General features: G+C 46.3%; 4 protein-coding genes across 7 annotated transcripts in view; 2 read left to right on the top strand and 2 right to left on the bottom strand.

The window, feature by feature from the left end:
* RANGAP1 (Ran GTPase activating protein 1) overlaps window positions 1-3,879 on the top strand; it is a 21,994-nt gene extending 18,115 nt beyond the window's left edge. The window contains exon 16 of the mRNA XM_064155167.1: window positions 3,041-3,879. Coding sequence (XP_064011237.1) covers window positions 3,041-3,110 — 70 coding nt within the window. The 3' untranslated portion in view covers window positions 3,111-3,879. The remainder of the gene's footprint in view (window positions 1-3,040) is intronic.
* Window positions 3,880-8,966: 5,087 nt separating this feature from the next.
* CHADL (chondroadherin like) lies at window positions 8,967-12,958 on the top strand. The gene is made up of 5 exons (XM_064155170.1): window positions 8,967-9,043; window positions 9,116-9,292; window positions 9,377-11,038; window positions 11,760-11,926; window positions 12,251-12,958. The coding sequence occupies exons 2-5, from the start codon at window positions 9,134-9,136 to the stop codon at window positions 12,474-12,476; spliced, it is 2,214 nt and encodes a 737-aa protein (XP_064011240.1). The 5' UTR covers window positions 8,967-9,043; window positions 9,116-9,133; the 3' UTR covers window positions 12,477-12,958.
* A 743-nt stretch (window positions 12,959-13,701) lies between these two features.
* On the bottom strand, window positions 13,702-33,969 carry L3MBTL2 (L3MBTL histone methyl-lysine binding protein 2). 3 transcript variants are annotated; one of them, XM_064155171.1, is made up of 17 exons: window positions 33,785-33,892; window positions 32,110-32,377; window positions 31,796-31,929; window positions 31,326-31,449; window positions 30,343-30,422; window positions 29,331-29,448; window positions 28,852-28,986; window positions 28,080-28,168; window positions 26,268-26,499; window positions 25,011-25,090; window positions 24,128-24,232; window positions 23,058-23,205; window positions 21,716-21,798; window positions 17,194-17,428; window positions 16,372-16,440; window positions 15,316-15,438; window positions 13,702-14,466 (listed from the first exon to the last, which is right to left on the bottom strand). In XM_064155171.1, exons 1-17 carry the CDS (start codon window positions 33,803-33,805, stop codon window positions 14,357-14,359), a joined length of 2,154 nt encoding a protein of 717 aa, XP_064011241.1. In that variant the 5' UTR covers window positions 33,806-33,892; the 3' UTR covers window positions 13,702-14,356. The 3 variants fall into 3 exon arrangements, with proteins under 3 accessions (XP_064011241.1, XP_064011242.1, XP_064011243.1); XM_064155172.1 differs by lacking the exon at window positions 33,785-33,892 and adding an exon at window positions 33,154-33,336; XM_064155173.1 differs by lacking the exon at window positions 16,372-16,440 and having other exon boundaries at window positions 33,785-33,969.
* A 5,376-nt stretch (window positions 33,970-39,345) lies between these two features.
* EP300 (E1A binding protein p300) lies at window positions 39,346-101,148 on the bottom strand. 2 transcript variants are annotated; one of them, XM_064155169.1, is made up of 31 exons: window positions 101,032-101,148; window positions 85,105-85,763; window positions 76,344-76,520; window positions 74,003-74,264; window positions 73,146-73,259; window positions 72,023-72,259; window positions 69,540-69,633; window positions 69,078-69,212; window positions 68,613-68,730; window positions 67,964-68,138; window positions 67,005-67,082; window positions 65,805-65,914; window positions 65,177-65,332; window positions 63,700-64,134; window positions 63,022-63,210; window positions 61,965-62,121; window positions 61,276-61,394; window positions 59,840-60,079; window positions 59,177-59,265; window positions 56,797-56,877; window positions 54,662-54,718; window positions 53,153-53,230; window positions 52,044-52,111; window positions 50,536-50,686; window positions 50,066-50,212; window positions 49,068-49,181; window positions 47,154-47,319; window positions 46,335-46,499; window positions 44,381-44,542; window positions 43,637-43,918; window positions 39,346-42,341 (listed from the first exon to the last, which is right to left on the bottom strand). In XM_064155169.1, exons 1-31 carry the CDS (start codon window positions 101,123-101,125, stop codon window positions 40,095-40,097), a joined length of 7,356 nt encoding a protein of 2,451 aa, XP_064011239.1. In that variant the 5' UTR covers window positions 101,126-101,148; the 3' UTR covers window positions 39,346-40,094. The 2 variants fall into 2 exon arrangements, with proteins under 2 accessions (XP_064011239.1, XP_064011238.1); XM_064155168.1 differs by having other exon boundaries at window positions 65,177-65,335.
* Window positions 101,149-126,228: the final 25,080 nt, after the last annotated feature.

Below are 126,228 nucleotides of genomic sequence, written 5' to 3' on the forward strand. Positions count from 1 at the left end.
TTCAAGAACTGCAGCTTAACCTGCTTGATTTCCAGCTACTGCTTGAGTGAACTGGATCTGACTGTGCCTGAGTACGAGGGTCATCAGAGCCCTGCCTGAATTGTCATGCTGTGTAGCACTGAACACTTGCAGATCAAAACAGTGAAAAACAAAGACTGAGTTTGTTCCTAGAGGAAACTCTTCCTACTGTGACAGCAAGAAGGGCAGTAACTGTTTTGAGCACTGAATTGGGAGCATAGGTGAAGAATCTGCTTCTACTGCCTGCCTCCTAGTGTTGTTACTTCATGTGGTGCTGAAGGATATGGTGTAGTAGTGGCTCTGGCAGTTAGATGATGGTTGGACTTGATGGTCTTGGAGATCTTTTCTAACCATGGTGATTCTGTGATGTGTGTAGAATCAACTCATGCTCCCACCAGCTTTACTTTCTTAATGTTGTAAGGCACAGCTAATGCAATAGCAGTGGAAGCTCTATCTCTTCTAGATGAACTTCTTCCCTGAACGTTATCAAATGCTGGCATAGGCTTCCCAGGGAGGTGGTTGAATTGCCATCCCTGGAGGTGTTTAAAAGATGCATAGAAGTGGATAATGGTCAGGCCTGATGGTCTTAAGTCTTTTCCAACTGCAAGATTCTGATTTAAGCAAGAAGTGTCAGGACTTTACCAGGGAGGAAGTGTGAGATTGTTCAAAGATTCTGTAAGAGTTGTCTGAGAGCCTCTCACAGTAGAAGGCAGGTCTGTCTGCCTTGGGTATGTGGAGCTGATCATGCCAAGCCTACAGTGTCCCTAGTGCTGGGAAATTCTTGGAGTCCAAGTGCTCTATTTGCAGCCCCCTCTGTTGCAAGCTCTGGTATCACAGGGAAAGTGGAGTCCTCTGCAGCATAATGAAGTCAGCAATAAATCCAAGCAATATACCTTGGTTTTATGAATATATGCACTTCTTAATAGCTGTTCTCCTTGTTCCCTTAAAACATTTTAAATCCTCAGGAGTTTGGAGAGAACAATAACAGTCCAAGAACCACAACAGCTTCTAGATTAACCTCTATCCTCTGTCTTTCCTTGGAATTCAGTCAGAACAAAGTCACTTGCTAACCTTAAATCTCTTAGCAGTTAGCCTGCTCATTTGGGCTCTTTCTGCAACAAATCCACCTCCACTGTCAAACTCCTGAGTCCTTCCTTTGCAGATAACTGGAATGTGGTGGTTTCTAGGTTTTTCCTTTTAAGAATTACAGTTATCTCCTGGGCTGCTTAAGCTGTTCAGTTCTTACAGCTGCCCGGGCTAGAGCTTTGCTGCCTCTTGCTGCAAGGGAGTCGCTTCTGGAGCGGTCGCCCTCCTTTCTTTAGTGACAGCTTCTGATGTCGCTGTTGGTATTGTTCTCCACTCAAAAATGATGAAGGGATGGCTACAGACTAAGCACATCCATCCTACCCTGCTGCTGTCAGTCCCTGGTTTCTTCTTCTCTCTCGGACACAAGAGGGTGCTGTGAGTCTTTCCCAATGCTTTTTAGATGGAAGCCCTGAAAGGAGGTGGTTGTCTGCTTGCCTGCTTGTGACTTGCCAGAGGTGGTGGTGGGTTTGTTTTTGTAGGGGTTAGGGGTGTCTCGGTGGTGTTTCTGTTCTTTGTTGGATTGGATGGCATTACTGTCTTTGAACAGTTTGTAGCACAGAATGGCAGGCAGTTTTACCCCACAGCAAGGAGGGAAGCTCTTGGCTTCTGCTCCTAACACCAAGCCTTCTCCACCACTGAGGGAGCTTGGCTGTGATTGACATCAGTAGTTGAGGTTCTCTTTCCAAAAACGAGGAGCTACCTATACAGAATCAGCCTCCTCATTGCACACAGGGCTGAGTCTTCCAAAGATGATGATTGAAATGCTCCATCCAGCTACTTCCCAGGTAAACTTCAACTTGGAATCATCCTCTCTGTTCAGTGTGGGACACTGAATGGCTCTTGAGTTAACACTTTTATTCCCCTTCTCTAGGATGTGCTTCTGTTACACCACAGCAGACATGGAGGCCTATACCACAACCTCTGCAGCTATTGACCATGTGCATTAATCCAGAGATGAATTTCCTGCTCCTGCCTAGACATTCTAGTCTCTATTTCAGCCCACTCCTCTTTCCCAAATTGAGTGCACCTCTCTGCAGTTAATTAGAAGTTTTTTTGCTGTGGTGGCCTGGGAGAAAGATATAAAAATCAATTATTCTCAAAGGGTTAAAATGAATTTGAAGTTCCCTAATGAATGGCTGCAGAGTGTTTAGTTTCAGAGGTGCTTAGAGAACAGTTAGCCTGCAGAAACAGAACTATGTTTCTGGGAGGTGATAGGGGTGTTTGGGACATTTAGCCCTGAGCTAACCCTGCTGAAACTTTTACTGTTGTCTAGTTTCAAGGAGTAGGTTATTCTGTGAGACACTCTGCTGCTGTAGCCTCTCTGCCAGGCCCTTCAGAAGATGCCCTGCACTGGTGGCCCAGCAAAGCCAGTCAGGTGTTACTTGATCTCAGGATGAGGAGGGCAGGAGGTTACATTATCTCTTTTAAAGACTTAAAGTCCTGAAATGAAAGCCACTGGTGGGTAATAGACAGCAAAACAGCCTGGTAAGAGAAGACTTGAGTATGAGCAGGCTTGTGTTCTGTGGTCTGGGGCCCAGAACAGTGGATCTGTGTGGAAAATCCCATTGCCAGAAAGAAGGGAAGGGCTTTCCACCTCTGCTTACTTTGTTCTAGCCAAAATGAGGCAATGGCCTGCAGAGATCAAGAGTCTGCTGCTGCCTTTTGTACCCGTGGAAATAGATGCTCTGTTTGTTGTCGTCCTGACTTGAAAGCTCTCTCCTGTGGCTGAGTGCTGCAGCAAGCTCTGAGTGGGAAGCAGCAATGAGGGCCTAGCTTCAGAAGGGAAGAGGGGAAGGGATGGAGACTTTTGGGTATGCAAGCTCTGTGCATTTGAAACTGTTAATTTGCTCCTTCAAAGTCAGGTAGCCTTCAAAGTCAGGTAGAAAGCAGTTCTTAGAAGCAGTATTTGAAGCCTGTCTCTCTCCTCTTTCCACAGACCAAACCGTGCATTTGAGTCCTGTTCCTTCGCTCGCCACATGCTCTTACAAACCCTCCACCAGCTGTAGGAGATGAGATGTCCTCCTGTGCCCTTTCCTCCTCACGGGATTATTGTCAGCAGAGAACTGGGAGCTGTGTGATGGGAGGGGCTCCCAGAGCCCATGAAGACATGCTGTCCTGTCCTTTCTTTCTGTTTGTCTGTCTGTTTTCTCCCTTCTGCCTGTAGAAGGTCTGTCCTCCTGCTTTTTATAAAGCTGAACAATTCCTGCTGAATTATTGTTATTTTTTTACTCAAAGTGACTCCCTGGTCTGCAGGGTAGGTTTCTTTATGCTAGAAAGCCATTGCTGCAGAGCTCTGCATGAGTTGAAGAGTTCTCCACTTTGCTTGCATTGGTAAGGGTGTGCCAAGAGAAACATGGGGCCCAGAGGTGCTCCCCTCAAGATCAGCCTAGTTGTCCGTTTTAGTCTGTTAGACTGTGACTCCTGACTGATAGCTCTCAGTGCTGTGCAGGAGGGAGGCTCTGCTGCTGCCTCTGCTTCTCCAGGCCAGGGTAGTACTTGGCCCCTTTTTACTCCTGCTGGGTCAGAGGGGCAAGATGTGCTCTCCTTCTTTCTTTCAAGTCTATTTCATGGAGGCAGTGTTGGGTTTGTGTTTTATACTACTCTGCTGCCGTGGCTGGGAATATTCATGTGTGGCTGACCCTGGTGGCCACTGCTTAAGGGAGCAAGCATTTTTATTGTAAATTTGGGTTGCCACTGCTTGTGCTGTTCCCTCTTCCTTATCCTTCTCTTACTAATAAAATAGACTTGATTTGGATGTGAATACAACATCTGAAACCCCTGTGGAATGTGTTCTGTTTTCCCTCCTTTTGACAAAGCAGTGGGACTTGGGGCACTGCTCATGTTTGGAAGCTGAGCCATGTGTAAGGGTACAAAGAATCGAGGCTGTGGTGATCACTTTTTGGGTTACCTTTTGTCTTGTCCTGAAGTAGTGGCAGCAGCTGCCCTTAACTCTCTGGGTGCACTCCTGTGCACACAAGCTCAGAGCCTGATCCTGGTGCTGCCTCTGAGGCTCATAGAATGGCTCAGGTTGGAAGGGACCTTAGATCATCTACTCTAACCTCCCTGCCTTGGGCCAGGACACCTCTCAACTAGACTTCCAGAGAAGGGCGACAAGGCTGGTGAGAGGCCTTGAGCACAGCCCTACGAGGAGAGGCTGAGGGAGCTGGGATTGGTTAGCCTGGAGAAGAGGAGGCTCAGGGGTGACCTTATTGCTGTCTACAGCTACCTGAAGGGTGGTTGTGGCCAGGAGGAGGTTGCTCTCTTCTCTCAGGTGGCCAGCCCCAGAACGAGAGGACACAGCCTCAGGCTGCACCAGGGGAAATTTAGGCTTGAGGTGAGGAGAAAGTTCTTCCCTGAGAGAGTCATTGGACACTGGAATGGGCTGCCTGGGGAGGTGGTGGAGTTGCCGTCCCTGGGGCTGTTCAAGGCAGGATTGGACGTGGCACTTGGTGCCATGGTCTGGCCTTGAGCTCTGTGGTAAAGGGTTGGACTTGATGATCTGTGAGGTCTCTTCCAACCCTGATGATACTATGATATGACTTGGCTGCTTAAGGCCTCATCCAGCTTGGCCTTGAACACCCCCAGGGAAAAAGCATCTACAACCTCCCTGGGCAACATTCTAGAGTCTCAACACCCTCCTATTGAAGAACTTCTTCCTAAGATCCAGTCTAAACTTACTCCTCCTCGGCTTAAAACTGATCCCCCTTGTCCTATTGCTAGACACCCTGATGAAAAGTCCCACTGCAGCCTTCCTGTAGGATCCCTTCAGGTTTTGGAAGGCTCCCTTAGTCTTCTCAACTGAGCTGCACAACCCCAGCTCGCTCAGCCTCTCCTCATAGCAGGGAATCAACATCCTTCTCTCTGTTTTCAGCTGGAGGAGACTTCATCCTTCCTCACCTGGCCTTAGAGTTGGCATGCACTATGAACAGGGCTGTTGCCAGAAAGAGCAAAGAAAAGGGAGGTAGCTGTGCCTCTGTGAGAGGCCACATATGCTGCAGGGGGCCTGTGCAGGAGGAGCTGGTCTTGGCTTGCAGGGTGTGTAGGCAGCATGCATGGGAAAAGGGCTTTGGGGCATGTGCAAGATGGGCATACACGCACTGCTTCAGTTCCTCCCAGGCTGTGGGCCTGTTGAAGGCAAGCACTGGTGGAACTGGGGTGGCTGGGGGAAGCTTTGTGTGGCTGTGATCCTGCAGGCCCAAGAGAGCAGTGTGCGTCCTTGCTGGCAGAGGCCATGCTGGCTGTCATACAAGAGCAGTGTTCCCTTCATTTTCTTCCACTTTTGGAACTGAAGTTAACTTCTGTGTCCAACTGAAGTGAGGATGCCTGCACCTACAGAAGAAGCTTCAGCCTGCAAGCTGAGCTCTGCCTCCACTTTATTCCATCCTGTTCCTTCAGTTGTCTGCTGCAAAAGCAAATCAACTGCTAAGCTTTGCCATGAACTTGAGGACAAAAGCAAGACATGGAAGAATCTCTCTTCAGTAACTCTTGAACCTAGTGTGGATTTCCCTGAAGGTCTTTCTGCCCATCAAGTCCCTCTGCTCTGGAGGAGGGTCTCAGATAAATGAAATGTGATGCAGAGACCAAGCCAAGGGGGTTGACCTTTACAGTTGACCACTTTCAATGGGTCTCTTGGAGCACGTAGTGTGTACAGATTGCAAAGGTCAGGGGAAGGTACTGCTGGTGCAAAAGCCTGTGCATGGGTGTGTGAAGCTTTGGGTAGCCCAGCCACAGTGGCAGAACAAGTGCGAGATGTGGATCCTGAAGGTTCTTTCCAAAGTGAACAATATTTAGAAAGGATTTTCTTGGGCCTGAGATTGCATCAAGATCAGATGTGTGTAGGAAAAAGAGATGTGTGAGGGTAGAGGTGACAGTGCCTGCAGAAGAGAGATTTGCTTCTGGGTAGGACATGGATTCAGCAGTCCTTTAACACTGGTTCCTGCCTCAGGACTAGAAAAAAGAAAAAGAGAATGGGAAATGCTACTCTGGTTTCCAGTGGAAGTTGCTCTCAAAGGATGCCTTTGCTAGTGGTGCCCCAGAGGAACATGGCAGCATTTCAGTGCTGCTTCATCCTGCCTTCTGCAACCATCTCACCCTAAAAGCACTGTTGTGAGCAGTGTTTCCGATTTGATCTTCATTAGGATGGTAAGGCAGTGGTGGCACAGCTCTGGTTTTGGGGTGCATCTGTGAGCAGTGAAAGCCTGTACTGGTCTCCTTGCAAAGGTGAAGCATTCTCTCTGATGGAAAGCTAAAGTAGCCAGTCTGACAGAGGTGGGTAAAACCCCACCAAGTGGAGGCTCTAAGTGTGCTGCCTTGGAGTTCTGTGGTCCAGTTGAGTGAGCACAGACTGGCAGCCTCTGCAGCCTCGGCAGAAGCTAGAGCTGACAAAAGCCCAGGGGAAGGCTGGGGAAAGGGCAGGTGTGGCACTCTGGGTGGCTGGTATAGTCCTCCAGCAGAGCCCAGGCCACTGCTGGGGAGGTGTTTCTGCCCACATGCTTGACCAGTGTGGGTAGTGAAGCAGACAGGTAGGGGGGAGCAGGCTCAGTTAGGAAGTGGTCAGAACTGAGGCAGGGGTGATGGCAGTGGGTGAGGTTGCAACTGAAGTTGGCCAGCGGCCAGGCAGAGGAGGTTCTGCTGCCCCTCCAGCAGGGAGCAATGGTGTCCAACTGCTCCAGGAAGAATGCAGCCTTCAGCTTCTTGCAGCAGAGGTGGTGCTGCAAGACCATCTTGGTAGTGACATAGGGGATGGAAACAGTGAAGATGTGCTGGAGTAGGGGCACTGTATGCAGCACTGCTGGACACAGCAGAAGCAGCTTGGGAAAAGCAGAAGGGCTCAGCAGAGGCAGGGTGAAGACAACCAGGCAGAGCACCAGAGTGTGGCTCTACTATGAAATGGACACTGCTCCTCTCACCTCATCTTTCCTGAGGCCAGCCAAGACCCTGAAACAGGTCTTGGTGGTTTGTTGCAGGCATCATGCTGCTCAGCTTAACTTCTACCAACCCAGGGCAGGTTCTTTCCCTCTAGATCTACACCCCCAATGGTTCACCCTGCACAGCAGAGCAGTCTTGGTACCTCCCAGCTGCGTGTTGCACCTGTGCAGCTGGATGGACACTGTGTCCTAGGAACAATGAGCACCCCTGGGAGCCTGCAGGACCAGAGGGGATGCCAGCCCAAGGCAGAGGCCAGGGAGGTTTTCTCCATCTGGCAGTGGGGAGACTTGCAGCCTCCAGGTGCCACTGGGGTGGGATGTTCTGGTTCCATCAGCTGGGATTGCCGACCAGGGGAAGGGGAGAGAGACAATTATCTCCAGTCTTCCAGACTGTCAGGCTGCAGAGTTGCTTGGGAAAATGAAACGCAGAGACAAAGAAAGGGAAATGACAATCAGGGAGGAACCTGAAGACTTCCCTGCCCTTCCGTGCACAGATCGTATTTAAGTGCCGTTTTGCTTAGGCACTCACTGCCCCCCCCCCCCCCGGCCTCTCCCAGCCAAGCAGAGGAGCAAATTTAGAACTGAGGGCTGGGCATGTGGCATGGCCCCGCAGCCTGCCTTGCTAGCTGCCTCTCTCCTCCTGCTCAGGCTTCCCACCGCCACTGCAGCTCGGGCTGGCTGGTACCTTTCTGCCCTGCACCTCAGCGCCTGCGACTTGCGCAGCCAGGCAGAGAAAGGCAGAGCCCAGGCCCCGGTGCCAACCCCACATGGGCTCTGGCCGGGCTGATGTTGTGCCATGCCAGCCTTTGGCTCCCCAGAGCCGCCTGCGAGGTGAGGGGGAGGCAATGTCTGGGTAGCTGCCCTCTCTCCAGGGGTGCTCTACCCTTCCTCCTCCGCCTCCTCCTTCTCCCGCGTTTCTGGCTCCGTCCGGTGAGCGCTGCTGGGAAAGCAACACAACGGAGCCCATTCAGCTCCAGCCTCGGCAAGGGGAGCAGGCACTGGCACGGAGCTCCTCAGCTGCTGCAGGCTCCTTCTTTCCTAGCTGCTGCTTGAAGCCCAGGTAGCCCCCAGCCCCTCGGTGAGTGACTCTCCCCTCCGTGCGTGGGTGGAGGTGGCAGGTTGGTATGTGGCATGCAGCGGTGCCCGTGCATGAGCTGGGGGCTGTGCTGGGGTTGTTGTGTGGGTGGCTGCAAAGGAGGGCTGGCTGTGGTGGAGGCAGGAGGGTAGAGTGCGAGCATGGGACTGTGGTGGTTCAAAAAGCAGGCACCGTGGTGGCTCCATGGGTTTAAGCCTTGCAAACCCCATTGCTGTTCCTCCCCAGGGCTTAAGGGGGTATATTGACCATGTTTGCATCCTCACTGATCCTCCCCCCCCAGAGTCCCCCACCTCTGCCACGGCTGTGCCAGCCTTGGCCCCTCTCTGGCATCTCTACCCCAGGAGCTCACTCCTGCCCGGCCAAAACCAACTCTTCCCTTCCTGCAGCTAAACAGTGGAGATCTATTCCAAAACCTGCTATGAATAGCTTTGGGAGGGGGCAGCAGGGAGCGTGCAGGGTGGGAGGTGCAGAGCCAGGAGGCAAGATGGGACATCTGCAGCTGAAAGGAAGGTGGCAGCTTAGAAAGCCAGCATGGTCCTGGCACCTGGGTGGCTATGCCTGCCTGGATCGCAGGAGGAATGTCGATAGCTTGTACAGAGCAAGCCAATTCCATGATAATGATACGGGAAGAGAAGGTGGGGGAGGTGCAAAAGTGTAGGCTCCAAGCCAGTCCCCAACCTGTGCCTCGATGCTCCAACCGAGTCCCTCGCAGGTGCTCCCCAGTATTCCCAGGGTGTTTAGATAGCACAGGTCAAAGCTGCTCCCGAGCAGAGCTTTGCTATCTGTGACCTGCACTTTTCATTCTATTTCTTTTCTCCTTCTCTTTTATAACCTGTAAAACCATGGTGTGAGAGCAGGAGACAGTGAGACCTGCCCCACTAGGGCCCTGCACTGGCCCCCATGGCATCTGGTGCTGGTAGGAAATGCAGTCCTGGGGTACATGGGACCCTGAGCCCCTCATCCTGGCCTCACTGCCATCTCTTCTTAGCCACAGGTGCCTTGCACCATGAGGCTGTTCTGGGGCCTCCTCCTGCTCACAGTGGCCCTGGTGCTGGGAGGGACAACTGCCACCCGCTGCCCTGCGCCCTGCATCTGCGACAACCTCCGTGCCCATGTCCTCTGCCTCAACGGGAACCTGACAGCCCTCCCCAGCACCATCCAGGAGGTGGGCAAGGGGATGGGCAGGGGAAGAGGGGGTGGGGAACGGCAGCTCTGGGGTAACTTAGTCTTCCGTTTGTGTGACTGACAGCTCACCAAGAAACTGAACGTTCAGGGCAACAGCTTCACAGTCATCCCAGCGGGAGCCTTCCTTGCCACCCCCTACCTCACCCACCTGGACCTGCAGCGCTGCAAGGTGGAGAGGCTGGAGGAAGGAGCTTTCCGCGGGCTGGGGAGGCTGCTCTACCTCAACCTGGCCTCCAATGGCATAGCCCTCCTCTACCAGGAGTCCTTGGATGGGCTCTCCTCCCTCCGGCAGCTCAGCCTGGAGGGGAATCGCATTGAAGAGATCCAGCCGGGCGCGTTTGGCCGCCTGGGCTCGCTCACCGTGCTGGACCTGCGGGCAAACGCCTTGGTCTATCTCCCAGACATGGTCTTCCAGGGCCTGCAGGCCCTCAGGTGGCTGCGGCTGTCCCGCAACGCCCTCCACGTGCTGGGCAGCGAGGCCTTCGCCGCCCTGCCCGCCCTGCGCAGGCTGAGCCTGGACCACAACGAGCTGCAGGCGCTGCCTGCCCAGGCCCTGGCCAGGCTGGAGGGGGCCACCCGGCTGGACCTGGGCCACAACCCCATCACCTACATCGCCGAGGAGGCCCTGGCCATGGCCTCCCTGAAGCACCTCTCCTTGGACCACGCCGCCCTGCAGGACGTGGCGGCCGAGGCCTTTGCCGGCAGCCCCCAGCTGCGCACGCTGGACCTCCGCCAGAACCAGCTGCGAGGGCTGCCCCCGCTGGCTGGGGCCGGGGGGCTGGCGAGGGTCAGCCTGGCTGGGAACCCCCTGCTCTGCTCCTGCCTTCTGCGCCCCTTCCACAGCTGGCTGGCGAGGGCGCGGGTGCAGGCAGAGGGGTCGTGTGCTGCACCCCCTGCCCTTCGCGGGCGGCCCCTTGACTCCCTGAGCCCCCCCGAGATGCGATGCGGTCCCCCCCTGCCGCCCCTCAGCTCCCCAGCACCGTCGGAGCAGCCGAGCGCGGCCAGCTCTGGGCAGTGTCCCCGGGGCTGTACCTGCTCCTCCGAGTTCCATCACGGGTCCTGCGCGGGCGGGGGCCTGCGGGAGATCCCCCGGGGCTTCCCCGGCGACACTCGCCTCCTGGACCTGCGCCGCAACGCCTTCGGCACGGTGCCGCCGGGCGCCTTCCCCGGCCTGCGGGCGCTGGCGTCGCTGCACCTGCAGCGCTGCGGCATCCGAGCGCTGCGCCCCGGCGCCCTGCGCGGGCTGGGCAGCCTGCTCTACCTCTACCTCGCCCACAACCGCCTCTCCACCCTGCCAGCCGCCGCTTTCGAGGGGGCACCGCAGCTGGCCTACCTCGATCTGGACCACAACGCCTTCACCCACCTGCCCACAGGTGCCTTCCAGCTCCTGCCCAACCTCATCTCCCTCCACCTGCAGCACAACGCCCTTGGGCAGCTGGAGGGGGGGGCCCTGGCTGGGGCCAGGCAGCTGCGCTGGCTCTACCTTGCAGGGAATACCATCGGGCACATCGCCCCTGCTGCCCTGGCTCCTGCCAAGATGCTGGAGAAGCTGCACCTGGAGGACAACTGCCTGCCAGCGGTGCCCACGGCAGCCCTGTGGGGCCTGCCTGCCCTGAGCGAGCTGAAGCTGTCCCGAAACCCCATCAGGCGCCTGGGGTACGGAGCCTTCCAGCCAGTGGCCTCCAGCCTGCAGCACCTCTGCCTGGACAGCATGGGCCTGGAGTGGGTGCGTGCACCTGGGGCACCAGAGGGGCGAGGGGCACAGCTGTGGGTCCTATTCCCTTTCCACACCTAGGGCTGGTGGTCTATAGCAGCGTCCAAATGGATGTCCTGAACTCCCAAAGGCTTTCACGGGCTCATAGGATAGGAGGGAACCTCGTGGATTACATGGTCCAATCTTCCTTGGGAAAACTACAGTCTAGACAAGATGGCCTAGCACCAGCTCTGGGAGGTGCTCCACAGCCTGGTGCCTTGACCTCAGCTGGAATGTTGCTGCAACCTATCCTCCAGCTCCCCCACACAGCCTCACCTCCTCTAGGCCTTAGAGGCATCCAGCTTCAGTGGAGCCCAGACTCTTACCCAGGCCACCACCTTGCCCCAGCCCTGGCCTTGTCTCTCCTGCTCTTATTCCAAGCTGTCCTGCAGGACTCCTCACCACTACTACCTTGAATTTCTCCCTGCTCTAGAGGAAGCCAAGGTAGCTTGCTCCAATAAACCTCCTGCAGGCCACCATCTTTCCAGGAAGACTGAGCAGGGACTAACAAGTCCCAGACTATGGCCCAAACCAGCTAAGCTAATCAGTCCCCAGGCACATGTGTTGCATTAGAACAGCTCTTTCTTGTGGCTGCCAGGTTCAGGATAGGCTCTCTCGGCCCTCCAGGCTGATGAGCAGTGCAGTTCTTGACTCCCATCAGGACCCTCCGTGACCTCACCTTGCTTCACTGCAGATTTCCCCTGGTGCCTTCACTGGCCTTGGTCCTAAGATCCGAAGTCTCCACCTGGAGAGCAACAAAATGAGCAACCTCCCTGACATGAGGAACTTCACAGGGCTGGAGATTCTCAACCTGAGGGATGTGCCTTTCCACTGCGACTGCCAGCTCCTTCCCCTGCACAGGTGAGTGCTGAGGGGAGATCAGCCCCAGGGCATAACCCAAAGCACAGCCTGACCCTGCCCGAAGCACAGGCACACGGCACACTGCCAGCTCAGGCTTTCTCCCGTGGTGATGAGGAGCATGCAACTGCGGGCAAGGGTGGAGCCACCCTGGGTTTTCCTCCTGTAGGGAAAGAAGCCACTAGCCGGGGTGGGCAGTAAGGTCACCTGGGTCACATCCTGAGCAACCTGGCCTACCTTTAAAGGGACCTATGCCCACTCATGGGCAGTTTTGTCTCTCCTTTTGCTCCATCCTGGTTCTTTCCCTGATCTCTGCCCTGTTTCCAGGTGGATCAGCAAACTCAACCTCCACGTGGGGGCCACCTGTGAGTCGCCACCTGAAGCCCAGGGGCTGAAGGTGAAGCTTTCTACCACTTTCCAAAGCTGCCCTGGCTGGGGCAGAGGCAAGGATGTAGGAGGCAGTTCTGACAAGACCAAGGCTGCAAGCAAACCCAGCAAGAAAAAAAGATCAGGAAAATCAGCAGCCAGAGGCTTCAAGAAGAGCAGAGCTTAGGAATGTGTGCAGAACACAGCAGGGCCATTTGTACCCAGGGTCTGGTGAGAGCAGGTTTTTCCAGGCTTGTTGCCACCACAGCACCATGGATATTGCACGGAGTGCAAAAGAGAGAGCTTTGGTGTCACCAAAGGGATGCTGATATGCCAAAGATGTGGGGCTTGGTTTTCAGGATGCAGAATCATGTTACCCTGGAAAGAAACGGTGCCAAAAGCTTCCGTAGTGTTTGCAGCAGAAGCGCTGATGCTTCAAACAGCAAAGCCAACCATTTGCTTTTCCTCATGGATGGAGGGAGCCGTGGAAAGAAAAAGATGGAATCCATAAGTTTAAGAGTGCTGAGAAACAACTGAAGATCCCTGAGTGGGACTGCAACCAGCATCAATGCATGATCCTGCACTGGCTCCAAATCTTAGAACAGGAAGCTTTGAAATTGTCATGGGTGAAACACTGACTGAACTCCCAGCAGCTCCTCAGCATTAAAACATGAGCAGATCAAAACCTTCCCACTCTTTCCTGCAGAATGTGATTAGTGGTCCAACTGGTGGAATGGAATCACTGACCCTGTATGTGCAGCATAAGTGATGTGCTCAACCTGCTCCCCCATAGCAGCCCAGGTTGGGCCTCCCCCCCAGCCTCACTTGAAAGTCAGAGGTTTGTTCAGATTGAGAATGCTTTAAAGAGGAACAACTTTGGTCATTAAATGATGGTGTGGGGCATGGAACTGTTACAAAGAAAAACGAGATAAACTGTAACAGGAGGAAGAAAGCCAAAGGCTTTTGGAAATTATTATCCTATAAAGACAGGAAAATATTACCCTAGCTGTTTGACAAGGCTGGGGACATGTGGCAGCCCAAGAGGGAGGAGAAGACAAACAGACATGCCACTGAAATGAGCTCCTTCCACATTAAGACATCTTCTGCAAAGCAGTGCAGCCACAGGCAAGTGGGCAGGGAAGCCCCATCACACCTCTGCCACAACACTCCCCCTGTACTCCCCTAGCAGTCTCCCCAGGGGCCCAAGGCACCTCCAGGTCAGGTAGGGATGGCCTGAGATGACAAAGCTCTTGTGCCCAGTTTGACAGAGAGCCTTCACTCTTCTTTGCACTTGTGCTTCATTGCTCCCCCAAGGCCCCTTCTTGCCACTCCAACTAAAGGCTCCCTTGGCCTCTTCTCCCCCTCTTGGCTGCCCTTGGTATTCTGGTGCCTAGGAAAGCAATACTCAAGCCTTTGGCCTCTTCCTAGGTTTAATTCATAGGGGTTTAGGGGACTGGTTGGAGGTAAAATTTACAGCAGAACTGCTAAAAAACTGTGCACCATGTCCTCTGCAATTCTGGGTTCTAAAGCAAGAAATGCTGACACTCAGTAAGGTCTTTTGCTGCCTCAAGAGGCATCATCCTCTGTTCTTTTCTCACCTCTTTCTACTCTTCCATGTCCAAACTTTCTTGGGGGTTGCAGGGCCTGGACAGGGATCACACAGAGCATCTGTCCTATGAGAGCAGCTGATTTGTTGCCACATGTGACCTCCACACATCTCCTCCTTCTGCAGCTCACCACCTCCAGCCACAGCCACGAACCCAAACTGCCCCTTTGTGCCCTCACAGCCTCTTTTCCCGATGGGAGCTCCTGCTCAGAAAGTTGCCTCCAGAGCCAGGCACATACAACCCCAGCAGACACCCCGGTCGTGCTCCTCAGCATGCCTGATGCCTTTCTGGAGTCTGTTTCCCAGGGCTTAAAATGACAAGTCTGGGGAAAATTGCCCTGCACACTAGGAAATCAGAGGTGTGATTCTGCAGAGTGGTCTGCTCCCCTCCGCTGGATCTTCCCCAGAGAGCCACATGGTGAAGCGGAGGCTGCCGTGGGCAGATGGGGGATACTTCAGGATCACTCTGTGACCTCCTGCTTTATGCTGCTGACAGGAACAGGAAGCTCTGGGGCTCCAAACTCTGCATCCGAGGAGTCAATGGTTTCCTCTTTCACTTGCACAGCAATGACTGGCATGAGACAGAAAGGGGAGAAATAAGTCAACACATGCTGCCTCACCCTATGTGCAGCACCCCAGAAACAGCTCCGTTTATGCACTCAAAATACTCCAAAGTTTGCAGCTCACTTCTTGAGGGCTCCTTACCACATACAGCTCTGTCTTGCCAGTACAGTACATCCACAGTACAGTAGGTCTGTGCTCACAGCAGCGACTAGCACAGGACTAAACCCTGCCAGCATTCAGCTGTCTGCTCTCAAGGACAAGGACCAATGAAGGAAAAGACAGAGTGGTCCTTTCTCTACCTGTCTGGGTCCACAGAGGGGAAATGAAACCTCTGTGGGCAACAGGAACCTTCATGAGCCTTCACCTACACTGTTTGCCAACACCTACTAAGGTTGGCAGGTGACCCAGCTGGCAGATGCTCTTCTGGTCACCACGCCCCTTGATGCTCAGCATGACAAGCTGGGTTCACATGCTGCAACAGCCCTTATGGAGGAGTGGATGTGACAGCACACCTCTGACACATCCATTAGGCTCTCCTCCCAAACTGACCTCACACAACCAGACCGCACAGGAGGGCAGCCAGGCCCTCAGCAGGCGTCAGCAGTATCAAGTCATCTAGCTGCTGTATTCCTGCCACCAAACCTTCTCTGGGAAAGCAGGTAAAGGTTTCTTCCACTCTCCCTTGTCTCTGGAGGACTGGAGATGGGTTTTTGTCATGGTGCTGCCCTTCCCTGCCTGGGAGCACCCAAGACTTAGCAGCCAAGAGGCAGCAGAGGCCTTGGGAGGACAGGTGGCATGCATGGTGCTCAGGGGAGGCTTACATGTGGCTGCTAGGCAGAGTAACTCAGGCTCTTACTCTCATCAGGTGTGGGCTCTGGCAAAGGCCTGCTGGCAGCATTTGCTTCTTGAACTACCTTCGGAGCGGGAGGCTTCTTGGCCGTCTGCCTGATGGCACGAGTTCTGGCAGGCAACTTTTTTCCTAAAGAGAGATAAGAGAGCATGGGGGAAAAGTGTGCTGCTTCTCCCCTGCAACACCAGCAACCCTGCTCCACAGAGCAACCACAGGCCAGGGAGCAGCACAACCGAGCAGCAAGCTACATGGACATGAGTTGCCAACTGATTACTCGACAGAGATGGCCTACTGGAGAAAAGCTCCACAGTTATCATCTCAGAACATGCTCCTCCACGGTCTGTTCTGTGGCACGTCAGCATGTGCTTAGCTTCCAGGGAGCAGGTCCTGTTGGAATCACTCTGGCATCAGCTTTGCTTACCTGTCTGGGTCTAGCCCTAGGCAGTGGGCATGTTGGCTGCCAGGCACCGACACTGTGGCACTCATGGTTTGAGTTGACATTTTGATTTAGGTTGAACATCTTTAATGATCTTTAGCTGTCCCTTTCTCTCCACCCCCCCAGGAAGGAACTTCTTGCCCATCTGCACATGATTTGCCACAGTTACTGCAACAATGACGACGACAACGACAAGATGAAACAATAACATGGTCCAGCCCCACTACTGGCCTCTTCAGCCATCAAAAGGCCTTCCTTCCCTCAGCACAAAGCTAGCAGGGTTGCTCTCCAGCTGCCCTCCAGCTGCAGCAAACCATCTCCCTCCAACCATGGACACAGTAGGGACAGCAGCACAACCTCATGCCTGCAAGCAAGCGCCAGCTATACCTCAGCCAACAGAAAACAGAGCGCAGGACAGATCCTTCCCACACGCACAGCTCTCTGCTCTTTCAGGTGACAGGGCAGTTAGGAAGGATGAAGCTACGCTGTGAAGGCCACAGCTGCCTAGGGGCATTCACAGCAAGACAAGGCCTCTCTCTCCTGCTTGTGATGGGACATGGACAGGATTCCTCTAACTGGGCCCAGCCTGCGAGTGAGCGGGAGGGCACTAATCAAACATCACTCACTCTTCTTTCCAAAGGGTTTCTTCTTCTTCCTCTTGGGCACCTCCTTGGCCTTCACTGGAGTTGTGGGCTCTGTCATAGAGACGAGAGGGAAACGAAAGCCAAGTCCCATAACCAGTAGGTAACTGGGATGAAGTGACATAAGCGAGAAACAAGATATCCCCGTCCCCCCGAGCCAACGCCCTCTTCCCGAGACAACCAGCTGAGGGGAAAGCAAGGCTCCGAGGCGGCTGCTGTCTGTGCTTCCAGGCGAGGGCCTGAGCTGGCAGGCTGGGGCAGTACAGGGGAGAGAGGCCCAAATTTGGCAGGGGCAGTAAAGAACCAAGATTTGCTGCTTGGGACAAGAAAGAAAACATCTGCAAAGGTGAGGCCACGGCCTCCCTGAGACAAAGGGAAGAAATACCCAAGAGGGATGCTCTTACCTTTTACAGACAGTCAGAGAACCAATGAGAAAAGAGAGCAGGGGCCAAGCTCCCCCTGGGAACTGGCTGAGGCTGTAGGTACGCTTAGTAAAGGGGAGCTGTGCAGGGATAGGACCACCTGGAACTCTACTTGACTTCATAAGGAGCAATTCTCTGACATAGGGGAACAGAGGGAAAACAGTCAACCTCCAAACTCAGGCTGTTTTCTCCCCACCACAAACTCCTCCCTCTGCCAGCTGCTAGAATGTGTGGCAGCAGAGGAAGACTTATGGTAGCCAGCAGAAATGAAGAAGGCAATTTCCTCCTCCTTACAAGGCCTCAGAAAAGGAAGAGCTGCTCACAGAGCAGAAGGAAGGCAACCTTTGACTCTAGGGTTAGAAACCATAGTAAAATCGTCACCAACCTGGAGCAACAGGTGGCTGAAGCTGGTAGCCTGTCAGCTCACACCACCCCACAGGATAAATGTCTGGAGACTCGCAGTCCACCCACTGGTCATACTCATTGTCCCAGCCATCAAAGTGGATGCTAAGGAGGCGGTGGACTACACGCCTCACCGTGGCCACGCAGATGAGTCGGGGCTCCATCAGGTCCACTGCTTCCACCTTCATGCCTGGCTTGAAGCCATGGTTTGGGCAGTCCTGGGTGTAGGAAAAACACAAAAAAACCCCTAAGGCCATTGCACCCACATCTGGCCACCAGCACCCTAGCAGAGGCTTGACTCTACCTTAAAGCTTGCAGAGGGAGAAGGCCACAGTGGTGCAGTGGAACCAACCAGGCACATACCAGGAGGAGGCACACGTGAATTGACCCAAGGCCAGCTGTGTCCTTAGTGAGTCTCAGCCCAGACTCTGACCAGCAGGCAGCAGTTAAGAGACACCAGAGCAAACCCATTAATCTGAGAGAGCTCTAAGAAATCAGATGAGCAGAAGAGGCCCAGGTGCAAGGCAGACTCTCTCCACCCACATGACCAGTAAGTGGAGCAGACCCCACCAAGCTCCTGGAAACACTAGAGAACTGCAGGTCACACTTAGAGGGATACTGCTTGCCCCAACCAGACAAACAGGGCCTTTACGTGGAGGGTACATATTCAAGTGCCTTGGGTTCTCCTTAGAAGTGCTGGCTGGCTGCAAAGAGAAGCTCAGCAGAGATACTGGATATTGCCTATTCTATCTTCAGGAAAGTTTTTACACTGTTTCCCATAAGATCTTCAGATGGTGGAAGTACAAGTTGGATGAGGAAACAGTAAGGTGGACTGAAAACTGGCCAAGTAGCTGGGCCCAGAGAATGGTAGATAGTGGCACAAAGCCTAGTAGCAGGCCAGTAATTAGTTGTGCACTCCAGGGGTCAATACTGGATCCAATCCTATCCAACACCTTCATCAGTTATCTGGGTGACCTGATAGTGTCACACCAAACTGGGCAGGTTTGCTGGTGATCCACAACTGGGAAGAGAGACTGACACACTACAGGGGTTGTGCTGCCAACCAGAGACCTTGACAAGATGTGGAAATGGTCTGCTCAGAACCTCCTGCAGTTCAACAAAAGGTAAAGTCCTGCACCAGAGGAGGAACAACCCCAGGTACCTGCTTATTTCGGGGGTCAAGTGGCCAGAAAGCAGCTTGGCAGAAAGGAACCTAAGGTCCTGTTGAACACCAAGTGAACATAATCCAGCAGTGTGCCTTTGGGACAAAGAAGGCTAATGGTAACCTGGGCTACAGTATATGTTATGTTCCTAGCAGACTAAGTGAGGTGGATCCTTCCTCTCAGCACTAATAAGATCACATATGGAGGCTTGTGTCCATTTCTGAGCTCCTCAGTACAGGACAGACATAGACGTACTAGAGAGTCTAGCAAAAGGCCAGGAAGATGAGAGGACTGCTGCATCGTTTACATGAGAAAGAGCTAGGACTGTCCAGCCTGATGAGGACAAGGCTCAGGGAGATCTTATCAATGCCTATAAACGGCCAAAGGGAGGGTGCAAAGATAGAGCCAGTGGTGTCCAGGGGCACAACCAGAGGCACCAGGCATGAAATGGAACACAGGAGGTTTCCTTTAAATCTTGCAGAGATGGACCACGGGGATCAAGCAATGAGGAATCAGCACATGCAGAGCTTACTGCTGGGTTGGGGGCCATGGAAGGGGCTGGGAATGGTGAGATAGCAAGAGTGGAAGCTAATGGACTAACTCCCTCTTTGAAATGCTTATACACCAATGCACAGAGCATGGGGAATAAGCAGGAGGAGCTGGAGATCTGTGTTAGGCTGAATGATTATGATATAATTGCCATCACTGAAACATGGTGGGACAGCTCCCACGACTAGAATGTTGTCATGGATGGCTCTGTACTGTTCAGGAAGGATAGACCAGCAAGACGAGGTCGGGGAGCTGCCCTCTATGTGTGAGAGCAACTGAAATGTGCTGAGTTCTGTCCAAGGCAGGGGGTAGAACAGGTTGAAAGCTTCTGGGTAAGAATTAGGGGATGTGGAAAAGGAGATGAAATAGTTGTAGAGGTCTACTATAGACCACCAGACCAATAGGAAGGTGTTGATGAAGCCTTCTACAGACAGCTGGAGGGAGCCTCTAGAGCTAACTCCTTGGTACTCATGGGAGACTTCAATCACCCTGATATTTGCTGGGAAGATCACACAGCCAGGCACAGACAGTCCAAATGGCTCTTGCAGTGTATCAACAATAACTTCTTGATGTAGGTAGTGAAGGAACCAACAAGGAGAGATGCACTGCTGGACCCTGTATTTAATAAAGAGGGACTGGCTGAGGACATTAAAGTCGGGAACAGCCTTGGGGACAGTGATCATGACATGGTGGAGTTTAGTATTCTACAAGGCAGAATCAGAGCAACAAGTAGAATTGCAACCCTGGACTTTTGCAGAGCTAACTTTGTGCTCTTCAGAGCCATGCTTGCAGAAATCCCATGGGCTGAGGCTCTGGAGGGGAAAGGAGCCCAAGAAAGTTGGCTAGTTTTTAAAGACCACTTCCTCCAAGCCCAAGCCAGATGTGCTCCCCTGAGTAAAAAGTTAGGTAGATGTGCCAGGAGACATGCATGGCTGAATAAGGAGATCCTGAAGGAAATCTCAGGGCAGAAGGAATCTTACAATTCATGGAAGAAGGGATTGGCCACTTGGGAGAACTATAGAGAAGCAGTCAGGGCTTGTAGGAAAGCAACAAGGAAGGCCAAAGCCCTCTTGGAACTGAAGCTGACAAAGGAAGTAAAACAGAACAAGAAAGGCTTCTTCAAATCCATCAGCAGAAAAAGGTAGCAGAGGGAAGGTGTAGGGGCACTGCTGAATGAGGAGGCAGCCTTGATAACTGAGGGGGCAGAGAAGGCAGAGCTGCTGAATGCCTTCTTTGCTGCAGTCTTCACACCTAAGGCTGAACTCCCCTATGGGCTCCAGACCCTGGATGAAGGAGAGGAAGCCTGGAGGAGGGAATGCTCCCCACTGGTCAGTGCAGACTGGGTTAGGGATCAGTTACACAAGTTAAACATTCTCAAGTCCATGGGCCCTGATGAGATGCACCCAAGGGTGCTGAGAGAACTGCCTGAGATTATCGCTCTGCCACTCCCCATTATCTTTGCCAACTCGTGGCAGGCAGGAGAGGTGCCTGAGGACTGGAGGAGAGCCAATGGCACTGCAGTCTTCAAAAAGGGCAAGAAAGAGGTTCCAGGAAGCTATAGACCAGTCAGCCCCACCTCTGTCCCTGGAAAAATTATGGAGTGGCTCCTGCCGGAGGGCATCGCAAGGCATTTAGAACAGAAGAAGGTTATCAGGAGTAGTCAACATAGATCTACCAAGGGGAAGTCATGCTTAACTAACCTGATAGCATTTTATGATGCCATAACTGAATGGGTGAACCAGTGGATGTAGTCTACCTTGACCTTAGCAAGGCCTTTGACACTGTCTCCCATGACACTTTAGTGAGCAAGCTGAGGAAGAGTGGGGTGGAAGAGCAGGCAGCGAGGTGGGTTAGGAACTGGTTGCAAGACAGAGTTCAGAGGGTAGTGATCAATGGTGTCAGGTCCAGATGGAGAGCTGTGACTAGTGGTGTCCCACAGGGATCAGTGCTGGGGCCAGTCCTGTTCAACATCTTCATCAATGACACTGATGAGGGCAGAGAGTCTGCTCAGCAAGTGTGCTGATGACACCAAGCTGGGAGGCTTGGCTGATCCAGCTGAAGGCTGTGCAGCCATCCAGAGAGACCTGGGCAGACTGAGAGCTGGGCACAGAGGAACCAGATGAAGTTCAACAAGGACAAGTGCAGAGTTTTGCATCTGGGGAGGAATAATAAACTGCACCAGTACAGGCTGGGAGGTGATCTGCTGGAGAGCAGTCCTGTGGAGAGAGACCTGGAGGTCCTGGTGGCTAACAAGTTACCCATGGCACAGCAATGTGCCCTTGTGGCCAAGAAGGCCAATGGGATCCTGGGGTGTACTAGGAGGAGTGTGTCCAGCAGATCAAGGGAGGTTCTTCTCCCACTCTACTCTGTCCTGGTGAGACCTCATCTTGAGTACTGCATTCAGTTTTGGGCTCCCCAGTTTAAGAGGGACAGGGATCTGCTGGAGAGGGTCTAGCAGAGGGCTATGAGGATGATGAGGGGTGTGGAGGGCATGGCTAATATCCTGTGAGCCTGTGATTTTTTGAACATCAGAAAACACTCTTGCTGTGAGGGCAACTGAGCACTGACATAGGTTGCCCAGGGAGGTTGTAGAGTGCCCATCCATGAAGATACTCAAAAGCTGCCGGGACATGGTCCTGGGGAATCTGCTATGAGTGACTGCTTGAGCAGAGGCGTTGGAGAAGGTGACCTCCAGAGTCCCCTCCAACCTCAGCCATTCTGTGACTGCCAGAGCTCTTGTGCTCCTCTTTGCAGACTGCAAGCATCCCTATACATCTTCCTGGCAGCACTCACCGTGTTGAAGAGCCGTGCTGGAGCAGGTTTTGCTTTAGTCTTTTGCAGGTAGCTTTCCCAGCTGAAAGTATTTCTGTCTTGCCCTGCAGCAGGAAAACAATGGAAAGAGGGAAAAAGGCAGTGACTGGGTAGGCCAGCTGGAGAAAAAGGTACAAAAGGCAGGAAGGAGGCATAGCAACTGGTTGCAAAGCAGTATCACAGACCAGCACATACAGCCTGATCTTGGACACAAACCTCATGCACAGGTGTCGGCACAGTTCGGTACCCCCCTCCAGTGGGCAAACACAGGAGCGCAACGCCCGCGTCAGCCACATGTCCTATCTCAGAGAAAGGCCGGGGGAAGCAGCAGGCAGGATGTTATGTTGAAAACACTCCACCGAGATCAACCCTTCTCCCACCAGCAAGGACGTCAAAGCAATACAGAACCGCACTGCACAAGAGTGCTGCAACACAGAAATTCAGAGCAGGCCTTCTTGGGTACGGCCAGATGAGGCAGCAACAACACTCCTAAGGTGAGTGTCTCTCAGAACTGTGCAGATTGAGCCACACAAGAACAGAGGTGACTCCTGACACTTCTAAGTAGAGGCATGCAGCAATGGCTCCACTTATCCCTTCTGTTCTGGACTTGCTGGGACAGAATCATAGGCCAGCAACAGTCTGCAGCCCATCAGCAGTTTTGATTCAGCCAGGGCAGCTGAGCCAGGCTGGCTCACGGGTGTATCCCACACCATAAATGTCACATTTATCATACAGGGGCTCCTTCTCCCCTTCCTTTCAACAGCTGTCATCCCTGGAGAGGTTTGCTTATCATTCTCTTTCCAAGGACTGCTTTCCCACTTGCTGTGAGCTGTACATTTATGGGGCTGAGTATAACTTTGCATATTTTATATTAGCATCAATATTAGTTTGGCTGTTTCATTAAAGCTGTTTTCATTTCAACCCAGGTGTGTCCTTCCCTTTTCCTGATCCTCCTCTTTGGCTGACAAGAGGACACTGGTTCATACAGTAACTACTGTAGTTCAGTCCTGGATGCAGGCTACATTTTTCCACCTTTCTTTTTGTCCTTTAAACCTCTGATTCAGCTCAGCCTGGAGAGCATACAGCTCTTCCACTGATCCACCAGCAGCTGATCACCATGCCACTAACATCCTCTGGAGATGTTACTTCTATCCACAAAGTACCAGGATTTGGTTATATGGGCAGAGCTTAAATGGACTGTCTCTCTGAACCAGCCCTACCAAATCCTTGTGGATTTTCATCTGAATCTGACATCTCTCAGAAAAGCATGGCCCAACAGACTCTTCATGCAGGTTTGTACCACAGGGCAGAGTCCAAATCTCACCTTTTGGAGGGGTGAGACTGATGTTGTTCTTCTGACAGAAGTTGACAGGGAAGATAGCATGTGAGGAGGCATGATAGCAGAACCAGTCAGAGCTTTCATCAGATGTGGCTCCATCAATGTTGATCATGAGATACCCATCCAAGAGGACCTGAGACAGGAGTAAAGCCATAAATGGTCAGAAGCTCTGTTCTCCCTCAGGAACAAACTTTATTGGCAGTCCAGATGCGCCCTATACCACCCATGTCATGAATTTGTCACTGGGCAGAAGGGTAAAACCATCTTCAGACTTGACACTTCTACAGCAACAAGACTTGCCCCATCCTGTCACTCCCTGGCAATTGGTACCTATTAAATGTGGCAGGCACGTCTGCCCCATCCTCTTCACATGCCTGAGCGATGGCCAAAGGCATCACTTTAAAGACACAAAGAGCTTTCCTAGCATTCCTCTGCTTGGGCTCTGTGACAGCCTGGTTCTTGAAGGGGCAGGAAAAGCCCAGGCTGCTGCTGTGTTTAGGACATGCAACACACTTCACTGAGGAAACCTGGCACCAGTGCCAAAGTTGTCAGCTCACTACCACCTTGTTGAGAGACCGGCAGGAGACATGTCCACACAGCTTCCTGCACCACTGAGTGCTGGCCATACAGACACAGTCCACTCCAGAGGTCACCCCACAACTACTCTCTCTTCCTTTCTCTCCTCAAGGTAGCATTACAGATGCTTCTCTTTATGCACTCCAAGAGCTGGAGAATAATTCTTGCCTGCTGCATGCCCGAGGCTGATGGAAGGGTGGCTGGCAGTCAGCCATGCTGGGCAGTTAGCATGCAGGCCAAGCATGCTCATCTTCATGCTGCCCATTTAGGCACACATGGACAACTGCTGGTCTCATCAGATTCTCACACCTCTGAGGCAATGTCTCAGTTCCTTCCACATGCCAGCTCCCTACCTCTATCTGACAGCCCTCTCCTCTCTCTCACACAAAATCCTACCCAGTCTTACTTGCAGAGATGTGGGGAGAGACTGGGTTACCTAAGGTAAACACTGCAGACCCCCTTTTGCCCACTGAACTTACCTTGCAAACAGTGGCCACACAAATGTTGCCCAAATTCAAGGGGTCAATGGCTTCCAGTTTCATGCCTTCCTCAAACCATCCGCCCTCAGTATAGACAGCTCGTACCTAAGGGAGACTCTGGTATACCACAAGCTCTTGGGGCATGGGACAGCCCTAGCCCAAGACCAAGCACACCAAGACCAAATTTGGCTCAACCCAATTTGGGAGGAGAAAGAAGAAATACTACAAGAAATACAAAGAGACAGCCAAATCAGCAGTGTGCGTCAGCAACCTCCTGCCAAGGCTCTGGTCAGAGTGAGCCAGGCCCAGCACTCAGCACTGTTCCACAGCAAAGCACACCTCCTTCTCATCTCAGTCCTAACCAGTAGGATCCAGCTCCTTGCTGGAACTGGTCTCTCCCATGCAATCATCTTCCTTATCATAGAATCAACCAGGTTGGAAGAGACCTCCAAAACCATCCAGTCCAACCTAGCACCCAGCCCTAGCCAGTCAACCAGACCATAGCACCAAGTGCCTCATCCAGTCTTTTCTTGAACAGCTCCAGGGACGGTGCCTCCACCACCTCCCCAGGCAGCCCATTCCAATGCCAATCACTCTCTCTGTGAAGAACTTCCTCCTTCTCCAACTCAAAGCTCCAAACCACTGTTTGTCCTTCACTTGTGTCTCTCAACCTGTTGCTGCCATTTAGTTTTTCCATCTTTCTATTTTTACCTGCCCCTGCCCAACCAGAGCCTTGACACCCCACACAGCTCACTGCCCTACAGCTGTAAGAGGCAAATGAGCCATCCTCAAGGATCCACACAGCAGGATGAGTACACAGGGATGGAAGTGGTATCAGTGCTCCCTTTGCTGTGGCCAACACAGAAAGGCAGACTTGTCCTACCTTCTTAAACAGATAGGGGACAGCATCACAGTAGATCTTCCGGAAGGTGGGGTGATTTGCCATGTCACTTCGTCTTTCTTCTGTGAGGAATGGAAGAAAGAAGAAGGGGTAAGAAACCTGCAGCAACTGCAGAACAAAGACATCCTGGTTATTAATTTTCTGATGAGACCTTAGCTGCTGTAGAAGACCCAGATCAGAGACCATGAGAGTAATATAAAGAAGAGGTCGGTCCCTTGACATCTTCTCATAACATGGGCTGTGATGAAAAGCTTGCTCCAAAGCAGGTGGCTGAGCATCCTGAGCACTAGCAATCATAGAATCACTTAGATTAGAAAAGGCCTTCAAGATCACTGAGTTCAACCACTACCCTCAGTCTGAGAAGTCCACCACTAAGCCATATCCCCAAGCATCACATCTACATGGCTTTTCAACACACCCAGAGATGACTCAACCACTTCCCTGAGCAGCCTGTGCCAGTGCTTGGTTACCTTTTCTGTGAAAGTTTTTCTTAACCTCCAGCCTGAACCTCTCCTGGTGCAGCTTGAAGCTGCTCCCTCTTTTTCTATCATTAGTTACTTGGGAAAAGAGACCAACACCCACCTCCCAACAGCCTCCTTTCAGGTAGTTGTAGAGAGCATTGAAGTGAGTCCGAGTCTCCTTTTCTTCAGACTAAACACTCCCTGTTCCCTCAACAGGTCCTCATAAGACTTGTCCTCCACACCCTTCACCAGCTTAGTTGCTTCTCTCACCTTGATGTCCTTCTTCTACTGAGGTGCCCAAAACAACCCAATACTTGAGGTGCGCCCTCAGTTATGCAGCCTCTATATGCAGCAGTAATTACGAGAGAGAGGCAGCAAGGAAGGCACAGCCAAATGGATCAGAAAGGCTCGAGTCTTGTTTTTCACCTGCTAGTCCAGCTGATCAACAACCCCCCCTGTCAAGTCCAGAAAACACAACCTGATGGCATCCAGTCCTAAGAAGCCAGCAGGAATTTCCATGAGACTACAAACCCCTGTGATGCTGCAAACTCTGTAGTTTCACACTGAGGAGACAGACTACCTGTAACCCCTGGTCCTGACCTGTAAAACCAAATCACTGGGCTTTTATTTATCCAGGGGGAAAAGCAGCAGACACACAACTATGTAGAGCTTATTTGTCAGCTGGTGAGGACTCTTAACACATCAGGACTGGCACCAACCGCAGGATCCAGCCAGTTCACAGCTAACAAGAAGATGCCTGTGGTGGCCTGATCCTTACCTGACTTCTTTATGCTGTGGCCCACTCTTCGTGACCAGCCCACAGGATGGATAAGGGGACTCCACATGTGGCACCAGAAGTCATCATCGCTGTCGCCATCCTCGTAGAGGAGTCTCAGCCTGCCCCCAATCACCGTGTCCACCACTGCCATGCGTGTCCGGGACACGTGGTTCTTGTCCACCACCTCCACTCGCATGCCCTGCCGGAAGGGGTACTTCATGCTCTCCGCCATCTGACAACCAACAGAAGGGGTGAGATCAGCTGCACCTGGTGTTTCCCCAGACACTTCAGAGAACCTCCTGCGCTGCCCAAAGCTGACTGGGAGACTGCCTCTGGGAGGGGATGCGTGGGAGTGGATTCATCAGAGGGACAAGCAGCTGCCAACCCCAAATGACAGCACAGCTGGGCACAGGCGCACCAAGCATCCCCTGTCCTGTGGCCTCATAACAGACACCTCCAGCCTGGCCCAGTAGCCATGCTCAGCCAGCACCTTGTGTGAATGCTCTCAGCATGGGAAACAGATGTCACTTATGCCCAGCAGGAACTCTGTGAGGAATTGTGTGTCCTCTTCAGTCATGAGACCAGAAGGGTTTTGAGGCTAGAAGCAGTTAGAGTTGTAGCTTCTCAAAGAGCAATGTGATTTTTAGTTGATTGTAGAAGAGATTTCACTTTATTAATCTGATCAGAGATAGAGCAACATGATGCTCTGCCAACTCCAAATCCAACACCTGTTCCTCGGCAGAATGACTCAAAGGGACAGGCACAGAAGGGTCACTGGCTGCCTTCTAACTGGTTGCTGGTTTTGAGACCTTCAGCCTGTTGACACAGCCTAGCTCTATACATCCACAAATGCTGAAAAGTGTTTGAAGAACACTTGGCATTTGAGCACTGGGGGTCCTAGAACACTGTACTGCAACTAAGAGCAACAGCTCAGAACAGACTCAGACATCCAAACCAGTCTACACCTGATTCCAGAATAACTTTTAAGGGAATGTCTCTACCTCCTGTTTATTAAATGGAAGTAGAGATGCTAGGGGTAGAAAGGTGCTGACAAGATCTGTCACCCTCAACCTCTTTCCTTCCCTGGCATGAGCTCTCAGCTATGAGCTGTGGTCCAGGCCCAGCTGTGAACATCTTCTCAACTTTCTGAGAAGTGACACCACCAACTACATTAAGGTCTCCAGCTCAGCATCACCAATTACCTCACACAGAGTAAAACTCAACAGCTGCCTTTGTGCAGCTGTCTCTGGGACTATCTTCCTTACCTGCAGTTTATCAAATTGCCAGCAACAATTCAGTCTCTTCTCTCTGACAATCACCCAACCTCAGTGCAGGCCACACAACTCAACCATAAGAGCTATAAAGCTGGCAAGGCCACACCACAGATGCTTCCATGCACTTTAAAGAAGCCTGTGTCCCTCTCATTTCCCGCAGGATTCTGTGCTACCAACAGTAAAGGCAAAAGTTTTTGACTCCCAGAGCCATTCCTCATCACTGAAACAGGGCAGGAAAAGGCCAGATTGAAGCTGAGAAAAAGCAACCAAAACGCAAACTCATCCCAAATATTTTCCAGCAGAGGACGACTGAACAACAGTTTTTAAAGCCCATCTATGACCCAAAGGAGAAATGGTTTTGCTGACAGGGCTCAGAAGCTGTGTTGTTATCAACAGCCTCGTGACAGGTGTCTCACTGCCTCTTTCCTGCCCATGTTTCAAGGAGACAAAGGAGCCACACAAGTCAGAACCAAGAGAGATGTGCTGCACACATCTCTTGGCTTCGGCTTCACTTCTGCATGTAGCCTCCTACGTTTACCTTGATGTGGAAATCCACTGGGATGGTCCTGGCTCCCACCAGTTTCTTCATGAGGTAACTTCTCCAATCAGTGTACTTGGACTGGATAGCTACAGACACACAGGGCAAAAGCACATCTTTATCATCAAAGGAATTAGAGCATCACACTACACCTTTCTTCCTCTCTGAGAGTCTACACTAAAAAGTCTTCTTCACACTCAGGTTCTGTGACAGCTCTTCAGCAGACCCTGTTCTGCAGGCTCACCCACTCAGCTGGCTGCAAGGGATCACCATCACAGAACAGAGTGGGCCCAGAGGACCATCCAGCTCCACTGATCTAGATGTGGAAGTGGTATTAGAGCAAAAACATGTAGGTCATAGCAAGAAAACCTCAGTTTGCCAGAATTCTCTAAACTGGCATCCTCCAAAGAGCAGGGGCTGGATTCAGTGCACTCCTCAGAGACACTGCCCAGCATGTGGGAACAAAAGATTTCCCTGAAGGTTAAGCCTAGTCACTGTGTGGGTCAGAAGGAGAAACAGTCATCTGCATTAGCCTCTGTCCACAGGTCTGACAATGGCACTGCACAGAGCATCCCTGGATCGACCACAGGGAGATGCAGATGGAGCAGTCCAAGCAGTCTCCAGCTTCTCAAAGAACTGTTCCTTGTAACTCAAGAGCACAAACGGAGCTGTGGTCTCATGCACAGTGGGAGCACACGTCCCACTGTGTTAGGTATAAACCAAGGCTCTGCCATGCCCAAGCATGTGCTGATCCCTCTCCTCCCACACTTACTTTGTGGTGGTACCAGAATTTTGCTGTTGATGGCACACCAGCCAATGGGGTGAATATCCACTGTGCCCAAATTGCACCAGAAGTCATGGCCAGCATCATTCTCAAAGCCCTCATATCGCAGAAGGGCCCTGTATCCTGCCAGGACAGAGTAAGACAACCAGAGAATGGCATGAGAAACAAAGCAGTTCTCCTCTCCCTGTTGGCCATTTTGGGGACTAATCCTGTGGTGCCCTTCAAAGCTCTGCATAGATGATCAGAATTTCTCCAGCCATTCTGCAGGTAAAATCATCCTGGCAGAGAGCCCAGTAACCAGAAGAGGAACCAGACTCCGGTTTCCTCCCACTCTTACACCATGGTACTTCCTGTTCTAACGCCTCTCAGCAGCTTCAGAGCTCCAAAGAGCTAACATTTTGCTTGACCAGCTACACTCATCTCCTAAAGCTTCCCTGGGAGGTTAGCCACCTAGCTGTCAGACATACCTACAGTCTGGATGACAGAGGCGATCCAGTACACGCGGCTGGGGAGCACCGCGTCGCTGTTCAGCACTTCCACTTTCATACCTTTCACCACATCATCCCACTGGTCGAAGAGTGGCACCTGAAGGATTGAGGTAGCCGTGTTGGGAGAGGGACACTGACGGTTAAAGCAGGGCCGAGGCCCTTGTCCTAGCTCTCAGATGCGTGTTTTAGGCAGTTACACTTTCACCTCAGACCCAAGCTTACAGGCCTTACTCTTCTCCTAAGTACCAACAGCTTGAACTGCAGTCGAACTGTCCCCACATCTCACTGGGCTGCTCACAAAGCATCCCAAAAGGCAGAACACTGAACAGCAACACTTAACTATTTCACTGCCAGCTGTTCTATTATCCCAGAGTAGCTGCTGCCATTCCTCTATGGTATCAAAATCCCTAACCATCCAACTGCCATGTCTCCCTGACCTATCCTCAAGAAAATGTTTTGTAAGTATCCTCACAGATCACAACCCATAACAAGTGAGTCAATACACAGAGAAGCTGGGGCTGCTGTAAGACCTAAGAACTGCCATTCTTCCATGCATGTAGCCTCAGCTACTTGGCATACCTGGACTGCAAATCAGTACAGTGGGAACCAGACAAGCTGGAAGGGTCACTACTGCTATGCCAGCATAATCTGAGCTACTCCATGCATATCATCCTGGCCCATGCTCACCCAGAGCAACTGGGAGCTTTCTGCTATCCCACCCCAGTCAGAACTAATTCTGTCCCCAGACAGCACTAGGCCTTTGCCACAAACAGTGCTTCTATCAAGTTCCCCTCTGTCTTCTCCCCCAAAACTCCTGGCCCCTGTGAAGGATTCCCATCCTTAGCTGTGAGAGGCCCCAGTTTCTCTCCATTCATCATCTGGGACTTAATAATCCAGGCCTTTCCCCACCACTTGTCACAAGAGTACAGGACAGCCCCATGCATATGACAGGTCCCATTCACGCTACAAGGCACAGCAAAGAAGAACTCACGTGTTTGAAGCAGCTGACAGGAGCTGCCTTGAAGCCATGCTCCTGCAGGTACTTTCCCCAGTCAAAGCCCAAGACGAGTGCTGTAAGCAGACATGAGAGCAGAAAATCAGGTGAGACAGTTGGAGAGTGCTCAGTTATTCTGGACTACAGCTTGCAGCCACGGCCTGCTCTGAGACAGAGCTCTCCGCCCCAGCACACAGGGAGGAAACTATATCCTAAGAGTGCATGGGGAGCAGCCCAAGGTATTATTAATAAATCCTTTCTGCCACTTGCTTTTGGGCAAGATCGGGGGCAGGAGGAGCAAAGAAGAAAGCAAGTGAAATCCAGCCCAGGGCTAAAGCTCTCCAGGGAGAGTGGAGACCGCATCTTTTTAGCGCTAAACCACTTAGAAGCTTTGTCTCTCAGCAGCCACACTGCAGGGTCTTACCAGAAGCACTTGCTTCCCCAGAGGGTGCCAGGAAAATCAGAGTGAAGCATTGGGATACTAATCCCAGAGTCATTCCTAATCCAAGACTACAGCTCTGCTCCAGCAGCGGTCTCCTCAGGTATCAGTGCCTGCTGCCATCCCCTGGAGACCACTTTTGCCCTAACACAGCAGCCTGCTGCTCAAGTCGATCTGTGAGTGACTTGGCTTAAATATAACTCCACAGGCAACTGGGCAGCAAATGGCTTGGAGTAGCAGGACACTTTTAAGTCAGCTTTGCCAACTTTGCAGAACCTCATGGGAATGTAGACTGTAGAACTTACCACACTAGGAGTTAGGATGAGGCTGTGAATGGACAGGAACCCACTAGGGCTCTGCCTAGCACCAGTAGGGACATAGTCCTGCCAGGCTGTCTCAGAGCAATTCACACACGTTTTTTCAGCACGAGGCAGTGTACCAGAGGGGAGGAAAAGCAGATTGCAGAGCTTAAAGCCCTTCAGGTGTCCCCATTTCTGTGGCTTCAGCAGCAGCTGCACCTTTTTACACCTCCTACACTCACCATCCTGGCCTGTCAGTGTCCCATCTGCCAGATGCCCTGTGCCCTGTGCATGGAGGAAGGCCCCAATCTTGGCTGACCAGGCTGCTTTGTGCAGGACTTTTGCTTTCTTTGTTGGTGGCTTGCCCTATGAAAGAAGGAACATCAGGAACATTAGTGGTACAGGAGTGGAAGCCAGTCCCTGCAAATGGCCAGCAGCACATGAGCTTCTTCCCTGAGGTGATTTTCAGGTTGCTACAGTTTTCACTAAAGCTCACAGAAACAAGAAGAAACAGCAGGTAAGACACCAATGTATCCTCTTCAGCTTCTAGACAGCACCACCTTTCAGCTGGCATGCATTCTCTGGTGATTTCAGGCAGGAAGAAAAAGCCACCGCTAATGGCAGTCTGATGTTTAACTAGAGAGCAACCACACACCCGTGTACAGGCACATCCAGCTTCATCCTCAGGAAAGAAGGGAGGGTTTTGACTCACCTGCAGTCTAGCTAGGATGCTGGCCTTCTTGGAGTTTGAGGAATAGCTTCTGGAGCAGGAAACGCTGCAGAAACGCTTGGTCTTGGAGAAGAAAGCCTCCCTGGTGCCCACAATTCCACACATCTCACACACAGCTGAGAGAAGGAAGGCATAAAAACATAAGCAGTTGGCAGGGTGGACCAGAAAATGCAGTCTCAATCCTGTGCTGCTTCCAAAGCATACACAAGATGGAGCCATACACCCTTCAGCTCCCCCAGCCCTTGTTCTTTCCATCATGCAGGTGTGTTAGATTGAACAGGTAGGTAATGCAGTACCTGGCTCTGAGCCATTGTCATCTGTGACCCAGCCTGTGGATGTCTGGTGTACAGGAGAGGTTGGATGCTCTCCAGTTTCCCGGTTTGCCACTTCATCATCACTAGACTCATCCAGACAGGAGCTGCTGTCACTTCCCATGCTGCTGTTGAAGGCTTGCAAGTTCTCATATTCTGCAAAGATGTCCAACTCATCCTCCTCCTCATCGTTACCACCTCCCTCCTCCATCCGCTCCAAAGACGAAGTTTTGTGGCACAAAGTAGACACTAACTGAAAAAAAAAAAAGAGTCAGTTTGCTTTAAAATAGGCATTTTAAACCACACCCCATAATAAACCTGCCTTCATTACCAAGGAGGCCTCCTGGACCAAGAAGAGGCCTCAGGGTGAGCAGAGTCCACATAACAAGCCCAAAGGCAAGAGTCTGAATCCCCATCAGGGAAGCAATTATCCCTGCAAGAAATTCCTTCACAAATATTTCACAGGTTGTATCCTGCTTGCCAAGAGGAAACAGTCACAGAGCTGCAGCTGCACAGAAAAACGTTGGGGGAATATGGCAAGTATACAGGAACTACACTGCCCTGCTGACAAACACAGAGCAGACTGTGCCCTCCCAGGCGCTGCCTCATCCAACACAGTTGCACAGCAGTGCATCAACACTAAAGTAACTGTAAATTCCAGTGCTGCACACAGAGATGCACACTGCCCACCATCGCTCCTAAGACCAGTACAGCCTGTACGTCAGGAGAACAGACTTGACTCTAGAGGAAGTTCATAGCTGACCTCAGTTCAGAAGCTGCATCAGCAGAATGTCAGAACAATGTCAGTCAACTAAACATCTTCATTAGATGCTCACACTTGGGGTTACAGTAAAAGAGCACAGAGGCAGCAACGGAAGAAAGCACATCGACCTGATGACTGTTTCTCAGATTAGAATCATTTTCAACTGGGATCCCAGTAAGCACAAGAGAAGCTGGGAAAATGTGTTTGCAACTCATGAAAGAGCTGCAAGGAGTCAGTGATGACTTCTGCCGTCAGGCTTCACTCACCGCTGTCTCCTCACATCATCCCTGGCTTGCACAAACAACAGACCCAAGGTACCGAGCTTGCTCCCTGAAGACTGAGTTGCTCTCCTGAGATCTGCAGCCTCAAGACAGCACTCCTGATGTCTGAAAAGCCTGCGCTCCTCAAACCCAAGCACGTTCATCTCTTCCTCGCCCCCGTCTGGGGGATGCACCTTCCTTCAGCACACAGGAAGTGAAACGCGAACGTAACCTGCGGACACGTTACAAGCTCCCGGGACTGACGAGCAAGGACAGCACCAGCCGCAGCGGGCCCAGAGAGGCGACGAGGACGCAGAGGCCCACGCCGCCCGAGTCAGACCCACTGACCCCTCCTGCAGCCGCCGGGCCCCCACCATCGCGGAGGCGGGGATAAATGGCCACGACGGCAACACCACTACGACTAGAAAGCGGCCCGGAGCTCCTCGCCCCCTCCCGGCCGCGGACACCACAGGGTAGCCGTTGCCCAGCTCACACGCGAGCCCGGGCCTCGCGTCCGCCCTCCTTTAAGGCACCGCGGCCCGGTACCCCAAGGCTTTCCCCAGCACCCTGCGAGCAGCTCCGCGGCCGTCGGAGCAGCCGGCCTTGCTCTGGTGCGGTTCCGGCCGCTGCCGCTCACCTCCCCCCGGTCCTGCTCCATGGTCTCCCGGGACGCCGCCAGCCCGCCTCCCGCGCGGCGAACACGGCCCCCAGCGGCGCGGCTGATTGGCGGCAGCCGAGGAGGGAGAGCCAATCGGCGAAGAGCTTGTTCGCGGCGGTCTGCCCGCGGGGCGCCGGGAGCGGCGGTGCCCGTCCTGCCCCGCGGCCTCAGCGCCGGGTCCCCGCGGGGCGGCAGCTCGGCTGCGCTCCGCTGCTGGGGGGGCTGGCGGCCCCGCGCCGTCCCTTCCGGGCTACTTCTCGCACCACCAGGAGCTTGCGTAAAGTGCAAAGCACAACACGGGGAAAACCCTCACCGAGCCCCAGAACTTAGCCCCGCAGGCAGGTTTGTCTTCCAGTGAAGACACAGGTACAAAAGTAAAGGTTCATCAAATCTTTCCACTGCAATAGTCTTTTGTGCATCACATTATGAGCTGGTGTGCCTCCCCTGCTTCTCCCTCAGAGCTGAACAAGCAGCACTGCTCCCTTAGGTCATAGGCAGACTGGCTCAAGGCTTCTCCAGAGCTCAAGGGAAAAGTGAGTTCTGTCTTGACACCGAACGGGGTTAAAGCCAGTGACCATCCCATGGCTGTTCACCTGGCACTGCCCTTCTAAATCAGCCTTTTCACTGAAGCACAGGATGTAAATGATATCATTTGCATCACCTGCAAATTGATTAAGGAATACTTGCATGCTCTTTGGAAAGAAAGGCTTTGTTACATGACATGAATTGTAATCTCTTTGTAAATCTGGGTCCTTTCTTTAGGGGTCTAACACCACTGACAAGCTCAAGAAACCAAGCCCCAGAACTTAGACTTCCCTTTTCCTATCTTCTTCCCCACTGGGCCTTTGTCTCTGCTTTTATGCCAGCTGAAAGAAAAGCATTTTAGAAAGATCATGGTGAAAAGGCTGTTGTCAGGTGAAAGCACAGAAAGGATCATCCCTGCGGGACACAGGCCAGGTTGTTCTCCCAGAGCTGGACACAAGTGTTCAGCTCCAAGTTGCACTTCAGCACCAGTTCTGTCCCTCGTCTCCACAACTTCATTTAGGGCCATTGGCACATTGGCTTCTGGTGCTTGTCTCATGGCAGTGTCCCCTTAGCCGTGCTCAGGGATGAGGATTTCATGCTGCAGGTCTGTAGGCTTTATAAATTCATTTGCTGCTCCTCCAGATCTCCCCTGCCCTCCACCCCACAGAGTACACAGCTGTAGCTGCACTCCTCCATTTTACAAAGGCCACAGCAAGTGTGGGAAACAAAGACAACAAAAAGCCAAAGTGAAGAAAGAAACAAACCAGAATGAAGTTCTCCTTGTTTTTCTGGGCAGCAGAAGCTGTGCCCTTTCAGAAGAGCAGGATTGGCAAGGAGCTTCCTTATTACCAATGTCACTGCCTTCCAACTCTTGCCATTGCCCTGGGAACTGCAGGGGCACAGGAGAGACAAAACACTGACACTGCTCTCAGTTGAATCCCACAGAGCTCTGTGCTCCCAAAATACACCAGAGCCTTCCACCACCCAGCACACCTGAGGAAAACAACAAATTGAGCCCTGCCAGCTTCACCAGGAGCTACAAAGGGCTTCAAAGACAGCTGTAAGAGGTGGTGCCCATATTCATTCCTCCACCCTCCCTAAATCCAGCGTGCTCCCTATAAAAGGGAGTGTGGACTGGAGCCGTGGCTCATTGCCCATTGGTTACCCACAGCACTGGTTACAGAACTGGTTTCCCTTTCAGACATCAACTGTGTGCACGGAGTTACAACTGAGACCCTGCTCTAAAAGAGTGCAACTAAGGCAACTGAAGCAATCATCAAGCCCTCCTTTTCCCAAGTGAAGTGCCAGATCAAAATCAGGCTGACAAATGCTACTGCATGTGATGTCTCTACAGGGCTAACAGAGCAGCTCAGTGGCTTTCCAGGTGTGGTGCAGGCACAGATGCTGCTGAAATCTCTTCTGGAGCACTGCGTGTTGAGGTCTCATCTAGAGCACTATGTCCCGTTCTGGGCTCCCTTCTTCAAGGACAAAACCAAACATTCCCCAGCCAGGACAACCTATGGCTGTTCTTCAAAGAAATGCTTATTTTAAGGGTAGAAGGCCTCTTGACATGCTTGGGCAGAATCAGACATTAGGAGCAGATGCTTCTGACCACTGCTGTCGTTCAACACAGGACCCATTCCAGGCCCTCCAGAGAGGCTGGGCCAGAATCCTTCAGTTTGGTTGGAAATGGAAGGAGCATCATCAAGGATGCAGTCTGTGTAAAAAGACCATCCTGGAAACAGGAGGTGGAGTTCCTTGCAGGAGAGCAAAATGTCTATCAAACACCAAAGCACCACTAGAAAAGCAGGAGCTGAAGTGGCTGCCACTTGTCACATAGTGTACCTCAGCCTTGCCTCGGTGCTGCCACCACTTGTAAGAGGCCACAAGCTCTGCTTTATGTGAGTAATCTTGCCTGGACTTGTCTTGGCCTGCCAGGAGCTGCTGTAGCTTGTTTTGCTGTTACAACAATTGTCTATCGAGCAGGAGACTGCTACCAGCTTTGTCTTAGTTTGTGTCCTACTACCTCGTGTAGCACAGCCAATGTATTGCTGCAACCCAGAGGCTGCAGGTTCGAGGGGAGCAGCCTGGGTAACTGCTGGGCCTGGAGCACAGCTAACACATGCAGAACTGCAGGGTCCAGCACGGGTGGCGATGTGCCACATGGCATGGTCTGCCACAGACCCTGGAACAGTGCTCCCCAAGCCTCCACCCAGGCTGAGCTCTCCTGTTGGAGGGTACAGCTTTGCAGTCTTGTGCTCTTCCCACCTGCAACTTCGGCCACTGACACCAGGACTCAAAGCAGCAATTAGAAGAGGTAGACACAACAGAGTTTACATCACTGAGCTGCAGATTATTTAAGAATCAGCATCACTGTAGCTGCACAAACATCCTTTGAATGGAAGACTAAAATTTCCTCTGTGAGCTCTTTCGGCCTGCCTAAGAGTCAGGTGGAAAGTGAAACAACCTACCCTAACTTGGATGCAGCTGACTGGCAAAAGCACTCAGCAGCAATGCAGATGATGCCCTCATTTTGTGGCCATCCTGTGAAGTCCTACCACTTCCTCACTCAGCCACAGTATTTTGCCAGATGGTGGGTTTTGGTTCTCCAGTAGAATCAGGGAAAGCAGGGGAGGAACACAGGGGAAGGAAACCCCATCCAAAGTCAAACCCATCTCTCATCCACACCACCTCAGTACACTGCTTGTGCATGTTTCAGAGACAGTATTCATTAAGGCCAGGACAGCTGTGCTGTTACACACAATGCCATGTGGCATCGTTTGAGCAAGTCACTCTGTTGGCATTCAAAGTTGGAAGATCTATAGCTGTTTGAATCAAAACTGCTCTGGAGGGTCTTGAGGTTTCCCTGCTTCAGCATAGCTTAGATGCTCCCAGGCAGGCCAGGATAAATTGAACACATTTTGTGTGCTAAGAGAAAGGCATAAATGAAAGCTGCTGGCTAAGCTAGGATACAGGAAAACTCATACAAGTTGGAAACCTGGGCACACTTTGCACCTCACCAGCCAGTATGTGGCCAGAAGTAATTTTACTTTTCCTCCATGCTGAGAAGCCTCTTAAGGCTGGGTAAAAACTAGGCCTTGCTTGGGAAGGAGGGAAGAGAAAAGGAAAAGGAGGATTGGCATAGAAAATACTAATCTAATGCCAGGCTGCTGCCCTGGCATTCAGTATGGGAGCTTTGAATTTTTTTGTTGATGCTGTTTTGGTTTTGTTGTGCTCTCCTTTAAAGCAGGTGACCAGGAGCCCCTCACACAGCAAAGTAAATGTGGGCTTGGTGCAGAGCTGGTCTGTGCCACACAGGAGTAATTGGTCTGAGGATTAGCCAAAGGCAAATACCAAAGCACAGGACTGCACTTCCTTAAGCCTCTCAGAAACTTTCCACCATCAGTCTCAAGTTGTGCCAGGGGAAGTATAGGCTGGATGTTCGGAGGAAGTTCTTCACAGAGAGAGTTGGCATTGGAATGGGCTGCCCAGGGAGGTGGTGGAGGCACCATCCCTGGAGGTCTTCAAGAAAAGACTGGCTAAGGCACTTAGTGCCATGGTCTTGTTGATTGTTTAGGGATGTGGGATAGGTTGGACTGGATGATCTTGGAGGTCTCTTCCAGCCTGGTTGATTCTATGATTCTATGATCTTGATGGTTTGCTACCACATGTCCATGCTCTGCCCCTGGCAGCTCACCAGATTCACCAGGGGGTGATGGGGCACCCATGTGCCATCTCAAGGCAGCATATACAGGATGTCCATAGGAGCTTACCTCACGCTCACACTTTGGTGCCAAAAGGCAGTACAATATATTCCAAGTGAAACAGGAGCTTTTAATATCACATATCCAAACAATAATTCTCATTTCAAAATGCAAAATAGGTCCTTTGAAGATCAGCTGCTCCTAGGCCGTGTGAGAGCAGGGTGGGGGTGCAGCTGAGTGGCACAACTGTTGAGGTCAGACCTCGTTTCTTTGGTAAGATACATGCCAGGAACAGAATGCAGAGTTGTACCAAAAGTGTCCGTTTAAAAGACTAATTATGACTCCACGTCCCTTATTAAGAGGTTTGCATTTTAAAACAGTCATATACATTAAAGAGCTCTCCAACATCTAAATAGCAAACACTTGAAGGAGCATTCATCATCTCCTCTGCCACCCCCAGCCTTTTAAGAACAAGCAAGACGTGGGAGAGAAGGGAAACATTAAAAACAGGCTGTCTGTCTCACACAGTTTATTTAACAATAGGTAATAAGAAATCAATTTTTAACAGTCTATACAGTGATCGAAAGTTCATATTTATAAGTAATCAACTTTAATTGCATGATTTACAACATTTGAGGGTTTGTTTTTGTTGGTGGTTTTTTTTTTTTTTTTTTTTTGTTTCTTTTTGCTTTCTATTTTCAAGTTTTACAGAAAGTGGAAGAGGGATGGGAAGAAAGAGGGCACGGGAGAGAGAGAGAAAGCAAGCATAAAGAAGAAACCCCAGGGACTTTGTGTGGGGTTTTTTTTTCCCCTCAGGTTAAAATCATCCCATTGGAAATTGTTTCTTACCCTCTTATTTTTTTATGTTTTTTCCTTTGTTAGATGTAAAAATAAAACACCCCCCCCCCCAAAAAAAAAATCTTTCAAGAAAACAGAAACCACAATATATATACTACATCCATTTGGCAGCTGCCCCTGTGTATTTGCAAAAATGTTGTCTTCTCTCTACATGTACAAATTATTTTAATACTGGAAGTTGTTTTGTTTTGGTTTTTTTTTTGTGTGTTTTTTTGTTGGTTTTGTGGTTTTTTTTGTCGTTTTTTGTTGTTGTTGTTTTTTTTTTTAAGCTCAGACTCTCGTATAGAAAAATTCTTGGAGGATCAAAAGTAGACTTCAGGAGGGGACTGAGTTATTTAATATTTTTTACATTATTTTTTCTTTTTTTTTCCCCCCCCCCAAAAAAAAAAAAAAGAACTGACATATTTCCAACCCAAAAAATAAAACAACAAACCAAAAAGAGATCAGTATTTTTATATATATATATATTTATATATGTAATGTATTTTTAAAGCAACATTAACCCCTTTTGTCCTCCTGGTTTTAGGAAAAGCTTCTCCTGTGTTTTTTTTCTGTCTTTTTTGTTGTTCTGTGTGGTTTTTTTGTTGGTTTCCCCCCTTCCCGCCCCCCCCCCCCAGCAGTGACATGAAGAAAAACCAGAATAGGGAAAATGTTTACCATCTGCCTCAGTAAATAATAACTATCAATATTACATATTTTCATTAATTTAAAACAAAACCAAAATAAAATAAAACCTATTGGAGGCAGGAGCAGGGTGAACATCCTTTGGTGAACAACCAAAAAGACCACCCTCTTCCCCCTGACCTCCCCAACGCACGCAAGGAGAAACAAAAAATAAACCCAAATAAAATAAACAAGAAAAAAAAAAAAAAGGACTGGTTATGATTCCAGCCATAACAAAAATATATTCTTTGTACTCTACTGTCCCTCAGGTTCATCGTTGGGTTTGGTTTTTGTTTGTTTTGCTTTTGTTTTATTTTTTTTTTTTTTAATGTTTAAAACCACAAACTACTGCTGCAGAGTTCTCAGATGTGTTCCAGGGAAAAATGTTGGTTTTAGCTAAGAAAGATTCAAAAAAATTCGTCTTCAGTACAAAAAGTCTTGAGAAAATAAGTTGGTATTTTTCTTTTCTTAGTTTTTTTTTTTTCTTTATTATTATTTAATTGTTTTTAAATTTTTGCTCCCAAAATGCTACAATGTGTCTAGTGTATGTCTAGTGTACTCTGTGAAAGGTTTGAATTCAAGTCTGAGTTCTCGGAGCTGAGCCCCAGTTCCGTGGCGCTTGTACCATGGAGGCCTGCCATGCCGGGATTGCTAGCAAGCTGGGAAAGCATTGCACTCTGGTCCGGGCTGGCAAAGTGCCCTTGATCCATGGGGTTAGCCTGGGCAGCTACCAGTCCTGGATGAGGGGAGCTGGTCTGCGGGGAGACGTGGTGTGGAGAAGGCTGAGGTTGCATCCGAGGGGACGGGCTGGAATGGGGGGGCTGGGACTGGGGTCGCGGTGAGGGTACAGGCTGCGGAGAACGCACTTGATTGGTGAGCGATGAAGGGAGCTGCTGGCCCTGTAGGTGTGGGGACTGGGCCTGATTGGGGAGCATGTGTTGTTGGGGGCTCATAGGATTGGGCTGAGCTGGGGACCCCATCTGCTGCTGAAGTAGCCTCTGCTGGAAAGCCTGCTGCAAACTAGCTCCTGTCTCTGCACTCATTGCTTGTGGAAGCTGGCTTATTTGTCCCATGTTTCCTTGCTGCATCTGCTGCATGTGATGCTGCATCCGCTGCTGCTGTTGCTGCTGCTGTTGCTGCTGGGGGTACCCGACGCCCTGGGGCTGCTGAAACTGGTTGTGGTTGGCCATCCCTGGCCCCAGTGCTGGTCCTGCTCCCTGCTGCTGCTGCTGTTGCTGCTGGTGGCGCTGCTGCTCAATCATCTGGTGCCGCCTCATCAGGAGGTCTCGGAACTGGGGAGCCATGCCCGAGTGATTCATATTCATCTGCTGCGCCTGAGGATTCATTCCAGCCATGGCCTGCTGCGGCTGCTGCTGTGGCTGCTGCTGGGTCATGCTGGGTCTCTGCACGCCCGCTTGCATGGGACTCATGTTCTGCATGGCTGGGTTGGGGTGTACCCCTCCTTGCTGCCCTTGCATGGCCTGCTGCGGCTGGAGACCAGGCTGACCCTGAGGGATGCCAGGCTGACCTGCCATCCCCTGGGGGTTCTGGGAGCCCGCGTACTTGGCAGCCCTCTGCTTGATGAAAGCAGCCAGCAGCTGAGGATTGGAGTGAAGGATGTTAAGCACCTGCTGCTGCTGCATGGGTGAGCTGGGAGACCTGAGAGTCCGCAGTAGGTTTTGTAAGGCTGCCTGGGGCAGAGGTGGTTGTTTGGGTTGAGCAGCGCCAGGCACCTGACCCATCCCTGGCTGAGGTGCCATATTCATTGGCTGACCCTGCTGGGCTACTGACATCATGGATGGCCTCTGCATTCCTGGCTGCAGCTGAGCTTGGGGTAAGCCCCCTTGCACCCACGGCGGCTGCTGCTGGATTCCTGCTGGCCCCATTCCTTGGTCTATATGGCCACCAGGACCTCTGCCTATCTGTGGAGGGTTCATTCCCATAGGCGGCATCTGGGGCATCTGGTGCTGAATCGGCCTTTGGAAGATCTGAACCTGTGCCATCTGACGTTGGGTCTCTGCTGCCCGCTGGATCTGCATGGCCATTTCCACTGCTGCTGGAGGAGGACCCTGAACCGGCGGTTGAGGCGGCTGGGGCGGAGTTGGAGGAGTCACCTGGCCACCTGCCTTGCCCTGGGACACAGCACTGGGGGGCTGAGTTCTTGGCATGGTGTAGGGTGGCATGCTGTTGGGAGGTGCAGGTTGAGGCTGTGAGGCAGGCTGGGGAGGAGGCTGCGGCTGCGGGGTTTGCGGTGTCGGGGGCTGCTGGCCTGTTGGAGTTGTTGGAGTGGCAGGTGTGGGCGAGGGCAATCCTTGCTGCTGGCCTACCACACCGGTCCGCTGCATGCTTGCCATCCGCCTTCGGAGCATCTGCGCCTGTTGCAGGCGGTGCTGAAGTTGTTGTTGACGAAGCTTGTGTTTGATGTTGAGGCAGAAGGGCACTGGGCACTTGTTCTCTTGGCAGTGCTTAGCATGGTAGCAGCAGAGAGCAATGAGTTGCTTGCAGATGGGGCAGCCTCCGTTGGTTTTGCGTTTGCAGCCCTTGGTGTGCTGGACAACCCGTTTCATCTTCTGGCAGGACGGCAGCGAGCAGTTGGCATTCCGACACTGACAGGCGTGGACCAGCGACTGGATGCAGCGCTGGATGCTCAGGCGGCGGGAGTCACCAGGGCTCTGGGTGGTGGCAGTCTGCTGGTTGTTGCTCTCGTCATCCAGACCAAGGCCTAATTTTTCCATCTTGTGGTCGTGGTTTTTAGTGTTATAGCAGGTGATGCACAGGTCGTAATCCTGGAAAGGCAAGGGAGGGAGAAGTTAGCAGTGCTTCTGAAGCTCCTTGCAATAAGTATTGTCACAGTGCCTCAACAAATTACTCCCAGTCTGCTCCAGGGCAAGAGTTGCTCTAGGGAAAAATTGAATCTTTCACGCCACGCTCAGGTACTAGAGGAGGAATAAATCCAAATTATAGCCAGGGAAAGTGTGTGGGTGTGAGGATGTCTGAAATTTACACAAATATATATATAGGGCTTGAAAAACAAGTTTGCTCTGCACTACTAAGTCACACATTCACCTGGGCCACAAACATCCCCTTTTTTCCTGTTAGGGAAAGAGAAGAAAAAGGCAAAGAATAAACAGCTGTCCAGCTGCTGCTGCTTCCAAAGAGGGCACAAAGTGGCAAGAGAGGTGCCGACTTTCAAAGTAAAGAGAGAAGGAAAGCTGCATTTTCCTGTTTCCAGGCAAGTTAAACAGCAGAGCATGCTGGCAGAGGAATGGAACAGCATTTACATCCTGTGAAAGCGATGGCACACAACTTTGGGCTCAGTAATTGTCTTTAAAAAAATCCAAGTCCTCAGGTTTCAATAATCCACAGGAAATTTAGAATGTATTTTCTGGTATATGGAAGTTTACTTCTACTTGGGAGCATCAAATTTTAAACAGAGGTTTTCAGAACTGCTTCCAAGATGGTCGTTTACTTCCAGCAAGCTAAAAAATGAAGTTACAAGCCAGGTTCAAGGTTAGCCCAGTTTCTGGAGGACACAGTATTGACCACTGGGCTTGATCTTCAAACACACTAGTATTGCAGATGCTCCTGAAGATAAAAATGCTGTTTAGAGCTTCCTACAGCGACAAGAGAGTAGAAGAGGCACCCAAGAGTAGGAATCTGACTTCTAGCAAAACAAAACCTCTATGTCAGCAAACCAGTGGAGAGGCCTCATCACAGAAATACTTCACCAACCACGCTTCTGACTCTGGAAGAAAGGACATGCTGCCCTTCAGACATCAGCTGCTCCTACTGCTACAGCTCAAGCCATTGCTACAGCTCCCAACTGCTTAAGCAGCAGCACCTTAAAGGAACAGCAGGAACTATAATTCTGCTTTACTTCTCCACAGCTTAAAAGCAGAAAACAAAAATCACACACTGAGCAGTGGATTAGTAGAACTGTTCATTATAGAAAACATTTCCTTTCCTTTTTTTCTGAGCTGTAGAGGTATTTATCAGTTAACACTGAAAAATTAGTTGACGTAAAAAACACTCTGGGCACAAAGACACAGGGACATAAGCAGGAAAACTTTACCAAGCATACCTCACAAACAGTGCAGTGCCATCTGGTCTCTACGTGATGCTTGCACTCATTGCAGGTGTAAACAAAGCGGTCTTGACTCTGGGTATGCAATTCTACCAGCATGCACATGGTCGACCACTGAGCTCTTCGTAGTGAGGAGAACTCGAGGTGCTTGTCTCTAGCGAGGGTTAGGAAAGCATCTCGTCCATCCATCAGGTCGCACGGGATGAGCGGGTCAGGCTCAATGATGGGGGGCAGGGAGTTGGCTGTTGGGCCAGCAATGAGACGAATGACAAAGAAGACCTGAAAAGTAAAGAGACTTAATATTCTGCACTTAAAGCACTTATCGAGTGCTAGCACTTATCAACCAAACATTCTAACACAGAGCGTACAATTTCAGGATCAGCTAACACTTGAATGCTGTGCTGATGTGCTGCCAGGGTGATGTGCTTGTGAGGGCTGGGAAATTCCAAACATCTGAGTGCCCTGCAGGTTCACCTTCTTCAGAAGCACAAGGTAAAGAACAGTAGACTCAATAGTATCAGTAAAACCACTGTGGCCATCTACGCTGTTAGAGAGTTCTGTACAAGGACAGCTGTGTTTATTTCCACTGCACTCATAGCAGAGAGCACCCAGACTTACTGCTACTTGTCTGCTGTGCAATTCAGATTCTCCAGCCACACTTGTATAATGTACATGGCATGACTCTGAAGTATCAAAGCTGTTTACAGCTATCTACTTAAGTAGAGTTCTGCCAGCTCTTACCTCCTTGTGCTTCTCCATAGTGGCATACAGCTTTTGGGAGAGGTCATTGGACACATTGGGCATGCCAGGCTTTTTCTTATTGCCCCGACTCAAGCTGCTCTTGTTCTTACTTGTCTTCTTATTGTTCTTCTTTTTGGCATTTTTGCTGTCTCCTTTGCTCACCTATTGAATTTTAGAGGCATATTACATCAGGTATTTAAGTCTCACCACATCAGCATTCAATTACTTTCACAACTGTAACTGCAGAACACAAGGCACTTCACAATAATTTACTCTGAAGACACTTACCAGGGTGCCCTGAAACATTAAACAGAATCACTTCAGAGGATATCAAAATCAGCAATACAGAGTTCCAAAAAACATTAAAAGCACAAATGCTCAGGAGGTGCAAGGGAAATGTTATTTACTGGAACTCATTTGCCTGCTTCAGTTGCACACCAAAGAACCTCTTGGATAATCACAAAGGGGTTCAGCAGATGGCTCTGCAATGCAACTCAAAAGTAAAAATAACTGTAAAGTACAACTGATATTGCACTAACCAGGTTAGAAAGACCTAATCCACCTAGATTCAGCTGTTACACCTCTGACAGGTATTTAGCTTTTAACAGACTGCATTAAACTGATTTTGTTACAAAGGATGGAAATTTCCAGTGGATATGAGTGACTTATCTCTTTATTTGAAAGAACACTTCAGTATTGCCTCATTTCCAAGAGGTGAAACATGGGGTCAATAAAAAGTCAAACCAATTTTTAATAATAAAGGTCAAATAGTAACATGTTGCAAGCTTGATTCCCCTGCCACAGGATTCTGCTGTGAAGGATCCACTAAAAGTGTTAACCAACCTCACACACATAGCTAGGGCAATTCCTCAGGACTGGTTTGTGGTATATTAGAAAGATGGGGACTTGCAGCTATGCCAAGTGGAAAATAAACCTTTATATAATACCTTCCTTAGAAAGAAGTTAGTCAATGCAAATTTGATACCAAGTTGCCCAATTCCCAGGTTACTCTTGCACTTGGTTTCATCGAAGTCCTTGAAAGTGGTATTGCAAAGAGCGTCACAGCCACAAATTTAATGTTAAACCTAACTTCTTTGATCCAAAGGTCTTTAAGGAAGAAGGCTCATTTTAAATCTGAACAAGAATCTAATAAAGTGATGAAGCAGCAGTGTTTAAACAGAGTTAACTAACAACTGCTACTGTGTGAGCAAATCTACCATCCCTAGCCTAGAAATTCACTAGCTTTTCCATAAAAACCTCAGAAGAACCAAGGAGAGGCAGATGCATAAATTCTGCATCTGTTCATTTCCAAAATTATTGTTCATTTAAGAGGCATCTCTTTCTCTTCTCTGTGCAAAGTACAGTTCTTGCATGTTCTCCAAAAAAAATAACTGCACAAGACACAAGCAAGAAATTACTCTGGGTTAAGCAGCCCAATAACAATTCAGCAGTCATCTGTGCTTTGGATTCTCTGAATGGTTTAAGGCTTTCTACTTAAAAAAAATAGCCCTATACAGAATAAACTACTAAATCACAGCACTCTTACTTTCTCAGAATATTCTGCTAAGATTGGTATTATAACATTTAAGTTAGAGAGAGAGGAGTCAACCACTACTCAAAAGCTAAAGATTAAGGGAAAAGCTTCCAAGTCAGGTTGAGGCTGTAGCATGAACATTGATCACTGGCTTTCAGAAGCAAAATATTCAGCTAGCAGCTGTTTTGGTTCAATTTGCTTTGGTAATTAGTTAGGATTATAGTCATATGAACAGCCACTGTTTATGAGTGTAATTTAGTGGTATTTTTAATAGCTCTGATTTATAAAATGTTAAAATATATATTAAGAGTGAAGCTAGGAAGGTGAAAAAACCCAAAGTGTCTAGGCCCTCTTTTTTAAACCAGCCATATGAAATCACAGCTTATACATCAGATCATGAAACAGCAAAAGCATTCTTACATCTGTGCTTTCATTGCTAGTGTTTTCTTCTCTCTTTCGTTCTTCTTCCTCTTGCTCTAACTCCTTAATGCTCTCCTCTAAGACATTAGGCCAGAAATCGCCTTCAAAGTAAGGTAGCTCTTTTGCACTTGTTAAACGGTCTTCTGTTGCCTGCTTAAATATATCCTGAAAAAGAGCAAAACACCTGGTTACTACTATTAAATGCCACCTAAGTAAAAGCAACCTTCTTAGTAAAGTGATAAAAGGCACCAGCAGATCAAAGGAGAACTTAATACTTCGATTTTGAGAGCAAGTAAGTGCAGATTTAACACTGCATCAGTTACAGCAGGTTTGTCAAATACATTACACATACCCCCAGTCTGGAGAAATAAATCATTGCCCTGTGCTAGACTTCAATACACTAAAACTTACCAACTGGGACAATACAAGCTCTAGAACTACTGTTACACTCTGAAATCCTGGTGATCCCAAAGATTTTATGTCAGCAGCCTAAATTTGCAATTTCATTTCACACAGGGAAATTAAAGATTCCACACATTTTCTTTGTGTTAGTGAAATTAGATTTGTTGCTCTTTATGGTATCCCTCAAGAAATTAGTTTGTTCTATAGAATCATTTCAAATCTCTTGCTAGAAGAACAATTTCAGGGGCTACATGTTTTGGAAGAAGATGTATTTTAAGTCCAAACTTTTGGTGCTCAATCCACTTTAATACAGTAAACTCCAAGAATTGGGCACCTTACATAATGTAGGGGAAGAACAAAGACAAAGCTGGTGAAACCTCCCACTCTGCCCCCAGCCCAAACACACACTTCACAGACCTTGTAATCATGGACAATGCGCTCCGACACCGATTTGTCCAGCATCTTTTTGTACCATTCTTGCAGTCGTTTGGGTTTGGGTATCTTTTGGTCAGGAGGATGGCAATGGAAGATGTAGTCATCGCCTTCACTAGGTGGGCATGCCCAGATATGTCCAGTAGTATACCTGTACAGCAGAGAGGAAAAAAAAAACAAAGCACATGTGGGCTATGACGATTACTGTTAGAGCTTGCTCTCCTCCGCCACCAGATGGAGCCAGCAGGAAGTTGGCTGGTGGCACCAAACGGACAGTAATTACAGCTCTCCCGGGATTTTAATTGCAGTGCTCATTCCAGCTTCACTCACGTGACAGCATTACCAGCTTTTCAATAATTCCCAAAAAATATCAGTGCTGTATGTGGAGTAGTTTATCACTGTGTGCACGGTTTCCAGTCCAGATAAAAATCAAAGCCTAACAAGAGACTTGCAATTGCCACCTCCCAGCAAACTACTAAGGCAAAGATGGACACTGGGGAGCAAATGCCAGAATTTTGTTGTTGGGACAAAGCATTCATTACCTAGCAACATTTTAAAAGCGAATTTATTTAAGACACAGAATTAATTTTTCTACTGTAAATGCTCTGGTTTTTAAACTTTGAGGATCAGGTTTAGAAGGATGCACGATTATATTTGGGAACAGTCACTGCCAACCTGTGCTATTGGATGTACAATGCAAATACTATGAAGACAAATGGCATCCAGATAGTAGCAGCTGCAGAGAATCACAGCAAAGATCATTTCTTCATCCTCAGTTCTTCTCTATTAGTTTTGGAGAAGAACTCCAGTAGGAGGAATAACCAAGTTAGACAAAAAAAATTACCATCCTTGCCATGTTGAGAAATGGCTCTGCAAAACTCTACACTAACCCTAGCAACTGCAGCCAGCTGCCATTCCTTCTGCCTGAGAAGGGAGAGATGATACTGTGTGACCAATATTGTTTTCACAAAATGAGAACCTGATGTCATCCATTAGCATAGAAAACAGCATTAAGTAAAACTGATGCTAAGCTCTATGCAGCAACTTTACAGGCTCACGGGCTAGAAAATACACAATAAAACCAGTCAAACAAACAAGCTGGAGTCTAACATATGCCTCTGAAGCCCTAAGGAATGTATTATCTCACTCAGGTACTGGAGACAGTACCACCCACCTTCACCCTGACTTCTCTAGTTTTTCTTATGCACCTACTCAAAACGTAGTTCCTAACAATCTTTTCATTGATAACTCTTAGTTGAGCTATCCCAGAAACATCTGGGATACTGTCAGAGGTGTACTTCACTGCCTTTTCTACTTCAGTACTCAGGATCCTTTAAATCCCCACCTTTCTCATTTCTTCATTTGTTCTGTGTTTTCTTTTGTGCTGTCCAGAGCACACTTGCCTTTAACTTTTCAGTTTCTCACTTCAACTACTTGTTTTGCAAGAGATTTCTTAGTGGCCTATTATGGCTGATACAGAGTTAACCAGTACAGGCAGAACAAACTTACCTTTCTCCTTATAAACATGAGTAAGAACTTGCTACCCCAAAAGAATGACCTGATTAAGGCAGCAGCACTATGCAAGGACCTCACTATCAACCAGGCCAGCAAAACTGTATTGTCCAGATTTTAAAAAGCTCACTTTTTCTGCTTAGACTTAAGGAATTTTCATGTAAGTTGAGAAACCTCAAAATATCTGAGGTACAAACATCTCCTCAAAGGCCCACAATCCCCTTTTCTTCTTTTCTCCTTTTTAACTATACAGAGTCACCAATTTATTCTACTACTGCTTGATATTTATGCACCGTATTCTGCAGAACCAGGATGTAGCAATGACATTTCCAGTAAGAACCACCTAGCATAAATACTGCAGACAAGAACACATTTTAAAGTGCTTACCCTAGTTTCTTGACGTATTCTAGATAACCTATTAGTATTTCATGATAGACAGCAGTCCTCAAGCATTTAGGGCGGAAGAAATGAACACTATCCAGGTAAGATATATACACACGCCTGAAAAGCAGAGAACAAACCAAAAGGAGGCATGATGAGAAGATTTCAGAGTAGTTTCACATGTTTATCCATGTTATTTCACACATTCGAAGCATTCAACACAACAACAATCTTCAAAAGCCTGTAACCCTAATTCACCTCTAGAAACTCATCTTTCTTTGGATACCCTAACCTCATCTTTCTAAAACTATACCCTCAGGTTAAGGACAGGGAACTGCTTGAAAGAGTCCAACACAGAGCCACAAAGATGATTAAGGGAGTGGAACATCTTCCTTAAGAGGGAAGGCTGAAGGAGCTGGGGCTCTTTAGCCTGAAGAAGAGGTGACCTCATTCATGTTTATAAATATGTGCAGGGCAGTATCAAGTGGACAGAGCCAAACTCTGCTCAGTGATGCCTAATGACAGAACATGGGACAATGTCTGCAAGCTGGAGCACTGAAGGTTCATTGTGAATATAGTAAAAAAAACGTTGTGAGGGTGACAAAACACTGGAATGGGCTGCCCAGAGAGGTGTGGAGTCTCTTTCTCTGAAAACACTTGAAACCTGCCTGGATGTACTTCTGTGTGACCTACTATAGGCAATGCTGCCCTAGCAGGGAGGGTTGAACCTGATGATCTTTCGAGGTCTCTTCCAACCCACAACGTTCTGTGGTCCAATCTCTTGAGAATAGTGAAAGCTGATCCTTAAAGTAAAACCAGCCTGCCAGCCAGCATCCCCCATGAGCAGTGACTCTAAGGACGTATTCCCTACAGAAGCTACTTTGTTTCTAGAAGCTAACAGCACTAGAGGTATAGGCAACACTGAAGCCCTACACAGGAACTTCAGAAGGTTGACTCAGTTGAGACAGTACAAAATTTAAATACATTTTTCTGCAGCTCCTCACCTTTGATTGGGTGGAGGGCAGTCTGAGCCATACTCCTGTACATGCATCCCAAAGAAGCACAAGTCTACACCATCAATCTCCTCAAAGGCAAAAAGCGCTTTTGTTCGGTAGGGGAAAGACTCTGCCATCTCTCCATTGTCTACGAACCTGCAGACAACACAGGGCAAAAAGAACACCAAATGTATTCACGTGTTAGAGGATAGATGTCACTAAAGAGAACAATCCAAGTGTAATTTGTGTGTCATGTTTTCAAGTTAAACACTTAAGATTACTCAAATACAAGGCATCCACATTTTACTATGAAAAGAGATGACACTTCTCACAGCTGTTTTAACATCTGTTTCAAGAGATGATCCTTGGTGAAGTTTTGAATACAACAGTATTTTTTTTTAAAACAGTAGCATGTAAGCAAATCCAGTATCTTCCCCTTCCCCCAGAAGAAAACAAAATTCAGAATGGAATGAGAATACCTTGCTTTCATTCCTGGTTTTACTTCGACAGTCTTGTCCGACGCATGCACCACCCTAACTGTAACCTCTCCTGCCTCGGGGTGATTCTGTCGTCTTAGGAAATCATTGACTCTGTTCTCCAAGAAGGTACCAAGTCTCGTAGCTGGTAACCCTGCAGAAGCAAAATGCATCTCTAAATATATACAAAGCTGAGCTGTGTAAATGTGATTTCACTGTTCAGATGTTAAATGAAAAGTAACTCTTCTGGCACGCAGTCTGTTATTGCAAATTGAAGCTTTATCTTTAAACACTAACATTTCTAGATGAGGCGAGCTGCTTCTCACCTGCAGGCATGCTTATGGTTTAAGCATTATTTAAATGAAGAATGATTCTGTATTTCAACCCAGTTTCTATTTGTCTTAATTCAATCATAATTAAGGCTTCTGCTGAACAGAAGCTCTTTATTAAACTGGATTACCAAAGACTGCTCTCAGACAGCACCAGGAGTAGACACAGCATTTGGAGGCATATTCTGCCTGTAAAGCCACCCTAGCCAAGTTAGTCTCTCCACTTGCCAAAAGAATGTATTTCAATAAAAGAAAGAACAGTTAAACTCAAATCTGTAAGTAATTCAGTTAGTTTAGAAGCTTCTATTTTTCAAACAATTTTCATACAAATGAAGTACAAGCATAAATAACAAAACCTAAAGCTGAAAGGAAGTTTAAGACTTCTGGTGTAACAGGTCCTGTCTCCCTGCTGTCCATTACTTCTGGTAGTTACAGATCTATCAGCTTTCCATACTTCCATTTTGACATCTTTCAGCAAAACATCACTGTAACAAGTCTGTAATATATAAAGGCTGCTAAAAACTGATAAAAATGTACTCTTCCTGTGTTCTTGGTGGATCTAGGGAGTTTTCATTTTGGAGATTTTGGGAAGAGACTCAGATGTTGAAATCATTCATTGAATGGTTTGCTGAATCTTGATGCTATTGATTGGCCATGGATTTTTTTTTAAAGAAAAAAATGTAAATTTTCACTATTTGTAAAACTTCTGAGAGACTTCTCTTGTCTCTAGAGCAGATGACTGCACAAATTCCCCTCCACACCTCCTTCAAATCGTCTGTCTTGATCAAGAGGAGAAGCCTAGAGTTTTGTTGCCAGGTGACACAACCTTTATCTCCATCAAAGCATTTAAGAGTAGCAGCAGTTGTGGTGACTTGAACATGTCATGAATTTCAGTCAGACTGTAGCCACACAGCAACTACTCTATGCTATCAATACTGCAACTGAGCTAAAAGATGCAGATCTTGCATTAGCAGTGCTTTTAAGCAGTACCCTAGCCTTCTGCAATGGACTTAATGACAAAAATACAAACATTCTAACAGAACTGATGTTCAGGGCTGACATAAAGTCTCCTCCTCCAACTCAAAAAACCCTGAAATAAGTGCTAAAAGAATATAAAAGCCACCTGTTCCCTGTTCATAATACATTAGTTAAGATTTATTGGTGCAACTGTCAGAATCTTACTTTTAGCAGAGAATTTGTTCTCTTTCCTGGTTCGTCCGGTTTTCTTTAGGCAGCCATCACAGACGAAACTGAAGCAGACACAGGAGAAAGTGAAAAACCACCTCGAGTCAGACTGTAAAGTTCCTTAGTATCTTACCATTAAAATAAAAATCTTAAAGCAGGTCTTATCTGGTCTGGAAAATATCTTAACTGAAATCTGAACTAAAAAGACAGCACAAAGAAAAGCGCCAGAGACTGTTTCAGAGCTGCAGAGAAGGATTTAAGCTCCATGGGAGGAATTTCCCATCAGTCACCCATGTCACCACCTACAAGCTCGGGAAAGAGGGTTTCCACTGCCAGGTCTGACAATATAGGCTTACAGCATTCATGAAACAATGTCTCAAACCGCTGCCTCTGGTGAAGACGAGATACCACAGGACATGAAGCAAAGGACTGATAGTTTTCTAAATGCCCAGGTACACTGCAGCATGAAACAGTGGGCAGTTCCATCCTCAGTTACAGGATGTCTACTCGTCTCTGCAGCAACGTGGATGGGACAGCAGAATGGTAAAAGTTACAGCTTCTTGTCAAAAAATGAACATTTGAGCTCTTACAGAGCTTTACCTTCACCTTTTTTTTAATCAGAAGAGCCAATATGTTGACCAAGAACTACAGAGTATCTAAGGAAGACTATGCTGTCTTTCAGCCTTAATCTGACAAAGGTTAAATAAGAATTTAAACAGGTAAACTCACTTAAGTTGTTACAATTATTTTTGGGAACATGATAACGCTATGACTTGTACAGAAAAGAAGATCATTGTGGAATTGCTACCAGACTGAAAACATGTTTTGATTAGGTACTAATATCTGAAAAAATATAAGGCAGAAACAAAGGAATGTTCTTCCACACAAAGGAATGTCACACCCATTTAAGACTAGAAACAACTTCACATACAAAGATATGATGTCTAAGGCTGACATTAACCTATGTATTATGTAAAATTCTCACGTGGGAGTGCAACATCTCCCACTAGACACTCTTTGAAATGCAACCAATATAAGGAATTTCATGCACTAACTCTTGCAAGTTTTTCATACAGTCTCTACTTAAAGAAGGAGAGATTCCTCACCCAGAAGGCCAGATTATCTCATTATGAAGAACACAGATCTGGTGCATTTTTCTTCCACATTCTATACATTCAACAAATCTGCAGAAGCAAAAAAGCAGGGGAAAGAGAAGAAAGGTTATTATCATTATTTGCTTGTCTAATTTTAAATACTTTCATCATTTGCTTGTCTAGTTTGAAATATTTTATCAGAATTCTAGGACCTAGGCTCTTGAGCCTATTTAACATTAAGGACTCCTCTGTGCTGAGAACAGCCTCCAGAATCAATGAACCACCTGTCAGCTCAAGCTAGGTAGACTATGTAGGGACACAATGTTATTACTATTGGCTTGCTTTAATACCACCCACTTCACTCACTTTTTAAAGGATAAAAGTGGTGAACTGCTTCTTGCTATAATGAAGAGGAAAAAGGATTCACTGCTGTCACAAGCAACAAACCAAGTGAAATAGTTGGCTGTTAGTTGCCCTACTATCCTTCATGCACTGCAAATATGCTGCAGAAAGGTGGGAAGAAATCAGTAACAAAGACGCTTTCAGAAGATTAGCTGACATTTAAGGACAACTGATGTAAGTAATATGGCCTACTTCAAATATTGGTGAATCTAATTGTCCAAAATAACCTAAGATTGCTTCATTCATCAGGACAATATGACTACATTAGAACACATCTATTAGTAAGATGTCTGAGACTTTGAATGAACAGTTGTAATTCATGCAGAGCATATGGAATCACACTGCCAGTTAGGCTTCTAGTCTAGTGCCAGGCTGTATCCTCACTATAACAAAGGGGAAAAAAAGTTATGAATCAAGTTATTATTTTCTTCTTCCCACAGCCCTTGTAGAACAGCAGAATTGTTTGACCCTTATGCCCCTAGAAGGATGGTGTAGGAAGAATACATCCTTTTTCCTCATTCATTTGAGAATGAAGATAGCAGCACAGGTGTATAATGCTGGGCCATGTAAAGTGGCTTCAGAAAGGCCTCCAGGATTGTAAAGAAAAGCAGCTGAGTCACCATCATCATAACTTCACTGAATGTCTCCAGTTCTGCTTCCAGAGCAGTGCAGAATCACCAGCTAAGTCAAATTTAACAATATTCCTTTCTAGTGAAGCTACCTGTAAAATATGACAACTGAAAAGCCTACATCACTAAATGGGCTACTGCCAAACTGCTCAAATCAGTTCTGAGACTTGAGCATCTATCACAATAAGGCTTCGACATAGAGTTCTCTGCATTCATCCTTCTGTTGCATCCACGTTCAAGACAACAGAACATATTAATTTCAGCCCATACAGACATCCCTAGGTAGGTGTCAAGTACAGCTGTGGTGGTTTGGGTTCTCAGCACAGAAAGCAGCCCCTGCCAGCTAATAACACTACAGGAAATTTGGAGAATGCTTAAAAACCCCAACCAACCACCCACCCACCCACGGTGATTGTGACAGAATAACCTGTATTTTACAAAATGATGACAATGAAATAAGGATCATTCCAAGTGTACCACAGTTACTTACAGTTCAGGGTCCAGTGTATCATTTTTTCTTTTTGAAAACTGCTCTTTGTTGATTGTGCTACGGAGAAACAGGCAATAAATAAAACTCAGTTTCAACGCAAGAGGACTTACTTTCATGCCATCACACATGCATCCACACACCCAAGAGGAAAAAAAATCTGCTTGCAAGTTTCGAAGCATTTGCTAGCACTATATGGAAAAGGAATTAGTGACAGACAGCTACAATATATGGCACCACTGACTCCTGACCATGGAAAATACTATTTTCTATAGGACAATAGCTTGTAGAGAAACACAGTGCTCCCTCGTTCCAACTTTACTACAAGATAAATAGTAAAACTTGCTGACACTCAAGTTTTGGACCAGTCTGATCAGTATCTCACAGTGCAAGGATTATCTGACACATTTCTCTAGTATTCTGAAGGCAGAGATCTCCAATTATCTTTCATTACTGAGAAAGGCAGATTATTATATTGCACATTCCCCCCAGCTGCCCTCTTAGATTAACTTCAAAGGATAAATAGCAACTTCTAAACTCCACAAGCCCAGCCTGGTCATTACTGTATACTATCTTTACTTACCCTACAGCATTTGCAAGGCTAGAAATTTCACCTTTTGGACAGTGAGACTCCAGGTACCTTTTACATCAGTAGGTTAAAAAGACTCCAGAAAAGTCATGCAACAATACTCCTATCTGAAAGTGTACCCCAAAGAAGGTGCTGTGTAAGGTGAGGAAATCAGTACATGTCTGTCTGAGAAGCAGTGAGAGAGGTTCAGCCCACCCTGAAGGAGGTGCATTAACCTTCCTATATGGAAGCAACGTGTGTAAGTTTCAGTACAAGAGGTTCCACCTCAACACAAGGGGGAACTTCTTTACTGTAAGGGTCACAGAACACTGGAACAGGCTTCCCAGAGAGGTTGTGGAGTCTCCTTCTCTGGAGACTTTGAAAGCCTGTCTGGATGTGCACCTCTGTGATCTGTGTTAGATAGTATTGTCCTGCTCTGGCAGGGGGGTTGGACTCGATTGATCTTGTTGGGTCCCTTCCAATCCTTTACATCCTGTGATCTGTTTGACATTATTCATAAGCAGATGGGACTCCAAATATTTGTATGGCAAAATGATGTTGCCTGCTACAGCTATGGATTAACTATCTGAAGCTGAATACAAGTTTAATAGCATAGCCAGTCTAGAAACAAAAAGATACATTTGACTCTCTCAGGTGATGTCAGTCAGCTACCTTTCTGGTAGGTAATGGTTATTTTTCTGCAGAAGAACACTTCCACATTTTTTTCAGACAAAAGGCTATTATCTTTCCTCTCTTTGTATAGTTGCATTTTTCAACACTAAGTGCTTATTTTTTCAGCTTGGTCAAGTCCAGTGTTAAATCAAAAGAGAACAAAATGAATCCAAAATTACCCCAAACCCCCCTCCCAAATCTGTAACACAAATTCAGGTTTTGATTAAAAAAAAAAATCACAGAATCACGGAATGTCAGAGGCTGGAAGGGACCTCAAAAGCTGACACAGTCCAACCTCCTGCCAGAGCAGGATCACCTATAGCAGATCACACAGGAACATGTCTAGATGGGTCTTGAATATCTCCAGAGAGGGAGACTCCACAACCCCCCTGGGCAGCCTGTTCCAGGGTTCTGTCACCCTCACAGGGAAAAATTCCTCCTCATGTTTACATGAAACTTCCTATGCCTCAGCTTCCACCCACTACCCCTTGTCCTGTCATTGGGCATCACCGAGCAGAGCCTGGCTCCAGATTCCTGGCACTCACCCTTTACATATTTATAAACACTGATGAGGTCACCTCTCTGTCTCCTCTTTCCCAAGCTAAAGAGCCTCAGCTCCCTCAGTTTCTCCTTGTAAAAGAGATGCTTCATTCCCTTAATCATCTTTGTGACTCTATGCTGGACTCTCTCAAGCAGTTCTATGTCCCTCTTGAACTGGGAGGTCCAAAACTGGACACAGTACTCCAGATGCAGCCTCAGCAGGGCAGACTAGAGGGGCAGGAGAACACCTTACAAACAGCAAGAGTTATCCCAAACTACACTCCTTCCCTTTGAGAATGCACTACAGGCCACACCAGAGCTCATGAACGCGCAGACCAAGCAAGCACCAAGAACTCACGTTTGAGGTTGTGATGGGTCATCTCCCAGAGAAACGCTCTCCCCTTGGATTTCGTTGAAGCACTTCTCACAGAAATGATACCTGTCAGCAAGAAGGCCATATTTGGGTGAACTGCTCCATCCACACAAAACAGCCCAAGTCAAGCAACGGAGTCACCAATCACAGCAGGCCAAGGAAGGGACAGGAGCAGAGAGCAGGTCATCAACGGCGACAAGGATATTCAATGATGCAGATTTATGGACCCCAGATTGTTTGGGATTTTTTTTTTGTTTGGTGGTTTGGTTTTTTGTGTTTTTTTTTTTTGGCACAATCAAAGCCAAGTGCAGACAATGACAAGCACAAAGGAGAAATAAAAATAACATACACACAAACAAACAAAGAAATGGGGATTTGCAGGACGAAAACAAAAACACAGCAGCAGGACAAGACAACACAAAGCAGAAAGCCAAGGCAAAGCACATATTAGCATTAGATCTCTCAAATGGGTTCACAAGCAGCAAATGTTAAAGCAAATCAAACAAGAGTATTCCATTTTAGCATACCCATACCCTCTTCATTTTAATCATCCATGCCACGTACAGCAAATAATTAAAATGAGAAAGGGGAAGAGCAGAAGGAAGGAAGAACTGCTACTTTGACTTGTATATCAGGACAGCAGTTCTACTGGCAGGAGAATCTGCAGGAGGTCAGTGGAAGAAGGACAGCCTTCTATCTTAAATGCATACATGCTGAAAGGCTACAGGATTCTCCCCCAGTTGAAAGAGAAAGCCAAACACCAGAAGCTTCAAGAACAATAAAATCTGTCCTCAAAGATCTTACACACCTCACTAACAGAACTATCAAATTGTACGTTAACTAAATACCTGACACTAACTACACACATAATGCTCTACACTGGTATGGTTCTGTAGCCCAGTTCTGAGTGTAGAACAGTCCAGGCATCAAAAGAGAAAGCATTACAGGAGAAGAGTTGATTTATACTCAAATAAAACAGTAATTCAAGATTAAACCCTAGCCTTCAAAAATGTTCCTAAACTGTGGCCTCTCCATTACTAAGGCATGTTAATTGAGTGCACAAGACACCCAAAAATAGAAAGAAGAAGAAAATTTGAACAACTTAATAATAAAGCCACACAAACTACACAACAGTAACCATTTAGGCCAAAATAGGAGGTCTCTTAACCCTCCCTCCCAGGTTTCACCTGAGAAAACACAGAGAAACTGTGCATGAAATATATGCATGCATGTAACAGTTTACAAGTCACATGTGTGCATGCCTCTTACAATGCAAACATTCCCTTCTAATGTCTGAAAATAGGTAAAGTACACCAGAGTTTGAATAATAGTGCTTGCAACTGATCAACATAAGCAGAAGATTCATTATGAAAAGTTCTACACTACATCTAAAATGACAATAGTTACTGTGGGATACTACAAGCTTATTTTCTTCTACTGCATTCCTAGAAAAATCTATTCACTGCTACAAAACTATCATGAACATAAGATTAAGGATGTAACTATTTGGTTGCTTTCACGTGAACAGGCGCTTAAGAAAATGACAATTACTGCAAAAACGTCTAGGCTTTCAGGGAAAAAAAATTGGTTTTGTTGTTCTAGGAGATCCTTTAAGGTGTTGGAAAGAACAGAGAGTAGGAACTAAATTGATGGAGGCAACAGTTTGAAAGCAGCCTTCTGTTGCTCAGGCCAAGTGATATCTGAGTACTGAAGCATACATTTTCCTGTTCCTTCCTGCTTTGCTTTCCCAACTGGCAAAGAGATATCTAGCAAGAAACCTTCTTTCACAGTATGTTTAAAGACTTTAACTCCCAAGTTTTAAAAAAATAAATATCCAAAAGAGCTGTAGAAGTTGCAGCATTTCAGCCACTGACAGCTACTGTAAGAAACTTCAGGAGAAAAAACATCCATCTACTGGAAATCTGAACACACAAATCTTCCAATGAAGGTGTGCACCACAAAAATAAGTTTGCACTTTAGTGTCACCAGCAAAAAGCAAGTATAACATGTATTATGATCATTAATACACTTGCTGCATAGTTTACTCAGTGTTCTGCGTGAAAAATGTTGCTGCATGGTAGGAAGCAAAGACTTGCATAAATGTTTTGTAGGTAACTGTAGGATTTAATTAACTGCACAACAAAAATTCAGTAAAACATCCTATTTCTGCAAACAAAAAGAGGAAGACCAAAGGCTGCTGTTAACTTTTGCAGAAAGATAAATTATTCAAGGGCACTTTCAGCGAAGTTTTATCCTAAAACACAAAGGAGTACACATATAAAGAGGGTGTATAGGTAAATACATGCATGGTTTTAACAGATTGATTGCAGCATGCACAAAGCTGCACCAAGGGACTTTTCCTTACCTGTTCTGGTAGCTATAGTAAGTGGCATCTCGAGGGATCGTGCATAGCTGTTTGCCATAGCAACACAAGGTCTGTGGTGAGAACTCCAACTGCAAAGAGGAGTGGGTTGTTTAGTACTCATACATGTTTCTACATGCTCTCCATGGGAATAAGCATGACCTAGCCAACAGTAACTTTCACCCTGCATCATGCACAGATCTCACAGCATCACAACTGCATGAAGTGCTAGGCACAAATAAAACATTCAGCGGGCTGTTATTCTCAAGTTAGCTCTTCCCCAAAGATGAAAAGCATATCACATTAAGACAATGGAAATACAATCTCAGTACATGGAGAAATAGAGAGTGCTTCTTCTGCAGTAACAAACCCTCATCTGTTTAACTTGCAATGGCAAATGAGTTGGCCCTAATCAAAATAAGCCTTCAGTTACTGACTTTTTCCCTAAAGGGCTTATATATATAAATAGATAATTTAAGCACGAGATAAAATTAGAAGGTCCATAAAAACCTCAAAATAAGATTACTCAGGATTGGTAAATCCTGGTAAACTTGCAAAATTTTTGACACTGTAACTGCTAACAACTGCAACTGCTCTATTCTCCCTCCTTCAATATCAAGAAGAAAGCAAGCAGCAGACTTCAAAAAAAACCCAATCTTTCCTTACCTTTCTTCCACAGCAATAACCAAGGCTCTGCATAACTGGGTCAATTTCTTGCTCAAACACCTCTGCCAGTTTGGAACAGTACTTATATACCCGGGATGTTTTGCGGTTATAAAGCCAGGCATTATTGAACATGAGCCAGATATCATCTACATATTGCCATGGTTCCTGGTACTGTCCTGTGTCTAGCTTCCTCTTGATAGTAGAAAGGTCCATGGGGTTCTTCACTATGTCAAAATAATCCTGCAAGAATCACAGTGCATCAAAACACCGCTGTAGAACTCGGTTGAGACATGAGAGCTTGCGTGTTCTCAGCATACAAATTCTTCTGCAGCGCATCAAGAAAAACAGGTTCCTCCCTGACTTGATTCTCAAACTGATTGTGACACACAATGAAATCTCTAAGCAATAGCATATCCCTCCCCAGTGCCTTCTTTTCATTATTCTCAGGCTTTATGGCTCTTCCACTCGTTAAGAAATAAAGCCACTTGTAATTTTAATCAGCAGAACAATTATTACATAAAGTAGGAAAAGGCAATGTTTTTGCAGTCGCTGATGTAAGGATGCACACTAGAGCAGTAATAGACAGAGGCTGGTTTTACAAGACCAGACAACCCGAAGAAATAAGAAGTTATTTCATGTCTCATCTGAAGAATACCTTTTTCCAGTTCTGCCCTTTGGTTATGGGACCAATTCTGTCACAGTTCTCAGAATGTGGCAGCCCATTACGAGTTTATTTATGCATACTTGTGAAACATGATCAGGCCTTACATTGTTGTAGTACCTAACCTTAAAGACCACACTTAAACAAAAAAAAAAACCTTTCAGAGAAAAAACTGTGTCCAAAGTACCTAAGTAGGACTTCTATGCATACACATTTGTGCTGAAAGAGTAAACTTGTGTGGTCAATTAAAACACAGATTCCTTGAAAAGTAGTAGTAATGTCTTCTGAAGACAATTTTAACACAAGCAAGTATTTGACCTAACCAAAATTAGTAACTTGGATAGTCTCTTCCTTGCTTGTAACAGATTAATAATCATTTATTTATTTTGAGTGGTCATCAGCTGTTGAACTTCCCACTTATTCCATCAGGTTTTATAAACGATAAGAAGCACCTAGGAAATTTGGCAATAGAAGCATCACCATATGAAGCAACATCCAAAAAAGCCCACACAGCACTGAGGAATCTATTGGTAATCAGTTCCACGTATGGCACCACCTGCTTACTCACCAAAAGGAACACAGAACCAAACAAACTTGTGAAAAAACAAACTTTCCTTAGTCAGACCTTGCATATTCCACTGCCTAAACTAAACCCCTTCAAAGGCATCAATATTGAAATGTTAACAAGATAGATTTAAGCTGTTCTCAAACAGGTATGCCATAACAGAGTGGCTTTGAATTAAAGCCAGGAAAGTATCCTGGCTAAGACACTCACAGGAATTCCAAGTAGTTGGGGATCCACAGGCTGTCGAAATGGAAGAGACTCTGGATCCTGACGGTAAAGTGCCTCCAGTGTTGGCATAAGCGCCTGCCGCAGCTCTTCTGGCTTGAAAACTTTGAAAAACAATCAACATCAGAAAGGCAGCAAAAACAGCTGTGAGGAAGAAAACTGCTGGAAAATGAGAGCTCTGTAGAAAAAGACTACAGACAATGGGTTTAAGTTACTTTGCATGGCTTTATCCTCTGCAACACTTAGTTCTGAGAAGGATATTAAAATGATTACCTGGATGGCCAAAATATTAACAAGAATCTTTTTACCATTGCTGCTAAATTTGATAGAGCCAATTTACATTCTAGATATGGCCCCTCTCTGAAGTCCCAAAAACCCCACACTTTGTCCAGAAAATCTGTAGTGGAGGAGTATGTTGATACAATGGAGATTTGACAATTCTACTACAGCTTAAGGTCTTGTACTAAAGCCTTAAAGAACATGCTCAAAGCCAACAACATGCACGTGTACTAAGTACTTCTGTCTGGTACGTGTTTCTCCATGTACTGAACCAAAGTCACAAAACCCAATCCATCTAAGTCTGAACACTAATAAAGAAAGCTCAGGGTTTCTTCCCCTGCAGATTTCTCTAGAGAGATGCAGTGAATTTGTGAAAATACTGCTCCCTTGCTTACTCTTTTTCTTTGACTGCCCAGCTGCTGGAGATGACTGAGTAGCTGGAGTAGTAGGTCTTTCTTCCCCCTCTGTAACTTCAGTCTTCACTTCGGATTTCTTCTCTTCTTGCTCCATTGGGTCTGGTTTACATTCCTCCACAACAGGTTCTACTTTAACCTGAAAAGTAGTTTGGAGTGCGTCACTTAGTCACACATGCACATTTCTCTCCTTTAAACCTACCTGCCGTCCTGCCCACCACTCTTCCCTAGGATTAAGGTATCTAGTTTGTAGTCAAGACTTGCCTAAAACTCGAGCAGATGTCCATCTTTGAACACTGCGGTATTAGCCATGATGAGCTGCTAGCCAGTTCTCAGCTGCAAGTAGGCACACAGGTATTCATGCAGCTCTTCAGGCAGGTCTGACAGTCTCCTGCACACTGGGACTGCTAGAATAATGCTGCTGACAGCCATGTTTTAACTGTTGTCAATGATAAGCAGCCCATCAGTAGACTCACAGAACATATAGAATCACAGAATCATTTAGGTTGAAAAATACCTTTAAGGTAACAGAGTCCAACCATAAACCTACCACTGCCAAGTCCACCATGAATCCATGTTGCTAAGCATCCTATTTACTCATTTTCTGAGTATGTTCAGGGATGGTGACTCAACCAGTTCCCTGGGCAGACAACGCTTGACAATACTTTAAGTGAAGAAACTTTTCCTAATATCCAACCTAACCCTCCCCCCGGCACATCTTGAGGTCACTTCCTCTCATCCTAATATATGCTATTCCAATATTTACACAATAACAACTGTTAGTAATATCTGAAGGACTGACCCTAGTGCCCTCTTACACTGGCATTTACCAAAAAGCTTCAATATTATGGTCTTTTCTGTGGCCACTGGCTTCTACCACCATTTCACCAGAAAACAGAGCTCCTCCTTTAGGAAGATGATGATGCCAAGAAACAAAATAGCAGGAGCAGGCTGAAGTCTGTGAGGAATGGCTTGTGTGGAGAAGGAAAACATGCAGTAGCACTAGATATTCTATTCAACAGCTGGCTGGAAATCTCACCTCAGATTTCTCCTCCATTTGCAGCTCTGTTTGTTCTGGTTCCCCTTCTTCTGTTTTAATATCCATTTTCACTTCCTGCAAGGGTGGCTGCTGCTGCTCTGGGACGGTCTGCTGAGAGTTCACCTCTGTGCTGCTGGTAGATGGGGGATTGGATACTTGCCCATCAATGCTTACAGCTGGCTGTGAAAGCTGAGGGAACAAAACACATATAACAAGTAGACTTTTAATAAGCTTGGTTGCTTGGTTTTAATTTCTCTACTGTACCTTTACCAATACTGCATTTCCATCAAGTTCCAATGCACTCTAGTCCTACTTGCTTCCCCTGAAGCATAAATTGCTGCACAACTTCAGTTATAAAAAAAACATACAGTAGAAGGCCTGATACAAGGAGAATTGCACACTGGCTCCATACTGTATACTAATACTAGCTGTGTATAGACACAGCTGAAGACCTCACTCATGTTTCACAGTGAATTTCAAAACACGCACTACAATTCTGGAAACCTCAGATGATCTACAGACTTGTCTAGATGCAAAAAAACCCAACTCATTTTGATATTAAACATGCCAGGAGTGACTGTCCTTATCAGAAACTTACACCAAAATAAAAGACCAATTGAAAAGCAAACTTTACACTGAACTATTTGCAGGGAAAGCACAGTTCAAGTATTTCCTTACAGGTGTGGTGGGGTGCTGAGGCTGCAGCGGTGCTGTTGGCGTGGGAACAGATGCAGTCGTGCTCTGCTGTGACAAGGGCTGCTGCTGTTGCTCTGCAGAAGGAGTAACTGGAACTGGAGGCTGGACTTGTGGAGGCAGCTGTGCCTGTGGAGGCGTTGGAGTCTGCCTTTGAGGGGGGTGTATAATTTGTGACTGTGGTCCAGGTGGCATTGCCTGAGGAGTAGGCGTGGGGGCAGCATTGGCTGCTGCCTGCTGTTGCTGCGAGCCCAAGCCTGGGGGTGTGTGGTGAGGTGTTGGGGTTCGACTAGGTACTGGAGAAGGAGAATTACGGTGCATGGGAGGCTGTGAAAGAGGTGGGCAGTGAATGTGGCTCCCCTGAGAACCCGGAGCCATTGCAGGAGAATTCACAGGACAGGAAGCGCTGGTCATTTGTGCCTGTGGGGTAACAAGGAAACGTTTGCGACGGCTTGAAGGAGAAAAGTGACAAATTACTGCCAAATGGCTGCTTTCCTACAGCTACAGGCATACTTTTAGAGGTGTGACAAATTCTTTGGTTTTTAAAAACCTCTTATTTCAAAAGGAGAAATGGTCTATTCATTTTATTTTGCTCCACGTGAGCAAAAAGCTGTTTGTAATTTAGTCAGCTCTGAAAGAAGTTCCAATAGAGTAACTTATGCTTGCTGATACATTTAAAGAGCACCAACCACCTACACTCCCAGCTTGTAAAGCATTCCCAAATGTACAGATTTGTACATCTTGATTATGGGACAATACACCATAGTGGAAAACTGCATTCAAATACACTTAGTGTGCCCATGCCCCCACCCCCAAGACTGAAAACTGAATTTATCATCAGAAATGAGTACAGCTGTAACTGCACCATGAATAGATTACAGGAAAACTGTACTGGTGAAGGAAAAGAAGCTGTCACTCCACAATAATCTTGCCTGCAAACTAGGAAGAAGCATCAACGAGAAGCAAACTGACGTTCCCTACTTCTTCCTGGCCTGAAAGGTTCTGGCTGAAAAGGGAGAGGGAAAGGACAGAAAGGAAACTGCTATTTCAGATCTTCAGTAGTGATAACCCTCCTATCCCCCAAAGCCAGCCAAACACACTGCTCCTGGATAGACAGCCTTTTTATGACTTAGTTCACCATCTCTCAGGCTCTGCTGCTTTGCGGTTCAGCAAGAAATTCTTAACAACTGCATGCTGAGTAACAACTTCCTCTTTGCTCCATGAAAACAAAGATTTAAAAGGTTTCTCTGCCACACTTAAGCCTGAGAACAGCCAACAGTGTTTTACCCTTGCCATTCCCAGTTCTACATCAGAAAAATGCAGTCTCATTCTATGAATTTGGGTGACTATAATCCCAAAAGCACCTAGAGAAAGCGAGCTGCTCTCCATTACTACAAACTGAGCAATGAAATGAGTATATGACAGAGCCCACTGATAGCAGTGCCAGAAACCAGAAACTTACTTGAGAAACTGGTGTCTGACTGCCAGGCTGAGTCATTGGCATGCTTGTTGTGTTCATTCCCGGGGAGGACGCTGGAAACTGAGGCTGTTGTAGAAACTGGTTCTGACCAGAAGGCTGACCAACCCCTGGCTGCTGCATACGTGAAGGAAATCCCATCTGCTGCAAAAGAAAGGAACTCATTTCATGCAGTGTGCTCAAACCTCCATAACATATTATCAAACAACCAACAACATTGATCTTGCTGCAGAAATTGATGTTTGTTGCTTATCTGTCAGATACAATATGGGAAACCTGCTTATAGCCCCTCTCAAAAGACAAGAATTATGATGATTTCCCTTGTAGGCTAAGGAAAAGGATATTGATTTCAGACTGCAACTGTGACTTATTATTGAAGTAGCACAAAAAGCTACTTCTATTTAACTTTTAGGTAACTTCTACCGACAAGACCTGAAGTCTTACCACAGACGAGAGAGATCTTTAGCAGAGGCACAAAAGGAGGAAGAGAAGAGTCAAGAGAGTGAAGAAATAGTGCTTTGTTTCAAAAATGGGGAAGTACTTATTTAAAGGAAATCAGAGCCAAGAGAAGGAAACCAATGAGCTCAGCAGCCTGGACCAAATGCACACTGACCTGGTTCATGGCCCCAGCCTGGCTTAGCTGTCCAGGGTGCTGAAGAGGAGGGGTTTGCCGGGGTCCCATCGGTGACAGCTGCATGTTCATCTGGCCAAACTGATTCATTCCTGTGCAATCATGCCAAAAAAGAACACTTATAAACAAAGGCCTGAATTCTCCTCTGGGCACCATTTAACATTTTGAGAAGTGCTGTCAGTTTCTTACTAATTTCATTTTCTAGCAACCAGTTTTCAAGGACGCAACACTACAAAGGTGCTTTTTTTTCTATCAACCAGTTAGTCACATGGAATAAATTTAAATCTAAAATGTCCAAGCTCCATCAGAATACAGACTAGGCTTTTTGCCTCAAAGACTTGTTTCCACTGCTATCAAACCTCTGAAGACCAATTTTCTACAGAAGCTGCATTGCCTTAATTACATATTCACATACTGAATCCCAAACCATACCTTCACTTCCAGAGTTAACACTGTATGTCGGCTGCAATATTTCATGAACGTGTAACAAAGGTCCTGGCCCTCGCTTCTGAGCAATAATTCTTAACCATCTTCCCTCTGCCATCAACATGTTCTCATCTAAGCTAGCTAAGCTTGTTTCACTGACCTCATCATACAATGTTCATATGATCAAAAGTTCCACAAGTATCAAGTTCTTTATTAACAAAGCAAGCAGCTTAAGTGTAAATTGTGAAACGTTGTTAGAGAGAAGTATAAATAGTTTTAAATATAAATATGTATCACATAGAATAGAATCGAATCATTAAGCTTGGAAAAGACCACAAGGATGCCAAAGTTCAACTGTCAAGACATCACCTCTATACCCACTAAATCATGTCCCAGAGTGCCACATCTACAGTTTTTTCAAGACCTCCAGGGATGGTGATTCCACCACTTCCCTGGGCAGCCTATTCCAATGCTTTAACACTCTTTCAGTACAGAACTTTTTCCTAATATCCAATCCAAACCTCCTCTGGTGTAACTTGAGGCCATTTCCTCATGCCCTCTTGCTAACTACTCGGGAGAAGAGACCAACACCTACCTTGCTATATATTTCTGTAAATATTTTGTAATATAGCTAGCTATTTTCTCAATCAAACAGAGAAACTACAGGTGAAGCAAGGGCTATGACGCTTCACCAAGAGCTGCCCAATGCCAAGACCCCTTTGAAATCACAGCAGCTAATTTTCTTCAGGTATTTACCTGTCTGTGCCTGCATGCGATTCATCATCTGGTTTGGCACATTGGCACGTATCAAGGTTGGGTCTGGAAGTGGACCATCTGGAAAGACAAAAGATAGTGGAATAAGATTACGGCATTTAGAAGACCACCAGGCTTTATCTATCAAACATTTTAGTGGAAATTGTAATTAAAACTCATGTGTAAAAGAAAAAAAACCACAAGTAACACCTCCCTGCCAGAGTACAGACACAGTCCAGTAACTCTCGAGTCATCGAAGCATGAAATGAAACCAAAATCTCCCTTGAAAACATAAGCACATCCCACTGGCAAAAATATCTTCAGACTTAAGAGTCAGCTTTCAGAAACAGAGGATTAATTTGAATTATGTTATCAAATGACAATAAACTCAGTAGCTCCCAAACATTCCAGACTACGTGAACCTCTGCAAGACCACTCTACATTACTACCACACCTCTAGATTTAAAACACTATGACAGCTCTACGGTTCAGAGTGTTTGTCAAAGCTCTGAAGGCTGAGAATTACTGGACTACATAACTACCCAAAACATCCCATCTCCTGAAGACTGACTTTCTATAGAAGTCAGAGCAAATCAAGTCATGGCATCGACCTTTCTTGAATCTTGGTAATGCATCTCAACATATCCTGCTCCAACTTCAAGCATTAGAAGTCCCAGAACTAGATTTACCAAGAAACAATCAAATTTAAGCTGGACAACAAGAACCGAGACAAACTGAACACAGCAAATGCCTGGAGCTACTGGACCCTGCTGCACTGTCAGGGTGGGGAGGGGGAAAGGCAAAGATTTTGCAAGTACTTTCAAAGAAAATAAAGTTCTGCTTTAACTTCTGGCAAGCCAGGTACCTATGAACAAGAAAGGCAACCAAAATGTCCTATTCATGCCTCCCAAAATGACAGTACACAAGTCCTCTGCACAAGTCAGTGAGCCAACTGTTCTTACTTGCAGACATCCCTGGCTGGGGCTGTCCCATGTTGGGCCCTTGATTCATGGGAGCCTGTGGCATGCCTGGAGCATTTGGAATCATGCTTTGCTTCTGCAGCCTCGTTCTTCGTTTCTCCTCCAACTCCTTCTGAATCTTATAGATCTTCTCTGCTAGCAAGTGATAGTACTCTGCCTGTTGGGAGGAACACAAGCCAGGAAAGATGGCACATTAAATGAAGGCAACAGGCTCCAGTGACTCAGGCTTGGAAAACAAGCCTTCCACACATTTATGCTTGGGTCAGAGTAGCTCTTCCTTTGTAGGGGCTGCTGGTCAGATAGGGCTGAAAAAGGCAGTGCTTGGGGCACCACTGTTGAACATAAACCAACAGCAGACATTTATCTTCTCACATCCAACACTTCTTTGAGAGAATCACAGTAAAGAGGTTCATGCCTTCAGGGAACCCCAAGAAGCGTCACACACAGCACACCCCAACAGGCACACAAAAAGGAAGAAGCCAGAAGCTGGCTGGGTAGACTCCAGCAACCTCTGAAGACACACTTTCTCAGCCTGGGTCTTTCATCTGTCCCTTCATTCCTCTTCCTCCCTTACTACTGTGGGACCACGGCAGAGAGACACATAACTGGACAACAGAAGGCAGCATCTTACCCTGCTGTTTGCTGATTCATACATGTCCCCTTCCACTTTCCGAGCATAGGCCACCAGATTCTCCATACGCCGATCCTTCAGCGCTGCTGGGTCAGGAGTGGGAAATATGGCTTGGACTCTGAATGAAAAACAACCAAACACCACACACAAGTGATTAGCACGTCCCCAGCATGGAACATCAGCACTAATGCTCATGATACAAATACAAAAGCAGCAAGCAAACCTGAAACACTCTGTTACTTCTCCTGGGGTACATTGCCCCCCACGTGGGCTTGAGTACAGAGTGGCACACTTACAACACAATAGCCCCAAACCGGCAGATGCAGCTCTGTCTTTCAGGCTTTACTTTCCCTTCTCAGGGGCCCTGACAAAACTCACTCGCCTTCTAACCACGGAAGCCATGCCTCACATGTGCACTTCAGCAGCAGCCACTCACTTAACAGGAGACTGGTATCAGTTACTCACAATTTATGAACAAGGTGGTTTCGGAGATCCTGAGTAATGTCTTCATGCCACTGCTTTCGAATTCCAGTATTGGATGGTTGAGCTGTTGGCATGGCTCCCAAACTGGCAACGCTGGTGCTTTCACTCATCATGGGGCTTCAAAAACAGAGCAAGAACTGAGGGCAAAAGTCTAGTCCAAGCTTAGTCATCTTACAGTCAAAACCTCTTTTAGAATAATGTTAGGACAAAGTGCTAGTTCAGCCATTCCATAATCAATGGACAAACTCTGCAGAAATAGCTGCACAGACACCAAAACAAGGCCATGAAAGAGTACATGCTGTCCTACCCAAGGATTTGGCAAACTGCAACAAAAGCTACAAAATCCAAAAGGGACAGATAGCCATCAATGGCATTTACCCTGCTGTTTATGCAAGAAGTGCCATGAGATCAAATCACTGGGGTGCAAAGAATAATTCAACCTACTTTTGAGAATTCATGGTCGAATGTAACATCGAGTCCGGCAGCAGATTAGGAGCCTGAACTCCTACTCCTCCGTTCACTCCCAGTGGATTTGCACCTAGAAAACAGATGAATAAGAATTCTCACATGAACAGTCCTTTTGCTGTACAAATCAGCAATTGCTCATCAATACCAAAGACCTAGACTTTTAAGTACTTCGATTTCTGTGAAGGGAGTTTGTGTTGCACTCCTTACCCTCCCCTCCTTTTACAAACAGAAACTGAAGCACAGCACCAGTGATGTCCAGGTGCAGCATCACACCACAGTACTGCTCTGCACATCTTCCTGAACTTCTCCACAAACAAGCAATTCCAATCTGGTGCAATTGTTATCACAGTATCACCAAGGTTGGAAGAGACCTCATAGATCATCAAGTCCAACCCTTTACCACAGAGCTCAATGCTAGACCATGGCACCAAGTGCCATGTTCAATCCTGCCTTGAACAGCTCCAGGGACGGCAACTCCACCACCTCCCCAGGCAGCCCATTCCAGTGTCCAATGACTCTCTCAGTGAAGAACTTTCTCCTCACCTCCAGCCTAAATTTCCCCTGGTGTAGCTTGAGGCTGTGTCCCCTTGTTCTGGCGCTGGCCACCTGAGAGAAGAGAGCTACCTCCTCCTGGCTACAACCTCCCCTCAGGTAGTTGTAGACAGCAATAAGGTCTCCCCTGAGCCTCCTCCTCTCCAGGCTAACCAATCCCAGCTCCCTCGGCCTCTCCTGATAGGGCTTGCGCTCAAGGCCTCTCACCAGCCTCATCACCCTTCTCTGGACACACTCAAGCATCTCAATGTCCCTCCTAAACTGGGGGGCCCAGAACTGAACACAGTACTCAAGGTGTGGTCTAACCAGAGCAGAGTACAGGGGCAGAATGACCTCCCTGCTCCTGCTGACCACACCATTCCTGATGCAGGCCAGGATGCCACTGGCTCTCTTGGCCACCTGGGCACACTGTTGGCTCATGTTATGTACTAGAGCCCTTACCTTCAGGTTATTTTTTTGCTTTGAAGTCACTGCTTTTGGCAGGGTGGTTTTTTGTCATTCAGGGGCTTCAGATATATTTCATAAAGGCTTCAAAAACTTGTATCATCAGCTACCATCTGCATCTGACAAGGCCCCTCTCACCCATTCTGTACTTAAGGATACCACAACTAACCTCAGTCAAGGAAAATGTGACAATCCTTTGCAGCAAAAATCTCTAGCAATTTGTTAGTACCAAAATGTGTTTTTTTCTGGATCGCTGCAGATCTCAATCATTTAAAAAATATACCTGTTTTCTTCACACTCTACAGTTAAGACTCAAATAATGAAGAAAAAATGCAGCGTATTTCTGTCTGCAGATTCTGAATAGATCAATTTGTGAAGCTGAGGATAGCATGGAAGAATTATGAAGCTTCACATGTATTTAGGACATCTGAATCTTACAGAATCTGTATTTCAAGCAAAATTAGACACTGTGTACAAGAGAAGCCCACTCAAGTTAAATATATCAAGCCTAATACACACCTCTAATATCACAACCAAGTTTTTTATATAACTAAGGAAAGGGAAGCTGGAGGCACTTCATTCTTGTTCCCAAATTGCTTTTGCCATCTCAGAGCAAGCTGGTGTAGAATACTACTGTTATTCTTTGCCTTGAGTCTCCCATTTCAACTGCCCAAACCAATAATTTGTTTGATCTACTCAGGACTGCATCTTTTCCCATTGCAGTCCTCACCAAATCCTGCTGTTTCTCCTTCACTATACCTTCTCGTCATGTAGGCCATGACCGGATAATTCCTATCTCACCAGCTGCAATTCCCCTCTTAACCACCTTTTCAGAGCTTCTAGAAACGCACCCATGTGTAAAACATTCTAATGCACAGTATAAAACTGTATTATTTTATCCCGATCATTTTAAGACTAAGGTCTCAGCAACCTTCCCCCCACCTTATGGGGTTTTGTATTGTTGTTGTTGGTTTTTAAAATTTATTTATTTTGTTTTTGGGTGGGTTTTGTTTCATTTTGTCTTTTCTTTGTTAAAGCTTTACACATTGGAAGGGGGAGTTTTAACAGTACAAAAGTCACAGGCGACCTATAAGGGACAGCCAGAAACTTGCACTGCAGTGCAACTATCAATCTCCAAAATAACATTATATAACTGTTATGGAAAATTGCTTCTCAAATATCTAAACGACAACAAAGACAACAATAACCAAATAAAAATCCCCCCAAACAAAACTAAACTCTTTTTCCAATGAAAACACTTTTCCTGGAGAACTTCTTTTCCAAGAGAAGGCACCTGAGCCCTCTAATGTTCCTGGTTCCATTTAGCAGCTTGCTAATCAAGTCTAATATTGCAAAGCCCATACCTTTTGCAATTTAACCAGTCTTATTAAGAAAATTTGCATTTGATATAGCCTGGGAAAGTTGCCTGCAGTTTGTATTTTGATACTAGCAGATAAACTTACTCATAGGATTCATAGGGCGCAGACTCTGTGGTGACTGTCCTTGCTGCTGATTCTTCACTTGAGCCTGGGGCTGTGTCTGCATCTGGTTGCCTTGATAGGTCAGTCCAAGGGCTGCATAGGCTCTCTCAATAGAGCTGGGGTCTATCTGACTGGTAGTGTTTATGCTGGGTGTTGTCTGCTGCCCCACGCCCACGGAGCCTGTATTTGCAAGTCCTACTGCAGCTCCGCCCAGCAGCGCTGGAAGAGACACACCAAATTAATAAGGATAGCAGGAGTTGCCAAAGGGATCCATGAGAACAGGTAAAGAACATAAGGAGTGCACTAGCTGTTCTGAACTAAGTCATCTCTCTGTTCTAGGAGCATGTAGAGAAGGGGAAGAGGCCTAGAAAAGCTGTCATGTAAGACAGCTTTGACCCAACCAGCCACTCCAATAACACACTGCTTTCCTTTCTAGATGCTATGGGCAAGTCCAACTTTAGGACACACCCCTTTTCTCCAGACTGAAAACAGAGGCAAAACCATGTCACAAGCTAAAGGCAGAAGGGTACATACAGCTCTTCAGCAGCCACTGCAGTGTCTTTCCTAAATTTTACCTTCAAAAAGCAAGAAATAGCTCATATGAGTCATGAGAAGAGCCCAAAGTAACATTAAGAGAAGAGATGAAAAGCCCAGTCCATACAGGTAACAATCACAGAAATCTTGCTGAAGATTTTGGCAGGCAGACCAAAAAAACACAAGGAATGAGGAAAAGACATCTAATGCAAACAAATGATACTAAATTGAATCAGGGTTGCGATGACACAACCCTCTATGTGTGTGCACGCCAGTCTCTAGAACTTGGCCAGCTCCAAGAGGTAGCAGTGAAAAGCCAAATGTTTGGTTGAGAGAACTATGACCTGTTCACTCTTACCACTCTCCTGATAGCAAAATCCAATGAAGTTAGCTATTGTTTATGGAAGCTTCCTATCAGCAACAGAAAAACACTTACTCTAAAGAAAAGGGAAAATTAGACTACATGCTTCCTGGTTCAAGAGCATCACTGCTATCAGCTGAGTACGAGAGTTCAGCCCCCAATATGCACTTTGTGTTTTATTCAGGATACAGAATCCCCCAACAAACTTACATTGTTGATTTCTTTTGTCCCCAGCATTTTTGAGAGGCAGACACACAGGACAGTCATGTCTCGTGCAGTTCTTCCAGTGTGAGATGATTTGTCGGGAAGACGCGCAATGCGCCACTGAGAAAGGGAGAGGAAGCAACAACTTTCACGAACTGCTGCCAGTATCTCCATATGGTCAACATAAACTGAGCAAGGAGCATTTATTTCTTCTCAGAACAATACAGGTCAATACAGTAGTATCTGAAATAGCCCACAACTAACTAGCCAGGTTTCTTCAAGTATTATTGACTTAACTAAAGCTTACTTTAAAGCTCTGTATTGTGCACCTGAGCCTGCATCGCCTTAGCTCAAAGGATAACACCATATACATCAGGTAGACTGCACCACACAATTGAGATGTGAGCAACTGGCACAACCAAGATAAACGTAGGCTACCAAAAAGGCAGCACACACTTTCCTTGGCTGCTAGGATAAACTAAGAATTCTCCAGTGCCAGTAGCAGCTTAAATCTTGGCTAGCAATTGCTTGTGACTGGTCTTTTCTGTGTAAGGAAGACAAGCACACACCCACTTACACATTCTTGCGCTGTGTCCATCCTTAACAGAGCAGCATTCACAAGATGTTAACAGTGAGATACAAAGCCAACAAAGAATCTTTGCTCACCTCTCTGTGCTGCCCTGTCCCCTCTAGCTTGCCTAAACTTTAAAGGCTCAAAAGAAGTTTATGATTACCGTTCTTCAGGCATTTTTAAAACAATAAATTCTATTTCCCAAGCCACCCACTAGCTCTCCATCTCTTTCTAGGAGCCCTTCTCGTTCTGCAGATGTTGACCACATCCACATAACATCTCCTCTACTTACCCTGGCAAGACTTGCCAGCCTGGCAGTGTGTCATGTGGTTGAGGACATTCTTCATGGTTCTGCAGTGAGGGAGGTTGCACTGTCTCACCTCCCCGTTGGCCTGCTCTCGCCGCTGACACTTGTGAGCATGTAAGAGGAGAACCAGCTGCTGCTGAATGAGTTTGCGCTTCTCTGGATCTGCTGTCGGTGCTCCAGACCCCATTCCTTGAGAAGCTGCTGGCCCCATCCCAGCTTGCTGAACTTGGGGAGCCTGCTGCTGGCCCTGGAGAAAGTGGAAAGGAAATTCCCAGAAATACATCTATTGTTGAGAATAATCCACTCAGCAAGTAAACAACAACAAAACCAAAGAGGAAAAGCTATGACATTCTGTGGTTAAAGGAACAGCAACAGCCCACCTATCGCTAGCTCTAAATGACTCATATTAAATAAACCCCTTAGCAACAGTTCTGCCAGCCACAATTTCTTCTCATATCACTCTTAGTCCTAGCTCCTGCCTTATCAAAGAGCAGCAGAACTTTGCACATGTTCACAGGTTAATTTGCAGTGCTAGGCCAACCAGAAAATATTAATAGCACTTAGACCTCAAATCTACTCTACATTTTGCAGACTAGAAAGTTGCATCCAAAATTATGGCATTAACAAAAGAAAGGATCTTTCAGAGTGAATAAAGCTCTGTTTCAGTGTAAGATAGGTCAGTTTGACTGTTCCTACAAAAGGAGCATGAAAAGGCATTTCTGGAAACCTTTTTCCTTTGGGAAATTCACACCTAAGCATTCAAACCAAGCATTTCCTAGTCTCTACTACCAATGAAGCACAACTCCAGGACAATATATGTCATAGAACTAATGTCAAGTATGGCAACATCTGGCACTTCTGTTTATTTCTCCAGACTTCCAGGTGATATTTGAGGAGTACTCAGCAAAGAAAAGAGGCTCAAGGACTGTATCTTGCTTGTATTGCTTCAGTTTAACAGCCTTTGGTTTCTAACAGACTCTTCACAGCAGGTTTTAGAGGATGTTTCTGAAGATCTCCACATTTTCTGAGCTCAGCTACCTGCATTCCTAAACCACACTTCTGTAGCTCTTCAATACTAATATTAACCTTTCATTTCACAAGGAGACTTCATCAATTACTCAGTCCCCTCAGAGATTGTTTATGTTCCAATATGACCGTAACTGCCTTGTTTGCAGCCTGTGATTCTAAAGGACAACTAAGACAGCAGCATCTTCTCATTCCTTGGTTCAGCTGAGTGGCAGTTCAACTTCAAGAGTTACATACTCTGTACTGAACTTGACACCAGGAGTTCTGAATAGCAAATTCTGGCAGCTTCTTTACTAGTTCATACAACCACCTCATTTGCTAGACCTCCAGTGTTTCAAGATCAATTTAAAAACATTAAATCAAACTCAAAGGAGTGAGCTCTACTAATTCCAAGGTATGAAAGTTACCTAGAAATGTTTTGGGTTTTTGCAACAGCAGTTACTAAGATCAAGCATGATCCTCCTGGGTCATTGGGTAAAGGAATTCGAAGCAGGGAGAAACACAAGCTGTATTCAAAAATGTGAACTTGTTCCCCAAATTAAAAAAGGCAGAACTTGTAGCATATCCTACCCCTGAACTATTTAAGCCTCTACAATAATGAAACAAATCAGTGTTAAACTCAATCCAGGGAACCTAATGTCAAGGCCTGTCGTTTTGTTTATAAGCTCAGGCCTTCCACTTTTTGGTCATCTGTTTTTCCCATCACTCTCACTTCCTCCTTCCCTTAAATCCTGCTGCAGTAACAGTGCAGGGAGGAAAGGGGGAAGTAATATGTCTATACTACAGCAAGAACTACCAAGGAACCTCCCACATCAGGACTGATGCACATGTTCATGTAATTTGTAACAGGAACAAACGCACGACTGAGGCTTCCAAGCCCTGATATATGTAACACACGTTTGAAAAGAGACACTTCTCTCTCCAGTGAGTACAATCAGGCAAAAAGCCCTCAAGACAAAGCTACATTGAGAAGAGTCCCAACAGGAAGAGAAGCGATGGGAGAGGAAAGCAGAGGTGTCCGAACAGGTGGAAAAGCTCACTTCAGTTTAACTTTCTCTGCTAACAGGGTTTGAAAGGCAAGGAGTGGAGATGAAGCTTACCAACAGCAAAAGCACAACTCAGACCTCTCCCTCACATCAGCTTTTTCAAGAGCTGAATTAAGTGTGCTGCGTGGATTCAGAGCATGCATTCACACTGGCTGTGACAGCTGCAAAGACTTGTAACATAGCAACACCAGACCATCCTGCTACATTGGTCTACTACAACACTTTTTTTGGGTGACATCTTTCATTCTACTTACCATATTGGGCATTCCTGTCCCAGGAACTGTCTTCTTATCCATTGGAAACTGTGGTAAGCTATTCTGCAGCCCAGCTTTATTCTGCATCTGAGGCGCAAGTCCACTGGTTCCGATCTGCTGTCCGGTACTCTGACTGTATGGCTGGCCATAAGGGCTGGGATTGCTCATCATTCCCATCTAGGAATTAGAATAGTAAAGCATTCAAATAAGACAACGTAGAAGCCAAATGACTACTACCTCACAGAAGCAAGAGTGATCACAGCCATGAACTAGCAGCAATGCAATAATGTTCCCATTTCCCTTGCTCCTTTATGTGCATGTCTTTACTCAACACATAACATTAACTTCTCAACCAGACAATTCCTATAAACACAGTGAAGCCAACTCAACAACCTTTGAGGTCAGCCTGGTCAGAACTGGTCTGCTTATTTGTTTTATATAAAAGATTTTGTTCAATGCAGCTTTCCCAATCACAAATTTGCACCAGACTACACAAGTCAGAAGCCTGGAAGATTTTTTTCCTGCTTCAGGCATCTGTGCAGACTCAAAAAGCAGACAAATACCACCTTCATTTGTATCAGCAAAGTTTATCCCAAAAAACTCCTGCCCAGCTGCTAGTACTCCCACAGCTCCTCTCCAGACAGTCGTAACAATGCATGTCTGCATTTTCACTGCAAACTATTTTCAATTATAGAATACACCACAGGCATAAGTAACACCACGCAGTAGCACAGGCACACTAACTCATTTGCAGTGAGTGATAAAGGTCAAAGGAGATGGTAGAAAGGAACTCTGCAAACAAAACAAATCTATTGAACCATTCATCCACAGGGGAAGTAGACTGGTATTTCAAACAAGCTATATGCATATTCAACAGTTTCAGCATACCAGAATATACCATTTGTTGCCTTGGAATGCCCTAGGACCTAAAGAACAGTTAGTAGCAACCTTGCCAATAAAGTTGTTTGTCTTCTGACATTTTTTTCCCCATTCCTTTCATTCTCATCTACTTTTCATGGGAAATCTGGCATTCTAAGACCAAAACAATTAGCCATAAAGGACCAGGAAAAATGGAGATCTTTGTTAAGATTAGCCAATTCTCACCATTAGTCAGGCAGGAGTCTCAAGGAGCTGTAACTCATAACAATAAAGGCACAAAAATACTTCAGAGAACTGTATTGTTTCAACCCACATTAGCATTTGACTAGACAATGTTCAACCTCCTTGATGCTTTCTGTGTTCAAGTCTGGGCATTTTCCTGCATCAAAGAGTGCATACAAGCTCCTGCAGCAGGTTTGTTTCCAACCACTCTTACTTTTATACTCGAAACACCCTCCTCTACTTGAATTGCCTTGTTTTTGCTCCTAACCAAGCTTCTCCAGCCTGCACAAGGCAGTAACCTATGTGCATACATGCACTGAGACTGCATACAGTTAGCCAAACACTTCCTTTTTCCAGGTTGTAACACCTGCCAATTAATTTATAACAGCCTTCAGTCTGCACTTACAAAATAAATCAGGATGAAACCCAAGCCATAGGAAAAGGAAGAGATTTCACTGAAGAACTTTCCACTTTAAGAATCTGATATGTACAAGTGAAATCCCTTGAGGACAGCCCTCCCTCTTCCACACACAAGCAATACCCATAACACACAGCAGTAATTTATTAGAGAGCAAGGAAAAGAATCTCTGTACACATGGCAGATACCATGCAGTCATCAGGCAGAATCACAGGAAAAGAATAATCTTCCTTTCCTCTGTCTTCTTTGGCACAATCTCTCCTGTGCCTCAAATGTGATGAATACAAACACGGTGACCGATGAGGCAGCTGCTGCCAGAACCAGAACAGGTAAGACTCAAGCCCTTCCTGCCTCTCTCTCAACAGACTAAAAAGATCTCAAGGGCAAGCTGAACAGAAAGGAAAAGCAAAATGAAAGGAGTCAGACACTTTCAGGACTCATTCCTGTTGTCACTGCTGCTCCAAATTGACCAACAGGGTCAGCACCTAGTGAAGGACTGAGTGGGAACTATTTCTTTATGGGAAAAACAAAATCAACCCAAAAAAACCAGATTTTTTTCCTGTAAGACACTCTGATCCCTTTGGCACCAAAAAAGGGGGTCTGAAAGCAGGCACATCCCTACACCAAACAATTTCTAGGCAAAGTTTTCAAGTTTGTTAATATTCACAGCTCCCAAAGCTAGCTGACATCTGAGAGCACACCAAAGCACAGCCTATGCTGGCCATCACTAACACCACCCTCATGTGACTTCTGCAGCTCACGATGCTATCAGCCTTAATAGAATTTTTTTTTTAAATGACAGGCTGAAAGTACATTTGATGTCCCAGCAAGACATCGAGATGCCCCCAGACAGCTAGGAACTTCACAATGGTACCAAAGTATTCAGAATAACAGCGCCCTGATGAGCCAGGTCTGAGCTGACTGCAGGGAAGAAATCCAAACCTAGACTTAAAAAACCCACCTTTGCTATGTCACCCAAACCAGAAGCTTTCTAATGAAACAGGAACGAGGTTTGACCATATCAATCCGCAACACAGCTGGACACAAACTTTATGTGAAGCATCTGGCTTATTCAAATGTACAATCAATGTGGCCCAGCACAAAGATCTGATGTTTTATTAGGTATGAGCCACTGGCACAACTTAAGAAGCAAAACCAGATCCCTCATACAAGCCTGTCTCCATGGCAGAAACACAGGGCTTCACTTGCCCTAGGGTTGAGAACTGTCCTCCACTCCACTGCAGCCAGGGACCTAGCAGCAGCAGGTGACATGCCCAGTTCATCCCAGATGCTCCCAACAGGAATAATCCTCACTTCCCCATCCCGGCCAATAAGAAAGGCAAAGACCAGAACAGCATGAGCCAAATTCAAGGGCAAGCACACCAAAATTACTCTGAAAGCCACATACTCAATCAATACCTAAGAAGGATACATAAAACCAAATGTCTTAAGGTCTCCTACAACACAGTATCAGCCATCATTTGGTCCAGGTGAGACAGACATCTGGCAGAACCACATCTGAACCTCACAGCAATGCTCCCCACTCCTGCTTCACAGACCCACTAACCTAACACCAACAACCTGCATGCAACTCTAGATGGAGTCAAGAGAAGGGTCATTTAGGAGATGATTCAACTGACACAAGATGCCCTTGTCAGCCTCACAGAACAAGCTGGAACATGGTCATCCCATTTGCTGTGACTGAGAATCATGAATAAAACAAAACAGTAAAAAATGGATGACTTCATGACTACAGAGGGAAGATAATTCTGTATAAATTTCAGTGGGAAAAACCATAAAGAGCAACACATAGGTCATGAGACAAGTACAAGGCTTCATCTGCAGTATCACACAAAAACACACATGGCTGAAATCACAGCTACGAGTCAGTGAGTGCAGCCTCTGCTTGCTCTGTCCTGGCCACACCACCTTCCACTGCTCTTCCTATCCCTCCCAAATCCTTATCCATCTCATCTGTTGTTTTTCTTCTCCTCCTCAACTCACAGACTCAACTTACTTTCATCACACATGCAGACTTACACACAAGGAAGAGCAGACAGAAATCCACATCACAGAAAAGGAGAAGAGGAAGAAACAAAGAACACAACAGAAGATGATGATGTATGGCTAAGAGATGGCAAAGGTAATCTTAGATGGTTATACCTCCCATGTACACAGTGGAAAACAACTTGACCTTCCTGTCTCCAATGCAATCAGGGGCTGTCACGACCAAAATGGTGGAAGATGTGCACCTCTCACCACATGAAAGGCATGGATGACGTGCGTTCAGGCAACATGATGACATGAGTTCACAAGCAGCATCATATCTAAGGCTGTTTAGACACTCCTCCTGCATCTGACAGGAGCAACTACAACAGCAGAGGAAATTCCCTGAAGTTTTCTTCTAATGCCATGAAACACATGCAGGTTCAGCTCAGAAGAGCAGCAGGTAATTAACTCTGCTTTGTGTTTTACTGTCAGTACAAGAGAGTAGAAATTGAAGAGGATTAACTCTTACAGCTGTGCACACAGACATTACAAATACTACAAACGTCTTTCTATGAAAGCAACTGCTTCACTGGCAGTCTAGCGTTTGAAAGACAACCAGATATCAGCAAGAGCACTGAATAATGACCAGTTCCTAAGATGTGCAAAGGTAAATGTAACCATGGAGAAAAAGAAATAGAACTAATGCTGGAATATCTGGAAGAATGTTATTAAACATCTACAGTATCAGCCATGTCTAGCAATAGGACAATGGAGACCGGTTTTAACCTGAGCATGAGCAGGTTTAGACTAGATCTTAGGAAGAAGCTCTTCAGTATGAGGGTGGTTGAGACTCTGGAACAGGTTGCCCAGGGAAGTTGGGAATGCCCCCTCACTGGAGGTGCTCTGGGCCAGGTTGCACGAGGCCTTGAGCAACCAATTTTAGTTGAGAGGCATCCTGGCCCATGGTAGTAAGGTTGGAGTAGATGGTCTCTAAGGTCCCTTCAGAACTAAGGCATTCTATGTATCTGTCAGGGCAACTACGATGTACACAACACTTTAAGACCATATTGATTGTAGAAAGTGTCTTCATTACCATATGATCACAACTGGAAAGTTAGTTATATTAAATTCCATCTGACTCTTAAAAGACAGAATTTCCAACTGCTAAATAATACATCAGTTTCTAGTATTATTCTACTGACTGCTAGAACATTGCTAGACCCAGACACAACCAACTAATTTTTGCCAGTGATGTCTGCTAGGTTCTTTCCAAGTACTACTAGCAATCATTACTCTTTGCACTTGACTGCATGAAGCTCCAAGACACCTACTGGAAAACACTAGGTTTATTTCACTCCTCTATCCACTCCATAAACTTAGTCTAAGGACAACTCTTTAGTGCTCCATTTCTCCCTCAAAGAGACAATTCCTGCCTTACACTGGGATCTTTGGTTCACCGAAGAGTGAAACAGACCAAAACACACAACTACATTTGTAATGGATTAGTAATTGATCATATGGTACCCTTGCAATCAGAGTCTAAGTATTTACATGATATGTTTAGCTGCTGAACCAAACAGCTATTGAAAATAATAAGGCAATCAAGAACACTGACCTTCTACCTAAAATGACACTGGATATGCTAACAGTAAGGCACATAAGCTGCTTTCATTTTCCTTGATTTTACAATTTGAGAGCGAAATCTTCAATCTCTCCACAACCTGGAACAGGACTTTACTGTTCTGAAACTGCATACAATCCTAGAACAGTTTAGGTTGTAAAGGACCTTAACCTCCCCTTGCCATATGCAGGGACAGCTTCCACTAGACCAGGTTTACTTAAATGAAGTTACAGTTATTCTGAAGAACTACAGTTGCCTTTGCAAAATACTGCCATTGATTCTTCTTAACAGAGGTTTAACAAAACCATAACTGGGCACTCTTGACAGAATCCAGTGGAACAAAGCAGATGTTTTAATTAGCTGTAATTCCAAATTAATAATGCTTGAAAACAGGAAGTATGAATTTGTTCTTAACTTAGCAAATCCAAGCTCTGTAATATCTGTTTACTTCTAAATTAATCAAAGCTGTAAAACTAGTGAAACAAAGACTGAAAAATGCCTAAATGCTGAAAGAATCGAAGTTGTATTACAAACCATTTCCAAAACTATTTTAAGAGTAACAGGCATGTCTGACATCCTCCCAACTTGCAAACAACCAAGGCGCATAGAAAACAAAAAGCTATTCAAGAAAGCAAAACTTGTTGCAATTCCTTTCCCCTCCAAATTTCTGAAGTTCCTTTCAGGATACACTTCCAGAGACATTTTTAAACTGGTACTGTTACCAAAGTAGGGCCCACACCCTCCTCTGACTGGCAATATCAACTCCTTTAATATATTTTAACATGTTCCCTCCCTTACATCAGCATCAGCTTTCCAACTTATAAGGTGAACCAGAAAAACAATTCAAATTAAACTCTTTCCCCCCTCCCCAAATGACACCATGGGACTGTAAGATTCTCAGCACAGCCTGTCATGCAAATGGCATAGATATGGCATGTAGACAGAATCAGTTCTCTGTATCTCAGAGACTGCTTACATCATGCATAAAACTACAGCATGGAAGCAGCAGATTATGACATTGCAAGTTAATGCATACCATGTGACCCCAAATCAATTTACACAGGCATTGGGGACTTCAACTCCTAAAAAGTAGCACAGGCAACAAGACCATATGGGAAGTAAATGGCTAATTGTAAAGCAAGTATTCCACTCTACTGCTAGCTGATGTTTTTGTGAGGAGTGAAAAGAAAACCCTTCAGGAACTCCAAAGGACAACAGAATAAAGCAGAAATATGAACAACTTTGCTTGGAGCTCATCTAAACCGTTAGAAGATCATAACAACCCTCCTGCCAACTAGTCAGGATCACAAGAAACCTAAGCTGCTACTTCCCACAAACCCTTACAGACAACACACCTCAGAAAACTCAAAAGGCAACCCCCTCCATCACCTAGAAGGGCTGACCTTAGCAAGCTAACACAAAGGTGAACATAACCAATGTGTCTAGTCTGTTTCTTCCTCCTGCTGAAGGACAGTTCCCAGATAATGCACAGTTTTTGCAGTGATGAAGGAAAGCTGCAGAAGTTATTACACAAACTCCCACATTAATGGCAACACAGCACTAAATTTACCAATTAAAAAAAAAAAAAGAAAAAAAAGCTTTTCAAAACAACTGCTTAGGGTCTGTTTTCATCTGCTTTTTGAAGATTTGTAGGTGGGAAAAAACAAAAGCAGATGGGTGGAGAGATAAAACGCTCAGACACCACTGTTGTCAGATTTTTGCTAACTCCACTGCATGAAGTTAAAACACAGGCTCCCTGCCAACAGCCAAACCAATTGAAGACATTCTGGAATTTCAGCCTCCATTTCAGACTGTTCTTTTCAACCAGCAGTTTCAACTCCTTTATGAAGGCTATACTCACCATACTTACACTAAAAGTCTCAAGGTTTTTTAATCAGTAATTAAAGATATTTGAGTGTTTTTAACCAGTTTGGGACTATGAACTGAAAACTATGTATTTGGTCTGAATAATCCCCAAAAAATTGAAAGTGTTCTTACTTGAGGTGTACAGCACAACTTAGAATTTAAGTAAGCAAGGATGATGATTTAATTTTGGACTATATCAGCCAAAAAGCTTGGGCTTGCATCCTTTAATTCTCCTAGGTAAACAGATGTATTATAGTTCATAACCCCACTTGAGCTGTGATAAGACAGGATTAAGAAGTTGCACTTCATCCAAATACCCAATACATCATTTTTTTGACCTTTGAATACAACTTTCTGAAGATAAAAGTACTTTTTTTTTTTTTTACAGTCAAGGAATAATGCATAAGACATTATATAATTCCAATCTAAGAACTATTCTGATAAGCTACATATTTCTTTCCACTAAACTGCATACAAATTTTCAACTCTAACACAGCACTGCACCAACCTTCCTATCAGGCAAAAGTATCTGAAATGACCAGATCACAAAATCGACTCATTACTAGACAAACACAAATACATACATACATCAGAACCACTGTTAGTGGCACACTGAGCTTAATAAAACAGCTAACATCAAAGAACTTCATAATTAGCAACATTCACAAGACACTAAAATAGTTTTACTTAATACATTAAAGCACAGAGAAACCATTAACTAAAAGTATGCTGTGCATTAATGTTTCAAATATATTTAGAGACTCTGCTATTTAGTCATTAAGAGCCCTCCAAGTACAGTGACTTTAGGCATTCCAAGATAGATCTGTTCAGGTATTGCAAAGCATTTGGCAAAACCCTTCCCCTTCATTAGCCAAGAAACATGAAATACCCACCTAAAGTAAAGAGAAACATTTAAGTATTTTTTCAGCCTTTGATCAAAACACTAAAAGCTTGAGAAGAAATATTCAAGTGGCTCTTAGACTCTAAAAAAGCCAATTGTGCATGGTAAAAAACACATTTAGGCATCTCCTTGTCACTTAAACCACTAACCCTTCTCTTGTCTTCTCAGCGCCTCATGACAACTTTCTTCCAATCTCTTAAATGACAAAGGCACCTCTATTTCCCCTAAAAAAAATATTTTTACTCAGTTTTCTGGTTTATTCCCCTAGTTTTAAAATCTACAAAGTCTTTGCATTTTAGGTCTGAGTTGTATTAACAGTCTTTTATGAACCCAACATCTGTCTTCAGCTGCATAACCAAGTGTTCATTCTCCACCATTAACTGCAATGCCTATTTCTTACAAGGCAAAGTGTATCTCAGCACATACAGTGTAGTTCATTCAAACCTGCATGTGTCTCTTATCTGCAAGAGCACCAACACTCTGCTCATCTCAGACAATACTCTCATTAAGCAAGTAAAAAGCACCATAACATCTATAACATCCCTCACACTCATATCAGATGAGAGAATGTATTTGTGGACGAAGCACAGAACAGAATAAAATACAATCAGGTTACTTTTCAGTGTTGTTGGTAATCTATGTTGCTACAAGACTTCTAAATCAGGGTTTTAATTCAGCAGTAATCTTGCTTGACTCAATTTTCACCTCCCTTGACTGTCACTTTAGCAGCACAAACTATTTATCACACAATCCAGGACTCTCAACAAGAAAAAACTTATTCTATAGAACATATACTGCAGAAGAACAAACCTTACAAAAAAGTCAACAAGAAAGGAAAAGTAAAGTCAAGTTAAGCTTGTCTTACCTTGTTCATGGCACCAGGCTGTGGTCCTCTCAGTCCAGCCTGTCCTCCCATCTGTGGAGAGCCTTGCTGCAGTGTCTCGGCCAATAAGTTACCAGCACTACCCATTCCTGGGTTTGGGTATGGCATATTAGGTCTCCCTCTGCCTGCTCCAATTGAACCATTCATGACTTGCCCCTGCATCATTCCCTGTCCGTTGCCTGCTGCCAGCATCCCAGGATTCATGCCAGCATTCATCCCTGTGTTCATTCCCATGCCAGGCTGGTTAACTGGACTGTTCACTGTTGGCATCATTCCTGCTGTGGATTGGGCTGAAGGACCCTGGTTTGGTCCACTTGCACCCATTGCCATACTGGGAGAAGTCAACCCAGCCTGTGCCATGGGGCTTTTCACCATGCTGTTTAACATTCCCATTCCAGGGCTGTTTTGTTGGGTTTGACTGGCCATGCCCTGGCCGGGGCCACCAACACCCATATTGAGATTTGGGGAGCTACCAGCCCGTAGAAGTTCAGAGAGCTGCTTGTGTTTAGAGGCAGCATCTTGTGCCAAGCCAAGGCTGGTCTGAAGCTGATTTATGTCACCACCATTGGTGAGTCCTAGTTCTGTGGAGCTGATCAGTTCATCTGGCAAGTCATGTTCCAGATCGAAGAGTGAACCAAAATCTGAAAAACAAAACAAATTTTACATGAGTTCAGAGCAATCAGTGGCATCTCAAAGAAAAATCTTGGCTCATTGGCTTCTATTTGTTTCAAGTAACTAGCAAAGTTTCACTCTATGCTCCAGCAAAATTCCTGTATCAATTACTGAAGATTATTCAAATTGTTGTGATAAAAGTAACTTGTAAACTTTACAGACTACAGAAGACCATTCTACTTCACTTTTCAGTAACAATCAGTGTTGAAATATCTCTGGTTATCTCACACTATCATCTCTGAACTGCAGAAATTTGACAAAGAGGAGAAAAAAGAATAAAAATCTCACAGCCAACAGAATGAGACAATTATTAGAAGGCATGAAAACACTGACAGGAAAGCACTGTCTTCAGTTCTGAAGTTTCACTGGACTCTGTCACTTTTAGGACAGATATAGTTTTAAAAACTATGTTTACTATTTATAATATAAGGTTTTGGTGGGAAGTTTGTTTGGGGTTGTTGTTGTATGTTTCGATTTTTGTAGTGGTTTTGGTTTTTTTTAATCTGCTATATCCAGTCATTTTCAGAACCAAACAGCAGAACTGTAGTGAACTTCAATGGACAACCAGGATCTTGCCAGAGTGAGCACTGCCTGGCCACAAAGCTGTGAAAAAACACTTGGATGAATAATCACATTCATTTTTTCCAAAAGCCCATGCAATGAAATCCCCAAGATAACTAAGTGGAGAAAAATTACTATTTGGGATATATAAATAGAAAAATCAATTTGCTCAAGAAAACAAGAAGTTCTCATGCCAGCAGAAGGATCACAGGATATGAGGGGTTGGAAAGGAGACAACATTGAGTCCAACACCCCTGCCAGAGCAGGACCACACAATCTAGCACAGATCACAGAGGAACACATCCATACAGGCCTTGAAAGTTCCCAGAGAAGGAGACTCCACAACCTCTCTGGGGAGCCTGTTCCAGTGCTCTGTGACTCTTACAGTAAAGAAGTTCCCCCTTGCCTTGAGGTGGACTCTCTTGTGCTGCAACTTAAACACATTGCTCCTTGTCCTGTCACAGGGAGCAAGTGAGAAGAGCCTGTCCTCTCTCTCCTGATCAGCCCAGGAGGAGCATGCACCTCTATCTGTGTATTTCATCTATGGAAGTTACAACACTGTAGAAATGTTATGTCTAAGAACTGAGCCACCCTGTGAAATAACTGTGTACAGCTAGGTTGTGAAGCTTAGTATCTAGAAAAAGAAGGGTTCTAATGTTAACTATCAGAACATTTCAGCACTGCCTCTGTCAAAAAAGGTCATTTCATGGATGCTCTGTTGGGGGGTACTGCGCTGCATTTTCACAAACTTCAGATCTAAACAATGACCTAAAACTATTCATTAGTTGAGCAACTACAACTGAGCTTAAAAGGAAATACCAATTACACTGAATTCTATCTTGATGCCACTTGGTACAAATATTAATGGAAAAGAGACTACAGTTAGCACACAAGTGAGAAAAGCTCTTCAGCGTTAGGCCTTGAGCACAGCCCTACGAGGAGAGGCTGAGGGAGCTGGGACTGGTTAGCCTGGAGAAGAGGAGGCTCAGGGGTGACCTTATTGCTGTCTACAACTACCTGAGGGGAGGTTGTAGCCAGGAGGAGGTTGCTCTCTTCTCTCAGGTGGCCAGCACCAGAACAAGAGGACACAGCCTCAAGCTACGTCAGGGGAAATTTAGGCTTGAGGTGAAGAGAAAGTTCTTCACTGAGAGAGTCATTGGACACTGGAATGGGCTGCCCGGGGAGGTGGTGGAGTCGCTGTCCCTGGGGCTGTTCAAGGCAGGATTGGACGTGGCACTTGGTGCCATGGTCTAGCCTTGAGCTCTGTGGTAAAGGGTTGGACTTGATGATCTGTGAGGTCTCTTCCAACCTTGGTGATACTGTGATAATCTGTTCAAACTCTTTCACACAATACCATATTCAAACTGCCAAACTCCAGTACTAACAAAGTTCCTACAGCTTTGTAACTATTACCGCAGATAAGATCATGACTTAAGAATTCTAAAAATATGGTATGAGGTTGGGAAGAATGCAGGTATACCACAACAGAACAAGTTTTATATCTCCATTTAGATATTCTTCATATAAACACCAGAGACAGAATGAAAACTTTCATTAAATAACTATAAAAATCTGTTAGCCTGCTCATCATTAACATAAATTTAATACTAAAAGCTGTTTTGCCACAAACTGAGAACAGATCTTTCATTTGCATCATTGGCTTTCTTTAGCATAACTAGTGTTTTTCAAGATTCAGTCCTGAAAGAAGCACCAAGACAAAATTTCTCCAAGTTCTCCTTCATTTAAAACAATAATTAGAATCATAGAATCAACCAGGTTGGAAGAGACCTCCAAGATCATCCAGTCCAACCCAGCACCCAGCCCTATCCGATCAACCAGACCATGGCACTAAGTGCCTCATCCAGTCTTGTTTTGAACACCTCCAGGGATGGTTACTCCACCCCCTCCCTGGGCAGCCCATTCCAATGGCAAATCACTCTCTCTGTGAAGAACTTCCTCCTAACATCCAGCCTGTACATCCCCCGGCACAACTTCACAGTATCACAGTATCACAGTATCACAGTATCACCAAGGTTGGAAGAGACCTCACAGATCATCAAGTCCAACCCTTTACCACAGTGCCCAAGGCTAGACCATGGCACCAAGTGCCACATCCAACCTTGCCTTGAACTGCCCCAGGGACGACGACTCCACCACCTCCCCAGGCAGCCCATTCCAGTGCCTAATGACTCTCTCAGTGAAGAACTTTCTCCTCACCTCGAGCCGAAATTTCCCCTGGCGCAGCCTGAGGCTGTGTCCTCTTGTTCTGGAGCTGGCCACCTGAGAGAAGAGAGCAACCTCCTCCTGGCTACAACCTCCCCTCAGGTAGTTGTTCTCAAAACTTCCCCACTTCCCCCCCACCAAAAAAAGAAACCCAAACAAAACTTATGATGCTCAATTATTAGCTTAAGAACTAAATACTGATAAGTATAGGAAGAGTTATTGTGGAAGAGAACCTGAAAGAGGGGACACCAAGGAAAGAAAGCAACTGAAAATACATGACGGTTTGAAACAGCTTCAAGGGGTGCTTTAAGGTGCCTGTTAGGATGCTTTTTACAAGAAAATATTGAAACACTGCATCCAGAGAACACTCTGACTAACAGCCTGACATACAAGTCATACATGAGGAAGGAGTACAAAATATGATCAGTAATTCACAAGTTAGTCTGTGCTTCAACAGAAGCGTAAGAGCGGCACACAGCAATCTTCCATGTGCAAACCGGGAAACAGCTGCTGAGACAAAGACGCCCACGCAGCTCAAAAGTCAGTTTAGTGACTGACTGCAGCTGGGGATGGAACTTCTGCCCTTCAACAGACACAGCTTCCCGGACACAATGAGTCCAAACCCAAAAAATCCCCATTTCGCCTTTATTATCAGACAGTTTTCTATTTAGCCTTTCACAAATCCACCTGGACAGTGATCAGACAATGCCTAGATATGAAAAACTCTTTCATTTTCAAACCACCACATAATATTTTCCTCAGGACTGATTCGTATATCTCAGATATAACATTGTAAGAAAGCAGAGCAATTCTTGTTCTGAGAGACAGAGATTTGCTCATCTCTCTTCACAAGAAAATATGACTCTGCTTTCCTGTAATCTCATTCTTCTCAAAATTTCCCCTCACAAATGAGAAAACTCAAGCTTTAAGATTTGTTTGCTTGTTGGAATATTCAGGTATAAGCTGCCTGACCTCCTTGGCCTGGTCACTCTGTGCTACCTACGAACAGGAAGTAAAAAGTCATTAAAACCTCTAAGTGGTTTTTAAATTGCTTTTCATTAAGGTCTCAAAAAGACTACTAATCGACAGGTACACTGAACAAAACACAGCAACAACCCTCCCCCTCCCCAAAAAAAACACCCTGAACAAACAAAACCCCAAATCTAAATGTTTGTGAGATGAGTTCTTTACATCAAAACCAAACAAAAAAGCCACCACCACCAACAAATGCCCTGTCTATATAAGATTAACTTGCTAGGACTTTTTAATTCTGCCGAACACACAACAGAAGATTTAACACAAAATATTAGCAACTGCAAGCCAAAATTATTGAGCAGTAAATAGCAACAATAAAATGTTCTGGTAAGGATTTTCTCTTTATAAAAAGAGAAAATCCTTCAAGGTCATTCACCCAGTAGACGAAACAACAAAACTAGAAACACTTTCAGTTGCCTGGTAAACTATGAAAATCACTGTTTTAGTCAACTGCCAGGAGGCAGAGGTTTTCAGAAACGCAACTGAAACATGAACAGTCTCAAAAGTCCATAAAGATCAATAAGATTTTGTGTATCCCTAGCAACAGTTGCCACCCATTTCAGTCTTCTACACATAATACTTATCCTAAAGCCCACTGCTATTTTAGTTCCACAACCAGTACAAAAACTGTCAAGGCTAGGCCAGACAGTTCATAGGCTACGCAAAATAATGGCATGCAAGAGTCAAAGGCATAGCTAAGACAATGGTGACAAACTTCCAGAGAACTGACTGACTTTCCAGCACACAGTCCATCCTCACAAGCTGTTTCATTAAGGATACACACAAAGGCTTCCTACTAACAAAAAACTTCAGGGAAGAAGAGGGAAGCAAATCAGTCCCACAAAGGCTCATCTACCTGTTTTCATAATCTCTAGAGATCTTAGGGTATAATCAGACACCAAAAACCAGAGATGTATCAGAGCAGATGGTATCCAGCCTAAGAGCTCAAAACCACCCAGTAATATGCAGGCAGTAAGTGTAGAGCTAAATCTTCAAATCGAGAACTGCCCAAAGTGACTTCACATTATGTTATTCATAGTATTATTAGCGTGTTTCTTTCCATAGGTAAGGAGATAGACTAGACTGCTACTGCCACCTAGGATTCACAGGAATGAAAAGGAAAGTACCTCCACAAAACGACATCTAAGTAGGGAATCAGAAAGTTTTCACCTGAGGTAGTCTGAACATGCAAAGGCACATAACTCCTTTTAAGATCTGTACCAATACTGAACACTCAAGCAAGTAGTTTTGTTTGGGGTTTTTTTCGGTTGTGTTTTGTTTTTTAGAGTAAAAAAACTGGCCTGACTCGCCCTGGTTACATTAGAACTTTACTGAGAAAGTGGGTCAGAAAAGACAGCAGATAAAGCAGGTCCCTTCTTTCTACGACAGTCCAGTTAAGACAGGATTAAGTAATATGAACTGCACCCTAAACTGTTAAAAATCAGTGCGGTAACTTGTGTTGCATTCTATGGATCATTTTCTCAGTTTTGGACCTTACTTCCAAGTCTTTCTCAGTGCCTGATCAGCAAGAAACAAAAATCTGCCAGGTGTGGATTGGCATCAAAATGGACTTCAAAACTAGTTCAGATTCCTAGGGTGCAATCACAATCCTTAACTCAGTAAGGCATAGGTGCCTTATCAAGTGATCAATCTTCCAATGACTTAGAGTATTTATTTCAAGCTAGTTTTACCTGGCAGCATCAGTGACAGCAATAACTCTCAACACATGCAAGGCAAGGTAGGGATTTTTGACAAGGCACACAGAGTAAGGAAAATGCAATATCCACACTAACTACTTAGCAGAGAAACGGACCTGTGGGTTCACTTCTTTTGCATGTTTTCTAGCCTACAATCACAATTCAGACATTTTCTCATTTCAAAATTTAGACAACAGACCTCTATTTACTTTTCATGCTAAACCAGGCATTTCTATCAACATGGAGATTACCTGGGTCTAGCCAACAGGCTGCGGTAAATAATACCACTTTTCTAAGAACTTGCCCACATGCTACAAAGTAGCAAGAACAATTTGATGTGTACTGCATCCTCAGACACAAGACGTTCAAGCATTTAGAGTCAGAAGAGTTGGTTTGTCTGAACATCATGTGTGAAAGAGGATACATGAAGAACTCGGCAACAGTAAGACAGCTTACACTTAACTGGAGAGGCAAGAGTCTTTAGAGTTCCTGCCCCTGTATCCCATTTATATTACACTTTGAACACAGACACGTCAAATTAAAATGCTGCTCAACAGCCACCTTTTTGCACAAGTGTTTCTAGGCTCCAGAAATCTATCAATGGATCAAGTTGTATCACAGTCGTTGGGTTCACAGGGAAACAAATGGACAAGGCTTAATACAAAGTATGCATGTGACAGGGTTGACAGGAGCCACAGACGATGTTGGACTACACAGAAAACATGATACCTCTGCTGTGCTTTCAAACAAAGAAAAACGATCAACTGCTGAGGTATCTTCCCTGCATGGTGACAGGAAAGCTATCCAGGAACCAAACATGGCCTAGATGTAACAGAGGAAGTGCCCAGAGGATACAACCAATACTCCAGAGAAACCAGGCATTCAGGCTTGCAGTCAAGCACTGGCATATTACAGGTCCCCAAATACATTGTTTTAAATGCCCTTTAAAAAAAAAAGGCAGAACTCAAAAAGTAAAAATAAAGAAATTCATAACAACATAAGAAGCCACATCCTCACAAGATGATTCTCATGTATCCATGAGAATGCAGAAGCAAATGGAAAGCACAGACCTGAAACAAAGAGCTAATAAAAGTCATCAATTCTCAAGTCCACTGCAACAGCAGAAAATTAAGCCAGATATGTTCAAGCAGTTTTATCAGAGGGAAAAAACACAGATCAAACTCATCAAAGAAAACCCCAAAACAAAACCCAACCAAGCAAAAAAGCCAACAATACGACACCAAACCAAACGAGAAACAAAAATCACCAAACAAAACCAAAACACATGTAAGAAAGAAGCAAAACCTCTATGTGTCCTGCCAGGTAAGAGTGAAAGGACTTTGCTGCACAGCATTTTGAAGACCATCTTTATCCTTGCCATTAAATCCCACTAAGGAGAAGGCTTTTGATTTTTCACAATTACCCAAAGGTAACACAAACTCTGATAAAGAGTTTTTTCTAACTTAAAATGTGGATTTAGTCTATTAGTTTAGAGGAAAACACAGGGGCAAAAATTCAACATCAGGCTAAAATATTTAGGTGTAGAGTCATCACTGCAATTACACCTTGCAAAATCCTAGGACGTCAGTCCCTACGTAATCCTAATCATCACTCCAAAGTGGAAGGAGGATGCACAGGTCTTCACTGTTGCTTATGCAACAGTAACTGAACTCTTACTCTGGGTAACCCTGTTTGGGTACTAATGTCATCAAGCATTAGACTTCCACATTAATTCTGTCCCTGTAAAGAACTGAGGAAGCACTACCTCCTTTCCCCCCTGCAAAATACAGAGAAAACCTGAATCTGTTCACTGTATATCCAGAAACTCAGTAACTTGAAGTAGGACTGCAAACAATGCTAGCAGAAAACACGTCTAAGAAGGGCATACTCAAAACCCTTGAAAGACAACAAACACGAAGGCACAAAAGATGTTTAGCACAGTAGCATGCAACTTCAGGCACACTTTATTAAACTATCCAACTTTTATTGGTCAAAACCTAGTTTGTCATCTAGAATACACATTATTTCATTATTAATTGTAACAGCCAGGTATTCTATAAGTAAACAACAACATCAAAAAGTATTCTAAAGAAGCAGCACCTTATCATTCAACATTTACTGAAGTCCTAAAATGAGGATCGTGCTTCTTTTTTAAAGCTATCCTAATTCCTCTTCAAATACTGGTGCCAAATACATTAGCTTTTGCTTAAGGAAAAAAGTCTCAATAAGCTCCAAGTTTAAGTTATAACTGTCCTAAACTAATATAAACTGAAATGCCAATTCTAGTAGGCATCTAGTTGAAGCATGGGGTTGGTAACTTCAGAAGCAAACTGTATCTATAACAAACTGCTTTCATTTTCATTATCTTATTCAAAATTCTTTTAAAAAGCAGTATTTAGAGACAGAGGTAACAGGTATTTATCACTGAAAATCATAGTGAAAATTCCATGGTTATGTTTATGGAATACAGAACTGTGCTAAGAAAACAGAAGTGGTGTAATCATACAGAAAAGACTGTGTGCAAGAAGCAAAATAGATTATGTTCAATTTTTAAACATTACTTAATGGTTTTCAGACTCACTGCTGTTTGTGTACCTGTTGATGTTACCCAGCACAATACAAAGGAACTAGCTTGTCATTGCTGATGATGCAAGTAAGATGAATTTGTGACAATTCTGAAATCACGTAATTGTAAATTTCTTTGTGAAGGTGATGTTATTTGCATACATTTTATGGCACTACCTTTAACTTCAGTGAATATTCTCTGAGTATTCTGGTTCCAAAGACTATCCTGCACATGCCACTGAAATTCCTGTAAGACAAACTTAACACACCAAGTGTTGGTCCAGGGGATCACTAAGTAGTAACAAAGGTATTTCCCCTGGGAGTCTGATAAAGTGCGGACCATGGTGCACATAAGTCTGGAAAGTTTGAGATGCCTTACTGGTGGGCAAAAGAATGGGTATGTGCAGATAGAAAGGGTGCATCCATACGTGCACAAACACACTTGAAAGCTTTTCACTTTAGAAACTGTTGAAAACTGGTTTCAAAAGAGTAAAATTAACAACTTTGAAATTATGTAATCTGCATATACAGTTACCAAAAAGTCAAGCCAATTTTCTGAGTGTTACTGAGCTGATTTTATTCTATATTATTCTAGGTAAAACCAAAAAGCAATGCTGAATTTACAGACAAAAAAACCCATACATACATATATATATGCACACAGAGAGAGAGAGATATATACACACACACAGACATGTAAACAAAAAACAGAAGTCTGCCCATCAGACTTCTTCACCTTGAACAAGTAATTCCCCAGAAATCCTGTGTGATCTGGTACAGGTGACCCTGCCCTGGACTAGATGATCTTTCGATGTCCCTTCCATCCCCTGACATTCTATGAAATTATATATTCAGGAACACATAAAAGGCAGCTAAGCTTCAGCAGAATCTGTGCTGACCAAGCCACACACCAGCATTTTGTCAAAATTTTATTTAAGATAATTCGTTTTTAAAAAAAGAAAAAGCCTCTCATAATTACATTTTAGTTCACTGACTATTCACTTGTAATTGGGAGTTCTACAAAGCAAAAAAGAGTAAATGATGATTCTGCAAGCAGCTACGGTTCAAAACTCTACTTTGATCTCTGATAGGAGATGCCACAAAAAGTTTTTCACCCTGTCAAATGAAAAAAAAAAAAGGCAAAATGTCTCTCTGCTTCATCTCACAGTCACCCAGTCATAATAAAGAACCTGTCCTGTACTTGAAAGGGCTGTACCCAACTTGCACTTTTCAATGAAAATTCTACTTTAGATAATTTCATCTCCTTGCTCTTCCTGTAATCACACCTGACACAGTCAACTAAACCACAAGCTACTATGATTTGAACTCAACAGTCCTTTTTCTGATTTTCTTCAATACGTTTTGAAAGAAACATACTGGGAGAAGAATACAGCATGTCAAGTTTTTAAAAGAACTTTAAATTCGTTCATATGCCAATACAGTTTAAGGAAGCTTGTTGCTATTTAGGAAGGGAACATAGCCATGCTGTCGGATAGGTCACACTGCTCAGGGAGAGGGCTTCTGTGAATTGCCCTAGCTGAAGCTCTACAAAGTCAGTGTAAACACAGAAGTTTTGTGTCAGTGCATACAACCATATGCAGAGACATCTGCATGTTACTTCAGCCTGCTGCTACAGTTTAAGACAAGACAGAAAAGTCAAATCCTTGGAGACAGGTGTGTATTGTTTATCTGCCAGTGAAATCTACACAGCAAAATTACTCCGTTTGTCAACTAATAAATCTAAATTACTTTTGGCCAAGCCCTCTCAGAGGGGGCACTAGCGATGAGAAAGGTTAAAGTGGTATCATTACACGATTGGAACAAGTCCCAAAAGGCTGCTAAGCAAGACAATGAGCTGGCACACTGGAGATAACCAAACTTAGAGATGTCAGGAATAGACACTAAACTATACAAAATAAAAACCTAGTAATAAAGTAATTTTCTCCAAGTTGTAAAAGGTACAAGAAACCACAATCCCTGCATAAGTTCCCAGTACCTTATAAAACTTGCAACTGAAAACATACACTAAACTCGAATTCAGTAACTCTTCCCAGATGAACTTTGGTTTTCTGCAAACACACAAGTGATACAAAAAACTGAACTAGGCACCCTCTAAACTAAGCCCAAACCCTGCTTTAGGACCATGTCCTAACAAGATAAAACATCTAAATTAGTAGGTCGGGTTTTTTAACCTAGAATTTAAATTACCAAGATCAACAACAAAGATTTTCCCTTAAATATCAAACTTGTGAATCTGTATTTTTAAACCGCAGCTGCAATCTGGTTTTCTAGTCTCAGAAGTGTTTTACTTGTAAGTGCTCAAGCCTCAGGTTTACATCACAAAAGGTACACTCCCCGTATTTATTTTTAAGATATTAAATACTTTTCTAACACTACTCAGAAAAAGTTCACACTTCTGTCAGAGACAATTCAGTCGGTGAAAGGAGAGGAAAAAAAAGCAGAGACATAGCAGTCTGGAAATCTCCAAGGTTCAAAAGTCTGCAAGATCTTCTTAAAAACGTTACTAAGCACCATGTGAACGATCCATTTACTTTTTAAAGACAATCATTCACAGTTAAGTTTTCTTAATTTACTTCCAGAATCTACTTGCTGCAAGGAACATATGTCCTTTTTTGCCACAAGCCTCCATCACCTCAACACTCAATTTACAGTACATGCCGCCCATCAAGCCATCTTTAAAGGCTTCTCTCATCCCAATATCTAGCACTTGGATAAGAAGCAAATACAAAGCAAAGTGGCTCTCAATAAGGAGGAATAAGAGTAGTTAGCTGATGGCTACAAGTCAACTCTAGCTAACGACTTGGTCCTAAACAATAAAGATAAAGCAAATAGGTGAAGTATTTTATTTTTAAAGTAGTATATACAAACGCTAGGAAAAAAAAACTCCATCCCTGTCTGAAAAAAGGAATTTAAAACCACTCATATGCCTCTGGAAAAGGCAGCGAGACAAGATTAGTTGATATATTTGGAACAAATGAAAGATAGGCATTAGTCAAAATTGCAGTAGTCCAAGTGAGAAGTTTTATTACAAGTCTTAGCCCTTTGATGTAAGGAAGAATAAAGTTTTAAAGGTCAAAAGCAGTTCCTGGGGAAAAAATAAAAATAAGAAAAAGGAATGTATAAACTTTACAAAAGATGAATATTGAAAGAGAGATTGAAGATGTGCTATTACTCAGAAAAAACAGAGCTTCTGGATACAGTGATGTATGCCGATCTTTGGTACAGCAGATGTGCCAATTTAATTGTACAAAACTGAACTCCAATGCTACAGCAAGAAACACTGACCAGTTAAATTCCAATTTTCGGATCTAGCAACCCAGTACCATATAGTCATGCTGCAGAAGAGAATATACTCCGTTTGTATTCCTTCATGAAAGAGCGATTCTGAACCGAGAGCCTGAAATGCTTTACTACTAGTTCACAGACAAGCTATTTCTAAGAGGAAGGAAGGGTAGGAATAGTAAATTACGATTAAATTCTCCCTTCTTGAATATGCCACATAGAAGTCTCTGTGTGACAATTTCAGCACACCTGCATTACTGCAAGAAAAACTAAGATGATCAGATAATTCAAAAACAGCTAAAACTCCCCAGTACTCTAAGGCAATCAGCTTAAAATGTACATTTATGTCAAACTTCCACCCATCTATTCAAGGACACAACACTTCAGGATGCACTCATTTTACTCTGTTATATGGGGGGATGAAGGGAATCAGACTGGTGTGCACCAGTCTGCTAATGTAATGTTTAAGAAAATCTTCTTAGATTAGGAGCTACATATCCAAACCGTTTCTATCATTATGGTAAGGTAAGTAAAATGAGCTATGCTGGCTAAGTACTTGTGTCAATGTAACCATGCTAGTACAAGCTGTGCGAGCATCAAGCGTCACAAGCTCTCATCCCATACTAAGGATACTGTACCAGCAATAGGTGAACCCACTGTAGAGCTGACAATTGTCCTCAGAAAACTCAACATGTGGACAAGATATATGTATAATTACCATCCTTCTTCATAACAAATTTAACATTTTAATGGAAAGAAAAGTTGTAGAAAAATCTCTGGCTGATGAAGGGCATCCACAGCATCCTACTCCTGAAGTTATCCTAGAACTACACAACATTAAAGAAAAAAGGAGACCCTTCAAAAAATCTAACATGCCACATGACAGGTACATCACCAAGACTTTCTAAACTACTTCAAAATGTTTGTTACAAAATGTGTTACAAACACTTCAGTTTCTCTGCAAGTCTATATGTTATTTTTACCTTCTAAAGGAGGAATTGGCACTAATAAAGCAACTCAAAGTTACGGCAAAGCCAACTCTGAGCAGGAAACATACGAATCATTTAAGACTTTTAATACAGAGGAAGATGCAGCACTGCAACAGCTGTATGAAATGCAGATATATTTGGCTGCTGCAAATATAACAAGTGCATTAGGACAACATTGCCGACTTCTTTTTAGAATAAAATCACCAACACTTAAGTTTACTACATTCCACTCAAAACATTTAGAGACAACTTAATATTCAATATAAAGACACTTAACATCTGCAAGTTTGGTGTAAGTTAGAGTCAGTAACTCGATTTTAGTATCTAACAGGCTAAACCAGTATATAGATTAAGAAATTACTTGAAAAGGGTGCAGCAAAATGAGCACATTGAAAGATCCACTATGAGCTAGAAAAACTTTCACCAACAGTAAAAGTTTCCTGCCTTTCTCCTTCCCTCTCTCTAATGATGCTGTGAATCTAACCGTTTTAAAAAGAGTGCTTGAGTAAGTACATAAGCACCGTGTTATTTATTATCTATAATTAACTAAGGAGTGGGGACAACAGCAGATTCTATAAGTGGAATTTACTTAATGAAAGCTGCCTGCACTATTTCAAAGCAAATTTAAACAGCCGATAGGTTAAAAAAGGTAAAACTTCAAAGCAGTTGCCCACAACAGTAAAAGTGGGTCAGAAAAGAAGTGCAGTCTCTCAAGCAGCAAAACACACTTGTTGGTTAAGAGGTTCAACTTCATTTAGAGAAAGAGATATGATGATGTGTTAAAAAACATAAAGTGGAACTGTCCCACGTCCAGGTAATAGGCTGTCAACTGAAAAATCCAGAAAAGAATGCTTCAGTATTTTCTCTGTAGCAACATTATAAACCTCTGCCTAGCTACCAGGTGATGACAAGCTCAGTCACACCGAGAAAATCCATTTCATTTGTGCATTACTGAAACTGCTTTAACTGTAAAAACTATAAAAAGTTAATTTATTAAGCTGCCCAGTACACCAATTATTAAAATAGACTAAGTCTGTGAAAATCTGCACCTCAAACAGGAAAATATTTGTAAATTATCCAAAGCTTATTTGATTACAAACGTCTTAACTTGGGATACCTCGGTTCATCTACATCAAAATCGGTCCTTAACTTCCAGGTTTTTCACCTATCAGGACTTCTCTCAAAACATGTTATTCCACCTCTCCTAACAGCGCAAGATAATTACTGTCATAACACACTAGAACAGGTCACTGCTGAATAAAGTCCTGGTTTCCAAGTCTAGCACAAAACCTCCAGCTCTAGTTAAAGAGCAGCTCCTCCAATGCTCTCCTACTTTTTCACTAGAAACCTGTTGATATTAGGAATAGTAACCTCCTCCAGTTACAACATAACACTGCTTGTATCTAATATGCTCTAAAAGTTACACTCAAACTCTTCAAGACTAACACCTCATTCACCAAGAACAGAGAAGGGAAAAGGCAAAATTCTGAAGATGATCCCAAGCAGAATCGCATTCACTGCTCAACCGAAAAATAAGCTACTAAGACACTGTTTCCTGTAAATAAGGAGCCTTTCTTTTTTAGAAGGAAAAACAATCCCCCCCCAAACAACAACCACCACCACCACAACAAGAAAAAACAACCAAACGAAAAAAACCACCAAACACAACAAATACAAATAACTGTTCCTTTCTCTTGCCAGTTGTTAACTGCATTGAACAACATCAATGGTGACTTCAGAAATGCCACCACTCACCAGACCCTGGCAAGGAGGCGGCTTCCTCCATAGCCCATAGGCTAAGAAGATCTAAAGTAAGTTCAAAGAAACTCCCGTGGGACAGGTAACCAACTACTCTCATAGCAAAACGACACCAAATACTCATCTGCTTCACAACAAGCATTAAAAAGCTCAACAGCCCTTTGTTCCTCCCTCCTCCTTCCCAGTACAACCAGTTCATATTTGCTAGGGATCGGGACACCTGAGGTTTCCAGCCTCTAGTTTGCTCTCTAGCAGCACTACCGAAGACCTCTGCAGGATTGCAGAGAAACCCCTTCATCTTCACAGCCTTTGAGTCCACAGGATAATTTCAGACGTGTTAGTCTCGCAGCACAGAAATAGGAGATGAGAGATGAACTACACTCCATATTGATTCCTAATGTAAATAAGGTGAAAAAACATTTCATTTCTAAGAAGAGAAGAGTCTCAATAAAGCTTATGCCCTAAGTTTGAGATACAGATTTTTGCCTTAGCTGTTTTTTTCCTCAAGTCGACAGCCTATATGAATCAGAAATGCAGTTTTTAAATATCCTTCTGCGAGGGGGATTGTAAAAAAGAAAAGGTAAATCAAATGTAAGAAAAGGAGCAGGTAAATAAACCTCGTATCTAAAACTGTAAGAACACCTCACGTACGTAAGTAAAACAGAAACCAAGGCACATTTGTGTGTAAGAACTTAACACACGCAATGCAACAATAAAGTGCACAAAAGCATCATCTTTAGCACTAGTTCGTATTTCTGCCAATGGCATTAAAGGTATATGCCCAGCAAGGACTACTATTGTTGAAACAGACGAAAATGACCAACTGTTAAGTCTTATCCGCAGCTGATCAAAAGCCCACTAAACTGATCAGCTTTCAATCACTCCCAAGAAAACAGAAGGCAAAAACATCCAAACACCCTCAGTATGACATTAAAGCTAATAGGTTCAAACAGAAGGCAAACGGGAGAAGCAGACAGGCAGAAAGGACGGAGGCAGGCATGAGTTAACAGCAGCAAAAGGGAGGAGGAGATTTAGGCAGAAGAGGGGAGAAAAGGGCAGTAATTGCAGCGCCCAGAGGTGGGGAGGGCCTGGGCCCCGAGACTGACCTGTGCCGTCGCTGGCGGACACGGAGAGCGCCGGTGAGGAGAGTTTAGGCCGCTTGGCTGAAGGCGGGCCCGGCTCCACCACATTCTCGGCCATTTTTAATTCTTTTTTAGACAATCCCTCGGAGAGACGGTGGGGGGTGAACCCCAAAACCTTCACCTCCTCCTCGGGCCTCGAGTCAGCTGAAGAACAACAATAACGCCGAGAGCCAGCGAGGAGGATCTGATGGAGGACGGGGGGCCAAGTTCCCCTTTTTCTGCCCCTCGGGCTTCGGGAGGGCTGCAGCGGAGAAGCGGAGAGAAGGTGGGAGCCGGGGCGGGGGGTGGAAGAGGCCTCTTCCCCCAGGCGAAAGGGCTGAGCGAAGATGGGAAGAGCAGGTAAGGCCCCCGCCAAAAAAAAAAAAAAAAATAAGGAAAAGAGGAAAAAAATTAAAAAGAGGCTGGTGAGGTGGATTGGTGGTTCGTTGGGGTTTTTTTCAGTAAAATTAATCCCGGCTGTTGTGCTGCTGGTGCTTCCTCGCCGTCACCACCATCATCATCTTCATCCTTCGGGGGGTCTCCTCCTCCTGCTGCCTCCTCACCGCCGCCATCAGCCTCTTCCTCCTCGGCGCCGTCCTCCTCCTCCTCATCGCCACAAGGAGGCGGGCGAAGGAGGGGAGAGGAGGAGGAAAAAAGAAAAAAAGATCACCGTCCTCTAGCAGCGGCAGCTCCTTCCCCCTCCAACACCACCCTGCAAAAAAATACCCACCGCCAGCGACAGGGCTGGGGGGGAGACGGCGGGCGGAGAGGCAAGGCGTGCGCGGGGTCCCCAGCTCCACTCGCTTCTTCCTCGCCCGTCGCTAATGGCTGCAGAAAGGGGAGCTGTAAGGATGAGGAGGGTGAGGATAAGTCCCAGGAGTCTCCGCTTCACATCTTGTTGTGCAGGGAAGGAGGAGGGGTTGTTGTCCTGATGGAGGCAGCACCGATCGCGGGATGGGAAGGTGGGGGGCGGGTTTCAACACCCTCTTTGCACCCCCCCCACCTTTCTTCTCTTCTTTCCCCTTCCTCTTTCTCTCGCTTTCAGTAGCAGGCTACCCCCCCTTCAGCGCAGGCAGAGACCGATCCCGAAGGAGGAGGAGGAAGAAACCGGCCCCTCCCCCCCCCCTTGCCTACCTTCCCCCCCTCCCGGGTAGCCAAGGATGGTTGCGAGCGCTGGCGCCGGGCAGGGAGGGGGCTGCCTGTCGCCGCTCCCGCGGACTCAAGGGCTAAGCTGGGCGCGGAAAGCAAGGGAGAAAAACCTCAGCCGCTTCTCGGGCGCGGCAGGGACTCCCTCTTCGCCTCTGCCAGGGTGGGGAAAGAAGCGAAGAGGTTGGTAGTTGGGAAGAGAGAAGCCGGTCAGCGATGCCTCTGAAAAGACGAGGGGGCTAAAACTGAAATAAAATAGGAGCAAAATTTCGCCGGGGGAAGGCGGGGGACTCGCCCCGGGGTGGGTTAAATAGCCGGGAGGGGGAGGGGGCCCTCGGCGCTCCCCGGCGGGGGGGGGTGGGGCGGGCCGGCGCAGGCTGCGCGGGGGCCGAGCGCAGGCTCCCTACTGCCCCTGCCTGGCGCTCGGCGGCGGCCCGCCTGCGGCCGCTCTTATGGCGTGTGTGGCGGAGCGGGAAGAAGCGGGGGCGAGAAAGAAGTAGGGATAAAGGAGAGGAGAGAAAAGAAGAAAGAAGAGAGAGGAGACGGGAAGGCTGTCGCGGCGGCGGAGTGGGGGGGTGGTAGCGTCTCGGATCCTCGCTTCTCTCCCCGTCCCCTGGCCGGCCCCTGGGTCTCTCTGCGTTGCCCTCCCCCTGGCTCGCCCCGTCCGGCTCGGCTTCTCGCTTTCGCTCCCTCCCTCAGTCGCTCACACACAAACAAAATGGCGGCTGTTGTTTCTTCACTCTCCCGAGTCCTCGGAGGGAAGCGAGCGGCGGCGGCGGCAGCCGGAAATGAGCCAAGAGAAAAAAGGGGCGTGGCCAGCCGGGGGGCGGGGCCCGGCGCGCGGGCGCACACAATGGAACGCGGGGGGCTGGCGCGCGGGGCGGGGGGGCGGAGGTGCGGGACCGCCCAGCTGCTGTCACGAGGCCGCGCTCGCCCAATCAGCGCGCGGCCCTCGCCCGGCGCTTCCGCAAACTCCCCTGGCCCCGCCCCTTAAAGGCGCAGGCAGGTTTTTGTGTTCAAAGGGAAAAAAAAGTCTCCTTCGTTCGCCTTCTCTCTCCGCCCCTCACGCTCTTTTCCGTCGGCCCAAAAGTGCACGGCGACGGCTCTGGGAGAGACCGTCTGTAACCTGCGGTCCAGGGCGGGGAGGCGGTCAGTCCGCTTCGCTGCGCTGTCTCCCCTGGCCCCCGCTGCCCGGCCCGGTGGGCTGAGGAGCCGGGCGGGCGGGGCGGGTTTCTCTCTCTGCGGTCCTCCCTCCCCTCGGGCTCTGTTCCCTGTCGTGCCGGCGGGCGGGGCGCTTCTCCGGCGTCCCGGTCCTTGCTGCGCCACAGACATGGCAGCCGGGGCCGAGAGGAAGGCCCCGGGGCGGTGCGGCGCCCGGGCATGGGGTGCAGCCTCCCCTTTCCTCCTCCGCCTCGGAGCTGCGGGGATGGGGAGCAGCCTCCCCACCCGCTAACAGCCGGGCAGCGATCGTACAGACCCCCAGGGCTTGCCGAGCGGTGAATGTGAGAAATTCAGAGACAAGGCAACGCTCTCGCCTAACTCGGGGATGTCGAACCTGCCGCAGGTCTCCATCGACGTTACGAAAACTAAATAAAACTCACTTGATGCCAAAGAGTAACCCGCAAACCCCACACTTCGTGCCCAAATCCCTTACGTGTGCTGAAGAAGGAGGCAGGGGGTTTTACGTGCTACATGGAGCAGCGTCCTGAAAGCCTCCTTTGCTGACGCTGCTTACGGGCTGATTGCTGGGTAGGGACAGGTAGTACTCAGGTTCTCCTTCGTATGCCTTCACGGCCTACGAGCCGTTACCGAGCATTACTGCCCCGACAAGAGCTTTCCTCAGGTCTTTAAGGACTCGTCAATAAGGGAACAACCCATCCCCGGCTTTTCCCTGTGGTGCGTTTGGGCTCTTCCAGGCTCCACACCATTACGGGGTGGAAGAGAAACGCGGGCAGGTGCCTGTTATAATGCAAAAAAAACCCCGAGCCGTTTCAGGGACATTTGCAAAGACTTCTCTCACCACCTGCCCTCAGGGCTGAGCTCTCTGCAATCCTGCGTGTACGAACCGGAGCAGGTATTCGGGAAGAGCAAACAGGCAATGAGAGAAGGCATGAGCAGAGATTCACAGCCCTGTAACAGTTACCCGCTGGCTCCCGCACGTACTCCCACACTTCAGCTTTCCTTGTTTGGGCTTTATTTCCAGCAAGACTGTTGTTGTCTCCCGCAGCACAAAAGGGCTACATAGGCACATAGGGCTACACCCAAACCACTCCAAACGTGCTTCAAGGTTGTATATGTATTAGCCTTCTGAAACGGTCTTGGAGCCATAGGTAGTGCACAAGTGTGTATGTTTTAAAGGAGAGCTGGAGGGGGCCTTGCAAGGCTAAATAAATGATAGGAAAATAGTCTGGACAGGATAAAGTCTCAGACTGGAGAGGATAAAGTCTCAGACTAACACTATCAGGGTCAACAACATCAAACCTAACAGCATCACCTTAGAAACAAAGTTACTGCTCTCACAGGTTTTGGCCTCTTATTGCTACTAAGCTCCCCCAAATATTCCAATTACAGAAGTCTTGTATTACCTAAATTTACTTATTTTGTCAGACTGACTGTTCCCCTTGCTTGTGAAGCATTTTTTCTTAATACAGCTGAGACTAATTTTAACTTTCTATTTTTTTTGCCTCCTTAGAATTAAAAGTTGACTGAAGTAAGCCTATGTAAGGTTTTCAGACTCTCTAGAGGCTTTTAATCTGTAGTTCAGTAAAGAATTAGTGGCAGCTTTATAAAGACACCAAGGTGCATGTAAACACCTAAATGCTTTTAGAAGTCAGACCCTTACTAAATACCGAGGTTAGAGCAAAGCAGATGTTTCAAATAAGAACTTTGTGACACTGGTTCCTACCTAGAGACTTGATCCTACCAATAGGATCATGTGTGCTTAGTTTAGTATAGCACATAGTTCCACTGAAATCGTGATGTACTACTGGTCACAGTAAAACTAAGCACAGTGTGCTTAGCTGTGTGCTTGGTGGAGCACAGCCTGAGAAATAAAAGCTTAAAAAATGAGTAGCTATTTGCCACTCCAGAGAACATTGTGTGGATGAGTTCATTTTGTTAAGTACAGGAAAAAATCTAATGAACAAAATTAAGTCCTTTTAATTTTTGCTGCATCTTCCCATCTGCTCTAGCTACCTCTTTTATCTACCCTTTGAATGAATTCAAGGAAGCATACCTGAACTGTGGGAATGATATACCCTTTCCTGGATGCTACTGAACTATATCTTTGGAATAGTAATTGCAGAAATAGGTGATTAACCAATATATTAGTAAAACCAATACTGCTGTCTTACAAGCTTCACAACCAGTAGAATATCTTTCTGTGCCCTATGTATGTCCTTTCGCTGGCCCTATGTAAAGGACCAGTAGTCCTTTACATATTAGAAAGTGATATTCAGTTGTCTTTCCATATTAAAGACTTAAATGCAAGATGAAGTGTATGAAAAATAAATAGAAAACAATGCCACTTATTTTCTTGATTCTGAAAAAGGTCATCTGAAACAAGAGAAAGAGGAAGAAAAAGAAAAAAACTCTGAAAAATAGGGTCAAGGTAAATCATATATATCTCTCTATATAAATAATAAACCCCAAACCCTGCAGCATCTGTTCATTTCTCTAAAAGCACTGCAGTTTTCTTAAATGGACCTTAAGATACACACACAACCAACTGTTGCTAAATGCTATCTGCCAAAACAATAACACACAACATTTCTGGAAGCAATAATAGAACAGAAAGCATACTGAGAGGCAAAGACAGAAACCTATACAAATAAAACCAGGAAAGGATTATACCATTTAAAGTAAACTAAGCCCATTTATCCAACAACTGCTCCTCCTTACCTGAGTTTCCTCGTTCTTACAGAAAGGATAGTAGTGTTTATCCCTTGAAAATAACACCCAGAAGAATTAATTAGCTCATTATTGCCTGTAATTACAGCAGTCATTATGTATTTTGAGATAGCTGGATGAAAGTACCATAAGTCTGATTAAAGTGAGAATCTGCTCAGGAAAGCAATAATAAGAGGGATGCAGGGCCTTGCATTTTTATCATGGGGTCTAGTTTGGCTTTAGCTAGGAGCTACTGAAACTTATAAGCATGCCCAGCTACTTTGAGAGCTACAAGGAACAAGATCCCCATATACTGCAAGGGTCAAAATGATGCCGGAGCTCAGCATCCTAGCTTCGGTGGGACAAAATGGACAGAGGAATAACCTGCTTCCTTGGCTTGGAGAGAGACAGGGCTGTGATCTTCCCCTTCCAACTCCTGGACAGAGAAGTGGTGTGTGATTTCAGAGACACTCGACCAACCTCCTGCCCTCCTTAATGCTCCTTGGGAAGTCACTTAACACTACCCAAAACTTCCCTGTTTCCCCTTGGCAGGATTTGTCCTGCCCTCCTTGATGCTCTTTGGGAAGTCACTTAACACTACCCAAAACTTCCCTGCTCCCTCTTGGCAGGATTTGTCCTGCAGGCCTATGAATCATAGAATCAAGCAGGTTGGAAGAGACCTCCAAGATCATCCAGTCCAACCTAGCACCCAGCCCTAGCCAGTCAACCAGACCATGGCACTAAGTGCCTCAGCCAGTCCTTTCTTGAACACCTCCAGGGACACTGCCTCCACCACCTCCCTGGGCAGCCCATTCCAATGCCAATCACTCTCTCTGTGAAGAACTTTCTCCTAACATCCAGCCTATACTTTGCCTGGCACAACTATGGCTGCGGAAACTTCTCTAAAAGAGCAGGGATGGGGTTCAGGAGCTGGGCATGGGGATCAGGAGCTGGGCATGGGGCACTCCTATCTCTTCAATCCCGTTTCTGCCTGCTGTTTCCAGTTGCATTCTCCCTCTTTTTCCCCCCTCCAAGCTTTCCAGAGCTGCTGCTTGTGCCTAGCAGGTAATTTCTCCTGTTCTCCAGCCACCGCAGCTCTCTACTTGCACAACACCGCTCCTGGGGGGTGAAGGAAAAATGCCCCCCCCATTTCCATGCCAGCAGGGAGATCTGCATGTGGAGGGTCCTTCCCAGCACAGGTCAGGGGGGGTGTAGAAATGCCTCAATGCTGCAGTTTTTGCAAGTAATGCCAGGGCACAGCTATATTTCTGGAAAGCAAGAGCCAGCTGTGCCAGAGCAGAGAACATCGCTCAGCACGGCGTCAACGTTCAAACCCAGCAGCGTTTTGATACCAGACAGATTTTATTAAAACCATAAGAAGTAAGCAGCCAATAGCTGGTTCTTGCATCTAGTGTGTACATAAAAGAAAGGGCTGGCTTTCTGACAGCAAGCAAAATGCTTTCAGTCCTCAGCCCCAGAAACGCAGGCTGCCTCAGTCACACAGTTTTCAATAGCTGCAAACACAGAGTTATGTTGCTAAATGTTAAGGGCTCAGCTGTTTACCAGAAGAATGTTTCCTCCCTGGAACACATGGTTTTGCTTAAAAGAAGTTCTCAAAAAAAAACCACCAAACCAACCCCAAAATCCAAAAAGCAACCCAACAACAAAACCCAAACCAACCCCCCCAAAAAAAAAACCAACAAAAAAACCCCAACAAAAATCCCCAACAAAACACCTCACTTCATTTAATTAGCAAATGCAATGTTGCAGGCCTAACAAATATGCCATGGAATCTCCCCTTGCAAGAATGAAATAGAAGACAGAAACTGACCTCTCAGTTTAAGAGAGGGGGCAGAGGTAAGCTTTGCCTAGGAAGTACTGCAGCTTTGAGGTCTGGTGGTCTAGATCAGAGTCTGGTACTCTGAAAAGTGCATCTATATGTTGTTTTAGCATTCTGGTTCATGTTGAAAGCACAACCATGGAACAGGAGCAAGAGGTTTGCAGGCTCCCTTGGTTTCACCAAGGGCTGGCCACATCACTGCCTTTCATTTTCCAGGCTCTGGTGTCCCCTCTGTAACAGGGAGTTAATGCTGTGATGCTACTCCCCCCTTACAGAAAGCACATCCAAATCAGTAAATGAAAACATAATAGTCACGTATCTTCTAAACACAATTACATTGAAATTAATGTGTCTACACCAGCAGATGATTTATCTCAGAGTATTATGGTGACACAAGCAAGATGTTCTAGAGTTAAAGCATAATATTTTTAATTAAGAGCCCTTGGATTTGCCATGTGCTTTGATCTTGTGGAAGGCGAAAGGATGGCAAATTTCTGAACAACTTGTTCAGCTCAGCACTGTATTTACAGCGATCTGCTAAAAATGATTATTGTGCTGTGGAGCTCAAGCTAACATGGGAAATGTGTGCTGAAAGAATTGCAGTCATTGTGATGACCTGGAGGAAGCATGCTGTTCTCATTCCTCTGGCTTCTTTCGACTCGGGTATCTAACGAGAGAGTTCTTGATAAGCTTTATTGCACTGCAGAAAGTATTAAAAATATCTGCTTTGAAATCTGCTGAGCCCAAACCCAAACCCTTATCTTCTTGTTTGTTTCCAGAGTTGTCCCACAGACACAAAGCCACTGTCCAGATGTGCTCACAAAGAACAGAACACACTTAGAATCACAGAATCAGTCAGGGTTGGAAGGGACCACGAGGATCATCTAGTTCCAACCTCCCTGCCGTGGGCAGGGGCACCCTACCCTAGATCAGGCTGGCCACAGCCTCATCCAGCCTGGCCTTAAACACCTATTCTGTTATACCTCCCCTTCCTTGTCTGGGTTTTTTTTTTATCTCAGTGTACCTTAATTCAGATTATTTGCTTTACATTCTACATCATTCTTCTATATGCTGAGCTGCAATGCATTGTTTGATGCCTGCAATCGAAATGCAAAGACAGAAAAAGTTACTTTTCCTTCTGTTTTCATGCTTCAGGCTTTCATACCAAGTGATTCCTTCAATGACATCAGGCAGGGGTTTACTCTGTGGCTGGGAAATGTACTTAATCAAGTGTTTTTCAGTAGAGAGAGGGTACTGGCCTTCTGATGGAGCTAATGGGACCCTGTTCATAGGGTTAATCAGTACAGCCTGAGCTGCTTTTACAGTTGCCATGAAGAGGTATTTCCCTATAAAAGTCATCCACAAGGAAATAGAGGTATCTGGTCTGGGAGATTAAAAGTTATTTTTTCTGCTTCTCTCAAAAAAGGGCTTGTATTTGCTTGGCTTTTTGGCATGCCAGGAAAGGCAAGGTCTTCACTAGTGCTTTCCTTCTACACATAGATAAAAGTCAATCATTAATGGCAAAAGCCAATTGATTCTTGTGTGGCAACTCTGGGTAAAACAATAGGGTTAATCCTCAGTTCCTTACCTTCCTAATTTGTGTGGGTTTATTGCTTCTTTACCCAGAAGGTCCTTTGTGAGCCCTCATGTTTCAATGCCCATGAGGTTTTATTCTCTTGGCCTCTGCTGGTGACATCAGGGAGCTCTGGACTTTCTGTTTTCATCCTCTGATTGCCGTGTACACGAGAGCTGTGAGCCTTGGAGAAGGGAGCAGCAGCTGCTGGTGGTGCTACGCTATTAAAAGCCACCAAGAGAGCAACAAGAAGGCAGAAGCTGTAATGGCCCCCAGCAGCACACTTCTCCTCCTGGTGCTCTCACATTGCCTGAAGCCCTGGGAAGATAATTTCTGAAGAGCAGGGCTGCTTTATGAGCTGATTTGTGATATTTACTCCAACCTCTTTTGCTATTACAGACTCACAGGATCACAGGATGTTAGGGGTTGGAAGGGACCCAAGGAGATCATCCAGAGCAGGACTCCTTCCCTTTGATTTCTTGGCAGGCATAAGAGAGGGATGCCACAGCACACCCTAGGTTAAGTGTATGGAGGGGGCACAAACAGCCTGTTGGTGGCTGGGCCAGTTGCCAGTGCAGGCACTACAATAAGGATGCAAGCACCTGTGAGTAAAGCTGAAAACTTCTGAAGTGGCTGAACTGGCCATTGAAAAAACTTGCATCCACCAACAGACCCTGGTGGGCAGTGAAAGACATGATTGGCATAATATTTTGGCAGCAAGGACTTGTTTATCTTTTGTTATAGCTAAAGGAACATTTGGGTAACTTTTAGGGGAACGTGGAGATCTTTGGTGATGATCAGAAGAGTAAGTTTCAAGGTTCATAGTACTTCTTTTTTTGTCAATACTCAAATGACTACGAATCTGTTGCTATTTAAGAACTATAATCAAGAAAGCAAAATGCAAGGTGTGAGATGCACGATGGGCATCATGAAAGTTTGGTTCTTTCACCACAGTACATGTGATGAGTACATCATGTGTTTTGTGTGGGTGTGGATAGAGGAAGCTGGCCGTGGTCATTCTGCATGGTGTTGCAGGGTCAAAAACCAAGCCTCAGCAGTAGCTTTGCCAGGTGACCAGAGCACTGAGCTCCCTTGGACAGAGAAAAATCAATTGTCTCAGTAGGACAAAAAAAGAGATGTAACATTTACTCCACAATGGATCCTTGCAGCAGTCCCTGGCTTCTGCTGCTGCTGCTGCCCTGCATGAGACCATTGGCCCCGTGTTTGAGAGCGGAGAGAGGGGACTCTGCCTGGCTACACTGGATGTGTTTCCAGCATGTCTGCTACCTGCCTCCCCTGGGATACCTTGGTGGTGATGACCCAAACAGCCTCTCCAGCAAAAGGGTCGGTGTTGCTGGGCAAGGAGAGATGCAAAACTTAAGGCACCAGAGTGAGTGGTACAGTGAGAAGTCTGGTGGCTGAGGTGCTGGTTGTCTTGGCAGCTACACAGGGTTGTTTTTTCCCTCGCCTGCTTTGCTAGATGTAGGCATCTGAATTCCTACTGAAAAGAAACAGAGGTGCCTGAGGCTTCCTACGATTCTGCAGTTAGCTGGTTCGTGTGTTTTCCTGGCTGTGACACTGCCACATACATGTCTGTATGAATGCATACATCTATTTAAATAGCTCAGGGGTATAGAGATGAAGTATGCTTTGTTGAGCACATTCAGGCCATCCTGATGTATTTAGCCCCTGCAAGAAACAGCTCTGAAAATTCTTTGTGCCAAGGTGAGTGTCTCTCTCCTCAAAGGAGGTGAGACACGTGTGGAAGATTCCCTGTTACCGTGCAGGGATGCTGAGCCAAGGGCTAACAGCGTTGGCCTGGCTCTGGGATGAGAAGGGCAAGAGCTCTGTGCTGCCACACAAGCATCCCACATCGGTGCAAAATGAGCCTGTGGATTCCTCTGTCCCTCCTGGGTATTTCAATTAAAAGCCAAGGAGGAAGTCCAAGAAAATGCCTAAAATGGCTTGAGTCCTTCCTTACAATCTGGAAATGGAAGTCAGCGGTGACTAACTCCAGCCTAGCCACCAAACCCCTCCCTCCCTGACTCTGCATCGCTCTCTTCGTTCCCAGCTCCTCTCTCCCGCGTCTGCAAACAGTCGGCAGTGGAAACAGTGAAGCAGCCTGGCTTGGGCGCCAGGAATGCACCAGCAGTGTGCAGTTGCAGCAGGGACTGTCATCCACCCGTCCGACTGTCTAACCTAGGAAGAAGGCATAAAAATCTGATGGGGACAAGTCTTGGTTATAAGCAGAGGAACGATTTTAAAAGAGGCTGCTGCCAAGCCTGGAAACAAAGCCCAATTAAACACTGTCATTGACTTAAACTGCCTCCAAACTGGCCCTCCAACAGCTTCTCCAGTAAAACAAACAAACAAACAAACAAGAGCTTGTTTACAATGGTTCAAGACAGTTTAGGTGATGCCTTCTGACCTCCTCACAAAGCAACAGCCATAAAGAACAAGATTAGTTGGCTGAGTGGTCAGGAAAGCCACATCTGGCATTCACTGATGGCCTCTCTGATATATGTGGGTTTGTTTTGCTGGTGATTCTCTTGTGGTGATGTGGTTGATCTGAATTTGAAAGCGTCAGCCCTGAAAGAAGAGTCACCTGGACATTGGAGTAGCAGGAGCAGATGACCTGATGGGTGATTATTCAGTGGGTGCCAGCCCAGCTTCTTCTCTCTCTGTTCACTCCCATGCTGTGCCAAGCACGAAGGCTCAACACTTCTGCTCAAAATTTCTAACCATCTGGGTGCAAATACCCAATGGAGAGCCTTTTGGTGGGATTTCAGCTGCTGCTTTCCTTCCACCACCTATCCATCTCACACAAAGTCCACATGCATGGTGCCTGCCTCATGGGCAGCGGATCTCCTGGTATCCAAGAGGTATGGGAATGCAAAAAGTGAAGAACAGAATGGGATGCTTACAACCCCAGGTGCAACCCTGATTTTGAACCCTGCAGTTCCAAATCTCATCTTCTCTTTCAGTTTCCTCTGCTATGGGAATGCAAAAAGTGAAGAACAGAATGGGATGCTTACAACCCTAGATGTTGAGGTGCTGGAAGGTGTCCAGAGAAGGGTGACAAAGCTGGTGAAAAGCCTGGAACACAAATCCTTTGAGGAGAGGCTGAGGGAGCTGGGGGTGTGCAGCCTGGAGAAGAGGAGGCTCAGGGCAGACCTCATTGCTGTCTACAACTACCTGAAGTTAGGCTGTAGCCAGGTGGGGTTAGTCTCTTCTCCCAGGCAAGCAGCAACAGAACAAGGGGACAGTCTCAAGTTGTGCCAGGGGAGGTCTAGGCTGGATGTTAGGAGGAAGTTGTTGCCAGAGAGAGTGATTTGCATTGGAATGGGCTGCCCAGGGAGGTGGTGGGGTTACCATCCCTGGAGGTGTTCAAGAAAAGACTGGATGAGGCACTTAGTGCCATGGTCTAAGTTGACTGGTTAGGGCTGGGTGCTAGTTTGGACCATCTCAGAGATCTCTTCCAACCTGGTTGATTCTATGATTCTAGAGGCAACCCTGATTTTTGAACCCTACAGTTCAAAATCTCACCTTCTCTTTCACTTTCATCTGGTCACAGCTCTTTCCCTAAGAACTTGAGAGGAGTCAGAGCTCTGAGTGCTCATAACTGAAAGCTAAGGGAGGGTGAATCATCCAGCATGGTGCCTAGGAAGCCCTGTGCTCCCCTCCCTGGTAGTGCATGGTGGAGAAGGATGTCCTTGAAAAGTTTGTTTCTGAGATGAAGCCTTCCATGCCACTCATTCAGCAGTGCAAGAGGGTGTCTTTGGGAGATGCTGGAGACCAAAGGTGGTTGGAGCTGAGTCTGCTCAGAGGGTGTGTGAGGCGTTGGCTCAGCTGCAGAGCCGAGCTGCCTGTATATGCTCCACCCAAACTCAACCACTGCCCTCAGGTTTGTGACCTCAGAGAGTGTTCGATAGCATAAACCTACCTTGCATATTCCCTGCAGAGGTGATTAAAAAGGAAGAGCAGCTGAAGGCACACCTGAGCAAGGGTATTGCTAAACTGATTCATTATTTTTATTCAGCTAATTAAAGGCAGGCCAATCAAGTGGTCACACTGATGTCATAATTAAGGTGAATCAATAAATCAATAGATCAGAATGATTGGTTGTCAGATTCTATAGCCATCTATCAAAGTGATTTGTGATGTTGCCACTGAAGGAATTGTTTAGTTTTAATCTTGTCTAGGGGGGGGTTCAAGGAGGAGGCAGAGTCTTTTCAGGCTAAAGATCCAGCAAGCTTTCCAGCAGATGCAATGACTGTCCTGGTGAGGAGCATGGGTCTTTGAAAGAGATAAAGATATATACCCCCCTCACCCTTGAAGGAGATAGCTTACCTCTTTCCAGTGGAGATATCCAGTCTTGGGATATTTTTTTTTGCCAGTCATCTTAGTTCTGTTTGGAGTAGGATTGTGATAAACATCTCCACGATAACCTGCTTTTAACACATCTTAAACCTTACCCTTATTTTCAAACACATTAATACTTACTCTCTGTGTATTCCCCACATCTCCTCCACTGCTAAAGCAGCCATGGTGGTTAGGGCAAGCCCAGCTACTTCTGCATAATCTTGTTTTCAGCTCTGGAAGCTGCCATCTTAATTCATTTACAGCTTTATCTTAGTAGTCTTCCAACAGTATTTTTCCCACCAAAGCACCTGCTCACCCATTCACACCGACAGAAAAGCAGAAGAACCAGCAGTGAGGAAGCCAATTTATTGCAACAAAGGTGAAAATAAACAATGCAGTTTCACCTGCATCATTCCTGGGGGGAGGGGAAGGGAGTTAATTCACAGAATGGTAGGGCTTGGAAGGGACCTCTGAAGATCATCAAGTCCAACCTCCCTGGCAGAGCAGGATCACCTAAAGCAGGTCACATTGGAACATGTCCTGGCAGGCCTTGAAAGTCTGCAGAGATGGAGACTCCACCACCTCTCTGGGCAGTCTGTTCCAGTGCAGAGCCACCCTCAAAGTAAAGAAGTTCTTATGTTTAGATGGAATTTCCTGTGTTCGAGTTTATGCTCACTACCTCTTGTCCTGTTCCTGGAGCCCACTGAGAGTAGCCTGGCTCCATCTTCTCGACACCCACCCCTCAGATATTGGTAAGTATTAATAAGATTCCCCCCTCAGCCTCCTCTTCTCTAAGCTAAACAGCCCCAGCGCTCAGCCTTTCCTCTTATGAGAGAGGTTCCAGTCCCTGTGTCATGTCAGTGGCACTGCACTGGACTCTCTGCAGTAGTTCTTTGTGCTTCTGGAGCTGGGGTGCCCAGAACTGGACACAGTACTCCTGCTGAAGCAGAGTAGAGGGGGAGAAGAACCCACTGGTCAGACTGCTCTCAATGTATTCCAAGATGCCATTTGATTTCTTGGCTGCAAGGGCACACTGCTGGCTCATGGTCATCCTGCTGTCTACCAGGACTCCCAGGTCCTTTTCCTCAGAGCTGCTCTGCAGCAGGTCAGCCCTCAGCCTGTCTAGGTCATGCTGGGTGGCAGCGCAGCCTCCTGGCACATCAGCCACTCCTCCCAGTTGGGCATCAGCAGCAAACATGCTGGGGGCACCCTTTGTCCACTGATGAACATATTGAATAGGTCTGCACCCAGTACTGACACTTGAGGAACACCACAAGCCACAGGACTCCAAATAGACTCAGCCCCACTTAACTACTACTCCCTGAGCTCTGTCCTTCAGCCTGCTCCCAATCCATATCACTGCCCAGTCACCCAATCTGCCCTCACTAAGCCTGGCTGTGAGAATGCCATTGGAGACAGAGTCAAAAGCTTTGCTGAAGTCAAGGTAGAGCACACCCACTGCCCTCCCTTCTGTCCATCTAGTTGTGCCATTGCAACAGCCTGTCAGACAGTTCAAGCATGCCTTCCACATGTTGAATCCATGCTGATTACTCAAGATAAGTCTTTTTTCCTCAACATGCTTTGAAGTGGTGCCAAGAACAAGCTGTTCCATCACCTTTCCAGGGATGGAGGCAAGGCTGACCTGCCTCTAGTTACCCAGGTTCTCCTTCTTGCCCTTTTGAAGATTGGAGTGGCATTGGCTTTCCTCCAGTCCTCAGGCATCTCTCCTGTTCCCAAGGACTTTTCAAAGGTTATGGAGAGTGGCCTAGCAATGACTCCTGCCAGCTTCCTCAGCCCTTGCACGTGCATCCCATCAGAGCCTATGGATCTGTGTCTGTATTTCTTTGCTATACCAAACACAACACTAAAGGCTTCCTCCAGATGCACAGCATGGAGCCTGACATGGTCCTGGAGCAGCCTGGAGCCTGGTGAAAACCTTCACTCAAGTCCAGTTCACCTTTCTCTGCATGGATTATCTGGCACAAGGCAGAGAGGTGATGCTGGAGGTTTTGTTTTGGGGGACAAGACAATACTGAAGAACCACATCTCCCACACTGCTGACAGCTGTATAGGTGTAACTTCAACTTAAACCCATCTTGGGTTCAAGCAGTGGAGCTGGCAGGCCAGTTGTGAACCCTGGTGTTTTGAACAGTATCTGTCATCCAGGACCCTCCAAACCTGTAGCAGAAAGTCTCATCAGCAAGTGGTCTTGAAGTTTAGCTGATCATACCATCAGGTATGGGGGGAAGCCTTGCTAGGAAGGCAGCTGCCAGCCTTGTCGTGGAGATAAAGGGGGTACAAGATGCTGCCAGCAGAAATCAGCTTTCAGAAACACACCTGTCATTCCCTGTCCTTTCCTCCACCACTGTTCTCTGCAGTTGTTACAATGCTTTGGACCTTTTTAATGGAAAAGAATCAAGGAGCTAACTTTGGGTGATTTTATTTTCAGAATCAGAATCACTGGGACTAGAAAAGACCTCTGAGATCATCAGCTCCAGCCTGTAGCCTAGCACCACGACATCAGCTAAACCATGCCACCAAGTGCCACATCCCATCTTTTCCCAAAGACCTCCAAGGATGGTGACTCCACTGCCTCCCTGGGCAGCCCATTCCCATGCCTAATCAGCCTTCCTGCAAGGAAGTGCTTCCTAATATCCAACCTAAACCTCCCCTGGCACAGCTTCAGACCATGCCTTCTTGTCCTGTCACAAGTAGCCTGGGAGAAGAGCCTGACTACCACTTCCTTTTGGGTAGTTGCAGAGAGTGATAAGGTCCCCTCTAAGTTTCCTCTTCTCCAGGTTGAAGAATTTCAAGTTGCTCAGCCTCTCCTCATCAGCCTTTCCTTCCAGCCCCCTGCCCAGTGTGCTAGCTTGAGCCTAGCTGGGATATTTTAGTGGAAGAAATTAGATTATAGGCTATAAGGAAACAATGGTGATGTCTACTTCACTCATAGGTGTGCTGGTTTGAAGCTAGCTAGAATGTTTTGGTGAGAAGAACTAGATCATAGGCTGTGAAAGGAAGGCAGTGGTGATGTCTACTCCCCTCAGAGTCTTGCTGAAGAGTCGACTGAGTCTAGTCTGGGTGATTTCTGAAGTGTGGGGGGGGCAGGGTACACCCAAACCATCACAATAGGTTTGCTGAGATGTATAAAAACAAGAGCACAAACATAGATAGCAGAGTTATTCTCTGGCTCTGGCTGCCTGCACTTCTCTCTAACCTGCTGTCTGTGTAACTAATCCTTCTGCTTCCTGACCCCCCTGGCCCATTCTCCAAACTCACCTTGGACGTAAGGCAAAGTCTGGGATAAGGTAGAGGGGTGGAAAGGAGGTGGGAGGGTGGTTGGGAGCCCCTCCTGGGGACTCTGGTTTCTGGGAGGGCTGTTGTGTTTCTGTGTTACTTTTGAACTTGTATGTTTCTGTCTGTAGCTGTATAGATTGTAAATACCTGCTTGTATGTTGTGCTAAGCTGGAAATACAAAGCTTCATTCTAATTTCTAGCTCAGCTGAGTCTAGCCTGGGTGATTTTCTTAAGTGGGGGGGGGGGGAGACAGTGAACACCCAAACCATCAGACCCAGTCTCATCACTCTCTGCCAGACCTGCTCCAGCACCTGCAAGCTTTACTTTTATGACTTCTGACCTAAAACCAGAAAATGCTGTTATATTAACCAGCATTTGACCACTAAAGTTTTCCCAGGAGTGACTCTAATTCAGGGTTTTTTTCATCCCACCATCTCCACTCAAAGCAAGGGTCAGACATCCAATTCTATCTGGATGTTAAGAGGAAGTTGTTGGCAGAGAGAGTGATTGGCATTGGAATGGGCTGCCCAGGGAGGTGGTGGAGTCACCATCCCTGGAGGTGTTCAAGGCAAGCCTGGCTGAGGCACTTAGTGCCATGGTCTAGCTGACTGGCTAGGGCTGGGTGCTAGGTTGGCCTGGATGATCTTGGAGGTCTCTTCCAACCTGTTTGATTCTACAGGATATGAAATTGTTGGAGCGAGTCCAGAGGAGGCCATGAAGATGCTCAGAGGCCCAGAGCAGCTCTGCTGTGAGGACAGGCCACAAGAGTTGTGGCTCTTCAGTCTGGAGAAGAGAAGGATTCAAGGAGACCTTATAGTGACCTTCCAGTATCTGAAGGGAGCCTACAGGAAGGCTGGGGAGGGACTATTGACAAGGTCTTGTGATGACAGGAGGAGGGGTAATGGGTCTAAACTGGAAGAGGGGAGATTTAGACTAGATGTTAGGAGGAAGTTCTTTCCAGTGAGGGTGGTGAGACACTGGCACAGGTTGCCCAGGGAGCTTGTGGCTGCTTCCTCCCTGGAGGAGTTTAAGACCAGGTTGGATGAGCCCTTGAGCAACCTGCTCTAGTGGGAGGTGTCCCTGCCTACAGTGAGGGGGGTTGGAGCTGGATGATCCTTGAGGTCCCTTCCAACCTAAAGCCCTCTATGATTCTATGATTCTCTGGTTCCCAGCTGAGGGAGGCTGCAGCTTTGCTGGTAACACGGTGAAGGCTTTTCAGGCTTCTTTGTCCCTGGTGTGAATTACAGTGTGCCTGAGGCAAAAGCAGCAGAGGGGGGGGGGCTTCAAAATAAAAAACGAAAACAGAAAATAAAAGATGCTCTGCTGCTCCTTTTGCAGAGACAGCACAAATCAGGAGGTGAGCTCTGCACAGTGCTCTGCTAGAAGGTAATTTCCTGATTTAGGGTGATATGTAGCTGAGGATTTTGACTGATCTCATCTATATGTATATTCAGGCTGTCCAAGATGCTATTAGTAAGCACACCTGACATTTGAATGCCTTCTTTTGTTTTATAAAGTCTCTTTTATATTATTTCCAGGGAGAGTTCTCTGTGTTACTTGCAGCCCAACACAGCTTTGGGTCATCTGCAGGTTTAACAAACCTAATCTTTCTTCTTTCAGGCAGATAATGTATGTGAAAGCTGTGTATGGGCCTGTGCCTGGAGTGGATCCTGGCTCAGCCTCACTCCATGCAGCCTTTCATTGGGGGAAAGAATCACTGCTAAGCCCTAGAAAAGCATAGGGGTTTGCCACACGTCCTCTACCAACTTGATCCAGTGAGTTTCTCTGCCTGAGACTGTGCCAAAGCCCAGCTGGAGCCGAGCTGCAGCACATCTGGGGCTTCTCCTTTCACCCCAGAACCTGCTGCTAGCCTGCTGTAGGAGAAAGTGGATTGGTTTGGTGTGGCTTGCTCTTGGCAAACTCAAACTGGCTGCTTTTCATCTCGTTGCCACCTCCTGAGTGTTTACAAATAAATTGTTGTTCCAGAGAGCTAAAATTAAGCTGAGTGGTCAGCAATTCCCTCGGCTCCTCTCACCTTCCCTTCTCTATTAGTAGAATCATAGAATCAACCAAGTTGGAAGAGACCTCCAAGATCATCCAGTCCAACCTAGCACCCAGCCCTAACCAATCAACTAGACCATGGCACTAAGTGCCTCATGCAGTCTTTTCTTGAAGACCCCCAGGGACGGTGCCTCCACCACCTCTCTGGGCAGCCCATTCCAATGGGAAACTCTTTTGCTCTTTTTTTCACCTTGGGGTGCCCCAATGTGTCTGTGACAGATTGCCCAGATTAACCACCTACCGTTCAGAGGTAATGCCAGTTGGTGCTGGGTGAAATTCCTCCTGCACCATGGGAGATGGCAAACCTCTCTCTGCCTCACCCAGGTGCTCTCTAACCACTTCTTTCTTCCAGGCTCGCATCTCGCTGCCTTTTTTGGCTGCTCACTCAGCATCAATGTATTCACTGGAGACTGATCCCATGAGAAGTATTAAGCACTTTGACATTCCTCCTCTGGAGACTTCCAAAACCCACCTGGATGTGTTCTTGTGTGAACTACCCTAGGCCATCCTGCCTTGACAGGGAGGTTGGACTTGATGATCTGAGGAGTTCCCTTCCAACCCCTGAAGTTCTATGATTCTGTGGTTATTTATCATTGGTATTTGCTATTTATTGGGGTAGCAGAGCAACACTTTTCCATGATCATGTTCTTAATATGACATGAGATGAAGTCCTCTGTGAAATGTGCCCCATGCTGGAGCCAGGGTCATCCAGTGCTTGTTTTTGAAATCATTGTGCAAGAGGGAAGATTGTGTGGGGCCAAGCTGGTGCCTTCTCTTTGGTTTGTAATATATATATATATATAATAAATAAATAAATAAATAAATAAATAAATAAAGATAAAGTTCTTCAGGGCTCATTGTTAAGTAGAAATTTAGTCTGGTGAGGACACCAAGGTCACCTCAGGGCTCACTGTTAAATAGAAATTTGGGGTGGTGAGGACACCAAGGTCACCTCAGGGCTCATTGTTAAGTAGAAATTTAGTCTGGTGAGGACACCAAGGTCACCTCAGGGCTCACTGTTAAATAGAAATTTGGGGTGGTGAGGACACCAAGGTCACCTCAGGGCTCATTGTTAAATAGAAATTTAGTCTGGTGAGGACACCAAGGTCACCTCAGGGCTCACTGTTAAATAGAAATTTGGGGTGGTGAGGACACCAAGGTCACCTCAGGGCTCATTGTTAAATAGAAATTTAGTCTGGTGAGGACACCAAGGTCACCTCAGGGCTCATTGTTAAATAGAAATTTGGGGTGGTGAGGACACCAAGGTCACCTCAGGGCTCATTGTTAAATAGAAATTTGGGGTGGTGAGGACACCAGGGTCACCTCCTGTGCCCAGCCCCCACAGTAAGCCCAGATGACTCAGTGGCCATCCTATGGCCACGTTTCTGAAGATCCTTCCTCAAGACCCCCTGTCTGTGCAACCTCCCACCTACCCCTCTGAATGGATCCTTGCAAAGGACAAACCCAAGTGCCCTTTTGAGATGTGTGTGCTTCTCCTGGTGCTGTGGAGGCTGGGGATACTCCCGAAGGCTGAGTCCCCCCTGCCTCCTTTTGGGAGCCCTGTCGCTATGGCAACTGTGTGTAGCTTCATGATCTGTTTGTTGTCCACCTGTTGCAATCAGAAACGTTTCTGGAGCTTTTATCTTTGCAGTGACTTTAGTTCAAGTTGCTAGTAGGTGGTTTTGAATTCAAGAGGGAAACTGGTAGGCTGCAAGGAAAAAACTTGCAGGGATCTTTGTGCTCCACTGTTGCATTGGTTTAAAAGAGAGCTTTTGCCAGTTCTTTATCCATTTCATGTCTTTGTCTCTGTGTTTGGAGAACATAGGAGCAAAAGAAAAATCTTCACTTTGACCTCTGGTTTGGATGCCAAAGCCACCAAATTGTTCGTTATCATAGATTCATAGAATCAACCAGGTTGGAAGAGACCTCCAAGATCATCCAGTCCAACCTAGCACCCAGCCTATCCAATCAACCAGACCATGGCACTAAGTGCCTCATTCAGTCCTTTCTTGAAGACTCCCAGGGACAGCAACTCCACCACCTCCCTGGGCAGCCCATTCCAATGCCAATCACTCTCTCTGTGAAGAACTTCTTCCTAACATCCAGGCTATACCTACCCTGGCACAACTTGAGACTGTGTCCCCTTGTTCTGTTGCTGGTTACCTGGGAGAAGAGGCCATCCCCCACCTGGCTACAATGTCCCTTCAGGTAGTTGTAGACAGCAATGAGGTCACCCCTGAGCCTCCTCTTCTCCAGGCTAAACAGGCCCAGCTCCCTCAGCCTCTCCTCATTATGACCCAGACAAGGTAGCCTCTGGCAGCTAGAGGAGCATCAGGGCTGGCCAAGCACTCCCCTGCCCCAGTCCCTGGGGGACTGGCAGGAGCCAAGCAGGATGGGCCGGGAGCCCTTCAGGGTCTGCAGCATAAAGGCAGTTTCGGCCTGGAGCAGACTCGCAAATAGCCTGGGACAAAAGGAAAGGAGGAGCAATGGAGGGGAAGCCTCATCGTAACTGTGCTCACCTTTGTAACTGCGCTCCCCTTTGCTCCCCTCTGGCTGCCTGCTCATCATCGAGGGGCATTTCCAACCCGGGAGGTTGCTCCTCTCAGCTAAGGAGTTAATGCTTTTACCTGTCAGATTGCAATGCTTCTGACTCGATGGCTGTTTTAACAAGCACACATCAATACAGCTGTGAGGTGGTGGCTGCCAAGACTGGCTCCTCAAAGGAAGTCCCTATCCTGTTTGCACCGGCAAATACCTGGCAGAAGCTGGCCCCAGTAGCTGTGCCAAATGCTGCCCCTTGGAGGGAAAACAAAGTACTGAGATGGCACAGAAATGCTCAGAGAGAAAACACCTTCAGTCAGTAGGCAGAGCAAATACAAACGTGGAGAGCCTGGCTGGATGCCCAGGTCTGCTCCGAGGTGCTTGGAATGGTTGTGCCCCCACACATCAGGGATCTGATGGGCATCAGCAAGGCATAGAATAAAAGTATGTGCTTTGACACTGCAATTGTGGTCCAGCCCTCGGCCTGAGGTGTGCAGGGATCAGTGACTTGCTGAAGAAGGTGGCAATAAAAAGTCAGCTCCCCGTTCTGGTGGCACTGTGCTGGCTTTAGGAAGGCTGTTCCTATCAGCGATGAGCATGCTCAAGTTGGCCCAGACCTTATTAAAAAGCCATTCCGAGTGCTCTGTCTGGCTATAGGCATTAGTGACAAGATCATTAGCATCAGAAGAACCACCAGCTTCGGTTGGGAAGAACGTAAACAACTGCTGCTCACAAAAGAGCTGCTTCATTTAGCATCCAGGAAAGGGAAAAAGCCCAAAACCAAGAGAGACATCCCCCGGCCTGCCTCGGGCTGATGCTGCATGGCTGCCTTCCACTCAGCACAACCCTGCTTTGATGCAGAGTCTGAAGGCTGTTTAGGGACAAACAACAGGGAAGAAGATGAAAACTGTTGAACCTGTTGCAGTCCAGGATCTCATACTGGAGTTACTCTTCTCCATTATGATCCCGTGGCAGAGCTCAGCACATTGGCTCAGCACTGCCCTTGTCTTCTACTACTAATAAAAGGAGTCTGCCTGAAAAAAAAACCTATTTTACTGCATTTTCATCTTAGGGAGCTAAAAGGGCAGCAGCTGAATTCAGGACAAAACAACCAATTATCACTTTATTGGGGTTTTGTTCTTTCCTCTTATAAATAGCCAGTGTCCAGCTACAAAAGCAGTCACCTTCTGGTCACACGTCTTTGCTGAAGGACCCAACTTCAAGCTGTTGCCAGCTCAACCCCAAATCACCATTTAACTAGGCTGAGACACAAGCTTACCTTGCAGCAGCCCCTGCTTGGATGGTTGCTTTCAGGAGCTACAAGCAGGTTGCAGGCTGAGATCAGGATGTCCAGGCTCAGACAGCGATGGCTCTGGATAGAACAGGCCTTGTGGTCATTACTAAGCCCAGATTGCATGGCACAGTGTGGCATGAAACAGGCCTGAGGATCCAGAGGGTGCTGTGCAGAGCAGAGGACACATCTCTCATCCACCCAGTTTAGCAGCACCGATGCCAAGCAGAGAAATGATTTGCATCACACTGCCAATGGGAGAACTCAACTAGGAGTATGTTTGGTCCTTCACTACCTGGAGGAGCGTGCTTGGTTTGGGTCATTAATGCAATCAGGACAAAGCAGGGATGAATTGGGGTGCTTGCAGTTTGCTTCCTGAGCAAACATCTAGCCTCTTCTCTGCCAGAACACCCTGTGGACACTTTAAACACAGGCAGCAGGCAGCAATGTAGGCAGCATGTGAACAGGTTGCAGAACTCAGAGGGTTTTTCAGACACCTCTCAAGCTGACCCCTATGCTATGATCCCTGTTTAGGTGCTTTTCTGAGTGAGGCTGATGACACAGACCTTTGTGACTCCAGATGGGAGTCACTGAACTCCTCTGCCTCTCTAACGAGTGGCAGCATCCAACAGCGGCAGATATTGCTGGCACAAAACTGCAGGGGCTGAGGGTGACCAGCAGCTAGTCCAGACACTCCCCATGACGCCGCCCAGACAGACATTCTCTCTCCTGTTTTTCTGCTGCCATCTAGTAAGTCCGTGGTGATGTCCCACCACATCAGACAAGCCTTGAGCATCGCACCTGAGCCACGAGGAGGGGAGGGCTGAGCGCTTGCGGCTCTGCGGTACTCACACTGCTGCTGCTGGAGAAAACATCACCGGGAGATGGGAAAGGGCTCTGACAGCGACAGAGCAGCCTGCTCCTGCTCCTACTCCTGCTCCTGCTCCTGCTCCTGCTCCTGCTCCTGCTCCTGCTCCTGCTCCTGCTCTGCTGCAGCTGCCTGAGGTTGCAGCAGCTCCAGTGTGATTCATCCCAGCCCGGGACTAATTGGTGTTGGCTGCCGAGCCCTGAAACTTGTTTGGTCCTATTTAGCCTTTGCCGCTATAGGACATGCGACTTTACAAAGTGCTCTGCCTGTGTGTTTGCAAAGCCCTTAGTCACCTCCTGCTCCCAGCAGCGATGTGTCAGTCCCGGGGAAGGAGCAGGCAAAACAGCTCTGGCAAGAGCAGGCAAATTACTTTCACTTGCACAAGGAAGGGGGAAAAAAAGGCAGCTAAGTAAGAGGAAGTCAGTAGTTTAAAGCAGCAGAATCCCAAGCGAGTTCCTTTGTTATAGAAAAGCCTGAATCATCTCCCGGGGAATGGGGGTTGTGAGTGCCCCAGTGCTGGCCAGGAAATATTTCTGTGCCAGAAGGTGAACACACTGATGGCAAAACAAGTCATCAGAACCCTGCTAACTGCCTGCTCCAGCTTCTCCTGACCAGGCTGCTTCAGTTTCATCTGGCCTTACTCACAGCTGAGAAAATGACTGCCCTGGGGCTGCCTTTCTCCAGGGAACCTCCACAAGGCCCTGAACACAGGTCCAGGCTCTGACATGCTTTGAGAAGACGATGGTCCTGCAGAGAAGATTTTCTACCGAGAACGCTCAGCATCGTGTGTTTTAAGATGCTTGGTCGCCTTAAATCTTGGTGGATTCAGTTTCCAAGCCAGGCATTTTGCCCGTGGGTGCCTGGAGGGCTTTATCAGAGCGTTTTGCTTCCCACAGCACCACCTTGGTCACTGACCCTGAAAAATCCATCCCCAGAAATGAATAGGTAGAAGCTGCAGTGATTGCAGTGCTCCTGGTGGGAAGCACAAAGCGCTCTCGAAGATTGCCAGGTATTCCTATACTGTAACTAACTGCCCCCCAAAAGAAGCTGTAGTCTTGCCCTCCCCAGGCATACAATGGTGCATTTTTGGGGTTCTTTACCCTGGGCCAGCCACCAGCTACACACTGCCCTTTGCCTTTATCCCCCAAATCATCTTCAAAGGTGATGCTAAATACCCCTGTTGGCAGTTCGGTGGTGGCGAGTCCACCATTCTTGGTACAGTGTTGAGCCCTGTATCAGGCTGTGAGGTTCCCACATCCCTGACACCTCTGTTAAAGCTCCCACCCAGCTGCTGATATTATGGGCTGTCAAAAGGCTGGGCCTGCCATGCTCATCATCAAGGACAGGCTGAGGGAGCTGAGGTTATTCAGCCTAGAGAAGAGGAGGCTTCAGGGAGACCTAATAGCAGCCTTCCAGTACTTGAAGGGGGCCTACAAGAAGGATGGAGAAGCTGTTTACAAAGGCTTGCAGTGACAGGCCAAGGGGCAATGGCTTCAAACTAGACAAGAGCAGATTTAGGTTGGATGTTAGGAATGATTTCTTTACTATGAGGGTGGTGGAACACTGGAACAGGTAGCCCAGGGAGGTGGCTGGGGCCCCTTCCCTGGAGAGGTCAGTCTCGACAGAGCTCTGGGCAACCTGATCTAGTTGAGGATGTCCCTGCTGACTGCAGGGGGTTTGGACTAGATGACCTTTGGAGGTCCCTCCCAGCCCAGCCCATTCTATGATCTCCAGCCGTAAACCAGGGAGCCCTTATAGAAATAAGCCTTGTCAGTAAGTCCTTGCGAGATGCATGGTGCAGCACAGCTCATCTGAGCTCTGGCATCTCCACGGACTCCAGCTGACATCTTCTAGGTGCTGCTTTCAGATCTCCTCTCAGAATGATGAAAGGCTGAAAGTTTGATTTATTAAAAGAAATAATCTCAGCTCCCGGAGCTGAGATTTCAATTTCATCACCTCCAGGAGCTGGGACTTTGGCACAGATGGATAGTGCCTATCTGTTAATCCAGTGCTGGGAGAGAAGAAAGGAAGCAAAACCTGGTTGTTCCCTAGCAAATCAAAGAAAGAAATGATGTTGGGGCCCTGCTCTTACCTGAGTCCCAAAGAGCACTGACGCATTGAGACCTCGGAGTGGTTTCTTGCAGAGGTCAAGCTCACGTCCCCAGCACAGAATGATGAGAATAAAAACTGACATTAAATTCTCTGTGACTAAAATCTTGATTCAGAGTCACTGTGAGTGAAGACCCCAGAGAGCAGGAAGCGCTGTTAGAGTTGTACTACAAGGCTTTGGATGATTGTTTTTTTCTCCCTCTCTA

The sequence above is a fragment of the Pogoniulus pusillus genome, chromosome 15 (genome assembly GCF_015220805.1).
Source record: "Pogoniulus pusillus isolate bPogPus1 chromosome 15, bPogPus1.pri, whole genome shotgun sequence".
Classification (NCBI taxonomy): Eukaryota; Metazoa; Chordata; class Aves; order Piciformes; family Lybiidae; genus Pogoniulus; species Pogoniulus pusillus.

Excerpts from the sequence above, each read along its gene's own strand:
- EP300 (XM_064155168.1), bottom strand. The coding sequence starts at position 101,125 with ATGGCCGAGAATGTGGTGGAGCCGGGCCCGCCTTCAGCCAAGCGGCCT. Across the intron at positions 76,521-85,104 it reads AGCCTGGTGCCATGAACAAG|ATGGGAATGATGAGCAATCC; the intron begins GTAAGACAAGCT and ends TCTAATTCCTAG. Across the intron at positions 62,122-63,021 it reads AAATGGAGGAGAAATCTGAG|GTTAAAGTAGAACCTGTTGT; the intron begins GTGAGATTTCCA and ends ACTACTTTTCAG.
- CHADL (XM_064155170.1), top strand. The coding sequence starts at position 9,134 with ATGAGGCTGTTCTGGGGCCTCCTCCTGCTCACAGTGGCCCTGGTGCTG. Across the intron at positions 11,039-11,759 it reads ACAGCATGGGCCTGGAGTGG|ATTTCCCCTGGTGCCTTCAC; the intron begins GTGCGTGCACCT and ends GCTTCACTGCAG. Across the intron at positions 11,927-12,250 it reads CAGCTCCTTCCCCTGCACAG|GTGGATCAGCAAACTCAACC; the intron begins GTGAGTGCTGAG and ends CCCTGTTTCCAG.
- L3MBTL2 (XM_064155171.1), bottom strand. The coding sequence starts at position 33,805 with ATGGAGCAGGACCGGGGGGAG. Across the intron at positions 24,233-25,010 it reads TCCCCTATCTGTTTAAGAAG|GTACGAGCTGTCTATACTGA; the intron begins GTAGGACAAGTC and ends AGTCTCCCTTAG. Across the intron at positions 16,441-17,193 it reads TCAGCCACCTGTTGCTCCAG|AGCCCACAACTCCAGTGAAG; the intron begins GTTGGTGACGAT and ends TCTCTATGACAG.